The sequence below is a fragment of the Drosophila subpulchrella genome, unplaced genomic scaffold, assembly GCF_014743375.2.
Source record: "Drosophila subpulchrella strain 33 F10 #4 breed RU33 unplaced genomic scaffold, RU_Dsub_v1.1 Primary Assembly Seq53, whole genome shotgun sequence".
NCBI lineage: Eukaryota > Metazoa > Arthropoda > Insecta > Diptera > Drosophilidae > Drosophila > Drosophila subpulchrella.
In genome coordinates, this window is record NW_023665690.1 from 438,847 (window position 1) to 583,025 (window position 144,179).

Consider the following 144,179-nt stretch of genomic DNA (forward strand, 5'->3'; position numbering starts at 1 on the left):
CTCTTGACACTGCATTTTTAGCATCACGCACATTGTGGCCGAGATTCACAAAGGCTTCCTTAACCTCCTCAATTGGTGTAGTATGGTGTAGTTCTTTAATAACAATGCGGAAAGCTGGCTCTTCCTTAAGTTGAAAGGTACGGAAAGCTACTTGACAGTTGTCCAGGTGAGCAACAATTTTACGGTAAGTGGTGCTGTCCTTCGGCATCAGTCTGATGTTGCCTCTTCCCGTTGCCTTGTAAGAGAAAGTATCGGAATTCACCAATGTGCGCAGTTCGTTTAAAAATTCGCCAATGTTTTCTACATCTGGGACAAAAATTGGAGGGGGCTTGGGTGCTGTTTTAGGTTCGGCATTTTCGACTGTCTTTTCATTGCTGCTCTCTACAGGCAGAGAAGCGAAGCGATTGGAGGTGCTAGGACCTATATCCTTATTTTTGTCTTGATTCACGGCAGCCTTAATCTTTATGGTCTTTTTAGGGAAAATGTAAGGGCGAGTTATCTCACCTTCCTCAGGTGACGAGTTGCTTGAGGAGCTCGGGGTTGGGTTGGGAGATTTTTCCCGTTTCTCCACGATGATTTTCTTTACTCCTCTAATTGCATCTTGCGACCCGGGAGGTAGACTCCTTTTGAGTGGTAAGATTCTCGGCTTCAGAACCTGCCAAGTACATTTTTTGGGTGCGGCTACAGCTGCGTTGTCCACATCCATGCTGCCGGTGTTGCTATTGTCACCCATGGCGACAGCACCACCAACAAGCACAGCCGGCTAACTGTGTGAGTGAACTAATTATTTCCTTTACCTCTGCTGACAAAAAATCGACGACGAGGTGTCGCCGAAATGTAGGCAAAAGTTTTAGGAGTCGCCGCCCTCTGGCGGAGTGATACAGCGATGAGGTGTCGCCGAATGTATGCTATGAATCCTGGAGTAGTCGCCCTCTGGCGGAATGAAATCAGCTGATTTCCAAAAACCAACTAATTTGCGGAGACACGAACCGATACAAATTAGTGCAGACGCGAGCCGCGCTGCTGTAAAAACGTTATCTAGATAAGGCAGGCGCCACTCGAGAGAGAACGCCTCTCTCACAACAATGAAATGAGAGTTTTATTGCCGAAAGTGGCCTGACACACGGGGCGCCCGAGAGAGCGCCTCTCTCTCAGCACGCCGAACGTTCTCGAATTGTCTGGGGTGGAAAATCTCGATTTTGGCCTTCCCACCACCTTTTTCGTGCAGAAAACACGCGGAATGACTATGCGACCACAATGCGCGAATATTTATGCTATTTTTAGCAATGAAATAGGAGTTTTATTGCCGAAATTGGCCCGACACACGGAGCGCCCGAGAGAGCGCCTCTCTCAGCACGTCGAACCTTCTCGAACTGTCTGGGGTGGAAAATCGCGATTTTGGCCTTCCTACCACTTTTTTGTGCAGAAAACACACGGAATGATTTTGCGGACACAATGCGCGAATATTCATGCTATTTTTAGCAAGGAAATACGCGTTTTACTGCCGAAATTGACCCGTCACACGGAGCGCTCGAAAAACACGTCTGCTCTCCAGAGCAGTGACTGACAACTGACTAACAAGATTTTTTTTTTTTTTTTGATTTGATTCTTTATATTTAAGTCTGCCCAGGGGGCAATAAATTAAATGTTATGACAATAAATTCAGTGTTAGTTTACATAAAAGTTTGTGTAGTGAGGAGTATTAGTAGAAATAGGTGGGGGTGGATTACATGTGATTGTGTGTGTGTAATTGCATCATTTAGGGGACCCTGAACGGCAGGTCCGTGGGGTGTCGTCTTTTCAATCGCCGAAGTTCAACATCTAGCACTTTTGTCTAGATGCCGTCTGCTGCATTTAGCCACCTCTTCGACCACTGTGGGGAGCTTAAGATCCCTCTTAATCGTGGTGTTTCTCACGCAAAAAGGGGCATTTAAAATTTGGCGTAGTATTCTGTTTTCGACTCTTTCTAATTTCTTTAAGTTTGTACTAGCTGCAGTTCCCCAAAGCTCTATGCCATACGTCCATGCTGGTTTTAAGATGCTCCTATAAAGGAGTAATTTGTTCTTTAATGATAATTTGCTCCTTCTTTGCAGTAGCCACCACATTTGTCTGTTTTTTAGCATCAAAAGTTTTGCTTTGCCCACGATGTGTTCCTTCCATGTTAGTCTGGAATCCAGGGTCAGACCCAGATATTTGGCTGTGAGCTGTTGCGGGATGACTGCTCCGTTCAGCATACTCGCTGTAAAGGTAATATTCGTCGACTTCTCTGCATTTATGATGATGTTCCATCTTTTAAGCCAAGGTTCTATGTTTAAGAGAGCTTGTTGCAGACCTTGTGCAGCCAGTGGCAGGGAGTCTGCGGAGACTAGTAACGCCGTGTCGTCCGCATATGTACAAGTCATGTTGAGACTATCCGTGGGAATGGGAATGTCCGCGGTGTATACAGAGTACAATATTGGGCTGAGAACGCTGCCTTGGGGGACTCCGGCGGCCACTTCATGGATGGGCGACTCCTGGTGGTTGCATCTCACGTAAAACCTTCTATTTTCAAGGTAGTCCTTTAATAGTAGGTAGTAAGGAGTATGCAGGCTGTGCTTTATTTTGTACAGTAGGCCCTGGTGCCAGACTCTGTCGAACGCTTGCCTGGCATCTAGGAATACTGCGGAGCAGTACCTTTTAGCCTCGAAGGAGTCTAAAATGCAGCTGACTACCCTGTGGCACTGTTGTATGGTCCCGTGAGCTCGCCTGAAGCCAAACTGGTGATCTGGGATGATATGTTTTTCTTCTAGCACAGGCATCAATCTCCTCAGGAATAATTTTTCCAAGATTTTCTTTAAATGGTCGGCAAAGGCGTTTGCTTTTTCCTGGTTTGATCGACACCAAGCTCCAGTCGATGATCTTACCGGAGCTATCCTCCGTGTGGGTCGCTTCAAATACTTAGTTGCGTTCCAAAGTTTGTTGTCTGCGCTACAGGGTTCAAGGTCCGCGAGGTAATCTTCTAGGGACTTGCTTTTTAGATCTAGGAGCATTCTGTTAAGGTCTTTACAAGCCCTGTTGTAGGTGGTTTTGTCCGACCGGCTTCTACTTAGCTGCCAGACCCTCCTCAATCGCCGTTTTTCGCTTACCATTGATGCCAGCTCGGTTGACCAGAAATAGTTGTCTCTGAGGCTTCTGGTGTGCACCGTTCGTGTGGTTTCAACCTCTGGAGTTGCGATGCTTGCTGCCAAATGAACCTGTCTAGTGAGGTGCTCCACCGCTTCGTCGATGTCTACTAGAGTTTCTAATTCTGGCTGGGGGTCTACATGATTTTCTAGCCAAGATTTAAATATCGGGATATTTGTATTCCGCCTGATGAGCTTGGCTGCAGTTGGATTTCTCAGATAGGAGTTGTTATACAAATCTTGACCATGCTGTGATCCGATGTAAGATCATGGCATGCAGCCGTAGATATTTTTGTGGGGTCAACTCCTCTGCTGAATGCAAAGTCGAAGAGGTCCGGAATTTTGGCTGGGTCGGTGGGCCAGTAGGTAGGCTCTCCAGTTGAATAGACGGTGCAACCCAGTGCCCTGATGCATCCAAGAAGTGTGCTTCCTTTCGGGTTGACGGTTCGTGATCCCCACCAGGTATGTTTTGCGTTGAAGTCACCTCCGATTAAGAATCTAGGACCCAGATTCAGTAGTACGTCGGACATATCAGATTGTCTCAGTGTGTATCTTGGAGGGAGGTATGCGGAGGCAATGGTAATTTTGCCTTGCGACGTTATAAGGTGGATTTTCGCACACTGCATCCATTCCAGTTGTACGGGCTCGAGCTCCTCGTATTGAATGCCGCGTCTGATGATAATAGAGGCTCCTCCACGTATCCGGTCGCCAGGGTGCAATGCGTTGATTATTTCGTAGCCGGGAATGGTAAAGTGGGATCTGGTGGTGAAGTGTGTCTCGGACACGAGTAAGATGTCTACTTTGTTGGTCTTTATATAATGTTCGACCTCAGGCTTGCTCCTAGCCAAGCCGTTCGCATTCCATATTATAAGTTGGGTGTTTATGGACATTTATGATTGTTCTGGTTGGAGAGCATTGTCATCACTAGGTTTTGGAACTGATTGAACATGGAGTTCATCATGGATTCTATTCGACGCATCATCCTCTCCTCCAAGGCATCAAGGGGGGACTGGCCATTGTTGTCGAAGTTTCCAGCCGCGCCTGCCCTAGCAACGTTGGCGTAACTGTATTTGTGGTTCCCTGTCTGGTTCGAGGCAATGCTCGCTGGGATATTAGCCTGTGGAGCAGGATTGGATGAAGAAGTAGTTACTGCCTTAGGCTTAGGGCTGAAGCGCTTCTTGGCTTCTATGTAGATTCTACAACCGCGGTAGGAGCCGGTGTGTTCGTCACCACAATTTCCGCACACGGGTGGGTCTTCCTTTGCCTTCTTGCAATCAAGGGAGTCGTGTGGTAGTCCACATTTGACACAGACATGATGAAGTTTACAGTATCTCTTAGTGTGCCCGAAAGCTTGGCAGCGGAAGCATTGTACCACCCCATCGAATTTTTTTGGCTCCTTAATGGAGACGACGGCGGGGCACAATCTGTTGATATCGAAGACTTTCTTATTTGTTGGAGCTGGTTCAAGGTTGATGAAAAATATCGACAATGGCATTTTCGTTACTCTTGAAACTGCGTTTTTAGCATCACGAACCTTGTGGCCGAGATTCACATGGGCTTCCTTAACCTCTTCAATTGGTGTAGTATGGTGTAGTTCTTTAATAACAATGCGGAAAGCTGGCTCTTCCTTAAGTTGGAAGGTACGGAAAGCTACTTGACAGTTGTCCAGGTGAGCAACAATTTTAAGGTAAGTGGTGCTGTCCTTCGGCATCAGTCTGATGTTGCCTCTTCCCGTTGCCTTGTAGGAGAAAGTATCGGATTTCACCAATGTGCGCAGTTCGTTAAAAATTCGCATATTTTTTTTACATCCGGGAGAAAAATTTGGGGGGGCTTGGGTGCTGTTTTAAGTTCGGCATTATCGACGGTCTGTTCATTGCTGCTCTCTACAGGCAGAGAAGCGAAGCGATTGGAGGTGCTAGGACCTATATCCTTCTTTTTTTCTTGATTCACGACAGCCTTAATCTTTATGGTCTTTTTAGGGAAAATTTATGGGTGAGTTTCTCACCTTCCTCAGGTGACGAGTTGCTCGAGGAGCTCGGGGTTGGACTTGGAGATTTTTCCCTTTTTTCCACGATAATTTTCTTTACGCCTCTAATTGACTCTGGCGACCCGGGAGGTAGACTCTTTTTGAGTGGTAAGATTCTCGGCTTCAGAACCTGCCAAGTACATTTTTTTGAGTGCGGCTATAGCCGCGTTGTCCACATCCATGCTGCCGGTGTTGCTATTGTCACCCATGGCGACAGCACCACCAACAAGCACATCCGGCTATCTGTGTGAGTGAACTATTTATTTCCTTTACCTCTGCTGACAAAAATCGACGACGAGGTGTCGCCGAAATGAAGGTAAAAGTTTTAGGAGTCGCCGCCCTCTGGCGGAGTGATTCAGCGATGAGGTGTCGCCGAATGTATGCTATGAATCCTGAAGTAGCCGCCCTCTGGCGGAATGAATCAACTGATTTCCAAAAACCAACCAATTTGCGGAGACACGAACCGAACTGCTGCCAAATTCGTGTCTTTGAAAAATGTTAGTAAACGAAAAAAATTAGTGCAGACGCAAACCGCGCTGCTGTCAAATCGTTATCTAGATAAGGCAAGCGCCACTCGAGAGAGAGCGCCTCTCTCTAAGCACGTCGAACTTTCTCGAATTGTCTGGGGTGAAAAATCGCGATTTTGGTCTTTCTACCACCTTTTTCGTGCAGAAAACACGCGGAATGACTTTGCGATCACAATGCGCGAATATTTATGCTATTTTTATACCCTTGCAGAGGGTATATTGATTTCAGTCAGAAGTTTGCAACGCAGGGAAGGAGACGTTTCCGACCCCATAAAGTATATATATTCTTGATCAGCATGATTAGACGAGTCGATCTAGCCATGTCCGGCTGTCCGTCTGTCCGTCCGTTTCTACGCAAACTAGTCTCTCAGTTTTAAAGCTATCGGGCTGAATCTTTCACAAAAGTCTTATATCTTTTGCAGGTAGTATATAAGTCGGAACCAGCCGGATCGGACAACTATATCTTATAGCTCCCATAGGAATAATCGAAAAAACCAATTTAAAAAAATTATATCTATGGTGTTTTTTAGCATACAAACTCCTAAGCTTGGAAATAACATTTTTTAATTAGTTTTGAATTTCGAATTAAATTTTATCAAAATCGGAAGACTATATCATATAGCTGAAATAGGAACGGTCATAAAAGTGGTGGGAAAATAATATGAAACAAATTATAGCTTCGGTGTTTTTTAACATATAGCCTCCTACGCTTGAAAATAACATTTTTTAATTAGTTCTGAATTTTTAATTTAATTTTATCAATATCGGACGACTATATCATATAGCTGCCATAGGAACGATCGGAAAATTGGTAGGAAAATAATATGAAACAAATTAAAGATTCGGTGTTTTTTGACATATTATCTTATACTATTGGGAATATCATTTTTTGTATTCTTAAATTTAAAATTATAGCTCCAAGGGTATACAAACATCGGCTTGCCGAAGTTAGCTTCCTTTCTTGTTTTATTATGCTTTCATCGATTCCTCTAATGTCGTTAGAGTATTTGACTCCCTTGGTAAAATTAGGAGAGCTGTGAAGTTGGACGTTCACGGCTATCTCGGCGAAGGCTTTCAGTTGGAATAATCTCTTTGCTTGAAGGTTAGTTTTTGTTTTAATCAGTAGAGTTCCGTTTCTGAGTTTCTTACATTCCCTTCAGTTCCAAAAAAAAAGTTTCAGTTGTGAATCACCTTGGGAATCACGTGGGACATGTCCTCTTGCATATGTGAAGAACAAGTGACGCTCCATATAGAATATTGTATGGGATGTCCGCATTCTCACAAGTGAAAATTCAAATGAAAATTTGTCGAAGTCCTACTGGATTTCACTTGTTCCTTATACTCATTTTTCGTATGACCTGTTACTTGCCGGTGACACGTCCCAAGTGAATCACTTGTGATAATCAGAATTTTTCCATGAGTTTTCATTTGTGAAATCACTTGCAAGTGACACGTCCCAAGTGAAATCACTTGTGAAAATCAGAATTATTCCATGAGTTTTCACTTGTGAAATCACTTGTAAGTGACACGTCCCAAGTGATATCACTTGCGAAAATCAGAATTTTTCCATGAGTTTTTACTTGTGAAATCACTTGCAAGTGACACGTCCCAAGTGAAATCACTTGTGAAAATCAGAATTTTTCTATGAGTTTTCAATTATGAAAATATAGCATAGCAGATAGCATTATTTAAATTTTCAAAAATTGGACAATTATTGTTTATGTTTTTTTGTTTCGTAAGCTTATTTTTAACGTTAGTCATCGCCGTTCTTAAACCTTTGTCCGGGTCCTCTGAATCCTTGGCCAACGCTCCTGAAAAAACATATGTTAAAAAAATGCGTTTTATTTGTTTATTTGTATATTTACCTTTTATAGCTGTGGTTAACCCTTTTCAGGATTTTTATTGGCACAAAACATTTCGTCATCCACTTTCGGCTAACGGAACCCATTGAATACCTTCAAAATATACGTACTTTGAACTAAGATCAATGCACAACATCTTAAACCTAACGTAGCATTTACCTGACTTTATTATACTAGCTTAAAGAGACGATTAAAGTAACTCTGCTGCGCACAATTAAAATGGATGCTTCCCTTTCAATCACTCAAACAGAATGCACAAAGTCTTCTTCTCACCCCTTTACTCGATTTCCTTTGTTTACTCTTCGCTGTTGGCGCGTGCCACTGCACCTATACCCTTTCTTATGCGAAAAATACCCGACTATATAGTTTTTACTTTTTGAGTAAAAAATACAATATGAATTTTTTAAAAATGTTAATACTAAAAAGTTTTAAGTATTTAAATCAATTTTAACGGACTAAATTTCTATAACTAAACTAAAAAATTATATTGTAATAAAAATCAATAATAAGTAAGCATAACATTATAAGTAAATTCAATTTACTTAATTTTACTATAACCAAATATATTACTTTTATAAAACAATATTAGTTTTTTTTTCGATATACAATAATGCTCCTAAAATATTAGGGCATTTACAAGTCGCTGCTCCACGAAAATTTTTCCGCCGAAATATTAGTCGCTAGCCAAACATAACGGAGAGACACAAAAAAATAACGGACCGGCCGAAATTTGTCTCTGAGAGCGCCAAGTGCAGGCAGATTATAAGACAAAGAAAGAGAGGGAACTTCCGAATATCTGCCTCTCTTTGTTGCACTATCGTTTTCGTAGGCAGTCTTCTACGCTGCGCCGACTTCTCTGCTGACGTCAACAGCTGCACAGCGTTTTGGGCTCAAAAAAAAACCAAAAAAGCTTTTTGCCTTGAGCCATGTCACCGCGTCCCTACTGCAGAACTGAAGGGTTCTTCGACTTCACCGCTGCAGACAAAGTCAATTGGCTTCTTGATCAAGAACGGTGAGATATTGTTTAGATCGAGATTTGGATCTGATTCAGATATGGTAATGTATTTAGGGCAAGGTGTTTCTAAGAGTTCCATGTTATTGCTATGGGTAGTTGGTGGACCCCGGTCGGGTGGGTCCCCCATCTTGCCGTTGCTACGTTTATGAAGCGTAGCGTATGCTTGGCACTTGCACTTCTTGGACTTGCAGTTACCGTTTAGTTTGTTAATTGTTGTTGTTGTTTTTTTTTTTTTTTGTAAGTTGGTTTGTTAGATAAGCTTTGGATTTGTAACGATGATAGAAAGGCACGACTGTTCTCTATGAGAGTGAGTTTGTGACTGTTCACGCTAATAATGCTGTGGTTAATATGTTCAAAACAGCATTGGAACGAATGCCATCGGTTACGCACAAATTTGTCATAAGAGCGGATTGTACCCCAACAGGTGAAAGGGAAAGTCCCAGTTGATGCGACATCTGGATTAATTACTCTTACCAACGACTTTTGCCGATTTTTAGACTCTCAATTAGCTCTTATTGAAAATGTTTACCCAAACATTAGTGAGAATTATAAGAATTATGCTTGGTTAAGTCAACGAGCAATTCTTGCCGCAAAGAATAATGATGTACACGCACTGAATTTCACCATTCAACTAAAAATTGCTGGCGATTTGGTGACATACAAATCCGTTGATTCCATAACAAATCCCGATGATGTAGTAAATTATCCAACGGAGTTTTTGAACTCTCTGTAGTTACCAGGATTTCCACCACATAACTTGCAACTCAAAGTTGGTACAGTTATTATGATATTGCGTAATTTTAATCCACCGCGACTTTGCAACGGTACTCGACTTTCGTTAAAAAGACTTATGCCGAATTTGATTGAGGCAATCATTATTAACGGAAAGTATGAAGATGAAAATGTATGTATTCCTCGAATACCAATGATTCCGACTGATCTTCCGTTTGACTTCAAACGATTGCAATTTCCAGTTCGCCTTGCGTTCGCAATGACAATTAACAAGTCGCAAGGCCAATCGCTTAGTGTTTGCGGGATAAATTTAGAAAATCATTGTTTTTCATATGGGCAGTTATACGTTGCGTGTTCACGAGTTGAGAAACCATCCGCTTTGTTTGTGTTTACGTCAGACCAAAAAACAAAAAATAAGGTTTACCAAAGAGCACTCCAATGAAACGGATAACTTGCGGACAGGTGAAACGCTTCCATTCAGAATTTACTTCGGATTCACTTTCATTTACTTAGAGAAGTTCAACTAAATAACACTTCATTTTTGTAATCGAAATGAATTCATCACTGTTGTAAAATGTAATAAAATTGTTAATTTTCAAACATAAAACAAAAAAATTTGTCTTCATCTTTTAATCACCAAACGAAATGTTACATAAAACTAAGCCAACTGGTGGCGAAACGGAGTTCGCCGGGTTTGCTAGTGAGTTATAGATTACTCCTTTTAAATCAGTTCGGCAAACGAGATGAGCGACCTTTAGTTCGTTGCGTCTATGGTTGTCTCTCTCTCACTATTGTGTGTGTAAAGTGGTAGGCGCCGCATTTATTTGTCTGTCATTTGTGGTGCGATTTGGCAAGTCAAGACGTGCGAGTGATTAAAAAAAAAGTAACTATTTAAGTGAATTGGACATTCTTTAGGCCCTTCCGTACCTCGAAGGCATGTTTTTTAATTTCAATTGTATTTTTAATGTCCCAAATAATGAGATTATAATCAAGGACTGCAAAAATGTTGCATAAGCATGTACATCAATATGTATTTGGTATTGTAAGATGCGTGACAACTATATTTACATACATACTGTAGCGCTTGCTTTAGCAGAAGTGGCTCCATCTGTGGTTCGTAGTGACACAGGGGTGGCGCCATCTAGGATTCGTGCGAGAAAATATTCTGTAGCAGTTTTCGGATTGAGTGAGAGCAACAGGGGCAAGTGTCAGGCTTTCTTGGGTCGACTTTTTCACCTCATACTCCGGGGTTTTGGGTAACCGCCGGAATTTTTGGCGTCAGAGTCGGTCTTTTACGTTTTGGCAGCCTAACCGATCAGAGGTTAAAGTTTTTCTACAAGTGTCCAACCCGTAAAGTTAAGCGCGAGTGACTAGTATCAGCCTGACCTTCGTTTTGAGCCATCGGAAAAGAAGGAAATATAATCAGGAATTAACTGCAGCTTGGGGTGAGTTATAGCAGAGATCGGAATTTTCGGTGTCTAGAGAATAACGTTAAGCGTATTCGGCAGCTACTGTAGCTTCCACAAAAGGGCATGCGCGGCCGCCGTTTGTTCGAGCGAAGTCTGTGGAAGTCATCCCCTAACCGAAGTCCGTCAAGCTGCTGGAAAAACTCCGTCGAGAAGCAGAAGAAAATCTCAGCTCAGGGCCCCGTCGACGGGGTTTGCCTTTGGGCGATGGTATAAGAGGCCAACGCATATAACCATTTCGTTTGCTTAAGTTCTTAATCGAAAGCTTAAGCTTGGGGACCGATCTTCGTTAAAGCGAGAGCGAGAGGGCAGTCTCTTGTCGTCGCGGAACCGCGGCGGAGTTTTCCGCAGTTAGCCGCAGTTAGATGGATGTTCCTGCAAGCGGTGAGTGCCTTAATTTTTGCTTTTAAATAAAAATAAGAAGAAGAAAACTCAAGGCGGTATAAAGAAAAAGAAAATCTAAGTCACACCGCACCCAAATGCCCTACGATCAGGCAGATCGAGATGTCAAGCTCTCTCCTCATTACCTTTTAAATTATGTTTTATTTTAATCACATATTTCGCTTCATCAATTATTTAAATTTGAAATTTAAATTGAATTTCCGCCACAACAAAGGAATAACTATCGCCAAGTTTTGTAATGATTTTAATTGTAATTTAAAACTATGTCTATCTCACTTAATCGTACCCATACTTAAATTATATAATCCTGTATGTTTAGTTGTAAGATATGCTTTCACAATTATTTACTTTCTTAGCTGGTAATAAACCCTTTATAATGAACTAAATTAGCAGTCTGTTGCCGAAGCTTGGATGATTTCGCGATAGGGTAGCTTGCATTTGAAGGGGTCGTTCTGACAAAGGCGGAGTATGGAAGAGAACGGCCAATGGTTGGGTGGGCATTAAGGGACCACGGAAACATCTAGAGAGGTGAATTTAAGACTCGGCCAGGGTAATAGCGAATTTTTGGACTTTTTTTTTGATTTTATGTGGTGTTGCTCATTTCCGAGTTAAGCTTGTCCAGCACGCGAAATTAGTTTTCGATTACCATTAATAACACCAGTTTACAAACAAGGGAGAACGCTATAGTCGAGTACCTCGACTATCAGATACCCGTTACTCAGCTTAAGCGACCAAAGGGAAATGGAGATATGCAAGCAGCAAAGCGAGATTTAAATGCGCCACCTACCGGCGGAAGACAGATTTAAGCGTTATGGGCGTTAGAGTGGGACAATCGATAGGTATTGACGAGACCAATACAGTTCAGTTCAAATTTTGTATCTAGCATGAAAATTGTGGGCGCCACAGGCTTGGGCGGTTTGTGGGCGTGGCATATTTGCGTAGCAAACTTGCGCTGCGCACAAGGCTACGGAATCTAAATCTGAGATCCCAATTTTCTATCGTTGATAGTTTCCGAGATATCCACGTTCAAATTTACGATTTTTTGAAGTTTGTGGGCGTATTGTGGGCGTAAATTTGGGCGTGGCAAACTTTTTTTTTAACAATAGATAGGTATTGATGAGAACAATAAATTTCAGTTAAAATTTTTATTCTAGCATCAAAACTGTAGGAGCCGCAGTTTTGGGCGGTTTGTGGGCGTTAGAGTGGGCGTGGCACTCTACTGAAACAAACTTGCGCTGCGTTAGAAGCTCAGGAATCGGCACGCCAAATCTCAATAGCCTAGCTCTTATAGTTTCCAAGATCTCAGCGTTCATCCGGACAGACAGACAGACGGACAGACGGACAGACGGACACGGCTAGATCGACTCGGCTAGTGATCCTGATCAAGAATATATATACTTTATGGGGTCGGAAACGCTTCCTTCTGCCTGTTACATACTTTCGACTTTTACTCTACGAGTAACGGGTATAAAAATTTATGAAATACGCCTTCAAGGAAACCTTTGTTTTTCGGTAAGGTACATCTCCCTGATTAAGAAAAGGGCACATAAAATGTTTTCTATGGTACAATTTTTTTTTAAGTGTAAAAAACGTTTTTCGCCTTTTTTTATTTTCTAACTCGAGTTTATTTTAAACTTTCAGTGTTGGGGAACGTAAGAATTTGGTGCAAGCTGTAATACACAACGTCAGTTTCCTCTCTATTTCCTTGCTAAAAATATATGAAAATGATTTCCTCGTAACTGCAATCGCATACTTTTTAGCTTGCTCAGCACTAATAGCCAGAAAACTGACGTTATGCATTACAACTTGAACCAAATTCTTACGTTCCCCAACACTGAAAGTTTAAAATAATGTTTAAGGGGGTATTCTAGTCTAGAAATTTGAAAAAATCGAAAAAAATTTTTTTTCATAATCCGATAGTTTAGATATTCAAAAATATCTCCCTAAACGGATTTTTCGAAATTCAATTTATTTTTAAAATTATGGCTGATTAAGAGAATGTATGTTATACGTGCTATTCTATCAGTTACACTGCCTGAAATTTAACGTAAAACTTTAAGCGCGTTTTTCTCCAAACTACTTTTTCTGATACGGTAGTCATAATATTTCAAGTTCTAATCAGCCGATTTACTTAAAATTTGGCATGAATATTCTTTCAATATCTCTCTATCGCGTGAACCAACAAAAAATAAGAATTTTTCAATTTGTAATATTTTTAAAAAATTCGATAAAATTAAAAAATCAGTAAAAAAAAATCGACCTTTTTTTGAGTGGCCGCCATTTTTTGAAAAATACTTTTTTTTTTTAGTTTTGCTGGTTCATGACTTAGCGACATTCGTACTGATTAAGAATCTTTATTTTTTTTATTTCTATTTTGTATTTTTAAAGAAGCCATTTATGCCAGCGTTTTTGCATTTTTTCCAACTTTTTCAACTTTGACGAATTGTAGCTTCTAAACTAATGAATGGAACTCAATGAGGTGAATAAGAAAGTTAAAGGGCATTTTATTACCTGTAAAATGAGTCTTTAATGACCGAGTTCGGTTTATCAGAACTCGAGTTAGAAAATAAAAAAAGGCGAAAAACGTTTTTTAAACTTTAAAAAAAATTGGTACCATAGACAAAATTTTAAGTGCCCTTTTCTTAATCAGGAAGATATACCTTACCGAAAAACAAAGGTTTCTTTGAAGGCGTATTTCATCAATTTTTATACCCGTTACTCGTAGAGTAAAAGGGTATACTAGATTCGTCGGAAAGTATGTAACAGGCAGAAGGAAGCGTTTCCGACCCCATAAAGTATATTGTGAGGAGTTGAATAACTCCCCACAAATAGAAGCAGCAGCAGATGGCCGGCCGGAGAGAGAGAGAGGAGAGTTTGGAGACTTGGATGGAGAACGAGAGAGTTTGGAGACCAAGGTTGGAGATCAGAAGAGTTTGGAGACCAAGGAGCGGAGAATGAGAGAATGGTGACTTTGCGGGCAGAGCAAGAGTGCCGTGTGCAAAAGCGGATAACGGAACTCCACCGGACTTTGGACTCTCCCGTGAACTTTGGACCGGGAGAAGAAGTGCCACATCTCGGCAGTGGAGTGGCACACAGGCGTGCCACAAGCATCACGGGAATCAGCGGGACGGCAGCTGTGGGCAGAGCATCGGTTGGAAGCGGTACGGGAAGGACAAGTGGGTCAACCAGGAGGCACGGACTTTGGACCCGGAGTGGAGAGTTCCAGCGGGCCGTGAGCAAAAGGGAAATAACGGTTCCCAGAGGCCCTATATAAGGCCACAGAGAGCTGGCAGCTGGATCAGTCGATCACGAGGAGTCAAACCTTCAAGATCAGTTAAAGTATCAAGTGAACAGTCAGTCAAGCAAGTAATCTATGAGGGAGCCACAACCAAGCGAGTCGTCGGAAACAGCGCCGTGGGAAGCATACAAGGAGCAAGATCGCCACGTCAAGACGTTCGGGATTGGCACAATACAAATAAAGAATATTAAAACTACCAAAAGATGCGTTCTCACTACATGGCGACCGTGACATTGGTCCGAAGGAATATGGACCTGGATATGGACCTCACAGGATAAGAAGACAGCAAACGGCAACAACGGCAGCAACGACAGCATACACTACAATAACAAGAACCAAAAGAAGAAACGCAGTGAGTAGAGTGTGATGTGTGCCAAAAGAAGTGGCGTGGTAAAAAGATTGTAAGCCAGAAAGGCTCAACTACTGAAGCTGCTCAACAGCGGCAAAGCAATAAATTGGAACGACTCGGTAAAAATACATGCCGAAGTTAAATACTTAAAAAATTGGCTATCAGTACGTAAGAATCAGACCACAGCCACAGACACATCCACCTACCCTCTAATCCCAAATATTGCCAAAAATAAAAACACATTGCTTCCTCCAGAAAAAGTTGCCATTCCAAAGCTGAAGAAGACGTGCCCGGATGACTGTGAGGGACCTAGGTACTTTCCCTCCTGCGAGTACACCTGTGTAGCCAGCACCGGTGCCCCACCATAGAGGTACAGCCTGTGCAGCCAGCACCGGTACCAAAGAAGAGTGAACCGACAGCGCTACCAAGAGCGCATAATTTTTTTTTCTTTGCACTGCGTTGCAAAATTTTTTTTAATTGCACTGCGATGCATATTTTTTCATTTATTTTATAAAAACAAATGTTAAAATTGAGCGACATAAAAGTTGCCCGATTAGAGTATGGCCTGAAAACCATACACAAAATAGGCAGGAAATAATATGTCAAATATAATAATAATTGGTCAAAAAAAAAAAGTCAAATCAAAATTATTCATATCAAACTAGTTGTTAACGAATAACATTAACAACATTCACGAATTAATTCAAAAATCTAAAATATTTGACAGACCAAGATATATATTAAGAATACCAACCCCAAAGATGGGTTTAATAGATACAAAATCAGTGGATTCCACTGCAAATGTTATTAATAAGGTAGAGTCAAACACCATTGACTTAGAATTAATTCATACATTGTTAATAATAATTGTTGTTATAATGTGCTCAAATTGTTTCTATAAACTTTATAAATTGCATAATAAATGTCTTAAGAAACAAATTTTAAAAATTAAAGAAAATGGAATAAAATAAAAATAAATAAATAAAAAAAAAATTAATTAAAAATGGCTACTCTAAAAGCCATTAGAGAACATATGATAGGGACATTCATTTTAAAGAAAGAATTCTGCAATTAGTTGCACCAACTTCAGTAAGCATTTATGAATTAAAAAATTTATAAATTGAAACATTTAATTTAGATGCCTCTTTACTAATTCATTGCACAAGCACCCAAAAGGGAATTGTCCTATCCAGCATTCCAGGGGTACAAGTTAGATCAGTAGTAGACGAACACCCAATACTAGGTAGAGCAATAGTAATGATGGTCCTTAAGAAATAATTCATCTCCACAATATAATGTAATGGAATGAATTATATAAGCAGATAAATAACATAAAAGTTGACTTTGATAAATCATAAAAGTCACTTACTCAAAACAGGCCAATTCAAAAAAATACCATTAATAAACATGTGGAAATTCAAGTAAAATGCTTTAATGAAGCACGAATACTAATATATGGCCAGAGGGAAAAATTAAATCAAGATCATTGGTCCCAAGTATCAAAATTTTTGATCAGACTACGATCTAATTAAATATCAATTAAACAAAAGTTTAAATTGGACATATCAGTACCGACTATACTTAACACTTCCCTAGCAGTTGAAACTGGTAATGAACCGGAATCAACAAAACAAACTGACATTGACTAAATAGAATCAGAAGACCTTACAGAAACAAATCCTAAAATAGAAGAGCAAGATTTAAATAATCTTATTATTCCAGCTGTTTTAATGTCAGATCTGGATAATTCTACAGATTCTGATGATAGTTCAAGCATAATAGAAAATAAAATAAGAAACAATATCACAATGGCACAATCTAATATTGATTTTATTAATACAGCATCCAAGCTTATACCAATTTTTGATGGTAAAGCTGAAAACTTAACAAGTTTTATTGATGCATTACAAATAATAGAATCAATAAAAGGCGAGCACGAACAATTAGCAGTTTCCATAATAAAAACAAAGCTAAAAGATGTCGCCAGAAATTTAATCGGAAATGAAACAACAGTAACATAAGTCATTTCAAGATTAAAAAGCAACGTCAAAGGCGAAACTGTAGAAGTGTTGTCAGCAAAACTGATGAACCTACAGCAACGCAATAAAACTGCCAACCAGTACACACAAGAGGTTGAGCAGATGACAAAATCTTTAGAAGGTGCGTATATAACAGATGGCTTACCCCTAGAGTTAGCCAGAAGTTATTCCACTCAGCATGCAGTCAAAGCAATGACTAAAAATTGTACAATCGATAAGGTTAAACTTATCATGCAATTTGGTACTTTCAATACTATGAATGATGCCATATCAAAATTTGTAAACAGTTGCACAGAATCAACCGGACAGCCAAACACCGCCCTATATTATAAAAATTACCCGCAGCGCGGCGGAAACCGCGGACGGGGAAATTACAGAGGTAATTTTCGTAGTCGTTATAATAATTACAACAACAATAGTACACAAAACAATACTGGACAAAACCAATATAGAGGAAACTATAGAGGCCGTGGCAACTCGAGTCGAGGCCACAACAATAATAACCAAAATAATATCCGAGTAACCAATAGTACATCGGGAAACTCACAAAACCCTTTAGATATTCAACAGTAGAAAATGCAAAGGTTCATACCGTTAATCTCAGTCAGAACATATTTGTATCATTCAATCATGTGGCTACAGGAAAAGAACTTGTCTTTTTAGTAGACACAGGTGCAGACATTTCAGTAGTTAAAGAAAATTCTGATGTCTTTCATGACATACAAGATAATTATATTATAGACATAAGAGGAATAAGTCAAGAGGTAACCAAATCCAAGGGGTTAACTTCTATTGAGATACAGACCACTAAGTACATAATCCAACACGATTTTCATATCGTGGATTTACATTTCGCTATCCCTTGTGATGGCATTTTAGGAATCGATTTTATAAGAAAATACAACTGTCAATTAGACTTGAAGTCATCTGAAGATTGGCTTATAATCAGACCTAATAACTTAAAATTTCCAATTTATGTTCCAATAACATACAGTTCTGGCAACAACTCAATACTTCTACTTCAAAAAACTTTCCTCCACAATTCAAATCACAGCTTTCAAGTCTATGCACCCAATATAATGATATATTCGGATTGGAAACCGAACCAATAAGCACAAATAATTTTTATAAACAAAAGCTGAGATTGAAGGATGATGAACCAGTGTATATAAAAAATTACAGAAGCCCACACAGTCAGGTGAATGAAATACAGAAACAAGTCGGAAAATTGATCACCGACGGGATTGTTGAACCATCGGTATCTGAATATAATAGCCCATTGTTACTTGTTCCTAAAAAACCATCCCCAGGTTCAGAACAAAAGAAATGGCGATTAGTGATTGACTATCGTCAAATTAATAAGAAATTACTGTCCGATAAATTCCCACTCCCAAGAATTGATGATATTTTGGATCAACTGGGACGAGCAAAATATTTTTCATGCCTTGACTTAATGTCAGGATTTCATCAAATTGAACTCGAAAAAAGTTCAAGGGATATAACGTCATTTTCAACGAGCAATGGCTCGTATCACTTCACGCGATTACCTTTCGGATTAAAAATAGCGCCTAATTCATTTCAAAGAATGATGACTATTGCATTCTCTGGATTAGAACCTTCACAAGCATTCCTTTATATGGATGACTTAATAGTTATAGGTTGTTCCGAGAAACATATGCTTAAAAACTTAACAGACGTTTTTGAGAAATGCAGGAAATACAATCTAAAGTTACATCTAGAAAAATGTTCATTTTTTATGCATGAAGTGACCTTTCTCGGTCATAAATGCACAGATGACGTCATTATGAATTACCCTGCGCCGCACAATGCGGACAGCGCTAGACGATTTGTAGCATTTTGCAATTATTATAGACGTTTCATAAAAAATTTCGCCGAATATTCACGGCATATAACAAGATTATGTAAAAGGAATGTTCCTTTTGAATGGACAGATGAATGCCAAAACGCATTCCAATATTTAAAAACAAAACTCATAGAACCTACTTTGCTACAATATCCCGATTTCAGCAAAGAATTTTGTACTGATGCAAGTAAACAAGCGTGTGGAGCGGTTTTAACTGAAAACCATAACGGACTCCAACTTCCCTTTGCATATGCATCAAGAGCTTTCACTAAGTAATAAGTGTACAACAGAGCAGGAATTAGCTGCAATTCACTGAGGAATATTACATTTTCGACCATATATTTATGGAAATCACTTTACAATCAAAACAGATCACAGACCATTAATATATCTATTTTCAATGATAAATCCGAGTTCCAAACTGACACGTATGAGGCTAGAGTTAGAAGAGTATGATTTCACAGTTGAATACCTAAAGGGAAAAGACAATTATGAGCAAGTAAAGTAGTGACCTTGTATGTAAAAGATATGCTATGTTTATTTAAACATGGTAGGAAAATTACTGCAAGATATGATGTTAGCGATTTATATACCAATGGAATCCTAGACTTAGGTCAATTTTTCCAAAGGCTTGAAATGCAAGCCGATATAAAAAAAATCAGCCAACTCAAAATGGCACCGTGGGAAAATATCTTTGAACATGTATCAATAGATAATTTTAGACAAATGGGCAACAAGATATTGAATACCTTAAGAGTAGCGCTACTCAACCCGGGGACTCTTATAGAAAAACAAAACGAAAAGAAAAGCAATACTGTCTAAATTACATGATGATCCAATACAAGGAGGTCATACTGGCATTACAAAAACCTTGGCCAAGGTCAAAAGACATTATTTTTGGAAAGGTATGACTCGAGATATTACTGAATACATACGAAAATGTCAGAAATGCCAAATGGCTAAAATAACTAAGCACAATAAGACTCCATTGATAATAACAGATACGCCTATAAATGCTTTCGACTGAGTGATAGTGGACACTATAGGTCCATTACCAAAATCAGAAAATGGCAATGAGTATGCAGTCACTGTAATATGTGACCTGACTAAATATTTAGTTGCCATACCAGTTCCAAATAAAAACGCGAACACTGTCGCTAAAGCAATTTTTGAATCATTTATTCTGAAGTACGGTCCAATGAAGACGTTCATTACGGACATGGGTACCGAATATAAGAATTCAATTATAAATGACCTGTGCAAATACTTAAAAATTGAAAATATAACATCTACGGCACACCACCACCAGACAGTAGGAACAATAGAACGAAGTCAAAGAACTTTCAATGAATACATACGCTCATATATATCGGTTAATAAAACTGATTGGGACGTATGGCTTCAATATTTCGTTTTTTGTTTCAACACGACCCCTTCAATGGCACATAATTATTGCCCGTACGAGCTAGTATTTGGTAAAACAAATAATTTACCAAAACAATTTAATAGTATAGAAAATATAGAACCTATATATAATATAGATGACTATGCTAAGGAAAGTAAATATAGATTAGAAGTAGCATACAAAAGAGCTAGAATAATGATAGAAAAAAATAAGGAAAATAATCAGATACTATATGATCAGAAAATTAACAACATAGATATATCAGTAGGTGATCAAGTCCTTTTAAGAAATGAAACAGGTCATAAGTTAGATTATCAATATACCGGTCCGTATAAAGTAACGGAAATAGGAGAAAGAAATAACACTATAATAACGAATAATAAGAACAAAAAACAAACAGTTCATAAGGATAGATTAAAAACGTTTATTTCATAATTGCATTTAGCATGGCCATGCTTTAGAAATACTTCTTCTTTAAATACGAATATTATTACCAATGCCATTCTCTTTGTATCTAAAAAATTTAAAAAGAAAAAGATAAAAAAAAATAATTATTCCTTTTAGTAAAATATACTAATAAAATAACTTCATAATATTACGTTATTTTTCAAAAGGAGGGAGATGTAGTATGCACATATATTGAATAACTACTGTACCTAGAGTACTTGAAGCAAACACACTGTAACACTTTGTTGCAGTATTTACATAAGCAAAGGCCCGGTCAAAAACCTAAGTGGCCGAAACATGAGTCGATCGGCGCGCTCACAGAAAGTGCAAGTGTCAGCATTCTGTTGCACACGCCGGCCGCTCAGCCAAACTCAAGTACATACATATACCTTCGCGCTCCAGCTAAAGGGAGCATAATTAAATACACTAATATATATCAAACAAAAACACCTCTTAACGAGGTAAAAAGTAGTGACGAGCGCGCCTTTAACAAAAATTTCTGATATCAACAATTGTGACGAAAAATTATATTGCATTCGATAAAATAAATAAACTATATTAAATTTATGATTTCGGCCCGCAACAGTAAATATTTATTTACCTACTCGTAAATTTTCTGTTTTAGCGTGCCGAATACATAAATTAAATTTTTCGTCACAATTGTTGATATCAGAAATTTTTGTTAAAGGCGCGTTCGCCACTACTTTTTACCTCGTTAAGAGGTGTTTTTGTTTGATATCAGAAGTTTTTTTTTTGCACAAGAGCTTAAGTACCCCAATACCATGACTAAGAGTCGTCCCCATGAATATTAAACTTTTTAATAACAAGTTTTATCGCTTCAATGACCTATTTTAATAGCACAAGTTTGGAATCTCAAGGGCTGTATAGTTAAAGATTCCAAGAGAAATCTGTTGTTTATTACATTTCCCGCCGAACTAGCGGGTTTTTCCAAAGTGGTAGAACAAAAAGATCAAGTTTTCTATTTCGTTTAGCTTAATGCAAGTAAAGGACTTTAAAACCATAAGAGATTTTCCGTTTGAAAAAATCTAATAAGAATTTTTTCATCAAATTGGTTTTTTTCTTGTTTACTCGAGTAAGTATGAAATATTTCGTATACGGAGCTGAAACGAGTTGCACTTTTTATCGCTTAATATCTGCCAAACGGTAATTTTTAGGGCAAAAAGTGTTATAGATCAAAAGTTGAGGAATCTCAAGGCCTATATGATTTGAAATTTAAAAAGAAATCGTTTGACTTCATTTTGAGAAAATAGTCAAAAAGTAGTTTTAAAAAAAAACTTTTTGTCATAACTCTAAATCTTTTATATTCAGACAATTTTACCATATAAAAAGTATTTAGCAAATTAAATTATCTTTTCATAAATTTATAGCACGTTTCTGTAGGATTAGTTGTTTAGATACTATAAGCATTTCAAATCTGGTTTTTTTTTTGATTTTCCGCTAAACTAGCGGGTTTTTCCAAAAGTCGTAGAACAAAAGTTTTCTATTTCAAGCTAATTTATACACCCATAGGGTTTCCAAAACCCTAAAACTAAGATGGGATGCATACAAACCCACAAACAAAGGGACAAACATTTTCATTTTGGGAAGAAGAAGAAAATCTTGTTTCTTGAATTACTTTTGAACGGGACATCGGACTTCAACAAATGACGTGTCATTCGACGCGTATTCTCAGTAAGAATAAAACTAGCTAAACAGCCGGGGGTTTTTATCCCCACCGTATCCAGCAGCTCCAATTTTCTAAATTTTTACATTTACACTTTCACCGCTTTTTCTCATAATCAAATCTATATTTCGAAGGTCTTGGTATGCAATCTTCTTAGTTTTTGCGATACCTTTCGATTGATGTATCACTCGTTACGATCGGACCATAATGGCAGATTTTCAATTCTGCGGCTATATATAGTAGTTGTCTTCGCACGCTCTCTTGCGCGCTTCGCCACTACGTGTACTGCCGTCCACAGTGATAAGATATACATAGCCGTCTCTCTCTGCCGTCCAACTGTAGGCAGCGCAGCTACGAGACTTAGGCTTACTTAGGACCTAAGGAGAATTGTCAAATCAGAAACAACTCGACGTTGGAAGCGGCATTAATGCTGCTCCTGAATACAAATAAAGAATACAAATGAAGAATATTAAAACTACCCTTCAGTTCCAAAAAAAAAGTTTCACTTGTGAATCACCTTGGGAATCACGTGGGACATGTCCTCTTGCACAAGTGAAGAACAAGTGACGCTCCATACAGAAAATTGTATGGGATGTCCGCATTTTCACAAGTGAAAATTCAAATGAAAATTTTTCGAAGTCCTACGGGATTTAACTTGTTCCTTATACTCATTTTTCGTATGGCCTGTCACGTGCCGGTGACACGTCCCAAGTGAATCAGTTGTGCAAATCCGATTTTTTCAATGAGTTTTCACTTGTGAAATCACTTGCAAGTGACACGTCCCAAGTGAAATCACTTGGGAAAATCAGAATTTTTCCATGAGTTTTCACTTATGAAAATATTGAATTTAAAATACATACATTTTTATTTACTTTTAAATTCATTTTAATTAAATAGTGTTATTTAGGTTATCTGTTAAAGGACAATTATTATAGTAAGCCTAGTTTTATGTTACGTTATTGGCTTTTTACATTGGTCATCGCTTTCCTTAAACCTTTGTCCGGGTCCTCCGAGTCCTTGGCCAACGCTCCTAAAAAATGTATGGGGATATGATTAAAAAATGCTTTTTACTTGTTTAATTGTATATTTACCTTTTAGAGCTGTGTGTAAACCCTTTGCGGGATTTTTTTTGCCACAAAACATTTCGTCATCCACTTTCGGCTAACGGAACCTATTGAATACCTTCAAAATATACGTACTTTAAACTAAGATCAATGCACAACATCTTAAACTTAATGTAGCACTTACCTGATTATATTATATTAACTTAATTAAACGAATAAAGTAACTCTGCTGCGCACAATTAAAATGGATGCTTCCCTTTCAATCAATCAAACAGAATGCACCAAGTCTACTCACCCCTTTACTTCATTTCTTTTGTTTTCTCTTCGCTGTTGGCGCGTGCCACTGCACTTATACCCTTTCTAAGGCGAAATATATCGGACTATATAATTTGTACTTCTTAAGTAAAAAATACAATACGAATTTTTTAAAAATCTTAATACTAATACTACTAATGTTTTAAATATTGAAATCAATTTTAACGGACTAATTTTCTATGATTACACTAAAAAAATATATTGTAATAAAAATGTATAATAAGTAAACATAACATTATAAGTAAATCCAAATTACTTAATTTGACTATAATCAAATAATTTACTTTTATAAAACAATATTAGTTGTATATTTTCGATACACAATAATGCTCCTAAAATATTAGGGCATTCACATGTCGCTGCTCCACGAAAATTTTTCCGTCAAAATATTAGTCGCTAGCCGAACATAACGGAGAGACACAAAAAAAATAACGGACCGGCCGAAATTTGTCTCTGAGAGCGCCGAGTGCAGGCAGATTATAAGACAAAGAAAGAGAGGGAACTTCCGAATATCTGCCTCTCTTTGTTGCACGATCGTTTTCGTGGGCAGTCTTATACGGCTGCGCCGACTGCTCTGCTGACGTCAACAGCGGCACAGCGTTTTAGGCACAAAAAAGCTTTTTGCCTTGAGCCATGTCACCGCGTCCCTACTGCAGAACTGAAGGGTACCAAAAGATGCGTTCTCACTACAATACAAATAAAGAATATTAAAACTACCAAAAGATGCGTTCTCACTACACAAGCAAGCCCGCGTGCGCTTGATTTCCATGGTATAACCTCCGCCTGAATTTTATTTTAATGTGGCAGTTCGTTACAAGACATACAAACATATATGACTTTTAAATTGCTTTTAAATGTACGTAGTTTTGTTTTTTAATGCGCATACATACGTATGCGTGCATATAGGTTTACAATATTCGCTAACAATAATGGTTTCTTTTTCAGCCTCTTAGCTAGACCAGACAGCTGAGGGAAAAAATATCATAACCAATAACTGTATTACAATATAAAATGAAACAAAATAGTTTACCCTTTTTCTGGAAATGGTTGGAACGGGTTAACTCTCCATCAATTTGAGAGCACAAATGTTCTTAAATTGAGAATTTGGAAGTACTATCAAGAACTTGTATCTCAATTTGAGCACTGGGCATTTCTCAGATTGAAAAAATTAAATACTCATTTTAAAAATGCAAGCTAAATTTTTTCTAAAGTGAGTGCAATTTAAAATTTGTACTAATTTTGAGGAAAAAATTGTCTAGGAAGAGCACAAATGTACTAAATTTTAGTACATATTTTTTTACATTAGGTATTTTTGAAAAACGGAATCGAAAAGACACTCTCAAAGTGTTTTTTGTTACAAAGTGTCCCGCTCAGACACTGAGCATTTCTGTTTGCTCTATATAGGAACCTGATTTTCTAAGATACTATTGTGTTCAGAATCTGACAAAAGTGTCTTTTGATATTAAAATTGTTTTGATTCAGTTCTTCACTTTTGTGGGTAAGTAAAAGGTGTCTAAAAATGAGTCTTCAAGTGAAAAATATTGTTCTTTTTTTTGCATTGCATGAAGAAGGCTAAGAATCTGATGGTCAACGCGTTGCAAAAAAAAAGTATCCATACTGAGCAACGAAGAGTCTATAATTGCATCAATTGTATAAATTGTCACTTCTGATGGAAGACCATTTTCACTTTTGCCCTTAATATGACACCCATAACTTCACGAAATGTGATGGCCCAGTAAAATAATTATCAATTATGGAAGAAACAAGTTCCTTGGGAAAGGTGCAAACTTCTATCTTGAAAATAGATATGGCGACAAGACTGGAAAAATCCATATTGGGAGTTAACCTGCAAATATTTGATACATCGTTTATAAAAACTGAGCTTGTATACAAACAAAATTGAGCTTAATTAGATTTTTGAGAAAGGGTTAAACAGTATGTAGCCTAATCGTATCCCTTCAGTTCCAAAAAAAAAGTTTCACTTGTGAATCACCTTGGGAATCACGTGGGACATTTCCTCTTGCACAAGTGAAGAACAAGTGACGCTCCATATAGAAAATTGTATGGGATGTCCGCATTTTCACAAGTGAAAATTCAAATGAAAATTTTTCGAAGTCCCACGGGATTTCACTTGTTCCTTATACTCATTTTTCGAATGGCCTGTCACGTGCCGTCCCAAGTGAATCACTTTTAAAAATCAGAATTTTTCCATGAGTTTTCACTTATGAAATCACTGGCAAGTGACACGTCCCAAGTGAAATCACACAATTATGAAAATATTGAATTTAAAGTAAATACGTATTTAAATACATTTTAGTTCATTTTAATTAGATGGTATTATTCAAATTTTCAACTAATGGACAATTGTTGTTTCGGTTTTTTTGTAAGCTTATTTTTAACATTTGTCATCGCCGTTCTTAAACCTTTGTCCGGGTTTTCTGAATCCTTGGCCAACGCTCCTGAAAAAACATATGTTTAAAAAATGCGTTTTATTTGTTTATTTGTATATTTACCTTTTATAGCTGTGTTTAACTGTTTGCAGGATTTTTATTGGCACAAAACATTTCATCATCCACTTTCGGCTAACGGAACCCATTGAATACCTTCAAAATTTACGTACTTTAAACTAAGATCAATTCACAACATCTTAAACTTATTGTAGCTCTTACCTGACTTTATTATATTAACTAAACGATTAAAGTAACTCTGCTGCGCACAATTAAAATGGATGCTTCCCTTTCAATCACTCAAATAGAATGCACCAAGTCTTCTCACCCCTTTGGCGCGTGCCACTGCACCTATACCATTTCTAAAGCGAAGAATATCCGACTAAATAATTTTTACTTCTTGAGTAAAAAACACATTGTGAATTTTTAAAAAAATGTTAATTCTAAAATGTTTTAAATATTTAAATCAATTCAAACGAACTAAATTTCTATAACTAAACTAAAAAACTATATTGTAACAAAAATGTATAATAAGTAAACATATTATTATAAGTAAATTCAATTTACTTAATTTTACTATAATCAAATAATTTAATTTTATAAAACAATATTAGTGGTTTTTTTTCGATATACAACAATGCTCCTAAAATCTTAGGGCATTCACATGTCGCTGCGCCACGAAAATTTTTCCGCCGAAATATTAGTCGCTAGCCGAACATAACGGAGAGACGCAAACAAAACAAGGGAGAACGCTATAGTCGAGTACCTCGAATATCAGATACCCGTTACTCAGCTTAAGGGACCAAAGGGAAATGGAGATATGCAAGCAGCAAAGAGAGATTTAAGTGCGCCACCTACCGGCGACGCACACAGTTTTGAGCGGTTTGTGGGCGTTAGAGTGGGCGTGGCACTCTGCTGAAACAAACTTGCGCTGCGCAGGAATCTCAGGAATCTGCATGCCTAATCCCAGTATTGAAGCTCTTATAGTTTCCGAGATCTCAGCGTTCATACGGACATACGGACATACGGACAGACGGACAGACGGACAGACGGACATGGCTAGATCGACTCGGCTAGTGATCCTGATCAAGAAAATATATACTTTATGGGGTCGGAAACGCTTCCTTCTGCCTGTTACATACTTTCCGACGAATCTAGTATACCCTTTTACTCTACGAGTAACGGGTATAATAACGGACCGGCCGAAATTTGTCTCTGAGAGCGCCGAGTGCAGGCAGATTATAAGACAAAGAAAGAGAGGAAACTTCCGAATATCTGCCTCTCTTTGTTGCACGATCGTTTTCGTAGGCAGTCTTCTACCCTGCGCCGACTTCTCTGCTGACGTCAACAGCGGCACAGCGTTATAGGCACAAAAGAAAACAAAAATGCTTTTTGTCTTGAGCCATGTCACCGCGTCCCTAATGCAGAACTGAAGGGTATATTAGCCTTTATTTGTTCAGCATAACTGAACATGGTAAAGACAAATGAGGTGCTTAATGATAATGCCACAGACGAGATAATATTTGATGACGACAAGGAAGACGATATAATGGACATGCTTGATTTTTTGGACTTTCCAAATGTACAACTTGTGCGTTGCACAGCCCACAGACTTCAATTGTGTGTTTATAACGTGAATAAGCAAATCGAAATAAGCAAAAAACAAGGAAGAACGCTATAGTCGAGTACCTCGCCTATCAGATACCCGTTACTCACCTAAAGGGACCAAAGGAAAATGGAGATATGCAAGCAGCAAAGCGAGATTGAAAATTGCCACCTACCGGCGGTAGACAGATTTAAGCGTTGTGGGCGTTAGAGTGGGCGTGACAAACTTTTTTTTTAGATCAATCGATAGGTATTGACGAGACCAATACATTTCAGTTAAAATTTTTTATCTAGCATGAAAATTGTGGGCGCTACAGGCTTGGGCGGTTTGTGGGCGTTAGAGTGGGCGTGGCATATTTGTTACAAAGTGTCCCGCTCAGACACTGAGCATTTCTGTTTGCTCTATATAGGAACCTGATTTTCTAAGATACTATTGTGTTCAGAATCTGACAAAAGTGTCTTTTGATATTAAAATTGTTTTGATTCAGTTCTTCACTTTTGTGGGTAAGTAAAAGGTGTCTAAAAATGAGTCTTCAAGTGAAAAATATTGTTCTTTTTTTTGCATTGCATGAAGAAGGCTAAGAATCTGATGGTCAACGCGTTGCAAAAAATATATATAAATAATATATATAAATATAATATATATATAAATATATATAATTGCATCAATTGTATAAATTATCACTTCTGATGGAAGACCATTTTCACTTGTGCCCTTAATATGACACCCATAACTTCACGAAATGTGATGGCCCAGTAAAATAATTATCAATTATGGAAGAAACAAGTTCCTTGGGAAAGGTGCAAACTTCTATCTTGAAAATAGATATGGCGACAAGACTGGAAAAATCCATATTGGGAGTTAACCTGCAAATATTTGATACATCGTTTATAAAAACTGAGCTTGTATACAAACAAAATTGAGCTTAATTAGATTTTTGAGAAAGGGTTAAACAGTATGTAGCCTAATCGTATCCCTTCAGTTCCAAAAAAAAAGTTTCACTTGTGAATCACCTTGGGAATCACGTGGGACATTTCCTCTTGCACAAGTGAAGAACAAGTGACGCTCCATATAGAAAATTGTATGGGATGTCCGCATTTTCACAAGTGAAAATTCAAATGAAAATTTTTCGAAGTCCCACGGGATTTCACTTGTTCCTTATACTCATTTTTCGAATGGCCTGTCACGTGCCGTCCCAAGTGAATCACTTGTAAAAATCAGAATTTTTCCATGAGTTTTCACTTATGAAATCACTGGCAAGTGACACGTCCCAAGTGAAATCACACAATTATGAAAATATTGAATTTAAAGTAAATACGTATTTAAATACATTTTAATTCATTTTAATTAGATGGTATTATTCAAATTTTCAACTAATGGACAATTGTTGTTTCGGTTTTTTTGTAAGCTTATTTTTAACATTTGTCATCGCCGTTCTTAAACCTTTGTCCGGGTCCTCTGAATCCTTGGCCAACGCTCCTGAAAAAACATATGTTTAAAAAATGCGTTTTATTTGTTTATTTGTATATTTACCTTTTATAGCTGTGTTTAACTGTTTGCAGGATTTTTATTGGCACAAAACATTTCATCATCCACTTTCGGCTAACGGAACCCATTGAATACCTTCAAAATTTACGTACTTTAAACTAAGATCAATTCACAACATCTTAAACTTATTGTAGCTCTTACCTGACTTTATTATATTAACTAAACGATTAAAGTAACTCTGCTGCGCACAATTAAAATGGATGCTTCCCTTTCAATCACTCAAATAGAATGCACCAAGTCTTCTCACCCCTTTGGCGGGTGCCACTGCACCTATACCATTTCTAAAGCGAAGAATATCCGACTAAATAATTTTTACTTCTTGAGTAAAAAACACATTGTGAATTTTTAAAAAAATGTTATTTCTAAAATGTTTTAAATATTTAAATCAATTTAAACGAACTAAATTTCTATAACTAAACTAAAAAACTATATTGTAACAAAAATGTATAATAAGTAAACATATTATTATAAGTAAATTCAATTTACTTAATTTTACTATAATCAAATAATTTAATTTTATAAAACAATATTAGTGTTTTTTTTTTTGATATACAACAATGCTCCTAAAATATTAGGGCATTCACATGTCGCTGCGCCACGAAAATTTTTCCGCCGAAATATTAGTCGCTAGCCTAACATAACGGAGAGACGCAAACAAAACAAGGGAGAACGCTATAGTCGAGTACCTCGAATATCAGATACCCGTTACTCAGCTTAAGGGACCAAAGGGAAATGGAGATATGCAAGCAGCAAAGAGAGATTTAAGTGCGCCACCTACCGGCGGCGCACACAGTTTTGAGCGGTTTGTGGGCGTTAGAGTGGGCGTGGCACTCTGCTGAAACAAACTTGCGCTGCGCAGGAATCTCAGGAATCTGCATGCCTAATCCCAGTATTGAAGCTCTTATAGTTTCCGAGATCTCAGCGTTCATACGGACATACGGACATACGGACAGACGGACATGGCTAGATCGACTCGGCTAGTGATCCTGATCAAGAAAATATATACTTTATGGGGTCGGAAACGCTTCCTTCTGCCTGTTACATACTTTCCGACGAATCTAGTATACCCTTTTACTCTACGAGTAACGGGTATAATAACGGACCGGCCGAAATTTGTCTCTGAGAGCGCCGAGAGCAGGCAGATTATAAGACAAAGAAAGAGAGGAAACTTCCGAATATCTGCCTCTCTTTGTTGCACGATCGTTTTCGTAGGCAGTCTTCTACGCTGCGCCGACTTCTCTGCTGACGTCAACAGCGGCACAGCGTTATAGGCACAAAAAAAAACAAAAATGCTTTTTGTCTTGAGTCATGTCACCGCGTCCCTAATGCAGAACTGAAGGGTATATTAGCCTTTATTTGTTCAGTATAACTGAACATGGTAAAGACAAATGAGGTGCTTAATGATAGTGCCACAGACGAGATAATATTTGATGACGACAAGGAAGACGATATAATGGACATGCTTGATTTTTTGGACTTTCCAAATGTACAACGTTGCACAGCCCACAGACTTCAATTGTGTGTTTATAACGTGAATAAGCAAATCGAAATAAGCAAAAAACAAGGAAGAACGCTATAGTCGAGTACCTCGCCTATCAGATACCCGTTACTCACCTAAAGGGACCAAAGGAAAATGGAGATATGCAAGCAGCAAAGCGAGATTGAAAATTGCCACCTACCGGCGGTAGACAGATTTAAGCGTTGTGGGCGTTAGAGTGGGCGTGACAAACTTTTTTTTTAGATCAATCGATAGGTATTGACGAGACCAATACATTTCAGTTAAAATTTTTTATCTAGCATGAAAATTGTGGGCGCTACAGGCTTGGGCGGTTTGTGGGCGTTAGAGTGGGCGTGGCATATTTGTTACAAAGTGTCCCGCTCAGACACTGAGCATTTCTGTTTGCTCTATATAGGAACCTGATTTTCTAAGATACTATTGTGTTCAGAATCTGACAAAAGTGTCTTTTGATATTAAAATTGTTTTGATTCAGTTCTTCACTTTTGTGGGTAAGTAAAAGGTGTCTAAAAATGAGTCTTCAAGTGAAAAATATTGTTCTTTTTTTTGCATTGCATGAAGAAGGCTAAGAATCTGATGGTCAACGCGTTGCAAAAAATATATATAAATAATATATATAAATATAATATATATATAAATATATATAATTGCATCAATTGTATAAATTATCACTTCTGATGGAAGACCATTTTCACTTGTGCCCTTAATATGACACCCATAACTTCACGAAATGTGATGGCCCAGTAAAATAATTATCAATTATGGAAGAAACAAGTTCCTTGGGAAAGGTGCAAACTTCTATCTTGAAAATAGATATGGCGACAAGACTGGAAAAATCCATATTGGGAGTTAACCTGCAAATATTTGATACATCGTTTATAAAAACTGAGCTTGTATACAAACAAAATTGAGCTTAATTAGATTTTTGAGAAAGGGTTAAACAGTATGTAGCCTAATCGTATCCCTTCAGTTCCAAAAAAAAAGTTTCACTTGTGAATCACCTTGGGAATCACGTGGGACATTTCCTCTTGCACAAGTGAAGAACAAGTGACGCTCCATATAGAAAATTGTATGGGATGTCCGCATTTTCACAAGTGAAAATTCAAATGAAAATTTTTCGAAGTCCCACGGGATTTCACTTGTTCCTTATACTCATTTTTCGAATGGCCTGTCACGTGCCGTCCCAAGTGAATCACTTGTAAAAATCAGAATTTTTCCATGAGTTTTCACTTATGAAATCACTGGCAAGTGACACGTCCCAAGTGAAATCACACAATTATGAAAATATTGAATTTAAAGTAAATACGTATTTAAATACATTTTAATTCATTTTAATTAGATGGTATTATTCAAATTTTCAACTAATGGACAATTGTTGTTTCGGTTTTTTTGTAAGCTTATTTTTAACATTTGTCATCGCCGTTCTTAAACCTTTGTCCGGGTCCTCTGAATCCTTGGCCAACGCTCCTGAAAAAACATATGTTTCAAAAATGCGTTTTACTTGTTTATTTAGCTGTGTTTAACTGTTTTATAGCTGTATTTAACTGTTTGCAGGATTTTTATTGGCACAAAACATTTCATCATTCACTTTCGGCTAACGGAACCCATTGAATACCTTCAAAATTTACGTACTTTAAACTAAGATCAATTCACAACATCTTAAACTTATTGTAGCTCTTACCTGACTTTATTATATTAACTAAACGATTAAAGTAACTCTGCTGCGCACAATTAAAATGGATGCTTCCCTTTCAATCACTCAAATAGAATGCACCAAGTCTTCTCACCCCTTTGGCGCGTGCCACTGCACCTATACCATTTCTAAAGCGAAGAATATCCGACTAAATAATTTTTACTTCTTGAGTAAAAAACACATTGTGAATTTTTAAAAAAATGTTAATTCTAAAATGTTTTAAATATTTAAATCAATTCAAACGAACTAAATTTCTATAACTAAACTAAAAAACTATATTGTAACAAAAATGTATAATAAGTAAACATATTATTATAAGTAAATTCAATTTACTTAATTTTACTATAATCAAATAATTTAATTTTATAAAACAATATTAGTGGTTTTTTTTCGATATACAACAATGCTCCTAAAATATTAGGGCATTCACATGTCGCTGCGCCACGAAAATTTTTCCGCCGAAATATTAGTCGCTAGCCGAACATAACGGAGAGACGCAAACAAAACAAGGGAGAACGCTATAGTCGAGTACCTCGAATATCAGATACCCGTTACTCAGCTTAAGGGACCAAAGGGAAATGGAGATATGCAAGCAGCAAAGAGAGATTTAAGTGCGCCACCTACCGGCGGCGCACACAGTTTTGAGCGGTTTGTGGGCGTTAGAGTGGGCGTGGCACTCTGCTGAAACAAACTTGCGCTGCGCAGGAATTTCAGGAATCTGCATGCCTAATCCCAGTATTGAAGCTCTTATAGTTTCCGAGATCTCAGCGTTCATACGGACATACGGACATACGGACAGACGGACAGACGGACATGGCTAGATCGACTCGGCTAGTGATCCTGATCAAGAAAATATATACTTTATGGGGTCGGAAACGCTTCCTTCTGCCTGTTACATACTTTCCGACGAATCTAGTATACCCTTTTACTCTACGAGTAACAGGTATAATAACGGACCGGCCGAAATTTGTCTCTGAGAGCGCCGAGTGCAGGCAGATTATAAGACAAAGAAAGAGAGGAAACTTCCGAATATCTGCCTCTCTTTGTTGCACGATCGTTTTCGTAGGCAGTCTTCTACGCTGCGCCGACTTCTCTGCTGACGTCAACAGCGGCACAGCGTTATAGGCACAAAAAAAAACAAAAATGCTTTTTGTCTTGAGTCATGTCACCGCGTCCCTAATGCAGAACTGAAGGGTATATTAGCCTTTATTTGTTCAGTATAACTGAACATGGTAAAGACAAATGAGGTGCTTAATGATAGTGCCACAGACGAGATAATATTTGATGACGACAAGGAAGACGATATAATGGACATGCTTGATTTTTTGGACTTTCCAAATGTACAACGTTGCACAGCCCACAGACTTCAATTGTGTGTTTATAACGTGAATAAGCAAATCGAAATAAGCAAAAAACAAGGAAGAACGCTATAGTCGAGTACCTCGCCTATCAGATACCCGTTACTCACCTAAAGGGACCAAAGGAAAATGGAGATATGCAAGCAGCAAAGCGAGATTGAAAATTGCCACCTACCGGCGGTAGACAGATTTAAGCGTTGTGGGCGTTAGAGTGGGCGTGACAAACTTTTTTTTTAGATCAATCGATAGGTATTGACGAGACCAATACATTTCAGTTAAAATTTTTTATCTAGCATGAAAATTGTGGGCGCTACAGGCTTGGGCGGTTTGTGGGCGTTAGAGTGGGCGTGGCATATTCGCGTAACAAACTTGCGCTGCGCTCAAGCCTACGGAATCTAAATCTGAAATCCCATTTCTCTATCTTTGATACTTTCCGAGATATCCGCGTTCATACTAACAATTTTTTGAAGTTTGTGGGTGGTTTGTGGGCGTTAAAGTGGGCGTGGCAAACTTTTTTTTGGTCAATCGATAGGTATTGATGAGAACAATACATTTCTAGCATCAAAACTGTAGGAGCCACAGTTTTGGGCGGTTTGTGGGCGTAAGAGTGGGCGTGGCACTCTGCTGAAACAATCTTGCGCAGCGTAAGAAGCTCAGGAATCTGCACGCCAAATCTCAATAGCCTAGCTCTTATTTCCGAGATCTCAGCGTTCATCCGGACGGACAGACAGACGGACAGACGGACATGGCTAGATCGACTCGGCTAGTGATCCTGATCAAGAATATATATACTTTATGGGGTCGGTAACGCTTCCTTCTGCCTGTTACATACTTTCCGACGAATCTAGTATACCCTTTTACTCTACGAGTAACGGGTATAAAAATAAGTTATTGTTGCCAATTGTGCAAAGCTTTTCGTTCGGGACAGCATAGGTATGAGGATTTTAACTTCATTAATTAAAACATTAATATTTTTGATACTACGCATACGCTCGTTAACGGAAAATAACAAAGCCATACCAAATCTTGATGTCTTCACTAGGTGGAATTCCACATATACAATGCTTAAAAAATTATTCGATATAAAAGAATTTTTTACGTAGTTGACAGTGACAGTGACGGTGGTTGACAGTAAAAAGGATTGGGATTCGTTGAGCTATATATTGACGGTTTACAGGGCGCTTTAAAGCTACGCTTAAGCTCCAGCGGGAGCAACTTGTGTTTACATACCTATTTCTTTATAGTGTGGATGGATTAGGTTTATGTAAAAAAAATCGGAACCAAATAATCAGAAAGATATTATCCTTTCTTAATTTTCGAGAACGCAAGTTGCTCGAAAATGAAGCATTGCTGTCAGCGATATTCATGGACCCAAGGATCCACTTGATACTGTCTGACAAACAAAAATTGTTCGAAAACAAAATTTAAAGAAGACAGCGTATCGTATCGTATCGTATGTTTAACATCACTGAAGTAAACCAAGGAAAGATTGCTGCAAAAATTTGAAAACTTAGAAATCTATTAGATGTACATGTGTAATTATATGTTTGTGCTTTGCTTTTTAGAATCCAGTTTCCTACGTATACTAATTAAAACACTAACTTTTCTAAGATAAATATCGGATCAGTACCAGATGATGTCCCATCGAGTAGTTTTTGTATAGATGCTAGAAAGAAGAATTCATTGTTTTCGTCATTTTTTGATGAGGGGTTTCAGAGCAACTGGCCAAATTGTACGTGGAAATGGAAAACTTTCCATCCGGTCCCAAGTGTAATTTTGGGGCACTTTCATGTGCTTCTAATCTAGTAACGTTCAGACACCTAACACGAGTGAAACAAAAGAAAATATCTTTGCTCAAACAGAGACTGAGGTTGATACTATTTTCCTGTTTTGATCTGAGTCTGAAAGGCTAGAGAAAAATGCTTGAGCATATTCTGGGAGCTCTGACTGAAAGTGAGTATTTTGCACTCAAAGTGAGAATTTATGTTCATGCTAAATTTTTGAGTACCAAAATTCTCAATTTGAGTGCATATTACTTGAATAATTTCCATTGTGTACATGCAAAATCCCAACATTCTAGCTCTTATAGTTTCTGAGATCTCGGCGTTCATACGGACAGACGGACATGGCTAAATCGAATCGGCTAGTGATCCTGATCAAGAATATATATGTATACTTTCTGGTGTCGGAAACGCTTTTACTCTAAGAGTACCGAGAGTAATAAATGAAATGTTCTTTCTCGTCCCACGGATACTTTGCCATACCTGCGATTCCCAATATGCCAAAGTAGACCTTGAGAGAATTGAAGTCGAATTGGGAAAAGAGCTGTTCCGCTGATGCTGCAGGAAGTCGCCCAGCAACCTGGCAATGGCTCCTCCAGCTGTCCCTTAGCGGGTGACCTTTTTTCCTCGTTCCTATAGTAGCCAGCGCGTCCTCCAGTTCTTTACCTGTGAGGTAGCTGGTGGTGGGGGAGTCCAGCGATTCCCCAATGGAGAGCTCGTCGGAGACCGCATTACTGGTGGTTCAGAAGCTGATTTGCCCTGCTGTGGTATTTTTTCTTGTGGGTCAAGTTAAAAAATACTGCACTTAACTTTCCTTCCATTTTTAAATTTTAGTTTCCACAACGCCTTTGCACGAACACCGCCAATTATCAAATATCTTAATCTTTGCGCGGCGGCTAACGGCGTTCATCGGAATTCACTCACTAAATCTGGTTTATTTCTCTTCTATTTCCTCAGCTCATCTGAGTACCGCGGTGAAAACAGACCCCACCAAAAGAGTTAGCCGCCTACTTGCCTCTCGCTCTCTTCTATGGTTATTCTATGGAGTACTAGGCTTAAGAAAATATTGGTCTTGAAGGAAGTCCGATAATATTAAGATAATGCTTCATAGTCATAGTTGCTTTTGGGCGGCGATGTCGAACAGGGTGACTTCTTCATAATCGAGAATATCAATAGACTTGTCGGCTTCGGTGAAATTTGTGTTGAATGTTCTACAAAATTGGTATTTTTTAGCCTTGTGGGCTTTTCTTAAAAAGGATAAAGGACTTACGGTTTCTTTGTGGAGAAGTCAAGCAAGAAAGACATGCGGTCGCCAAACTCCCACTGAACTTTCACTTGGGACTCCAAAGCGTCTGCTCCACTTTTTTAACTTTCTGGCTAGAGGTCCACGCATCCAAGTATTCAATCACTTATCAAAAATATTAATGTTTAATAAATATCCATGCTTATTGATATTAACTTGCTACTTTTCACCAAAGTTTCTTCAATGAATTCCCTGACATATTATTATCAATATGCTTTTGGCTAGTGAGGTCCCCAATTTCGCTGTGAATTTTATCGCAATGAATCAGCAGATTTCAGTTTGTCGTCGCGAACTAATTTTGGTATTTTTGCACACAACCTTGTTCACATAAAGAATCCCTGAAGCGAACCGTATCCGAAGGGAGAGGACGTGCAAATTCAGTTGCTCCGAAAAGAAATGAAAAAGAACGCAAAACTAAATACAATTTGAACTCTAGTATGTATAATGTTTTCAGCGCCAAATAATTATTTCATTTCTATTAGCTAAGCGGCTAACGCTTTTCGTCGGGTCTGTTTTTCAGCTCGGTACTCAGATGAGCTAAGGAAATACCAGACAAAATACCAGATTTAGCGAGTGAATTTCGATGAACGCCGTTAGCTGCGGCCCAAAGAATAAGAAATTTAATCTTTGGCGGTGTTCGTGCAACACCGGTGTGGAATTTAAAAATAAAAATGGATGGAAAACCCTAAAAACGCCAAAGAAGGTCAGTGCAGATAAAAAAAGGACGCTTAATCAAAGCTGTTGCCCATTATAGTGGGACGCTGGAAATAATCCAATCGAGAAGCCCATTGAGATGAAAAGTAAGTTCTGGCCAAAAGAATTTGATTTCGTTGTACTAATATAGGTATATTTTTCGCAGAACCACTAGTAATAATCTCTGACGAGCTCTCCGTAGGGAAGCGATGGAGTCCACCACCACAAGCTACTTGGCAGCTAATGCGGTGCTGGAGGAAGAGTTGGCTTCTATGGGGAGGAGGAAAAATGACGCTCGCTAAGGGGCAGCTGAAGGAGCCATTACCAGCTATTACGTTAAACTACTAACATCATAAATAAAAACATTGTTCGAACATTCCATTTATTTTTATTTTCTTGTGCACCAGCAGATTCGTCTTTTCTAGACGAACAAGTGAAACTCTTAGCCCATCTGAGTACTACACTATAGGGACTAGAAAAAAAAAATGCGGTCCGCTAAGAGAAATCTGCTGCAGCACCGAATGAATACCCCCGTTCCCCAGCCGGCACCCACTTCATCAAGGCCCATGCTAGCACTTTGAGAATCGGAGCTGAACAGCATGCGTCGGGAAGATGCTGCAAAAGTGGAAAAAAAGATGGCGAGGCTTCCGCGAGACGAGAAGGCAGCTCTTTACTACTAATTTACATAAATAAAAAAATTAGTTGAAAATTCCAATTATTTTTATTTTAGTTTCATTTTACAAATAAAAACAACAAAAGTAATATTTAAACGACTAAGTTAGTCTGTTGCGACCCCAAAAGTAACGCTGCTTCTTATAAACTAAGACTTAACTATATGAAAGCATTCAGACATCAAAATCGAAAGGCTTCTAAAGAAATTACTGCCGGAGATTATCACATTGAATTATTTTTTTTATTTTGGTACAGTCCCAAAATATTTTGAAGTCATATTAAAAGAGTATATTTTTACGGCAGAACATGTTTTTAATTGCCGATAATTTTTTACCCATCTAGAAGTTTATTTTGAAAGCGTTGAACATTAAAGACAGGTAGTTTGTGTTATTTGAGTTATAAAGTTTATGGTTACCGTTCAAATGCTTTATTTATCTAAACAAATCCATGTAAATGTCATATATTATCTGTTTCTCAGCCTCTAATGATTCTCTAATAAATGAGCCAAGCATTGTCGGAAAATAACACAGTTACAAACATTTGGTATGTTGGCAACTTACTTAATTTAAATTAAAAATTCATGAATATAGGTACAATCACTGAGTCGAAAATCAAGCAAGTGCTATAAGGACTTTAAAAAACGTTATCCTAATAAATTTATAAGCATCTTAAATATTTCAATTATTTTTAAGAGTCATTTATTTGTTTAGGGTTTTCTATATTTTCAAAAGCAGCGGCCTATGTAAATAAGATGCGATAACTTGTTTGCAAATGCCAATGTGTCTACGTGGGAATAGGGTATTACTGCGAATCCATTGGAACGCGGCCACCCAGGAACGTTGTTTAATAGTTGTACCTAAGCACATTTGCAATTTGAATCTTCTGTGAATTGCCGATACAAAAGCTGTTTCAAAATCTCATAATTGAGAAATACATATACTATCTTGTTGTCTGTGCATGTCACTATGTCGATACCAATCAATTTGTTTGATTGGCACTGCCGTGCCATCCACAATGTACGTTCTGATCCAAAAAACAGAGGCCTGGCAGAATCTATACGCGTGGCCCTAAAAGAAAGAAAGTTTCAGCTCATTAAGGAGTTCACAATCTTTCTCTGTGAAGCAAAACTTAAGGTATGTGTGTATGTATGTTTAGGCGTAATTTTTGTATATTTATATAGAACCACTTTTTTTTACTTTAGGATGACGAGGTCTTGTCAATCCTAAAAGATGCCAAAGAAGTTGTTCAACACTTAACTCCAGTTTTTTTAAAAGCAGTCAAGGCTTTGTTATCTTTGAACTGGAAGAAAAGAAGTTCCGAGATAATCGAAGCATATATTGAATTTTATGTGGACTTATTGATGACCCACAACCAATATCTTTCAATAGGAGTATTTAAACTTATTGAACACTGGATTCCTGAAAAATCGGACAAATTCGACTGGGTCAAGGGATGTCCCTCAGAACGTAGCAGACTTCAACTGAAAGCTGTACATGATGTACTGAATCGCATTTTAAACGCAGCTCCAATGACATTTCAGTTTGTATGTAAAACCATTACCGATAAATTTCCCTATTATAAAAGGCCAGCTTATGTGACGGCAGGGTATGTCTATAACGTGCTCTGGTTAATCGAATACAAGCCTATATTTGAAGAACCGATGTTGCAGCTGGTTTTGCAGAGGTAACTACTTTACTAAATTATTTCTTTATACCAATGACTTATTAACCAAAATCAGGTAGAAAGACATAAGGTATATCGAGGGTGCTGCACAAATCACTTAGCGTGGATTTCGGGCACAATTTTTGTTCGGAATGTACTCGATTTTGCTTTGTTTGGTCAATATAAGTTCTACCCTATTTTTTATCACTGCTGTATATATATACATTTTTAATCCAGATCAGAATCACCTGCTGTGCAGATTTTATAGTTTCCAGATAGCCATCAACCGAAAAAGTAACTTGGCAACCTAACCAGTTTCCGTTGACCAGAAAAAATGAAATATAGGGAAAATTAAGAAAATCGGGTAGAGAGCAGGATAAAAACCTTTTAAACTTTTTACAGAATATTAAAGTAATTTAATAAGGGTTCATGTACTATACCATATGGTGTATATCGCTATATTTTTTAAAATTAAAATTTGGTTATGTGTTATGTATATAAAAATAAAAATGGCGATTAAATCGGAATAGTTTTTACCCAAAATAGCTTAGAGGTGTACACTATTTCGGGTATACGTAAGGTGCGATTAGATAGATAAGAGAATTGAGTAATCTTACACCCGTTATCCCGCAATCGTGTAAACTACAAGGCATCCGAAGTCGAAAGAGATCCGACAATTGCCTATAATTGTGTTATTTTTAATTTATAAATCAATTAATTGATTTTTTAATTAAAAAAAACTAGATATTATGAACTTTAAATCATATAAAAGAGAAATAAATCAAGGAATAACTCTATATTCGAGTGTCTTGACTATCAAATACCTGTTAATAAGTTAAAGGGAGCGCAAGCAAGATGGATATATGCAAGCAGCAAACTGCCTGTTTGGTAGATTGCAGGACGCCACTAGCGAATTCATTATTAGGTCATATCTTCTTAATAAATGGACCCATTTGAACAATTTGTAGATATGAATATAGGAATAAATAACCAAAGTCAAATTCCATGTACACATATAAAAAAGGTTTTAAAAAATTAGGCTTCAGATTTAAGCGTTATGGAGGCTTGTGGGCGAAACCAACTTTCTGTTAAAATTTTTATTCTGACATCAAAACTGAAAGCCACAGCTTGTGGGCGGTGTGAGGGCGTTGGAGGGTTGACGAAACCAATACATTTCAGTTGAAATTTTCATTCTAGCGTCAAGACTTGTGGGTGGTGTTGGTAACTTATTGTTACCGAGATCACAGCGTTCAAACGGACAGACGGACGTGGCTAGATTGATTTCCTGGTCAAGAATATATATACTTAATGGGCTCCGAAACGCTTCCTTCTTCCTTACTTTCCGACGAATCAAGAACACCCTTTTACGCAGAAATCTTGCTATATTTCGTGATACAAGTGTATTAACCCCTTAAAGCCTTATCGATGCCATGTAATGTAAATATCGATGTTTTAAACTCTACCCAAGTTATATTTATTTTAAACTTGGTTAATAGAGTAACGGATATCTCATAGTCGAGGCATTCGACTGAGCGTTCCGTTTATTTTGTACTAATTTCCTACTTATTCCGTGGTCCCGTAGTTGCAGCATGCTAGAGTGATTGCAGTGATGCCGAACATAATACATTTATTATCCGGAATCCTGACTTTTTATTAACTTGTAAAGCATTCATCCGTTAAATAAAAATGTTAGTAAAATCGATCAATCGTTTATAAATCTGTTGAATTCGAAAGAAATAAAAGGACAAACTTCCGGATAATATAAGTATTATGATTTTTCGGCATCTCTGCAAATTCCGGAAACTTTGTAGCAGGCCAATTGATCTTACAGGTTGGTGTTACATAGTCAGAAACACGACTATAGATGTGCTCTAGAAATCGGTTAGGCCTAAATTGGAAAGGGTGTCATATGTGCGGCAATAGAAATTTATCACAAACTCAACGCTAAGCAATGTCTTCGGCACCCTTGTATAACTTAAAATTTTTCTTATGGATTTAGAGGCAGGCGTGGCTGAAGTCTTAGTAAGCTTTTGGGGCCTGGCTCTAATGATCCTTGAGCAATCTAATCAATTTCTTTTTATTTTCATGGATAATCATCTAGATAAATTTGGCGTTTTCTTTTTACGCTTAGATTCTTATTACTAGATGTTAACGCTCCAAGAGAAGAAATTGGCGCAGAAACAGATGACGAAGATGACAATGTGGACGCAGATAGAGTTTTTCAAATGGACGATGTATCCAGCTATACTAAGACTGAAAAAACTGTTAAACATCCTGTCGGCAAAACCTTGGATATTTGCCTATTCATGCTGTATAGGTTTATTGACGAAAAATGTCGCATTCACAAAAACAGTACCGGCGAACAGCGCTCGACTGCTAAACGCATATTTAATCTATTACTACATATATTCGATGATACTCTGTTACCAAGCTACAATACCCATCATGTGCAGTTTGTCCTATTTTATGTGACTAGTATTCGTGTTGCATATTCTGAGGCTTTTCTTGATTTGCTTTGGCAGAAGGTACAAAATCCCCAAATTTCGCCGATTATTGGACATGCTGCGGTGGGATACATGACTAGCTTTTTATCTCGCGCCAGATTTTTGCCACTAAGGTAAGAAAAATTGTCATTCAATGTCCAAATAAGATAAGATAATAAGAACTTTAATTTTCTTAACTTTTTTTTCTAGCCTTGTACAATACTATTTAAAAAAAATGAGTATTTGGGCTCATACCTACATAGACGACTCGAGTAAAAAGACTTTGACTTGGTCGTTTGGTGCACACTTGGTTTTCTACTCTGTCTGCGAAACAATTTTTTATTTGATTGCGTCTCGTGCCAGATATTTGACTGACAGTTCAAAAGGTATGCTTTAAAATATGTTGTCATAAGATTCTTAGACTGAGCCGTATCACACATTACCTTAGGTTCTGAATTGCTTTCTTCATAAAACCTAGGAGGTATTTTAAAATCATACTACATTTGCCTAATAATGTTGTTGTAACATATTTTTTCTTACTTTTTAAAAGATTTTTAATATTTGGGATATATATTTATACCCGTTACTCGTAGAGTAAAAGGGTATACTAGATTCGTCGGAAAGTATGTAACAGGCAGAAGGAAGCGTTTCCGACCCCATAAATTATATATATTCTAGATCAGGATCACTAGGCGAGTCGACCATGTCCGTCTGTCCGGAAGAACGCTGAGATCTCGGAAACTATAAGAGCTAAGCTATTGAGATTTGGCATTCAGATTCCTGACCTTCTTACGCAGCGCCAGTTTGTTTTAGCAACGTGCCAAGCCCACGCCCACAAACCGCCCAAAACTGTGGGTCCTACAGTTTTGATGCTAGAGTACAAATTTTAACTGAAATGAATTGTTCTCATCTATACCTATCGATTTACCCAAAAAAAATGTTTGCCACGCCCAGTTTAACGCCCACAAACTTTAAAAAATCGTAAATATGAACGTGGTTATCTCGGAAACTATCACAGATAGAGAATTGGGATTTCAGATTTAGATTCCGTAGCCTTGTACGCAGCGCAAGTTTGTTACGCGAATATGCCACGCCCACGCTAACGCCCACAAGCCGCCAAAACCTGTGGCGCCCACAATTTTTATGCTATATAAAAAATTTTAAATGAAATGTATTAGTCTCGTCAATACCTATCGATTAATCCAAAAAAAATTTGACACGCCGAATCTAACGTTCATAACGCTTAAATCTGTCTACCGCCGGTAGGTGGCGCATTTTTATCTCGCTTTGCTGCTTGCATATCTCCATTTCCCTTTGGTCCCTTTAGCTGAGTAACGGGTATATGATAGTCGAGGTACTCGACTATAGCGTTCTTCCTTGTTTTAAAATCGTACCTTTCTGCTTTCTGATTAATCAAACACAAGCACCACAAACAAAGTACAAAGTCGTGGCGCGCATACATGTTATAATATCAAATTTGTTGACGAAAAATTACACAGGTCGACAAAATTCTGACTTTTTCTTGGCCCAAGACTAAGAGCTAAAAAATCTGAAAGGTATTACCTGTGGATTACTACCCAAAACTTGGAAACTTTCCATCACGCACAGCTTTGGAAAAATGGTAGTGAAAGTAAAAATTTTTCTTCTTGTAACCACTTTTTATGGCTTAATAAAAACCAATAAAGCTTAGCGGGAAAACATAAAAAAAAATTAACAGAAGCTGTAAGCACGTGCTATATGTTGTTCAGTAGGTATTTCTAGGCTATTTATGCTAACAAAACATATTTTGGATCAAAAGCCCGTTTTAAAAATATATCGAAAGTATATTTTTGTGCACATATTTTGCTTTTATTCTCAAAAACTATCTCAACGATCAATACTTTGAATAAAAGATTATAAGGCCTTTGAGAATCCTCGACTTTTTAAGCTTGCAACTTGTTTTGTTTCAAATTTCAATGCATAAAGAAATATGCAACACAAATTATGTTAGAAAAAACCATTCCATTTCTTAAAAATCACAGCGCACCAGAAGAGTGTGCCAAAGTGACTGTATATTCACAAAGAATAAATATCTACTGTGATGGTACCAAAAACAAGAGAGAACGCTTAGATACCCGTCACTCAGCTAAAGGCTAAAGCAAAGCGAGATTGGAATGCGCCACCTACCCGTGATCTCAATATATGGTTATGTGGGCAGTAGACAGATTTAAGAGTTATGGGCGTTAGAGTGGGCATGGCAAACTTTTTTTTGGGTCAATCGATAGGTATTGACGAGAATAAAACATTTGTTTTTTATTTCATTTTTTATCTAGCATGAAAATTGTGGTCGCCACAGGTTTGGGCGGTTTGTGTTTGTTTTACTGGTTGAATTTAAGGCGAATCTAGTATACCCTTTTACTCTGCGAGTAACAAGTAGAAGGAAGCGTTTCCGACCTTATAAAGTATATTTATTCTTGATCATGATCACTAGCAAAGTCGATCTAGCCACGTCCGTCTGTCTGTCCGTATGAACGCTATAAAAGCTAAAAAGTTGGGACTTAACATGCAGATTCTAAAGCACAAAAACGCCCATACGCTCGTGCTAAAGTCTGTCGCCCACATCAATATCTATCTTTGTCCAGATTGTCCAGATCAGACCATCCATTAAGAAGTTACAAGCAAAAAAAAGGAATGTGCAATATTGGAACAGTCGCTGCTTGGATATCTCCATCTCCCTCGCACTCCCCTTAGCTGAGTAACGGGTATCTGATAGTCGAGGGAGTCGACTATAGCGTTCTTTCTTGTTTCTTTTCAGGCGTATTTACTTTTTTAAAGTGTAGAATTAAATATCATATAGCTGCCATAGGAGCCATGGAAAATTTCATGAGAAAATAATGTTAAGCAAGATGGGGTATTGCATTTTTTGTAGATATTATAATTTCGATTTTTTTTAGAAAACAATAAAGGAAGCTAGATTCGGCAACTGGAAATGAATATACTCTTGTAGTTATAAGAAATAGTCAATGTTAGTAAAACCATGGTTAATTATTAATTATTGTTGCTAATTATAAAAAACGAGAAAAAACGATAAGAATCAACAAAACCATAATTTTTATACCCTTGCAGAGGGTATATTGATTTCAGTCAGAAGTTTGCAACGCAGTGAAGGAGACGTTTTCGACCCCATAAAGTATATATATTCTTGATCAGCATGACTAGACGAGTCGATCTAGCCATGTCCGTATGTCCGTCCGTTTCTACGCAAACTAGTCTCTCAGTTTTAAGGCTATCGGGCTGAAACTTTCCTAAAAGTCTTATATCTTTTGCAGGTAGTATATAAGTCGGAACCAGCCGAATCAGACAACTATACCTTATAGCTCCCATAGGAATAATCGAAAAAAAATTTTTTTTTTAATATATCTTTGGTGTTTTTTAACATATAACCTCCTAAGCTTGGAATTAACATTTTTTAATTAGTTTTGAATTTTGAATTAAATTTTATCAAAATCGGACGACTATATCATATAGCTGCCATAGGAACGATCGGAAAATTGGTGGAAAAATAATATGAAACAAGTTATAGCTTCGGTGTTTTTCAACATATAACCTCCTAAGCTTGGAATTAACATTTTTTAATTAGTTTTGAATTTCGAATTTAATTTAATTAAAATCGGACGACTATATAATGTAGCTGCCACAGGAACGATCGCAAAATTGGTGGGAAAATAATATAAAACAAGGAAGAATGCTATAGTCGAGTGCCTCGACTATCAGATACCCGTTACTCAGCTAAAGGGACCAAAGGGAAATGGAGATAAGCAAGCAGCAAAGCAAGACTGAAATGCGCCACCTACCGGCGGTAGACAGATTTAAGCGTTATGGGCGTTAGGGTGGGCGTGGCAAATTTTTTTTTTTGGATCAATCGATAGGTATTGACGAGACCAATACAGTTAAGTTAAAATTTTGTATCTAGCATGAAAATTGTGGGCGCCACAGGTTTGGGCGGTTCGTGGGCGTTAGAGTGGGCGTGGCATATTCGCGTAACAAAATTGCGCTGCGTACGAAGCTACGGAATCTAAATCTGAGATCCCGATTCTCTATCTTTGATAGTTTCCAAGATATCCACGTTCATATTTACGATTTTTTGAAGTTTGGGGGCGGTTTGTGGGCGATAAAGTGGGCGTGGCAAACTTTTTTTTGGTCAATCGATAGGTATTGATGAGAACAATACATTTCAGTTAAAATTTTTATTCTAGCATCAAAACTGTAGGAGCCACAGTTTTGGGCGGTTTGTGGGCGTAAAAGTAGGCGTGGCAGTCTACTGAAACAAACTTGCGCTGCGTAAGAAGCTCAGGAATCTGCACGCCAAATCTCATTAGCCTAGCCTTCATAGTTTCCAAGATCTCAGCGTTCATCCGGACAGACGGACAGACGGACATGGCTAGATCGACTCGGCTAGTGATCCTGATCAAGAATATATATACTTTATGGGGTCGGAAACGCTTCCTTCTGCCTGTTACATACTTTCCGACGAATCTAGTATACCCTTTTACTCTACGAGTAACGGGTATAACAAATTATAGCTTCGGTGTTTTTTAACATATAGCCTCCTTTGCTGGGAAATAACTTTTTTAATTAGTTCTGAATTTGGACTTTAATTTTATCAAAATCGGACGACTATATCATATAGCTGCCATAGGAACGATCGGAAAATTGGTGGGAGAATAATATGAAACAAATTATAGCTTCGGTGTTTTTTGACATATTATCTTATACTATTGGGAAAATCATTTTTTGTATTTTTAAATTTAATAATTATAACTGCAAGGGTATACAAATTTCGGCTTGCCGAAGTTAACTTCCTTTCTCGTTTTCATGTTAATTTAATTTTAAAGTCAACAAGAACTCGTCTCTTAGCGACCACATTTTAAAAGCGGGAGAGTTTCATATAGATTCTACTAGTGCCTATAAAGCTCGGCGTTTGAACCTATAACCCATTTGTCGATAACCTGGAACAGGGTTTAGGCTCACCCAGGATTCAACAATTTTTTATTTTATTAAAAAATAAATATTATTTTGTTTGCTTTTCATTATTATAAGCAACATATTAGTATGTTTTTATTTCCCTCAAAGTTTTGAGTGTCTGTAAATTCATAGAAAAAAAACGAACGAACCGAACAGGTCCGAACAGGCCTGGACCGCGGCGAATACTATATACAGCTATATATATATAGCTATATATATTGCTATATAGCCGCAGGATTGAAAATCGTTCCCCCAATTATCTACAATCGCTGACTCAAAATTTTAAAAAATTGCTGGGTGCCCTTTTTCCCTGTTAACCCTGCTATGCCTTCTTTAATTTGTTTACATTTTAAACAGACTTAAACGTGTGACTGTCTGCTCGGCCTATTTTTATACCCGTTACTCGTAGAATAAAAGGGTATACTTGATTCGTTGGAAAGTATGTAACAGGTAGGAGGAAGCGTTTTCGACGTTTTCGTATATATATATTGTTGCATATGAACGCTGAGATCTCGGAAACTATAAGAGCTAGAGTGCTGGGACTTGGCATGCAGATTCTTGGTCTTCCTGCGCAGCGCAAGTTTGTTTTAGCATGGTGTCACCCCCACAAACGACTTTAACACTAAAACCCGTCTAGCGCCCCCACTTTTTTTAATAAAACAAGGACCGATATAGTTTGTTAATATACGGTATTAAATTTAAACGGAACATTATCTTTATATTTCTTTATTTATATTTCTGTTATGAGTGTTTAGTTTTCCTAAAATCGGAAAGCTCTTTACATACAATGCTCCACGGTAACGACCTTCAAGGGTATAGAAACTTCGGCTTGCGGAAATAGCTTGATTTCTTCTATTCAATTAATTTTCCAATCATTCCTATGGAAGCTATATAAAATGGTTGACTGTTTCGTTCCAAAAGAAGAAATAAGAAGAATTTTGGGATAGTTGCATCCCTATACATAAAGAATATGACCTTTTTTTTCAATGCGTTGCTAACTTCCTACTAAAATCATAATACCCTCTGCAAGGGTATAAAAATCGGACTACTATATCGGATATCTTTAATAAGAACTATTGGTATATTTATATTAAACAAAAACACTGAATGAAATAATGTGGTAAGTATTTTTATACCCGTTACTCGTAGAGTAAAAGGGTATACTAGATTCGTCGGAAAGTATGTAACAGGCAGACGGAAGCGTTTCCGACCCCATAAAGTATATATATTCTTGATCAGGACCACTAGCCGAGTCGATCTAGCCATGTCCGTCTGTCCGTATGAACGCTGAGATCTCGGAAACTACAAAAGCTACAATACTGGGATTAGGCATGCAGGTTCCTGAGATTCCTGCGCTGCGCAAGTTTGTTTCAGTAGAGTGCCACGCCCACTTAACGCCCACAAACCGCCCAAAACTGGCTCCTACAGTTTTGATGCTAGAATAAAATTTTTAGCTGAAATGTATTGTTCTCATCAATACCTATCGATTGACCCAAAAAAAGTTTGCCACGCCCACTTTAACGCCCACAAACCGCCCACAAACTTCAAAAAATCGTAAGTATGAACGTGGATATCTCGGAAACTATCAAAGATAGAAAACCGGGATCTCAGATTTAGATTCCGTAGCTTTGTACGCATCGCAATTTTGGCTCGTAAGTTGTTATTACTTTGTGCAACAGTACTAGTGTTTTGTACTCGATCCAGACTTTAAGCGGCATATCAAAAATTTTTAAAGTTGCATCAGAGATTCGATCTGTCCCCCTGCGATTAAATATATATCTCGCTACATTATTGAGGGCTACAAGGAGTTTGTGCTGGCTAGTAGCATCACAATTTCCAAAGACTCCATAGAATAGTAGTGGTGTCAGCTTAGTTTTCGCAATAAGCATTTTTAAATTTATTGATAAACAGGATTAACTTCCAAAAAAAAAAAAAAGATGTAGTTATTTGCGGGTATGCCTTAAGACTATGAACAGCACATTTAAAAACCACTTTGGCAACATTTATAACAGAGAAATGGCAATAGAAAAAATTGAAAAAAAAAAACCAATGGAATTTTAGGGCAGTTCGGGGTTTCCCATTGTACCGTGCCAATTTATACTTAGCAAGAGACTTTGAAATTTTTCCGAATTTTGTTTTTTCCTAGTTTTGTATGTCAAACCATATTTACTGCAGGAGCTATTTTCCGTTTTTAGGGACCTTTCTAATAGTAAGTATAGTTTGAATGATGCCGTTGTTGGCATACTCGACAAGTAGTCAGTGATCCACAGCTTTCAACCTTATGAGCTCTAGATAAGCAATTTTTGCATGCTCCTACTTGAATAATACCTTGGCGCCGCGTTTTGGGATGATGTGGCTCTAGGTGACAAATCTTGAAGCTTTATTAGTTGAGGATTGATTGATTGCGGAGTGTTGTTGTTGGTTGTGCGTTTATCATCTCAAGCATGCAAGAGAGGTGATCAATAAACGTAATTTCACTCCCGAACACTAAAACTTCCGTTGGTGCATCCGCAGAATTTTCCAGTGCAGATTGGGTATGTTAGCCTAACTTTCTGCTGATAATAAAACAAATGATTGGATTCCATGATTTTGTGTTGATATCGAGGTTTATGAGGGTGCTCCAAGTCTTCCGGACTGAATCGTGTAGTGATCGAGACTGTTGTGCAGACCCGTTAATGGGCATATAATCGAGGATTTCTTCTATTACAGCATAGGCTAATATTTTGCCGTTTTGGTACCTGTTTTGTGTCTGTCACCGCGGCTCACCGCGGTGTGAGCCTTGTAGAATATGTAGCTTCTGGCTGGCTGAGTATGGTTTATTGGGTTCTAATTCCACAAAAAAGTCGTGAAACCGGGGCCAATATAGCGGGAGAGTTAGCTTTAAGCTCGGGGCGTCGTTTTCTCGAGGCAGGGTCATATTATATTAGTTACAAGCAAGGTTGCCCGCAGTTTCGCAGTTTTATTTTGAAGTGCTTACAATTACCGTCTGGTGCAAATTAAGTAAAGAGTAAGATTTATTCAGCACATTTCCTTGTTTCATCAAATGCCTTTTAATTATGCGTTAAATAAATGTATTTAAATAAAAAATAAGCATTATCAGTGTTGTAAAAGGATTAAAAGCGAAAAACGATGGTGTTGTGAATATGGTACTCCAAACACCATATACTAAGGTCATACGAAATTAAAAACAAGGAAGAACGCAATAGTCGAGTACCTCGACTATCAGATACCCGTTACTCAGCTAAGGGACCAAAGGGAGATGGAGATATGCAAGCAGCAAAGCGAGATTGAAATGCGCCACCTACCCGCGATCTCAATATATGGTTATGTGGCAGACAGATTAAGGCGTTATGGGCGTGCCAAACTTTTGTTGGGTCAATCGATAGGTATTGACGAGACTAATACATTAAAGTTAAAATATTTTTCTAGCATGTGGGCGTTAGAGTGGTCGTGGCAAACTTTTTTTTTGGATCAATCGATAGGTTTCAGTTATAATTTTTAATCTAGCATGAAAGTTGTGGGCGCACACACACGCACGGACATCTTGTTCTTCTTGCTTTCATTAGAATTATACTTAGATGTAGGTGACAGTTGTGAGGGAAAGCCGTGAACCTGTTTGTTTAAAAATGTATATATGTTTAAACATTAAAATGCAAAATGATTTTTGCCCTTTAAGGGAAATGTGTTAAAGCTGTTTAAGAATTGCAAATGAAATATTTTTTAGCAAAAGTATATCAGTGTTTATTATAATGAAGTTGAATTTTAACGAATATCATTTCCACCGCCAACTACAAATGCATATATACACACACGCACGAATATCTTGTTTTCAGTATTCTTATTTTCATTAGCTTTTCGCCTAGATTATATTTATTCGCATGTTTTCGTTGTTCAATTAAACACCTTATTAAATTTTCCTTTAAATACATGTATTTATAAAATAAGCAACCATTACCTACCAGTATTGTAAAATGGTTAAACAAAGAAATACCCGTATAGTAGTACATGTAGTACTTTGTTGGTATGCTTTGGCAACATTTACAACAGAGAAATAACCAAAAAAAAAAAAGTTGAATTCTTGGACGTTGATGCACTATGGTCAGTACAAACAGGGGGCCCTACGACACCAAGAAATGGTTGTTACGCGCGGAGCCCTTCACCGTTTTGCGCGAGTAGACGAAATCGCGGACAAAGAAAAAGACAATATAACAATATACAATTAAAGAAAGGAAGAACGCTATAGTCGATTGCCTCGACTATCAGATACCCGTTACTCAGCTAAAGGGACCAAAGGGTGGTATGAAAGTAGCAAAGCGAGATTGAAATGCGCCACCTACCCGTGATCTCAATATATGGTTATGTGGGCGGTAGACTGATTTAAGCGTTATGGGTGTTAGAGTGGGCATGGCAAAGTTTTTAATCGATAGGTATTGACGAGACCAATACATTTCAGTTAAAATTTGGTATATAGCATGAAAATGGTGGGCGCCACAGGCTTGGGCGGTTTGTGGGCGTTAGAGTGGGCGTGGCATATTCGCGTTACAAACTTGCGCTGCGTACAAGGCTACGGAATCTAAATCTGAGATCCCAATTCTCTATCTTTGATAGTTTCTGATATACCCGCGTTCATATTTACGATTTTTTGAAGCTTGTGTGCTGAAAAAAACATGCGCTGCGCAAGAAGCTCAGGAATCTGGATGCCAAATCCCAATAGCCTAGCTCTTATAGTTCCCGAGATCTCAAGAATATGTATACTTTATGGGGTCGGAAACGCTTCCTTCTGCCAGTTACATACTTTTCGACGAATCTTGTATACCCTTTTACTCTAAGAGTAAAGGGGATAAATACAGGTCAAAATACGAATAGACAAGATACAAAAAGTAAAACTAATTAGTTACTAAGTGATATAGTATTATTGATTTAAAGATAGGCAGTGAGTCGGTCGTAGATATTAGGTGATATAGTCTATTATAATCATTGCAAAGTACTCTAAAAGGATCATCCATTGCATAATTAGAGATACAATGATGTAAACTATAGGAATATAGTTTCTAGTGAATCTAATTGGCACATTAAACTGCAGGCGACCCAGTAACTCGGGACTCTCAACATCACCATGAATAAGATTTCTAATAAACGTAATACCAGGCATAGTTATACGGTTAGCTTATGATGGAAAGTTAATTAGAAGTAGTCTACTAGAGAAGGATGGTAGTATTAGGCTTGTATCCCAGTTAAGTCACCGTAAGTCAAGTATTAAGAAGTTTTTTGCACAGACTCAATCCGGTCTATATGCACCCCATATTGGGGACTCCAAACAGGAGCGCAGTACTCAAGAATTGGTCGGACTAATGAAATAAACAAGGTCTTCGTGACATAGGGTCATCGAATTCCTTCGACCACCTTTTGATAAATGCAAGCATGCTCCTGGATTTATTTACCGTGGTAGTAATGTGGTCAGAAAACTTACGTTCAGGATCCATATAGACTCCAAGGTCGTCAGCATGCGTTATCCCATCTAACACACAACCACTCAAAGTATAAGTTGAATAGTGAGGGCTGACACGAAAAAAAGTCATAAATTTACACTTAGAACCATATAAATTAAATTCATTATCCATGCACCATGATTGAAGTGCATTGAGATCAGATTGTAAAGCTAAACTTTGTGCGGGATCATTATATTGCAGGCACAACTTAACGTCATCTGCGTACATAAGTACACGTGACTTCGTTAAGACTAAAGGAAGGTCATTTATAAATAATGTAAACAGGAGCGGACCAAGATGACATCCTTGTGGTACACCGGACGTAACTCGGATTAGGGATAAAAAAGAGTTTTTAAAAATGACCCTTTGAGTCCTGCCATTCAAATAACTTAAGATCCACCTAAGAAGATCACCTGGAAACTGACATTTCTAAAGACAAAGTAAAAAGTTTGTGCAATGGTCTACACAAAGTCTTAGCGCAATACCTAAGCACACATCCAGGGAATCCGTCAGGACCCGGAGAGTAGACTGGATTGACCCTTTGCAAATCTAAAAGAAGTGAGCTTGCTCTTATAACAGGACAAAAAAAAGGTTTGATTTAGGCATGTCATATGGGTAAGACTGATCTGGAGGACTTGATGTTGAAAAGGTGGTTTGTAAAAACTGTGCAAAAAGATCGGCTATGGCCTGATCAGTGTTTGCGGCCGAATTTTCAAATTTAAGTGATGGGTAACTTGAAGATTTACGCTTTGTTTTAACAAAATTATAAAACTGTTTTGGATCCAGTGTAAACTGGTTCTTGAAACGAGTTAAATAGTTTTTATAACACTGGGCGTTAAGCACGGTAAAATCAGACCCAGCACTTAAGTATCGGAAAAAGGCAGCTTGTGAACCGGAAGCTCTAAACTTTTTGTAGAGTCTAGACTTTACATTTTTAAGTCGTGCCAACTCTTTGTTAAACCATGCAGGTTTGAAATTTTAGGATAATACGTAGGAGCGCATGTATCAAAAACTGCGTTTAATACATTATAAAATGTATTAAAAGCTTCAGTAATATTAGTTCATAAGTACAGATTAGACCAATCCGAGCAAGCTATAAAGCTATTAATGAGTGCAAAGCTTGCTCTACGAAAGCAGGGGATGCGTTTAGCTGACTTTTCAGATAGTTCATGCAGTCAGCTCCAGCGTTGGGTGATATGGGTCTTCTGGTAAAGTAATTGCAGAGGTTCTAACTATGCAAACACAATCTGGACTGGAAAGAAATCATAGATCTAGTAATTTTCCTAACAAATTTAGAACATGATATACTTGAGACAATGAAATATCAAGGAACCGTCAAGAAAATCATGCTGCGTTGAAGGTAACAATATATTTGATGTTTCGACGGTGTAGCTAGATATTTTAAAGTCACCTAAAACTATTAACTTATCCCTATCTGAAAGTTTACTTGAAATAAACTGGATAGCGGACAGATGATTCGCATATAGTGGGAATTCAGATAACGGCGGTATATAGGAACATGTTATGTATTTAGAAGTACCCGGAAGGGATAGACGTTAATTCTGAGTCAACTGCAATTAACTCCACCTCCACCTCGGGACAGACGATCAAGCCTGTAAGTTGTGTATTTACTTGGAAAGACTTGGGAACTAAGAATTTCCAGTTTTCATTTTTTAACCAGGTTTCTGTAAACACAATAACATGGGAAGACAAGGAAAAACTATCAGTATACAATTTGGTCAGCTTACTTTGTAAACCTTTTGTATTCTGATAGGAAAGCAAAAGGAAAGAATCTAGTTTTTTGAGATAGATGAAGAGGTAGATGTGAACAGCTCTTTAAGGGGATTTCCAACTTCCTTTGAACGAATTTTCTTTTTTTAGCTTCGCACTCTTAAACAAAAATGTCTCCAGGCCAAAATTGGATGAGCTGAGCACATAGTTGAAAAATTAGCACAGGAAACACCGATCTTAAATAATGATACTTCCCTAGCATATGGAAAATCAAATCGTTCAACCTTTAGATTATCAATCTGAACTTTGTTACGGATATAGGCCGTAATGTCCAGGGATGAAAGGTCAGGATTCAGCCGAAAAACAAAAATTTGTTTCCACTGCGGTACACAGGTGACTGTTTTAGGTACCACGCATGTGACAGGTTTTGGTACTACATCATTTATGGCCGCACTACCAGTTTCAGTCGGTACTCTGGACGTTAAGTCAACATGCGGCGTTGGAATCATTGTTGTATTATTTACAACAGATTTTTCGGGCGTCTCATGCGGCAAAATCTCACGTCCTTTGCATTCGGAAACCGAATCTTTTTTAGCTTTCGACCTCAGTACCATTTGTGCGGCACCTGAGATCTACTGCTATGCTGCAGACACAAGATCGCCAGAGAGTTTCACTAGCGGCTACCGTGGGTTGTCTATCGACCGCGATCTTTTTACGCTTAGGAAAATCGTTCTCAGATAGCATAAGGCTAGTGAGCTGCGACTTAAGCGCCACAAGCAGATCCGTATTTCTACGGCTGTTCCGGATTAGTTCCGTAACAGTGCTTTTTGTAAGCCGCCTAATAGAGATTACCTGGGTTTTATAAGCAATGCAATTATCACAATAGTAGCGCAAGCCACTTCTCATGTCGATTGCATCGCGTACCAGGCCCGAGTAGCCAAGGCATTTTGCATGAAAAATATTCTCGCACGAATGGCACGGAATGCTCTGTTGCCCAGCCAAAATCAACGACTTGCATTTCTTTAAATTACAGACAGCCATTTTCGCGATATTCCGAACCACAGTGCAAAGAAAATAAAGCAACGCAAGTATAAGAGAGAGTTAGAGGGACTGGAGTGAGTAAGCTAGGGAAGCGTAAGTTTCTGATGTTGCAACAACAAAGTTTTATGCGGGAGTGAGGGAGAGCGGGTAACTACCGTTTAGACTCTTACCGTTCCAAACAGCGTTTGTAAAAAAAGAAGTCAATTAGATAAAACAATAAGAACAAACACTGCATATAGATTAAACGTGCAAACTAATTTTGTTAATTTAAACACAAAACAATCACTATGAACGAAGCGAACGGATGTTGTTAGGGACATAAGAAGCTATATAAATGTAAGAAAATATGAATTAAGCCCAGATGGTTTATGGACAAAAAGAACACAATTTCAGATCGCAAGACAAAAACACGACCGTTTACTGAAAGAGCGAAATGCATTTTTGGGCAGTTTTGGGGTTGCCTATTGTACCGTGCCAATTTATAATTAGCAAGCGTCTTCAAATTATTTCAGAATTTGGTTATAAACGTCAGTTCACTCCTTACCATTGGAATTTCCGTTGGTGCACGTGCAGTTTGGTTCTATTAGCCTAACTTTCTCCTGATAATAAAACAAAGGATTGGATTCCATGATTTTGTGTTGATATCGAGGTTTATGAGGGTGCTCCAAGTCTTCCGGACTGAATCGTGTAGTGATCGAGACTGTTGTGCAGACCCGTTAATGGGCATATAATCGAGGATTTCTTCTATTGCAGCATAGGCTAATATTTTGCCGTTTTGGTTCCTGGTTTGTGAGAAAGCTGTGTCTGTCACCGCGGTTCACCGCGGTGTGAGCCTTGTAGAATATGCAGCTTCTGACTGGCTGAGTATGGTTTATTAGGTACTAATTCCACAAATAAGTCGTGAAACCGGAGCCAATCTAGATATTCGGCATCAAACTCAGGAAAACTAATTAGCGGGAGAGATAGCTTTAGGCTCGGGGCGTCGTTTTCTCGAGGCAGGGTCATTTTATATTATTTACTAGCAAGGTCGCGCGCAGCTTCGCCTGCGGAAATCGAAATTGAAAATGTCGCAAATAGACCGGTTATATCAACTTAAATTAAACTTAAACAATTTCTCATTTTCACGCCATACATAAAGGGGTTTTGGAGCGTTTTTTTGTGGTTTCACCAAGGGGCATACTCCACAGAAAATATATTTTCTTAAACTCTATTATTTTATTTTTAAAGGCTTACAATTTCTGTAAGACTTTTTACAGACTTCTTTGGATTTTCCCTCTGGTGCAAAGTAATTAAAGAGTAAGATTTTTTCAGCACATTTCCTTGTTTCATCAAATGTCTTTTAATTTTTTTTCGTTAAATAAATGTATTTAAATAACAAATAAGCATTATCAGTGTTGTAAAAGGATTGAAAACGATAAACGATGGTGTTGTGAATATGGTATTCCAAACACCATATACTAAAGTCATACGAAATGAAAAACAAGGAAGAACGCAATAGTCGAGTACCTCGACTATCAGATACCCGTTAGTTATTCAGCTAAGGGACCAAAAGGAGATGGAGATATGCAAGCAGCAAAGCGAGATTGAAATGCGCCACCTACCCGCGATCTCAATATATGGTTATGTGGTCGGCAGACAGATCTAGGCGTTATGGGCTTTAGAGTGGGCGTGGAAAACTTTTGTTGGGTCAATCGATAGGTATTGACGAGACTAATACATTAAAGTTAAAAAAATGTTTCTAGCATGACAATTGTGGGCGCCATTTGTTTAGGCGGCTTGTGGGTGTTAGAGTGGTCGTGGCAAACCGGCGTTAGAGTGGGCGTGGCTTATTCAAGTAACAAACTTGCGCTGCGTGCAAAACTACGGAATCTAAATCTGAAATCCCCATTTTCTATCTTTGATAGTTTCCGAAATATCCGCGTTTATATTAACGATTTTTTGAAGTTTGTGGGCGTAAAAGTGGGCGTGGCACCCTGCTGAAACAAACTTGCGCTGCGCAAGAAGCTCAGGAATCTACATACCAAATCCCAGCTGTTTAGCTTTTGTAGTTTCCGAGATCTCAGCGTTCATCCGGACGGACAGACAGATGGACATGGCTAGATCGACTCGGCTAAAGATCCCGATCAAGAATATATATACTTTATGGGGTCGGAAACGCTTCCTTCTACCTGTTACATACTTTGCGACGAATCCAGTATACCCTTTTACTCTACGGGTAGTAACGGGTGTAATAAGAAGAGAGATATCTTGTATTCAGTACTCTTGCTTTCATTGGAATTCTACTTGGATGTGGGAGACGGGTGTGGGAGAAAGCCGTGAATCTATTTGTCTAAACACTGGAATGCGATTTCAGTGTAAGAATAACAAATGTACGTTCCTCAGCAAATCTAGGGTGAAACCAAACCCGTGCGTTAAGTTTGTGGGTCTGATTTGGCTGGATTGCATTTTCTTGGAAAACGTCGCCACGTGACATCGACCGATTGTGCTTGAATTATAGATACCCTATTGGCAATAAAGCATATGACCTGTGACGAATTTAAGTTTATCCAATAAAGCTGAGTTTTCGAATCTATCCAAATGAATGTTGAGTTGATTAAGTATGTGAATTTGTGTGTAATTTTGTGGCATACGTTGCACAGCTAACTTGCTCCACATAACTCCAATCTCGGTAACGAGAGTGCCTTAGTTGGCGCGAGCTTTGACTTCAAAATAATTAAACGTGATATGTGCTTATGTCCTTATGCATGTTCTGTCGCATCTGAAAACCCATGGATTTGTCCAGTTTGCTGTGGCTACGAATTCACAAATCGTGGTATTTCGATTTTATTAATTCAATTCGATGCCATTCCACTGTGAGGTTAGATGGCACTGTGTTGTCTAATCCAAGTCCTTGGAGCCAAAGGTGTTCAGCCAAGATTTTGCAACGAACGACAACTGGGCTGAGCAAGCCGAGTAAATCGTAGAGACGGGTTAGGATTGAAATTACTTTTGATAACTTCTCCGCCCGACGGCAATGCATATCGGAAACAAAATACGTCCGATATTGACTTCCAAGACATGCCGAAAGTCTTCGTCACATTATCGCCATTCGGCTTGATATGAAACCCCGTATTTGTTTCGATGAGGTGAATTGCGTTCCATTTTGCAAGTGCTAATCCTGCTTCCGTGAGAAATTTAACAGCTTCGTTGAACTTTTGTTGTAGCTCTTCAATGGAGTCTGCAGATCGTCGACGTACATGTCATACAATAGGATGCTGTTCTTGTTTCCGTTGGGCGATACATTGAAGACTCCTTATTGCTAGGATCGGTGCGCATGCCATTGCATAGGTCACCGTATTGAGCTGATCGATTTTCAGAGACTGCTCTGGTGAAGATCCAAAATATCAATTGAATCTTGCGATCATTGGGGTGTAGCATAAATTGTCGGTACATTTTAGAGATGTCTGCAGTGAGAGCATATCTGTGAGTGCGAAATGAGAGGAGTAAGAGTGTCTGTTGAATGGTTGGGCCAACCATAACAATACCATTGAGAGACAGGTTACTCGATGTTGTAGCTGGCGCGTCGAATACTATACGTAGTTTCGTTGTTAAGCTGTCTGGACGTAGAACTGCTTGGTGGGGAAAAATGTAGTGTAGCTGGGCGATATCAAGTTTTGGGTCAATTGATAGGTATTGAAGAGAACAATACATTTCAGTTAAAATTTTTATACTAGCATCAAAACTGTAGGAGCCGCAGTTTTGGGCGGTTTGTGGGCGTTAGAGTGGGCGTGGCACCCTTCTGCCTAATCCCAGTATTGTAGCTCTTATAGTTTCTGAGATCTCAGCGTTCATACGGACAGACGGACATGGCTAGATCGACTCGGCTAGTGATCCTGATCAAGAATATATATATACTTTATGGGGTCCGAAACGCGTCCTTCTGACGTCAGGACCGTCAGGTTTGCCACGCCCACTTTAACGCCCACAAACTTAAACAAAAAGTTTTCCACGCCCACTCTAACGCCCACAAACCGCCCAAACCTGTGGCGTTCTTCCTTGTTTTTCAATAAAATTGGTATTTAAAAATCTTGCGAGTTTTTGACTTTCTAGATAGGCGCAGCAGGTATGGTTATGGTAACCTACATGGGTGCTTTCATCAAAGTTATCCTCCGGTACTTGGGTAAGAATTTGGAAAGCGCTGTCTTCTTCTTCTTCTTCGTCATCCTCATTGGGGGTTTCGTAACCGTGGCTGTTGCTGCAATTGCATTTACAATCGTTATCGTTCTCGTATTTAGGGATTGAGTTGAATGAAATTCAATTTTAAACAGACTTTGAATTTGACTGCCTAGCGCTATTCACTTCGAATTGCTATCTAGGATTTTTTTTTTGTGGTTGGATGGTTGTGCTAATTGTATTTTCCCACACTTTCGACAAAGTGCTTCTGATATGCTTCTGAACCCCGGATGTGTGGTTGCAATTTTATTCATATAAAATAAAGGGACCGTTCCAGTAACCTTATAAGACGCGCGAACAGGCAGTACGCCACAGTTGAATGTTCGGACAAGCAGCTACAATGTGCGAAGTAGAGCAGCATATTTTAGTCGTCATCTAGCTTTCTTTGCGTTCAGACGTGCTTAAAATTCTCGCTATGTTACTTCCCCGCTGTCCCAAGTGCAATACCGATGTTACATTGGCCCAGCTTCGCGCTTCGTGTGCTTTTCGCTGCTCTTCTTTGTGCCGTCGCGCCTATCATACTTCTTGCGTATGCGAATGATTCGCATTCTAAAATTGATGAATTCTTGGAGGCGTTCCCCCCTAAAGATGATGCATTGACTCCGAATTTAAATGTAAATCCCAAACCTCGTCTACCGAGGCCTACCAACGTGGGTGCAGCTCCCCAGTCATATGCGGCTGCTGCTGCTACGTCTTCCGCGGTCGTTGACCCTTCTTATCATGCTCTGCATGTTGAGAGAGGATATTTCATACATGTTCGAAATAAGAAGAGAAGGAATAACAACAAGCCCAATAAACATGTTGTTGGAGTGGCTCCTAATGCCGAAGATTTTCATGTTTTGCCGACCAAGAAATTTTTGCATGTCGGAAAGTTTGCAACTGATACAGAGCTGAATGCTGTTTTAAAATATGTGTCCACAAAGCTTAAGGTGGATGCTAGTTCTCTTGTAAAAAAAGATGTTAACGTTACAACCTTAAAGTTTGTAAATTTCAAGCTTGGTATCCCCGATCACCTTTACGATTCAGTCTTCAAAAACGATTTCTGGCCAAACTCAGTTAAGGTCAAAAGATTTATTCATAGAGAATGGGCCATTGTGGTAGGGGATGGAATCTTATCTAATTTGCCGGAGCCTGGAAAAACTTAAACATCAAGTCATCCATCAAAAAACCCCTAGTGTTCGACGCCACTGGCGTCGTTACTTTTGTGGGACATCTTCTGCAAGTCTTTCCTCATTTGTCGGAGTCGTTTTCGCAACAACATCGGCAGCTGCTTGCCTTTCTCACTGCGCTCTCATCATCTTCTGTCTCTCTCCTAACGCACCATCCGGAACAGCCGGAGCTTTTGTTGTCCGCTTTGCGCGACATTCGCTGTCCTCCTGGTTCTAATATCGGCGCGCTCCTCGGAGTTGCGCTCTCATCATCTTGCGGCGCTCTCCCTTTTGTTGTCCACTTTGCGCGACATTCGCCGTCCGCCTGGCTCTAATATCGGAGCGCTCCTCGGAGTTGCGCTCTCAACATCTTGCGCCTCTCTCCCGAAGTACCTAGAACATCGGCTGGATTCGTACTCTTCATTAGGTTGGAAAGCCCTCATTGAAAATATGTTCTCTACATATTCGCCGTCGGAGTAAAACCAATATCGGATGCTGCTATCTTCGGATTCTGATACTATTGAGCTCAGCACGCCTTTTGGGATAGCGCTCTCTTTTATGAGTAGTCGGATACACTCTTCACTGTGCTCTTCATCGCCTCTCTCCATTGATGCAATTTCTTCTACGCTCTTTGGATGGCCGTCACAGAACAGGCATGCGTCCGTAAGAAAATCATTTACATATTTCCAATTCGACTGCACTATTATTCCTTGGAACGACGATCTCAACCTGCCTATAAAAATACGTACGGATACGTTGCGCAAGGTACTTAATAGTACTTACGACCACGCGAGGCCGACATCTAATTTGGATGTTGAGAATTCCTCTTCAACAATATGCGCTGACTGGCAACCGGCTATGGGCTTGTCTGCAGTAAACTCAAACAGCCATCATTCAGGAAATAATGGCCTGAAAATATACTTTCAATATACACTCATGGACAATATAATAGGTGTGAAGATTTTTTTTTAAATATCGATTTAAATCAATATAAACATAACATTTAATATGGAAGCGATACTTTTTAATATGGTCACAATGTTTCGGTACGAATTTGGTGAATTCCCGAAATTAATAAGCTTCTGGGAAAAATTGTGGAATGTTTTATTGCTGAGACTGCAATCTCGGCTGGTCAATGAAATAGGTGTATTAACCAAATCATTAACCTGTTACTTATTAGTACAATTATTTGGTTGCACAAGGTAAGGTATTAGGAAAATATACCTAAATAAGGACTTAATTGACTATTAAAATTGTATTAGATGGGCCGTGGGCGTCAATGCAGTGCGGAGGAGAGAAGGCTCATTCGACGACTCCGAGATGAAGGAAAAACGTATAAATCCATTGCCATGCTAATGAAACGTTCTCAAAACTTCATAACCAATGCCTTAAAACCGGAAAAAATAGGTGAAAGTCGGGGAGCACCTAGAAAATCATCATCTAAGGCCGACGATCGCATTGTTCAATTGGTTAAACGCGACCCGTTCAAGTCTTCCAGGACGATTGCCAATGAAATTGGGAATATTGTGTCATCAATGACCGTTAGGCGACGATTGGCAATAGCAAACCTACCAGGTAGGATTGCTCGCAGGGTTCCTTTGCTTCGGTCGGCAAATTTACAGATGAGGAAAAAATTTTCATTATATCGTAGAACCTGGTGCGGACCAGAGGGTGAGAAAAAATGGCGTAATATCCTCTGGAGTGATGAAACCAAAATAAATTTATTTGGAAATGATGCCAAAAGGAATGTTCGTCGTCCGAAAGGCAAAGAATTTGATCCTAAATACACATATAAGACTGTGAAACATGGAGGTGGTAGCCTAATGGTATGGGGCTGCTTTTCATGGTATGGTGTTGGTCCGATTCATCGCATTGACGGAATAATGGACAGATTTGTTTACAAAGATATATTGGAGACGGTGATGCTACCATATGCCGAGGATGATATGCCACTTTTATGGAAGTTCCAGCAGGATAATGACCCGAAGCACGCCTCTCAAGTAGTAAAGGATACTGTCCAAAGAGCATGGTACAATATTCCAATTGGAACATGTCGCAAGCTAATATCCTCCATGCCAAGACGAATGGAGGAAGTCCTGCAAAATATTGGCCGATATACCGGCTATTAGCTGCCAGATACTTAGTTTAATATAAAAAAAGACCAAACATAGTGAAATATTGATTTAATTTAAACATTTATCTTTGTACACCTATTATTGTGTCCAGCCAAAATTGGAGGATTTAAGGAAATATTTAATTTAGTTGTTTATGAAAGGGTTTGTGAAACCTTTGTTACTTTTTGTTTGAAGACAATTAATATAAGTTTTGAAAAAAGTTTATTTTGTTGAGATTAGAGATGATAAGAATTAGAAATAAAAAGTTAAAAATGAAAAAAAAACACACCTATTATATTGTCCATGAGTGTATATCCGGCATGAGAACTAAAACGCAGTCTGTTTTTATTACTACTTCCAACAGTGACTATGACATTATCATACTGGTTGAGACTTGGCTAAATTCTAACTTAAGTTCGAATGAATTCTTCGATCCTAAATTATTCCAAGTTTTTCGTAAAGAAAGAGACTTCGGCAGAATGCAGTGCGAGAGAGGAGGTGGTGTCATCGTGGCTGTTAGCCGTAAATTCTGTTGCACTGTAATTCGACTCCTTAATGATGACTCCCTTCTGGACCAATTGGCGGTGATGGTGTCTGGCTCATCCGGGAAGATATCGATTGTGGCTTCCTATGTTCCACCTGGCAGTGATTCTGGGCTTTACCAGGCTCACTTAAACAACATCTCTAACATACATGCCAGCTTGGAGGACTCTGATGGCATAGGTGTGGCAGGAGACTTCAACCTCAGCTCTGTTTTCTGGACGTGGGACCCACAAGCATCTGCTATGGTGCCCGGAAATGTACATCATTCACATAAAATAATGACTGTTTTAGTATGGTCCTCACCCAAATTAATAATATTTTCAATGATTTGCATAAGCTTCTTAAGTTAATCTTTATTAATTCCATTGTTCATTCTAACGTAACTCTGGCTGAATTTACGATTTCAAATTGTGTTGTACATCACAAATCCTTGTGCTTAAACATCGAATTTTACAGCTTTCTGCCATTCAATGATTCTAATCCTAGATATATATTTGAGTTTGAGTTCCCTAAGGGATTGCCTGCTATCCTTAAATTGGGGTGCCCTGCTATCGAACCCTTGCATTGAAACTAATTATAAAACCTTTCTTTCAACGATTAGAAATACTCTTGACAGCATAGTCCGTTCCAAGGTACGGGGTTCCTACAGGCTTCCTTGGTATACTAAGGTACTGCAAAAACTCAAAAACCTTAGGAACAAATACTACCGATGGTGAAAGATATAGGCAGCACAAACGTGAGTTTGAGTTTTTAAATATATTTCTATATAACCAATACATTTGTGAAGTTGAGCATAGTTTGAAGGCCAACCCTAAGGCGTTTTGGCGCTTTGTTAACACAAAAAAATCACATTCGTCTATACCTTCAACAATGTCGTATGGTGATGTTGTTGCTTCCACCGAGGCCGATATCGTCAATCTGTTTGCTGCCTTTTTTTCCTCGAACATGGAACCTTCTGATGACCTGGAAACTTTAATTCAATTTCAGAAATTTGCAACATTGGAAGCCTGGACATATCGTATAATGACATTTCTGAAGCAATTAGTTATTTTGATGATTCGCCAAGATTTGACTTTGATGGAATTTCTTCATTCTTCCTTAAGAATTGTATTGCCAGTCTTTACCTACCCCTTCAAATTCTGTCGGTCCATAAAGGAGGAAGTAAATTTGATATTTCTAACTATAGGCCAATTGCTAAAATCAGCAACATAGCTAAATTGTTCGAAAGAATAATTTTCAAAAAAATATCTTTCTTAATAAGGTCTTACATCGAACCTAATCAATATTGCTTTATGCCCGGTCGATCTACGACGACCAACTTGGCTTTTTTTAACCAATCACTGTATGCATACATATGAGGATCATTTACAGATGGACACGATTTACACAGATTTTGCCAAAGCTTTTGACAAGGTTTGTCACACTGCCCTAAAGGCTAAACTTTCCAAACCTGGCTTTCACTCCTCTTTTCTTAACTGGATAGCATCGTATTTGGATAGCCGACGCTGTCATGTTGAAGTAGGTTGTGCATTATCCCATCCTTATAAAGCGACATCTGGACTTCCTCAAGGTAGCTCCCTTCGCCCTCTACCTTTCATTATTTTTATACCCTTGCACAGGGTATATTGATTTCAGTCAGAAGTTTGCAACGCAGTGAAGGAGACGTTTCCGACCCTATAAAGTATATATATTCTTGATCAGCATGACTAGACGAGTCGATCTAGCCATGTCCGTCTAGTCTCTCAGTTTTAAAGCTATCGGGCTGAAATAGAGAAATAAATAAATAGAGAAATAGAGAAATAAATAAATAGGGAAATAAATAGAGAAATAAATAAATAGAGAAATAAATAAATAGAGAAATAAATAAATAGAGAAATAAATAAATAGAGAAATAGAGAAATAAATAAATAGAGAAATAGAGAAATAAATAAATAGAGAAAAAGAGAAATAAATAAATAGAGAAATAAATAAATAGAGAAATAAATATACAGAGAAATAAATAAATAAATAAATAAATAAATAAATAAATAAATAAATAGAGAAATAGAGAAATAAATAAATAGAGAATAAATAAATAGAGAAATAAATAAATAGAGAAATAAATAAATAGAGAAATAAATAAATAGAGAAATAAATAAATAGAGAAATAAATAAATAGAGAAATAGAGAAAAAGAGAAATAAATAAATAGAGAAATAAATAAATAGAGAAATAAATAAATATCTCTAGCGCACCAGGAGGGTGTGCGAAGGCGACTACTATATATACACGAAAAAATGAAAATCTACAGTAATTGTTCGATGGTTACGAGAGAACGAAGAGGATTGCATACCAAGACTTTAAGAAAATCAATTAGTTTGGGAGAAAGAGTTGTGAAAGTGTAAAATTGAAAACTTGGAAAATTTGATTTGTTGGGGCCGGTGGGGATAAATACCCCCCGCTTTTAACCTAGTTATATTCTCACTTACGCGTATACGCGTCGAATGACACCTCAACTGTCGAAATCGGATGCTCCGTTCAAAAGTAATACGAATTCGCCATATATAATTTCCCATAAAACTTTTAAAAAGGTAGGGAAATTATCTGTTTTCGCCTAGGTGGCATCATTGGCAAAGTCTCAAAAGAGAGCGGCAGAGCAAATGGTGTCTCTATATAGATTCTTACTCTATGGCATAGGTGTTTATAGGTACACTTCGACATAAGAACTCATTAAGCCTAACTTAACTTAAGCGCTCCAGAGCGGAGCGGAGACTTAGGGGAGAGATGGAGAGGGAGAGCGGACGGCAGTGCGAGCGTGCGAGATGTAGACATCTGGATAAAACTGCCGCTCGACACTGCCTCCTGAAATTAAACGCCCTTTTGACGTAAACATTCTCCGCCAGACATTGTCTTGGCAGACTCGGTTTTGGTAGGATTTAATACCTCGAGTACGTCTGCCATCCAAGGCGGGGTATGGAACCCAATATTTGGATGGAGTATTCTTAGGAGGAACTTTTTGTACGGAAACTTGCGTTGAATAGGACGTAGTAGGACCGCTGTTTCGATGCAGCAATGTGTGATGCCGATCTTGGCAAGTGAGACAGTTGTGATCGCTTGAGCAATCCCGGAATGGATGGCTGCTTGCAAAGCAATTGGAGCACAACTGCTTGCTTTGGATATAGGCTAGGCGATCGTCTACCGTCATCTGTAGGAAGCGTGGACATATACGCACGGGGTGGTTCTTCTTCGAACACAGATCGCAGCCTTTGGGTATCGGGAATAGCCTTGTGTTGAAGAAATTTATTTTTAGAAATTCTGCCACTCGATTTGTGTCTTTGGACTGGACGTGGAGGAAATTGGCAGATCGGAAGCTATCGACGGCCTCAAGAGTTCGATGGCGCTCCGTCAAATAGGAATCAAGCTCAAGCCACGTAGGAATTTCAGCTTTATTTTGGACGGATTGCTCCCATAATGAGAGGGTGAGCTTTGGTAGTTTTGCCGAGCACATATAAACCAGGATAGGGTCCCAATTTTCAATATTAGCACCGGATACTTTTAAGAAAGTTAAGCAACCTTGAAAAGTGCGTTGAAGTTCCTTTAAGGCTGCTCCCGACTCCTGTGCTATGGATTGCACATTGTAAAGTGTTTTCAGGTGAATGTTCACCTGCAATCGCTTATTTTCGAAACGCTCAGTTAGGTTTGGTAAGTGGGGATCTCGAAACTATGGAATGAGCTTCGCCACTTGTTTTTGAATTTAAGTGGAATAATTTTTCAACGGGCGTTAGTCTCGGATTGTCTATGTATATTGCCGTGAAAATTTCCCGGAAAGTCGGCCAGCGAAGATAATCGCCAGAGAAAACCTCTGTGTCGATAGGAGGGAGCCGAAAGCCATAAGACGTGGGATTTTGGGACGGAGCTACTGGCGCTTGAGGTATTTGGGAGGAGCCTTTTTGGATTTGTTTCATGAGCTGCGCGGCAAACATTTCATAGGTGGAGTACGTTTGGTTATACTTGCATTTTAGTATGGATTTCGTGTCTGCGGCGCCCTCGCCTGCAGCTATAATACAGTCGGAGCATATGTCGTATGCTGCCTTTACCGTTTGCCACAAGGAATTGAAGTGATCGCGTCGGATTTTACAGGCGGATAACGTTGGGGTAGGAGCACCTGGAGCGTTCACAGTGGCCTCAAAGTGGATCAGACAGTCAGCTGTGGCCATAAATCGGGTTAAGGGGGTATTCTAGTCTAGAGGCTCTAGTTTCGAGCCTTTTTTAACAATTAATTAAAACTAAACAATTGATATTTTTAGTGTCGGGTTTTTTATCATTTGTTTATTTAACTTAGAAGAGTACATAAAATAAAATTTAAAAAAAAAAATTTTTTTTTTATCGAGTTATGCGTCCTTGAAGTAGAGGGGGAAAAAAAGGGCCGTGTCCTCGTCGCCATGATTTCTACCCTTGTGGTCATCTTAAAAAAAAAAAAAAAAAAAGATTCTTAATCGGTACGAATGTCGCTATGTCATGAACCAGCAAAACTAAAAAAAAAAATTTTTTCATAAAATGGCGGCCACTCAAAAAAAGGTCGATTTTTTTTACTAATTTTTTAATTTTATCGAATTTTTTAAAAATATTACAAATTTTAAATTCTTAATTTTTGTTGGTTCATGCGATAGAGAGATATTGAAAGAATATTCATGCCAAATTTTAAGTAAATCGGCTGATTAGAACTTGAAATATTATGGCTACCGTATCAGAAAAAGTAGTTTGGAGAAAAACGCGTTTAAAGTTTTACGTTAAATTTCAGGCAGTCTAACTGATAGAATAGCACGTATAACTTACATTCTCTTAATCAGCCATAATTTTAAAAATAATTTGAATTTTGAAAAATTCGTTTAGGGAGATATTTATACCCGTTACTCGTAGAGTAAAAGGGTATACTAGATTCGTCGGAAAGTATGTAACAGGCAGAAGGAAGCGTTTCCGACCCCATAAAGTATATATATTCTTGATCAGGATCACTAGCCGAGTCGATCTAGCCATGTCCGTCTGTCCGTCTGTCCGTCTGTCCGTCTGTCCGTCTGTCCGTCTGTCCGGATGAACGCTGAGATCTCGGAAACTATGAGAGCTAGGCTATTGAGATTTGGCGAGCAGATTCCTGAGCTTCTTACGCAGCGCAAGTTTGTTTCAGTAGAGTGCCACGCCCACTCTAACGCCCACAAACCGCCCAAAACTGTGGCTCCTACAGTTTTGATGTTAGATAGAAAATTTTAACTGAAATGTATTAGTCTTGTCCATACCTATCGATTGAACCAAAAAAAAATTTTTCTACGCCCACTCTAACGCCCACAAACCTCCCAAGAAAAAAAGCTATGACGTCAGAGCCAGACAGTGCGAAATGTTTTTACGCGTGTATGTGTGTGTATGTAAATAGTTGCCGGCCGAACTTAGCGGCAAAGAGAAAAGCACTGCCGGCGCTCAGAGAGAGCAAAGTGCGCGGCTAACTTATTCTATTGAACAATGAATTTGTCACGCCTACCCTAACGCACACAACGCTTAAATCTGTCTTCCGCCGGTAGGTGGCGCATTTAAATCTCGCTTTGCTGCTTGCATATCTCCATTTCCCTTTGGTCGCTTAAGCTGAGTAACGGGTATCTGATAGTCGAGGTACTCGACTATAGCGTTCTCCCTTGTTTTGAATATCTAAACTATCGAATTATGAAAAAAAAAATTTTTAGATTTTTTTTAATTTCTAGACTAGAATACCCCCTTAAAGCGGATTTGACTGATGTTGTCATGACGTAAATTAATTAAAAAATTTTAATTCAGAAGTAAGGAAACGGGCTAGAATCCAATTGGAATTTTTGAACCAATCAAGATTGTAAATATATACGGTCACACTGTCGGATAGGCTAAGTCAATAAATATTTATTATATCGGATGGTCGGACTTATGTAAAGAATTACGGACTTAAATTTTGTTTGCTTGGAAGGAACTTTTATTGTGAGCCCTTGACCCACTGTGCACTGGCAAAAATGTCGATATACGTATGTATGTACACTGTACATATGTACATATATGGGGTGCGAATAGCGGAATAACGCTGCGGGAATTGTAAAGACTTCGCTTATGTTTGTCACCTGCACAACTAAATTGCAGACGATTTGCTGGAGTAAATTTGTGGATATTGTAATTTTATTTTTAATTTTAGAAATAATTTAGCCGTATTTGTAGGTCGAGAAAAGTAGTTGGAGTGGACTGTATTATAAAGAGTAGTTAGAGTGGACTGTACTAGAATATTTATGTAAATATACACACGCAGCTGGAACACAGTAAAAAATAGGGAGTGCAAATCTTAGGGAAAATTTTATGATCGGGAATTTTTTACTGTGGCTGAGTTATATTTTACAGACAATTGGAATTGAAAATAATTGAGAATTATTTCAGTTAAATAGTAGCACTGAAATATTTACTAGAATTGTTTCAAGTGTACAATTGTGGGCAAAGGAAACTGGAATATTGCCGGGCACAAATAACGGAATTGAAATAAATATATTTATTGCCGTTGGGTCGGATTAATCACTTTTGGACTTAGACAATATATCAAACAGAAAGTTAGTCGAAATAGGGTTCGAAAAACTGGCTGTATGACCAGCAAAATATAGTAAGTGGATCTTATCTGGAGCGGTTCAAGCCTGCTGGGAAAAATCAAAGGAAACTCCAGGAGAGGAAAATCCTAAGATTTTAAAATCCGGCTCGAAGGACCAAAATGATGGGCCGGGGTAGCTTGATAGCTGAAAAAGATGATGTCCCAAGAACGAAGGGTACGCAAAAAAACTCGGCGGTACCTTGGGGTTTTTTGCGCGACGTGCATAGGTGCGGAGACTTAGGGGAGATATGAAGAGGGAGAGCGGACGGCAGTGCGAGCGTGCGAGATGTAGACATCTGGATAAAACTGCCGCTCGACACTGCCTCCTGAAATTAAACGCCCTTTTGACGTAAACAGATGAGAACAATACTTTTCAGCTAAAATTTGTATTCTAGCATCAAAACTGTAGGAGCCACAGTTTTGGGCGGCTTGTGAGCGTTAGAGTGGGCGTGGCACGCTGCTGAAATAAATTTACGCTGCGTAAGAAGATCAGGAATCTGCACGCCAAATCTCAATAGCCTAGCTCTTATAGTTTCCAAGATCTCAGAGTTCATCCGGACGGACAGACGGACATGGCTAGATCGACTCGGCTAGTGAACCTGATCAAGAATATATATACTTTATGGGGTCGGAAACGCTTCCTTCCGCCTGTTACATACTTTCCGACGAATCTAGTATACCCTTTTACTCTACGAGTAACGGGTATAAATATCGATAGCCCTCATTACATAATCATTCAAGTTGCTGTTGTTGTCGCCCTTTTTTATTTTTTAAAATTTAATAATTGGTAACGTTACTTTAATTTTTTGCAAAAAAAAAATTCAAGACGTTGAATATTTGATTGTAATGCCTCTTAACCTAAGTATATAAGTACTAAGTATATAGAACAAATAATTTGAGAGTAATCCTCAAACGTTAATTTTATAAAATTTGCATTGTCAGCGACATGTTTTAAGACTTATTTCTAATTGAATTATTTTGCTGTTTATAATATTTATGCTCTGTCTCATGCACTTTAAATCAATATTCGTTTTTTCTTGTCGATTTAAGATATTTTTTTCAGACCGTTCCCGGAACCGGAATTCGAGCGCAAAGGGCTTTCACCAAATTTTTTAATCTAACTCATTTTATTATATTTGCTTCTCTAAGCTCTTCTATAATGGAAATAATTTCGTTTTTATGATTGGTATTTCTAGCACTCTCAGATGCTAATAGTAAACGCAATCTCTCGATTAATTCATTCGGATCATCCCAATACTTGTATCCTCTATCCTCCTTTAAGTAAGATTTTGTTGTAACCAAATCTTTGCCGATAATATGTGTTTTCGGTTTGAATACATTTTTTATAATATGCTGATATTTAAAGGATTTAGACCCCGTAACCGACTATAGCGTTCTTCCTTGTTTTTTATGTTGTAGTTATTGTTGTTGTTGTTTTTTTATAAACCAAATTTTATCAACTACTAATGAAAATACTATAAATATTTGGGTTCGTTTTGTTTAATATGCGATTGTCATCGAAACAGAATAGTCATACACAGACATACAAATACATATACAATAATTCAAATAATAAATAATGCGTATAAATTATAAACATAAATTAAATTCGAATCAGTATAGAACTGGTAGTGGATTCGTCAACAACTTAATTAACAAACTACCTATTGAACTTCATTTACCAGAATATAAGTTTTGTGGACTAGGCACAAAACTTGCAGAGCGTTTGAAACGCGGTGACAAAGGGATTAATCCGCTAGATGCAGCGTATCGAGAACGCGATATTGCATATTCACAATTCAAAGACTTGAAAAATCGACATCAGGCCGATGATATATTAGCTGAAAGAGCCTGCGAACGTGTGTGATAGTGGCCTAAAAGAACGCTCTGCTGCTTGGTTTGTGACATACGCTATGAAAACAAAAGTTAACTTCGGTCTAGGCATCACTAATAACAAATCTCGTCAACGTCGTAAGAGGAAATCAGTTAATAAAAAAAAACAGCGTCGACGTCAATAAGCAAAAAATAAAATCATTCGCAAGCATTGCGTTTCAAACGAGATGAATTTTGAGCCGAAGAAATCCAAAGAGTATCAATGAAGCAATTCAGATATCTCAACAATCAATCCCACCAAGTTTTCATCGGGGCCAACGACGAAGACGGCTAGGCTTAGCGAGCAATACCCCAAATATTCCGAGAGTGATACCATTACCAAAAATTGGTGGATTCCTACCGTTGATACCAATTTTGACTGCACTTGGTGCACTTGGCGGTCTTGCTAGTGGTGGATCAGATATTGCTAAAGCCATAAACGATGTCAAAAATGGTAAAGAGCAATTATCTGAAGCGACACGACATAACCGATACATGAAATCAATTGCGATGGGAAAGAGACTTTTCCTGAAGCCATATAAGAAAGGCTATGGACTATTTTATATGGACGTATTCAGCAAAAAACTAATAGATATGCTACCCAAACGAGAACTTACCGATACTGATTTAATTGATTTTGGTAAACAGCATTTTAGAAACTTTCGTGGTGCTTTTATGCGTAATCGTCTCCCCAAGAAACCATGGGTCAACGAATGTGGGATAATAAATTTATATAACGAAAGCGGTAGTGGCACGCATTGGGTAGCATACTTGTATTTCAAAAATAGAAATAATAAAGAATACTACGATAGTTTTGGAGATTTGGATCCGCCTATTGAAATTGTGAATTTTTAAAAACCACCCATTGAATATAACTATAGAAATGGGCAAAAATTCAATCCATATAAATGTGGTCATTTATGTTTCAAATTTTTATTTCGAAAAAATAAAATGTAAGATATTTAAAAAAATATAAAATTTTTTTGTTTACATATTTGTGTGTATGCGTTTTATTTTAGCTTAACTTAGGGTATGTCTTTATGACCCCAAGCAAGAGTGTCTATATTATTCTCTTTTACATAGCGCTTATCATCTATATAGTTTAGGGTGACTTTTGTATGCGTATAAATTTGTTCCAACTTGTTTTATTTTATTATACAAGCATTTTCGAAAATCGGCAATAGTTAATTTGGAAGTCACACTCGCCTTAACGCCTTTAATTTTGTTGTTGTTGTTGCTGGTGTTGTTTCAGCATTATTAACATTAGAGATTTGTATCGAATACATTTTAGCTCTCAGTCCAATAAATTCTTTTTTTATATTCCCCTTGCATTCATCTTTCATCATACCTAATTTTTTGTTGTTTATTAATGGTAAACTAAAAACCTTATCTTCAACATATTATGATGTATCGAAATGCTGATCAATTTCAAAACGATTGTCATCATATAAAACTATAGTCTCATAGATACATACATTAAATTGATATTTTCTTGATATTTCTGCTTCATATAGTCATAGTGAAAACTGTACTGTATTTTGATAATTCTAGAACGGTGAAACCAATACTGACAGGTTTATCATAAAGAACATGCACATTTTTCATTTGTATTGCGAACATATCATCGGTAAATTGTAATACATACCTAAAATTAAATTTTGCGATAAGTGCCCTAGGTCCTTATTTTCTACTTTTACTCTCCCAACTGGTCACTAATTTAATTGCTTTTCTCTTGTCAACACTCTCCATGGTCTTGCCATAGACTGCATTGTTTAGGAGTTTGAAAAAATTCTTTTCAAACACATTAACAATCAATATATTTTTTAAGCCAACCAGTTTGATCAAATTGTAATATTCGATGAATTTTCTTTAAAATCATTCCATGTTTAAGATATTGTTGCAAATTTCTATAGTGAATTATGTAATTATATTTGTTCATCAAGTCTGCAATCAATTTTGGTTGTTGCATATTTAAATTTTTTTTGTTTTGCGGACAAAATGGTAAATCATTGTGCTGGCTGTGTAAGTTTTCAGTGTATTCCAAGTCTACCTCTAAAATATAACCAATGATTGATCATCTACGCACGTGTTTAAATCAAATTTGTTTAGATTTTCTCTCTTTTGTTTTTTCAACCCATTTAAAATTTTTATATGGAATAGCCTGTGACATGGCGGACCCATATAAATTATTAACATCTAAGTATACAATATAATTTGATTCTTTTTCACAATCGTAATCCTTCTTTAGGTATTTATTATTTACATTTATTATTTATTTACAAGACCACATCTAATGCCTTTCATTATAAAATTTTACATATCAATATCGATGAGTAGGTTTAATTCGATTTTAGTTGTTTAATATTGACATGAATCTAAACTATACATTTTTTACACACTTCTAATATTCTCATAGATGTTGCAAAGCAAAAGCACGTCTATCTTTAAATATAGCAATAAATAATCCAAACAATTTTCACAATTGAAGACATTTCAAACGTTTTGCGCGTGCTCATAACTCTCTTCAGAACAGTTAAATGATTATAAAAATTTTCACGTGGCGGTAATTGTGTATCTTGCAATCGTTCAACTGAATTTAAATTGCTATAGGGAAATATGCCCTTACGTTTAACCATTTGAAATTTGTCCGGTTCTCCGAAAAATGATTTTATCGTGCATAAATTTTCTTCTTTTAAATAACTTGCTAAGCTGTCTAAACTGGAAGACATAAATCTAAATGAATCTAAAATTCTAAGTTCCAAAATTTCATTTTTCTTATCAGAATTGTCTTTGATATGAATATACAAAACTCTTTAAGTGCACAGAACAATACCCGTTTGATATTGTCTCCTCAATTTTCACATATCATCTTTTACATAACAAATTGATACGAATTCATATCGATATGATACGGATTCATATCAACATTTCTAATTGATATGATTTTGCATCATATTAATATAAATTCGTATTAATTTGATATGTTTTTCATATCAAACGTAACATCGAAAAGTCTTCGATAAAAAAGTATGGCTGTGCCTTCGTATTTTTTGTGTATTTATGGTATTTAGTATGGTACTAAAGATATTTTATGACTGAATTGCCGCGGTCACTCTAACATTCGACGACAAGTGTAAGTGTACAAAAGTGAAACATTTACATATGTTGTTTTTTTTTTTTACAAATGGTAAGTATCTCATTTTCAATTGTACTTGATGTTTGTCTAATTCTAATATATTTATTTCTTGGACACTGTAACGTGCTTTTCGGTGGCTGACTACACACACTGCGCTACACAAAGTCAAATGGCTGGCCAAGATGCCAAACTGGGCAAATTGGCGTCCACCACTTCGCTGGGAAACTTCTATCGAGGACAGAAGAAGGACTTCCTAGCGCTGAGGCAAAGCTACAGGAGGCATCCGAGTACAGCGTGATCGGTCATTTATTGCTAAGTCCTGAAATTATTTTTATAATTGGTCCGAAATATATTAAAAATAAATATTTACAGCGATCTTTATGCGTTATCAATAAATATTTGTTTATAAGATGCAAAAAAGTAAAAACAAAACTGATTAATATTGATATTACAAACATATCAATCTGATATGAAAGTATATCAGTTTGATATGAAAGCATATCAGTTTGAAATTAAAAATTTGAAATTATCAAAAATACCGCAATTTGGTCACAACCTTAATATGTGCGCATATCAATCTGGTATGAAATATACCAAATTGACATGTTCGAAAATATCAATTTTATATGTTCGAATATATGAATATGATATGGCAACATAAGGGATCAAAATTGATAGGGAAACATACCCGATTGATGACCAGTTTTGGTATTTTATTTTCTCTGTGTGGTATTATAGAAATTTCACCATTAATTTTTGATAATTCTTTCACAAATAAATGACAATCGTATGCTGAGAGATTATGGAAAAATTTTGGCAATTGATAGTTTATATTACAGTTGTTATGAGCCACACCTCTATATTCATCTGCTAAGTGGCAATGATCTAAAACTTTTTTACATTTATCAGTGAATAAATTTCCACATATACTACAATTTAGTTCTGAGTGAAATTAATTTAATTGTTCGATTGATAGCGGATTTAACGGCATCTTTATCTTTAAGTGATTTTCATACAACATTAAACAATCTCTATATGCTGCCTATAAAATGCGATGCACAATCTTCATATATATATTCGATATATATACACATTTTTATTAAATGAACATTTTATATAATAACTATTTGCATACGGTATATGCTTTTGAATTAGATTTACGTTATCCGAACTTTAAATATCTATCCCTTCCAAAATACATTCAAAATCAGCACATACGACAAAAAGAACATCTAATTGATTTTTAAAATTTTTAAATCTTAATATAGAATTGTTATTTGACTGCATCTTAGTTACAATTTTATTACACTCCAGACTATGTTTATCCAGTTTGCTGCTATCATCGAAATTCTGAAAACAGTCATTACATATACTCTGTTTATGCTATGCCTATTTCATGAAATCAATTCATGAAATGAGCAAATTCGTGTGTGCATAAACACCGTTTCATGAATTCGATAACACACGAAAGTTGACTATGAATTCAGTCCCAATTTACGAAATGCTGAAGCGCAGCCTACTTCACAGCCTACTACTCTATAGAGCTCTATATCAAATTCGAAAAATTTGACAGCTTTACTAACATCATTTCATGAAATTGTCTGTGTTGTATAAACAGTGGCTTTTATAATTTCATGCATTGGATAATGCATGAAATTCATAGCATAAACATAGTAATAGAAGCATTTTTCCTCTCTTTTCGTCATTTGTTTTCTAAGTAATCTAATGGAGGAGAGGGAAATATATATATATATTTTTTTTAAATTTTTTAATTTAAAAGTTACTTTGAAATATTTTTATCCAAAAAAATATTGATATTTATCATCCTTCTCGAGAAGTAGTAGATATATAGAGAGTAATTCATTGCTAGTTTTATTATTGGTAAAATAATATGGCCCGATTATTGTGCTTCCATCGATGTCTACTCCCAACACAGTTATACTAATTTCAGGATTATTTTCTTTGAAGGTATTTAGCTATCAACCGGTGTGGGGAACTTTAACCCACTAAAATTTAACGATGCATTATTATTTATAGTTATTATATTCGATTTAATGTTGTGAGTGCCTCTACGTTTATATAGTTATTATAATCAACTTTAACGAGAGCCGATATTAATGCCCATTTAAAGCAATAAACATCTTTATTTTACACATTGATGCAGGCTTTTTTGTTTAATATTTTGCTCGGTAAACAAATGTAATTTGAACCCCTTATGGGCTGATATTTATTTATATTCACGTCCAAATGCTCTATTTTAATTAATGACCAACCACTGTCTCGTTCTTGAAATTCAATCATTTCATTTTTTATATGGTTATATAAATCATCGATTGTTTCATTTAGATTTCCATTCTCACACATTGTTTGATTTCAAGTTTGCATTTTCGTTTGAAATGACTCAAGATTGATATGGTAATGATCTTCACCCTCTTTATTAAAACATAATTGCAAAATTGTTCAAAATTAAGTTTTATATTAATGTGTTGTTTTTTAACGTTTCGGAATAAATTGATCACTTGTTCTTTAATTTATTGCTGAAATAATGCGATATCCAAGCATTCTTTATTGGAATTTGTGATTATATACGTTTCAATGCGATTGCGAAATGCACTTCTTATAAACCTTAAGTTATCACTTATTTGTGCACTAGATAACTGTTTATGCGAGTTGGTGCGTAAGTGGTGCGACCAACTAATTTTTGCAACATTTAGATTACAGACATCACAATAACGTATTTCACTAGCCGAACCATTGTTACTAGACGTAGGATTGTTACCAGTCGTAGGATTGTTACTAGACACATGATTGTTATTGTTATGCTTGTATTTATGTGCCGCCTTAATAGGCGCTATACTGAAAAATTCTTCCACAAAATTCGCAATTAACAACAACCATTTTTGTTTTTTTTTTGCTTGTCAATATTGATATAAATTTTATTATATTTCGTTTTTATTCCTCTTCTTGATAAAAGTTGAGAGTATAGTTGTCTCCATCAGTTCTTTGTTTGACGAACTTAAAGTTCCCCTTCGAAATGTGCTCCACGGCTAGCTTAGACAACGAGCTTAAACGCTCTGACAGAAAGACGACGAAGTCTTTACATTCTTAGGTTTTTTTGACTCTATAATTTTCATCAAGTGTGCCAAAAAGAAATTTAAGGGATTAACTTATTATGTCAAATAGTCCACGTTTCTGCCTATTTTGCTGATGAATAGTTATACCAAAGACTATAAAATACCAAGATGCGTAACGAGGAGTAAGAAAATGTACACAGGCGGCGTAATTTTTGCAAAGCAAGACTCGCACGTATGGGAATCTATTTTTAGAATGCCGTTGCTTTGCTTCCTTCTCTCTCCCCCTCTCTTGCTATCTCGTTCACGCGCTGTGAAAAAGTCGAAATTCAATTTTTGTCTCAATTGTCGATTCTTGAATTATGATGACGAAAAGGAATCGATGTAAAAGACGCATTGCTCATGTTGTGTATAAGCGGGCTGTGGCGCTCTGCGTATGTTGGTGACCCGTGGATAATGGATTTGAGTTCCACTCTGTTCCACTCATTCTACTCTGAGGCTGGATACAACTTAATTATTTTTCATAGTTTTTTTTTATTTTAATATTTTTTAGTTGTACTTTTTTGATTATTTTTTTTAAATAATATTTTTGATAGACTTTTTTTATTTATTTTATTATTCTAAATTATGTTTTTATAGCCGAAAATGTCTTTTATATGTTCCAATTGGAATTTTAGGAATTAATCGCTTCTATAGATATATTTTTTTTGTGTATATTACATATCAAAGGTTTTAAAAAAATATCTAATAACTATAAAAATATGACACAATAAGCAATTCACTTTGACTCAAAGCGTAATGTGTACTCGAGAAAACGATTATTTATTATGTTTTGATGAATATGGTGAGTGCTTTGCATATTAAATGCAAATTTTCGATAAATAGATTAAAGCTTTACTGTTCCAAGATCCCCAGATATTTATTTATTTATGACGAAGTATATCAAGCTTATTGCTACTCTTACATTTGTCTGGTGAGTCTAGCCACTTACAATATTTGTACACCAAAACTCTAATCAATTTATCTAACATTAGCATTTTATGTGCATAGCACTCATCATTTTCATCAAACCACGATGAAAAATCGTTATTATCGACATTCGACACAAACAATCGACCAAAACATCGATTGAGTATTAAATAAATATATGATGGACGTTGATGCACTACGAGCAGTACAACCAAATGGCCCAACGACACCAAGCACGTGCTTGTTACGCGCGGGGCCCTTTTATCAATTTGGGCAAAAAATGCGAGTTCGCGAGGAAGATACAAAAAACCAATAGAAACGGGACACAAATGAAAATAAAAGAAGCAACTAAGAATGAAGCAAATGAGTTAAAATATTAGTCTTTAATAACGGGATAGAAGTTGAAGTGCAAGTTAAATGATAAAGGTTGTTATAATTATTACAAAAAACGCGAAAGGGCTCGTGCAGACAAAAATTTGATGAACATCGTGGCAAATTTAGGGGATAATAATTTCGTGTTAGTCTAACAGGAACATTGAAAGTTAGGCGGTTTACAAGTTCAACAGAATCAATATCACCTCTAATAAGATTTTGCATAAAAATAGTACCAAGCATTGTTCTACGATTTACAAGTGTAGGTAAATTAAACAATAGTAATCTACTCTGATAGAAAGGTAGCCTTACGTTTTGATCCCAGTTCAAACTACGAAGGGCAAAAAGAAGAAATTTTGTTTTGTACCGACTCAATACGGTCAATATGCACTTAATATTGAGGACTCCAAAACAAAATAGGACGGACAAGGGAGGTAAATGACTACCCTGAGGCACACCAGATGTCACGTAGATCAATTTTGAAGCAGTGATCTTGAATATAACCCTCTGAGTCCTACCATTCAAATAAATTGAAATTAAAGTTAATAGAATAAGAGAAGAGAGTGGTTGACAGAGTCAAAGCCTTACTAAAATCTGTATATATAACGTCAGTCTGCATTTTTTTAAATCTGTGTATATAAGGTCAGTCTGTATTTTTTCTTAAATCCATTTATTAGAATAGATGACAATTCAAGAAGGTTGGTGGTGGTCGATCTTCGCTTAACAAAACCATGCTGACACGGTGATATTAGCGAGGAACATAAATGTTGCAAATGAGAAGTAAGAAGAGAAATTTAGTAACTTAGAAATACCTCTATAATTCTATAATTCTGGGCATAAAAGAGTCCTTTCAGATAGTAGGAAAAACTGATGATGAAATAGACAAATTAAAAAGTTTAAAAATCGGTTTACATATGGTTGACGCACAAAACTTAAACACACACCCGGGGAGTCCATCTGGACCGGGAGAATAAGTTGGCGTTGTTGTTGCTAAGTCTCTTAAGAGAGAACTTTCCGTAATTGCAGGGGTAAAAATACAATTTGCCCTATTTAAGGGATTATGGTAGTTAGAATTTGACCAAGCAGCCGAACTATAAGTAGTTTGGAATAACTCGGCAAATAAATCAGCAATTTCAGAATCCATCGATGCCTCCATTGAGTTAAAACGTACCGATGAAGGCAATGCCGACGACATACGCTTGGCATTAACAAAGTTATAAAACTGCTTCGGATCATTTGAAAATTAAAATTTACATAGACTTAAATACATAGAATAGCAATGACTACTGAGAACATTAAAATCCGATCGAGCCACCACATATTTTGAAAAATCAGATGGCTTACCCGATTTTTTATACTTTTTGTAAGTGTTTGTTTTAAGGTTTTTAAGTCTTTGAAGCGAATTGGAAAACCAAGGAGACCTGATTAGCTTTGAAGGAAGCCTATCAGGAACGCATTCATTAAAAAAGTATTAGTAGTAGTAGTAAATTGTACAAGTCTGTCCAATTATATTGAGAAATCATATCGTTAAGTTTATTATAGTCATGTTTTCGAAAACATCTCATTTTAGTTGGAGAAACTAAAGGAGAGAGGGTATCAACGCATGGGAGGCAGGTTGTCAATTCCATTGTTGGATGATATCGGTCTTCAGGTACAACAAGAGCGTCAATTCTTGATATTGTGACTTCAGACGGGTCTGAAACAAACACAAGATCTAATTGTCTATTTAATGAATTCCGTATAAAGCTTATTTGCTGTAACGATAATTCTAAAATGCCATCTACAAAATCATGGACGGAAAAGGGTATAGCGACAAGTGAGTCAGTAGGAGGAGACCAAGAAATATCAGGGAGATTAAAGTCACCCAAAACAATTAAAAGGTCTCTGTTAGAAAGAAGGGATAGAACAGATTTTATCGCAGACAGATGGTGCTCATAAATTATTAAATCAGAGCCAGGTGGAATATAGGAACATGTAACAAAAATATATAAGGATTGCAAGGAAACTTTCACACTAACAAATTAAATTTCGTTATGGGTACCATAGTAAATTTTTTCAGATGTTAGGCTAGTGGTAACGGCAATCAGCACACCGCCTCCAATACGTGAGGAGCGATCGGTCCTATAGGCATTAAAGTTATTTGACAGAACTTCAGAGTCAGATATCTCTGGTTTCAGCCAAGTTTCCGTAAAAGCCAAAATATCTGCAGTAAATGCAGAGGAGTCAGCATAAAGCTTGGGTAGCTTCATATTTAGTCCCCTAACATTTTGATAAGCCAAAAATAAACTTTTTAGTTTTTTGGCGCAGTGGAAAACATCGATGATGTTTTCAATCGTCTATTTTTAAAAAAATATATTGAAACATGGGCTGAAACCATGGACATTGTTTAAAACACCATTAATTAAAAAAGACCAACTGCATAAAAAAAAAAAGTTTTTCCCAGTCGGAGTTGAACTCCGACCTTCCATTCCCGCGGTTGAGCGACTACACCCCTGACCTACAGCCCATTAGCACCTCGCGTTTGACAAATGCGACATTGAGCCCTTATTGCAGCAGACCACACGAAATGATACACCCATACAACCAAAGAGCTTTACACGGATGACGCACACTAGCAAGATCGAAAATCCACACCAAAAATTTTGCCGTACATTCCGTTGTATGGCCGTTACTCATCTTGTAGTTTATATTATCTTTGGTTATACCATTTAATTCTTTCAGTAGTTTATTGTACAAATATTTCATTCTGGGCGAATCTGTGATTTTGTTACCAAAAGATTTAGTGATGATATTGATTTCCGTTAAATTAATTCTTAGACAGTAATGTTCATACACTACCGGTACTTGAACTGGAATGCTTGAGAAGAGTAAATAGCCAAGGTCGGAATCTGAGTTGGTTATTTGAATTTTTTGAGCGTGACCCGTTTTCAATAATAGAAACAACATCATTGTACAGAAGGTTCCTGTCGGAGTTCAACGACATTAGTTATCTTATGTTTCTTAAATTGTGTTTTGCAGTATTTGGTTTCCCTGCATCGATTAGTAAATTTGTAATGGTCTTCGTCTATTTTTTCTACATTTTTATTTGCTGTAATGGATTTTCTAATTTTCCTTTTTGAATTTGTCCTTTTCTGTATCCATTGTCAATGTTAAATTCCTGTCGATCTTCATTTAATTTATCTATTTTCCTTTCGGTGTATGAACAAACACTCTAAAATAGGTAGAGGCTGCAAATTACTCTAGTGTAGGTGGTATTAATAATTTCTCTGTATGTATTGTATGTATTTGAATAATTTCAAAATCTACATCGCTCTCATTATAAATGGTAATGTTTCTATGAATAAAATGAATAAGTAAAACCTGTTTGGCCTTTTCGAATGTCATTACATTACATTGAATTGTGGTAATGGAGTTACCGAATATTGTTGAATTCTCTACTTTATTTTTATCGGATTTAATGAAAACAAGGAAGAACGCTATAGTCGAGTGCCTCGACTATCAGATACCCGTTACTCAGCTAAAGGAACCAAAGGGAAATGGAGATAAGCAAGCAGCAAGGCAAGATTGAAATGCGCCACCTACCGGCGGTAGACAGATTTAAGCGTTATGGGCGTTAGGGTGGGCGTGGCAAATATTTTTTTGGGTCAATCGATAGGTATAGACGAGACTAATACAGTTCAGTTAAAATGTTCTATCTAGCATGAAAATTGTGGGCGCCACAGGTTTGTGCGGTTTGTGGGCGTTAGAGTGGGCGTGGCATATTCGCGTAACAAACTTGCGCTGCGCACAAGGCTAAATCTGAGATCCCAATTCTCTATCTTAGATAGTTTCCGAGATATCCACGTTCATATTTACGATTTTTTGAAGTTTTTGGGCGTAAAAGTGGGCGTGGCAAATTTTTTTTTATCAATCGATAGGTATTGATGAGAACAATGCATTTCAGTTAAAATTTTTATTCTAGCATCAAAACTGTAGGAGCCACAGTTTTGGGCGGTTTGTGGGCGTTAGAGTGGGCGTGGCACTCTACTGAAACAAACTTGCGCTGCGTAAGAAGCTCAGGAATCTGCACGCCAAATCTCAATAGCCTAGCTCTCATAGTTTCCGAGATCTCAGCGTTCATCCGGACAGACGGACATGGCTAGATCGACTCGGCTAGTGATCCTGATCAAGAATATATATACTTTATGGGGTCGGAAACGCTTCCTTCTGCCTGTTACATACTTTCCGACGAATCTAGTATACCCTTTTACTCTACGAGTAACGGGTATAATTATTTGTTTCTTGAAATGGTTTATTGGTATTTCTGTTAAATGAATAAGGTTACTATTGTCTTCTTCTGCACTATGTTGAGTAACTTCACTATGATGATTTTCTTCAATTTGAATTTTTGGTAATGCATCAGCAACTGAATTTTCCTTCCCTTTAATACGGTCGATTTTAAATTGGTATTCGTTTAATTTAGCTCTCCACCCTTGTAACTTGGTGTTTTGACTTAAACACTTGGCATTCGGTTATTTTAAGGTATGCAATCATCTAAGACGTTGATGGTCATTAGCAATGAGAAAATGTCGTCCTAGTAAATAATGTCGAAAAGTTTTAGTGTTCCAAACTATGGCGAGTAATTCCTTTTCGATAGCACTGTGATTTAAAGGATATAGGATGGCCATTTTGAGAAAGCACGGCTCCAGGGGCTAAATTACTGGCACCTGTGGTTAAAGTGAATTTTGTTTTTCGAAATCGGGTAATTGGAGAATTGGTTCTCTAATTATTAAAGCTTTAAGTTTTTTGAATGCTTCTATGGAGTCGAGATTTTGTGTATCTGTGTTTCCTCCTTTTTTTAAACATTTGGTCATTGGTTTTGCTTTGTCTGCGTAGTTTGGGATAAATTTACGATAATAGCCTGTTAATCCAAGGAATGATCTGATCTCTTTTACTTTTGTTGGGATTGGATATGAAACTATGGCTTTAACTTTAAGGGGGTTTGGATTTATGCCATTAGGGGTTACGATGTGACCAAGAAAGCTAGCTTCTTTTTTTAAGAATTCACATTTGTCTAACTGCAATTTTAAATTGGCTTCTGCAAGTTTGAAAAAACTAGTTGTAATGCATTTAAGTGTTCGGTAAGGGATGTGGAAAAAATTATAATATCATCTAAATACACTAAACAGTGTTTGTTGAGCAACGGTCGAAGGATATTATTCATGCACCATTGAAAAGAAGCGGGTGCATTTTTAAGGCCAAATGGCATTCGGAGATATTCGTTATGACCGCTGTTGGTGGAAAATGCAGTTTTCTGGGTCCATTTCTATTTGATGAAATCCCTTTGCCAAATCGATAGTAGTAAAATATTGGAATTTCCTATAATCAATTACTACTCTATACTTCATTTTACCAGAAGCATCAGTTTTTTTTGGGTACCACCCAGGTAGGACTATTGTATGGTGAATTACTTTCTCTAATTATTCCCTGACTAAGCATTTCTTGCACTTGGTTTTCGACTTCAATTTCGTGCGCTTGAGCAAGTGGGTACTGTTTTGAATAAATTGGGTAACTATGTGTTTTATTTAGTACGTGTTTTGTAGCATTTGTAAATGATAGATTGTCTCCTTCTTCATATTGAAGATTTTGGAATTTACTTAATAAACCTTTCAACCTTGTAACGTCCTACTGGTTCAGGTGATCTAATCGAAATAATTCAAAATACATTTTTTTTATTGATTCCTGAGCTGATTTTTTAATTGGTTCTGGTGCCTTTTGAATATACAAATTTTGGTTTTTTTCTGATATTAAAGTAATTAACTTGTATATTTTATCAAAAAGGGATACAGTGCTGTTTTTGTAATTTATAATTGATTGTGCATTTTTCAACAATTTTCGGCCAATCAGTATATAGTAATTATTAGAAAAACTGTGTACATAAAATGGTTCATTTGTTTTAAAAATACTATTGCTGGGTAACATAATCAAGTTGTTCAATGTAATAGGACCATTTGATGTCAAAACTTCACATTTATTATTTTGAATGGGAAGACGAAATATATTTTTATTGATCATATTTATTGTGGATCCTGTGTCTATAAGGCATTTGTATGTGCAACCTTTGTATGCTATTTCTATGTACTGGTGTTGTCCGGGGCTGCTAACCGAAAATTTTCGTTTGGTTCTGAGCTATTTTGATTTTCTTCTTTTGCATTTTGGATGGATTGTATCTGTTGTTGCCCTTCATTAATCAACATAGTATTGATTGTGGTCATAATACTGTTGTTCATAATAATAAGGTTTGCATTTTTATTACGGATTTCTAGATTTTTATTTAATTCAAAATTAATATGTTCTTCATATATTCCCTCATTTTGTGCGTATCTTTATGAGCCAAAATAGTGAATAATTGTATTGGTAATTTTCTGATCCGTATTTTAATCTTTGATCGCCTGTACATAAATAAGAAAATCTTGTTGGTTACCTTCCAGATGCAATTTCAAATTCAGTAGTTGACGTCGTGTTTCCGCTTCTTCGCAGAATGCTCTCAGATTTCCCTTATAAGGTGTCTCCCCGAAGTTCTCCAGTAGTTTTTAGTTCGGTGTTTGCGCTTTTAATTCTGCAATTAGTCTCGATTTAAGGGTAGGCCAGTCTTCGATGCTCGGAAGGCCCAATAATCGTGAATCTAAGTTTCTTTCAATGGCTCCAAGTAAAATCCTCTAATGACGCACATCATCATTAGTTTGGTAGAGTGAAATTACATAGTCCACTCTGCTGATGAAGGTGTAGAGGGTTTCTTTATCACCCTTAAATGGCATGATGTCTTTTAGTTGCCGACGACCCTTCAGCAAGGTTGTTGTCGTTTAGCGCCACGATTTGGGGAGCGGCTATATTTGGTTGCTCCATTGTTATTGTAAAGTTGTGATTTCATTGTTACAGTAAAAATAAAAGTTTTGTTTTAGTGTTTGTTTAACTTAGTTTTTTTTTAATTGTACATGTTATTATTTTTATTTTTGTAACTGCTAGTTGCCTTTTGACTTATTGTGTTTTTTAGTTTTGTTTTTAATCTTCCACTTTTTGTTGGAAAACCGAATTGGAATTATATTCCAAGTTGAGGGTTGAAGGGTCGCATAATTATTAATCGAGAACTGAATTATAAAATTTTATTTATTTTCCACTCGACGTTATTTTTTTTCGAATACTATTTGTATCCTACCGACTGCGCTAGTAAAATGTTTATTATTTGAATGAGTCGAACTAATGACCCGTCAGTTGACTAAGGACAACGCTATGGAGAATAAATTAAGGAAGATTTAGTTTAACGTCTTTATTCGATTGATCTCAGCTTAAGACTAATTTCTTGTGACAAAAATCGTTCTTGTGCTACCCTTTGTTTACAAAAGTTTGGGATATTGATTGTACATAAGTTTGGGATCGAGTCTCCCGCTTGGGATATTGATTTTATACAATATTTTTGAGAGTAAGAGTGCTACTCAGGGTGCGTCAATTAGTGATTTATGTTATTAAAAAACCGCATTGCCTGCTCCGGATGTGGATTGTTTACATTAATTCAGCGTGGGATCGCCTACGCTGCATATTCTTATATCTTGGTACATAACTGAATATGTGAATATGTCACTATATATATATATATATCAATAAAGACTTATTTAGACTTTAGACTTTAGACACAACGATCGTGTGCATTGGGAAGGGGAAGTGGGTGGGGAAGTGGGAGGGGAAGTGGAACGATAAAGTAGGAATTATAAAATGCTAAGAAGGGAGAAATGAGGATGGTAAAGGAGGATGGAGAATATTCTAGAAAATTAAAAAGTGTTTCAGAATCGACTACCGGTATAAAAAGTGTTTCAAAATCGACTTCCGGTATAACAATGTGCCAAAACCGGTATAAAAAGCGTGCCAGAATCGACTTCCGGTATAAAAATAGAACCTACATACAAAACCGGGCCAGAACCGACATAAAAAAAACCGTACCAGAACCGACATAAAAAACCGTGCCAGAACCGACTACTACTACTACTATTTATACCCGTTACTCGTATAGTAAAAGGGTATACTAGATTCGTCGGAAAGTATGTAACAGGCAGAAGGAAGCGTTTCCGACCCCATAAAGTATATATATTCTTGATCACCGTCTGTCCGTCTGTCCGTATGAACGCTGAGATCTCGGAAACTATAATAGCTACAGTACTGGGATTAGGCATGCAGATTCCTGCGCAGCGCAAGTTTGTTTCAGCAGAGTGCCACGCCCACTCTAACGCACACAAACCGCCCAAAAAAACGGTGGCTCCTACAGATTTGATGCTAGAATAAATATTTTGACTGAAATGTATTGTTCTCGTCAATACCTATCGATTGACCCAAAAAAAAGTTTGCCACGCCCACTTTAACGCCCATAAACTTCAAAAAATAGTAAATATGAACGTGGATATTTTGGATACTATCAAAGATATAGAATATGGATCTCAGATTTAGATTCCGTAGCCTTGTACGCAGCGCATGTTTGTTACGCGAATATGCCACGCCCACAAACCGCCCAAGCCTATGGCGCCCACAATTTTCATGCTAGATACAAAATTTTAACTGAAATGTATTGGTCTCGTCAATACCTTGCCACGCCCACTCTAACGCCCATAACGCTTAAATCTGTCGTCCACCCACATATCCATATATAGAGATCACGGGTAGGTGGCGCATTTCAATCTCGCTTTGCTGCTTGCATATATCCATTTCCCTTTGGTCCCTTAAGCTGAGTAACGGGTATCTGATAGTCGAGGTACTTGACTATAGCGTTCTTCCTTGTTATACCCTTGCAGAGGGTATATTGATTTCAGTCAGAAGTTTGCAACGCAGTGAAGGAGACGTTTCCGACCCCATAAAGTATATATATTCTTGATCAGCATGACTAGACGAGTCGATCTAGCCATGTCCGTCTGTCCGTCTGTCCGTCCGTTTCTACGCAAACTAGTCTCTCAGTTTTAAAGCTATCGGGCTGAAACTTTGCCAAAAGTCTTATATCTTTTGCAGGTAGTATATAAGTCGGAACCAGCCGGATCGGACAACTATATCTTATAGCTCCCATAGGAATTTTTTAAATTATATCCTTGGTGTTTTTTAACATATAACCTCCTACGCTTGGAAATACCATTTTTTAATTATTAATTAATTTTATTAAAATTGGACGAATATATCATACAGCTGCCATAGGAAAGATCGGAAAATTGGTAGGAAAATAATATGAAACAAATTATAGCTTCGGTGCTTTTAAACATATAACCTCCTACGCTTGGAAATAACATTTTTCAATTAGTTCTGAATTTGGAATTTAATTTTATCAAAATCGGACGACTATATCATATAGCTGCCATTGGAACGATCGGAAAATTGGTGGGAAAATAATATGAAACAAATTATAGCTTCGATGTTTTTTGACATATTATCTATTGGGACTATTGGCAATATCATTTTTTGTATTTTTAAATGTAATAATTATAACTGCAAGGGTATACAAACTTCGGCTTGCCGAAGTTAACTTTCTTTCTTGTTTTTTATTTATTTTCTAAAAACCGGAATGCTCTGTATATGCATTGCTCCGATAGAAACGACCTGCAAGGGTACATAAACTTCGGCTTGACGAAGATATCCTTCTTTCTTGTTATACCAGTTACTCGTAGAGTAAAAGGGTATACTAGATTCGTCGGAAAGTATGTACCAGGTAGAAGGAAGCGTTTCCGAACCCATAAAGTATATATATTCTTGATAAGGATAATTAGCCGAGTCGCAGCGCTAGTTTATTTCAGCAGGGTGCCACGCCCACAAACGACTATAACACCCAAATTTTTTTATATTTTGTAAAAATTCAAATGAGATTTAGTTCTTATCAATTAATGCATCATGTCACATAGGAAGGGGGTGGGGTAGGGAGATAAGATAAAGTTTCTTAAGCAGTGGTGTCCACACACAAACAATAATACGTAAGACTTGCATTTGTGTGCGTAAATGTAAGGCGCTTGCCAAAGCCACATGACCGTTTACAGGTCGGTGTCGCGGCAGAGAGCCGGCAGAGGACTACCAGACTCGCAAGTCAGGCCAGTGGGCACCACTGTTTAAAGTAAAGGTTCATCCTAATTCGATCCGATTATCCGATTTTTACAAACTCTCATATACAATTTTATAAAATGGGGGTGAGGGTATGGCCTTAAAAGTTGTACTAAAAAAGCAGCCCTAATGACATAGTCATACAACAGTATTAAATTGTTATTTTTTAAAATTTTTTTTTAGATTTGCATTTTCTTGAGTGTCTGCAGTTATCCCGCATCGCGGGATGTCACTTAAATCCCCTGCGATACTGTCTAGCCTCAGTGGCCACAGCATTCGCTGATGTTTCGAGAACTTACCAGCTGGCCTACTGTTATACAGTTTTGCATAGTAGCCCTCGGCGTAAACTACCCATTGTTTCCGTCCGTGGAAAATGTAAGACCGAGGAAAAGCTTGAAACGTTATTCCCCTTCAACCACTATGTGCTAAAGCTGTAAGTATTCATCATATAATTCCTTATATGCCAATATACAAAAGTCCTTATTCATTTTAAGATCGAAGAAGTATATTGAGGCCAACTTCATAGTTCACCAATGCAAAGGCACGGATAATTGTGTGTGTGGCTCTACCAATAAGTCCCTTTCTACACCACCAGATGACGAGGAGGACGATTTCATTATATCGGACATGCTAAAGCATTTGGAAATGTCTACGAAGCAATAGTTTGACAAAAACGGCACCCTTTCATCTTCACCGTCTTCCGCGACTTACCATTTAACTTATTTAAGAAATGTGATGAAGTTATGGACTCTAAGTTACCTTTACCAGTGAAAAAACAGTTTCAACGAATTTATTTGTCTTTAAAAAACATACGTGTAATTAATAAACGAAAACCAAAGGGAACACCAGCCTTGTGAGATTTTTGTATTCGTTCATTATCTATATCGTTTTAATTGGTCTACGCGTCGTCCCTCTCCCCTTACCCAGGATGAGAGTTCTGTGGACAGAGAGTGCAGTCATGCTTTAAAAACTCTCCGATTTTAGTTTACGTTTTTAGCATACAAACTAGGAGAGCGGCCGGAAATTCCTCGAGGAGGCGACGGACAAAGGCTGACCCTATTAGGAAGAGCAGCGTACTGACGAGAACGCCAGAAAAAGTGTGAAGTACGAGGGCAAGAGGCCTAGCTCCCGCTCAGCAGGAGAGGCAAGCAGCCCAAAAGCTGCCGGATTAGACCTGGGTATGAAAGCCAGGGAGTTTGAGGAAGCTAATGCGATGCACAAGGCACCGGCAACAAAGCCAGTAAAAGGGAAAAAGAACCAACCTCAGGCAGAGAGCAAAAGCGATTTTTTGAGATCTGGGAAAAGCCAAAAGACAACTGGTCAAGCAGAAGATTCCTTGACTTCTGGTTCAGCTCAAGTTTGTTATCCGAATACATTCTGCCCACAACGCTAATGGCTGTCGCTAATGTCTTGTAAAAGTGTATTTGAAATTTGGTTTTGTTTATCAAAAACCATTGTAATGAACTTTTTTTTATATTTTTGCTCCGTACGAAATTAGTGAGACTAGCTCAGTAGATTTGTGCGTTCGTCCCACCATATTTATGGTTAACGTGGCCGACCGGCTAAACAGTAACAACAGTTCAGAATTTTGGTTATGAGGCGTTTATAAACGGCTCCGGATCCAAAGTGTATGGAATTGTGCTGATGCTTCTCGTGCGACGACGTCTCGGTGATCCTTCGTGCTTGTTGGCCTCCGCCGCACCGGATACTTCCACTGCCAGTCGTAAGAGATGGCGAAGAGTTGGGCTGTTGGGGCTTAGGGATGGGACAACGTTCTCTGACTAGGGTGCGACGGTGTTACGTCTGCCCAATACTGCTTGAATATTCGGGCATTCGTTCGACGTCGCCAGAGCTGTACTCGTAACAGTCGACCGGGTCTCCTCTATACTCCTCCCAAGCACTTGGTTCCCCATTAAAAGGAATCACCTTTCATACCGGACTCAAGGTAGTTAACGGCTGCGCTTTCCAGACTTCTGTCAGGATCGGCAAGATTCGCCGGAGCCACGGGCAATCAAATAGCTAGAGCAGTCCTCCTAAGTGTCGACCGAGTTTTCACTCAACTTAGCCGTGTATTGCCAGCTACCTTTGTCTCAATTCGGTGACTATGCTGTCCCGAATGTATCGACCTAACGATCTTGCTCCTTCCTGACTTTCACTACTGTATACGTGTTCACTCGTGGTTTGATTATCGATGACTGGTCCAGCTTAAGGCGCTGGCTCCGCTTATATAGGCCTCCAGGTACCGTTTATCCTCGGCCCCTCCTCGTCTCCTCTGTAAACGGCACCACACCAGAATCTTAAGTCCACGGTTTTACCGTTCGACCTTTCGCCTTCTGCACACGGCAACACATTAGAGTCCAAAAGTAGGCGCTGTACCGTTCCTTCCTTTGGTCGCGACACATAAGCGCTCTTTCCTTTTTCGCTCCCACTCCTTCTCCTTTTCTCGACTTAAGAGAGTCTTAGTTACTCCCGCCGTTGACCCGCGCCTTCTTGAATTTCTTCACTTTGACATTCAGAGCACTGTGCAGAAATCACATTGTGTCAACACCCGCTAGGACCATCACAATGCTTTGTTTTAATTAGACAGTCGGATTCCCCAAGTCCGTGCCAGTTCTGAATTGATTCTTAATTGATAAAAGTTATAATTAATAAGAACTAATTGGCTTTTAAAATTTAGCAAGAAAGTTCCACAATTGGCTACGAAACTAAAATATCCGGGAAACAAGTGACCAACATAAATGCCAGACACTCTATTCACCCAGAACGAGCACATAAACCATGTAATTGTTTCCCAACCAAGCCCGACTATCTCAATCTTCAGTGCCAATCCTTATCTCGAAGTTACGGATCTAATTTGCAGACTTCCCTTACCTACATTATTCTATCGACTAGAGACTCTTCACCTTGGAGACCAGCTGCGGATATTGGTACGGCCTGTTAAGAAGTTTGCGTGTCGCCATCATAAATTATCAAGGTCCGAGGAGAAAATATCGACATATCATGTTCTTCTAGCCCATCTACCATATCTCTCTGCGAAAGACTTCCATGGTAGTACGGCTATAAAACAGAAAAGAAAACTTCCGATATCTCTTGACGGCTTCTTTATGGTCGTTCCTGTTGCCAGGATGAGCACGAGGCCCATATTTATTAACAAACGGATACTCAACACGTTACGGAATTGGAACCGTATTCCCTTTCTTTCAAAATGATTCAAGTATAATAATTAGCTTAATTTATATAATATATTTGTATGGCATTTGTGTTTTACTTGAAATTTTTCGGCTTTCGCCTTAAACTTAGCACCGACTAACTCGTGATCATCCACTGTTCACACGAAACCCTTCTCCACTTCAGTCCTTCAAGGTCTCATTCGATTATTTGCTACTACCACCAAGATCTGTACCAATGGCAGCTCCATGCAGGCTTACGCCAAACACTTCTACGCATACCATTGTACCTTCCTACTCACTAAAGTTTCAAAATTTATATCACAAGTAATATAAATCATTTAGCGGTAATGTACAGGTATACAACTAGTTGCTTCGGCAGGTGAGTTGTTACACACTCCTTAACGGATTTCGACTCCATGATCACCGTCCTGCTGTTTTAAGCAACCAACGCCTTTCATGGTATCTGCATGAGTTGTTAATTTGGGCACCGTAACATTACGTTTGGTTCATCCCACAGCGCCAGTTCTGCTTACCAAAAGTGGCCCACTGGGCACATTATATCATAACCTTGAACTTCATATCAAGAAAGTTAAGGTTCTTACCCATTTAAAGTTTGAGAATAGGTTAAGATCGTTTCGACCCTAAGGCCTCTAATCATTCGCTTTACCAGATAAGATTATTTTATATAACATTAAAATGCTCCATCTATCCTGAGGGAAACTTCGGAAGGAACCAGCTACTAGATGGTTCGATTGGTCTTTCGCCCCTATACTCAATTCTGACAATCGATTTGCATGTCAGAACTGTTTCGGTCTTCCATCAGGGTTTCCCCTGACTTCAACCTGATCAAGTATAGTTTACCATCTTTCGGGTCACAGCATATATGCTCAAGGTACGTTCCAGTTAGAGGCATAAATAATATAAATATCATTATACATAACTATATAGAACGCCCCGGGATTGTGTTAATTAGCTATAAATAGTTAAAAAACTAATCCCATTATTAGTCAAGTTAATTACGCTATTAGGTTTATATCCCAATAACTTGCACATATGTTAGACTCATTGGTCCGTGTTTCAAGACGGGTCCCGAAGGTATCCTGAATCTTTCGCATTGTTAATCATACAAGTGCATATAAAAACACAAAAAACAATGATAATTATGCCATTATATAATTCCGAAAAATTATTTATTATAGCTACAATTGTTCTTAATAAATTAAATCAGATTCTAATCCTTCGATTTCATAAAATAATTGTCTGTTTCAAATATACTTATAATATGGTAATACCTAATAATTGAATACCCATGAACTGTAGTTACCTTTTTGTATATTGATAACTCATTTTTATTTTCGAAAATTCCCTTTTTTATATAACAAGCAGTGGCTCCTGTATCTATTAAAATCTTTAACTGCTTCTTGGTTTTTCGGTCTGTCCTATTTAAATAAGGCATTCCCCTGTAGGGGTCTGGTCTAAAAAATGATCTTCGTTGATATTGTTTAATTTGGTTACTTTATTAGCTGGCTGATTTACTGTTCCATCTGGTTCCCTTTTCTGAGCTTGAGTTTGCTCTTTATTTTGATTAGTGCGATAGTAATTTGATCGATTATTATTTTGATAATAATTATTATTGTATCTACCTCGATTATTATTTGCCTGCCAATTATTATTCGGCTGCCGATTGTAACTACGTTTATTCTGGAGTTGAATCGGTGGATTAACATCCATTGGCTCGACGGCTTGCTGCTTTTGATTGTTATTATGATTATCGTTTTGCCAAAAATTTTCCTTTTGTGGCCAATTATAATTCTGGTTATTACTCCAATTATTTCCAATTTTATTAGTATCATTGTTCTGTCGTTTTTGATCAAATCGTAAGTTGTTTCCCTGATATTTATTTTCATTTTTAAATCCATGAAACCTGTTTGCAAATTGAGCACGGAAATTGTTTGATTCTAATTCTTGGACCTTTGCCAAAGCATTGGGTAAATCTGGTGGATTTAATGAGAAAAGAGTTTCTGAGATAGATCCATTTAGCCCAGATATAAAAATTCGTAAAGCATTGCTCCTTATTGCTTTGTTTGTTTCTTTGGCAATTACGCTGTCCTTTCCGTATGTCATTATGGTTTTGTTTATTAGTAGAGTCATTTTTTTTATTGACTTCATTATAGTATTCTGTAACTGTCATTCGTCCCTGCCTGAGGATACTTAGCTCTGACTCGAGAATATGTATTGGTCATTTATCGCTATATATAAAGTCCAATCTAGATAAGATTGCTCGAAAGTTTAAAACGGTGCCATGATTGGTAAGAGCATCATGGGCAGCTCCCAAAATTGTATTTCGTAAAATTGTTTAGGCGATAAAATATTGTTCACTTTGAATTTTATAGAGACTCTACAGTTTCTGCGGCTTCCCCCCAACCTACATATTGTGTTGGTTCCCCCGTGAATTTTGGTAAAGATTTTACCACTTCAAGTGTTGTATCGCATTTTATTATTATAATTATAAAAATGTTTGACTATAGTCGCATTTTATAGTTGGGTCGATTATTTGTATTTTATAATCCTCCACAGTGTTTGCATCTGTGGCTAACTTTCCTTCTAAACCTTCTATTTTCTTGCTTACTTCATTTAATTGAACATTTATCAATCTATTTATTAATTCCACTGTTAAGCCGCCTGCTGTGGCTATACTACCTGCAGAAAAATTTGGTGCTGAACCTCCGGTTGCCATTGTTAAATTTATTTTACCAAAGCTATTTATTAAATCTTCCAGATTGTTTCTCGATATTTTTTATTAAATTGCGAATCTATCTTACTTTTTATCAATGTTTAAATCTTATATTATTTTTTCTTAAATTCCCTGATCTTAGATTATAATCTTTAATTTTTTTATTATTGAAAATTAATTTCTCACGAGACTGTCCCGATGGGGTCTTCCTTCTGTGAGGTTGTGGGTTGATCTTCCTTCCTGGATTCAGTAGAAATTATTGGCGATAGAATCCCCTTTCTTCCTTCTTTAATTTTTCCTGTTTCAGCGTGTTGTGATTTTGTTGTTGTTGTTGTAAGAGCTTGTTTGTTTAACTGTTTTAGTTTAGTGCGTTTCTGGTTTTGTGTTCTTGTATTTTTTTGATTTAAGATTTTGGTCCACCTTTTTTTAAAATTCACCTTTAAATGGATTATTTCATTTTTATACCCGTTACTCGTAGAGTAAAATGGTATACTAGATTCGTCGGAAAGTATGTAACAGGCAGAAGGAAGCGTTTCCGACCCCATAAAGTATATATATTCTTGATCAGGATCACTAGCCGAGTCGATCTAGCCATGTCCGTCTGTCCGTCTGTCCGGATGAACGCTGAGATCTTGAACACTATAAAAGCTAGGCTATTGAGAGTGTGTGCAGATTCCTGAGCTTCTTACGCAGCGCAAGTTTGTTTCAGTAGAGTGCCACGCCCACTCTAACGCCCACAAACCGCCCAGAACTGTGGCTCCTACAGTTTTGATGCTAGAGTAAAAATTTAAACTGAAATGAATTGTTCTCATCAATACCTATCGATTGACCCAAAAAAAGTTTGCCACGCCCACTTTAACGCCCACAAACTTCAAAAAATCGTTAGTATGAACGCGGATATCTCGGAAACTATCAAAGATAGGGTATTGGGATTTCAGATTTTGATTCCGTAGCTTTGTACGCAGCTCAATTTTGTCACGTGAATATGCCACGCCCACTATAACGTCCACAAGCCGCCCAAACCTGTGGCGCCCACAATTTTCATGCTAGAAAAAAAATTTTATTTTTTCATTAAATAATTTTTGGAACTTTTTATTTAACGCGGCCCCACGGGCGCCAATTAAATTCGTCGTTTGTAGATGATTTAAAAAAAATTTAATTTTTTATTTTTAAAACTCGGGTGATAAACCTTTATTCTTAAAACACAATTAATACAAGACACTTTTTAAAACTTGTGAACCGATCGCGGTCTCGGGTAAAATAGGACTGGCTCTTAATTCTAAAAAATTATCCAATGAACCTCGGCCAGAAGCTTTCCTTTTCTTAAGCTTTTTGTTTAAAATAAAAGCTTATGCTGAAACTGTCGCATCTCGTTGTGAAATGAAATTATGCTGACCGATGCAATTTGATTGAAAATCGGAACGCAATATGTTCTGAACTTAGAACGCAATACTGTGGGCTTCGAACGGAAAAGTTTGGGCTTCGAACGGAAGCTTGTGTTTACTTTACGATTGGTTTATTTATCTTAGCAGGACGGTCAATGTCGTTGAAGGCAAGGGTAACATAGCTGAGATTGAATTCAAAAATTTGTTTATAAATTCCATATGTGGAACCGTTTCACGGGTTGGATAACTGTCATATGATTAAAAAATGCGGTTTACTTGTTACTTACTATACCCTTTCTAAAGCGAAAAATATCCTACTACATAATTTTTACTTCTTGAGTAAACAACACAATATGATTTTTTTTAAAAATGTTAATTATAAAATGTTTTAAATATTTAAATCAATTTTAACGGACTAAATTTCTATAACTAAACTAAAGAATTATATTGTAATAAAAATGTATAAAAAGTAAACATAACATTATAAGTAAATTCAATTTACTCTTCGCTGTTGGCGCGTGCCACTGCACCTATACCCTTTCTAAAGCGAAAAATATCCGACTACATAATTTTTACTTCTTGAGTAAACATCACAATTTGATTTTTTTTAAAAATGTTAATTATAAAATGTTTTAAATATTTAAATCAATTTTAACGGACTAAATTTCTATAACTAAACTAAAGAATTATATTGTAATAAAAATGTATAATAAGTAAACATAACATTATAAGTAAATTCAATTTACTTAATAATCAAATAATATACTTTTATAAATCAATAAAGTTGTTTTCGATATACAATGATGAGTAGGGTGGATATGTATGTTCTGGACCACTTTTTGATTGTATGTTCTGGAACAGAATTCTTATCGCTGGTGCGGGGGCGCTTATCGCGAGTGGAAGTTGTTGTTGTGGAAGCTTCTGGGGCCGCGCTCACTTCCCCTCCCCCTTCCCCTCCCGCTTGTCCTGGGGCTTGACCCTCTGGGGGGTTGCGCTCACTTCCCCTCCCCCTTCCCCTCCCGCTTGTCCTCGGACTCTCACTCTCGTTTGCGATAGCGCCCACTCCGCCCTCCCCTCCCACTCCCAATCCCACTTGACCTCTCACTCTCGTTTAAAAGTTATGTATGTATATATATTATTTTCTTCGGTTTACAAACTCCTGTATTATGTGAATATTAATATAGTACAAAAAATTTGTAACCATAGAAAACAATATACGCTTTTTATCTCACTTTACTTTCTCTGAATTTTTTTGAAGCCTTTTAAAAATATATTTTTTTTGACGTTACTCGTTTAAATTTTATATATGTATGTATATTATATTCTACGGACTACAAAAATTTCGTATTATGTGAATATAATTATAATACAAAGAGTTTGTACCCCATAGAAAACAATATACTCTCTTTTTTATCTCACTTCACTTTCTCTACATTTTTGAAGGCTTTAGAAATATATTTTTGATGTCATCGTGACAAAAGATCTATTAAATATATTAAATTTTTCCACACAATAACAATAAAAAGAATATACCCTTTATCTCACTTCACTTTCTCTGCATTTTGAAGGCTTTAAATATATTTTTGAAGTTATCGTGTTTAAAGATGTTTTAAATATATTAGATTTTTCCACACCATAACGTTAAAACAGTATACTCTTTATCTCATTTCACTCTCATCGCATTTTGAAGGCTTTAAATATATTTTTTGATGTCATCGTGGTGCAATATCTATTAAATATATTAGATTTTTCCACTCAATAACATCAAAACAATATACTCTTTTACTTCACTTTCTCCGCATTTTTGAAGGCTTTAAATATATTTTTGATGTCACCGTGGTGCTATATCTATTAAATATATCAGATATTTTTCCCATGATGGCACAAACAATATACTCTTTTATCGCATACTTCACTTTTTTTTATTTTCTACACACACACATTATTGAAGGCTTTAGAAATATCTTTTTTTTGTTATCGCGGAAAGAGTTCTTCTATTAAATAAGTAGCAAATCTTTTTCCGCGACACAAAAAAAAAATACATTTTATCTCACATCACTTTCTCTGCATTTCTGTTTTTTTTTTTTTTTTTTTGAAGGCTTTAAAAATATATTTTTTTCTGATCGCGTAAAAAGATCTATTAAATATAGCAGATCCTCCTCATCGATACAGAAAAAAATATACTCTTCAACTCACGTTACACACACACACACACACGCACGATCGTTGAAGGTATTTGATATATTGTTTCTGTCCAACGTTCCAGTGCCATACTTTGTGAATATTAATACAAGCAATAGGCCGTTGTACAGAAACAATATTTTTTTTGTTTTGTTTTTAACAGTGTATATACTAGTTCTCACAAACCTCACATAATATTGTTTTTTTTTTTTTTTTTTGGGACTGTAAGCTGAAATGAGAACGTTGCATATTAAGAGATTCTATTTTCAGGAGTAAATAAGTTTTTACTAATGTTGATAGGTTAATATATATGTATATATGTATATAGGTTATTATTAAATATGTGTATATAATTAATTTCGCCTTTCAATTCTCTCAGCCAAATCCTGGTAGCGTTGCATTATAATATAAACTCCTACTTTGAAGCGTTTTCTAATGTTACGCGAAATCTTCATATCGGTGTCTGATATGTGTGCGCCCTATCGTCATCAATTTCCTCATATTACGTAAGGTCTGTAGTTCAAAATCGGGTAGAATATCTTCATACTCAATACAAAATTCGTCTATTTCTTTTTTTAGGTCCTCAACTTCGTCTGTATTAACGAATGTTTCAATCTCATAACTGCTTAATTCTTTCCTATTTCTGTATCCCACACCGAAAACGTCATCATTATCTTCAATAATAATTTTAGGATTTTTTTTGCTAAGTTTTCACGCAAAAAGCGATAGCGTTGCATTAAATTGAAGGCTTCCACATGAATTGCCCCCTGATTGGGCGTAATGCTCTGTAGTCCCCTGGCGTAAGTACTGTTCCTACTGACAACAGTTTTTTTATGGTACGTAAGGTCCTCAGATCGGTGCTAGATATTACATCATCGTATAACGTACGAAATTCTTCAATTTCATCCTTTAACTCTCGAATTTCTCTATCAGCAACATCAACAGCGTCTTCAATGTTGATAGATCCTCGTTTAGCAACAGAGTTAATAGTGGTGGATCTAACCAACTTATTGGGTCGAGGATCTTCCTTTTCAGCAGCAGCAGCAGCAGCACCAGCAGCATCAACAGTAGTACCATCATCAGTACTAGCAGCATCACCATCACCATCAATGATAGATTTAGAAACTTGTGTTTTGGGGCCCTTTATTTTTTTTTTGATTAAAAAAATATAAATAAAAAAAGAGATGAAGAATAAATTGTAATTTTACATTCTTTTTTTATGTTTTTTTTTTTGTCTAGGCGCAGCAGGTATGGTTATGGCGGAGACCTACGTTATTATCCTCAATGGTGTCCTCAGGAATTTGAGTTAAGATCTTGTAGTCTTCTTCTTCTTCTTCTTCTGAGGTTACGTAACCGGGTTGTCTGTGGGTACACACCACGCATTTGCAATCGGAGCATCGAAGCGCTTTCGGTGGTCTAACCAATTTGCTTAACCAATTTGAATCGGATGCTTCTTCTGCTCCTACTACCACTTGCTTGAATTTGATCGTTTGTGACTCCATGTTTACTTTTGCTTGCTTAGTTCTGGTTCTAAGTCTGGATGTTGGTGGTGGCGGCGGGTTTTATATTGTTCACGTACTTAGCCAATGTAAGACAATTATGAAATGCCTTTGAATTCGACTGTCCCAGCGCTATTTATTGACAATTTTTCTCTGATTGACTGTGTGTATGTGGACGCTATATTTTCTCGCAATAACTAGCAAATACATAGTAATTGTTTTTTGTTTGAAATCCCTTTTGAACACCGGATGCGCGATAACTGCATCCAATGCAAAAAAAAAAATTATTAATTTGTTTATTTCTACCCCCACGCTCAATTTTTTTATTTGAGTAGGTGGCTTGCTAAATTTTTTTGTTTTTTTTTTTAAGTTATGTGAAAGATAACGAAGAGAAAAAGGGGTTTAAAATTTATTGGCTGAGTGGGTGATAACAGTATGCTTTGAGAAAAAAATGCGATTTAAATTCACAACTGCGCAATAAGTGCACACACACACACACACAATCACTTGCAATACAAAGTATGTATTTTTTTTTTGTGATAACGAAGAAATAAAGGGTTTTAAATTTATTGGCTGAGTGGGTGATTTTAATTCCCAACTGCACAACAAGTGAGTGATAAAAAAATCCCGCTCTCGCCCTCCCTTCCGCTCTCGCTCTCCCTCTCGCTCTCCCTCCCGCTCTCCCTCCCGCTCTCCCTCCCGCTCACCCCAATATTAAATACGATCTTTTAATTTCACCACAATATGAAATATTTTTGTTTTTTAAATATTTTGAGGACAATAAACATTATTAAGTTCGTAATTATTATTATTAAGAACTGCTGATGCTGTATCTTCAGTCATCGCAACTTTGATGCAGTCTATATAACAAGAAAAGATTATTTGAAATATTACAATTGCAAGATAGACTAACAAAAGCAATAATACAAATATAATAGTAATGTTAATATGATAGACATATTTTGGTACAAGTGGTGTTTTTGAAACGTCATCGTTGTCTGCTGCTGCTGTTGAGGCTGGTGCTTTGGTGCTGGTTGTTGTTTGTGTTGTTGCTGTTGTTGTGTTGTCTGCTGCTGCTGATGAGTCTGGTTCTGTGATGCTGCTGGTTGTTGTTTGTGTTGCTGCTGTTGTGTTGTCTGCTGCTGATGATGATGAGGATGGCTCTTTGGTGCTGGTTGTTGTTTGTGTTGTTGTTGCTGTTTCTGTTGTTGTTGTTGTCGGGGGTTGTGGTGTTGTTATTGTTGTTGTTGTTTGATTTGAAGTGATTTTAGCGACTGCGCATACTAACAGTAATAGGAATACGTGAAAATGCATTTTTTTTGTGTTCGAAATGCTGGAGAGAGAGACTCGAGAATAATTTCCAACATACTAAATCTACTGACCAACATACAGTCAATTTTATAGCTGAATCTATATACTATATATCACATTCTATCTTGCCTTAATTTTTCCCATTTTCTTTGTTTCCTTTTTACAATCTCTCGCTCTATAATACACACACACACACACACAACACAGGAAGCCTTCCACTTATTATTCGGATATACTAGATGATGACGATGATGATGATGTCGATCTGAAATATATAAATCAAATAAAATAATTGATATATATATATATATTTACAAAATTTGATAGGAGGTCATAATTTGTAATGCGTCATGTTCATCAACCAATTTTTGTTGAATGTACTTGGAATGTTGTTCTTTTTCACAATCTACTACATAATCAGCAGCAGCAGCATAAGTTGTACTCATGTCTTTATTCGTTTCCATTTGATTAAAGGTAATATTTAAATTTTTAATATGTTCTAATCGCATCGTATATCGTATATTTTGGAGAGTCTCTTTATCCTCGGGCGACAGAATGTGTAGATAATTTTGAATGAAATCAATAATTTTTTTTGTAAATGTCATTTTTTTTTTTGTGTTGTTATTATTGAATATTCATATGCAAAACCTGTTGATAATCATTGATGTTATACGTTCCGATGTGTCTCTCTAACTGAAGGTTGGTGGGGTTGGCTTCATCGTAATAATCATCTCCCTCATCGTTGGTAAAGTCTCGTTAAAAAAAATAATTTTTCTCTAACAGGTTTCGCTCATTGGTATTGCTTACAGCATTATAGTGATGACAAAAAATTCGTAATGTTTTCTTTGTGAAATCGCTATGATAATTGCATCGAATATTGACAATACTTCTCAAGTATCTTAATTTGAAATATCTACAAATTACAGCGGGTGCATCAATTATTCCACCAATATCCTCTTCTTTTCTAATTAACTCTTGGCGGAAATTTTCAACTACCTCATCGATCGTGGGGAAAGTATGAGGCATTTGCTCGAATAGTACCAAATCTCGTTTAAATCTATTATCATGTTGATTTTTGTTGTTGCTGGTGCTGCTCTCTCGAATCACTTCCACAAATGCGGTATTAAGTTTAAAAATTAAATTTACTTTGACAGTCAATGTTTCGTTTACAACGAGATCAAAACTAGAGTATTTAATTTCCGTTTGATAGGGAATTTTTTTGATATCAGATTCGCTTTTTACTGGCGCTATTCCGACGACGATTCCAAGTACAAATAATAATATCAAAACCATAATTATTTTCATTTTTTTTTGTATTTTATTAATTTTTATTATGCGATTATATACTTTCCCTGTGGGCGAATGCTTAGAGACCAGTTTAACAGAATTGTGATTAAAGAAAAAAATGCATGAATGCATGAATAGTATATAGTTATAAAAAATACAAATTTTTTTTTTGTCGTCTCTCTCTCGGGCTCTGGCTTTGGCTCTCTACTGATTATTGAGTATTTGATGCATTTGTTTTGGGCTGATAGCTTAGCAACACTAGTAAGTAAATGCATGAATAAAGTATGTGTATATAAATATATATATATATAGGTATAAGTATAAAAAAGATTAAAAAATTTTTTTTTGTCTGCTCTCTTTCTCTCGGACTCCGGCTCTCCACTGATTATCGTTTATTGGCTGCGTCTGTTTGTTTGTGTTGTCATCGACTTCTAGCGCGTGCCCCTCTCTCTCTCTCTCTCAAGTGATTGTCATCGTCTCAGTTTGTACATAGTTATTGATGTCTTCGTTGAGGATAATGTTATTCAGGGTGTTGGGGTTTTTTTCAACAAATGTTTGTTCTACTTCACCGTTTGCTAATAAACGTTCAATTATGATTGTTTCAATATATTGCTTGCATTTTATATTTAGTGTTCTCTTCTCATAATTGCTTTTATACAAACAACGAATTGATATAGCCGACTCTTTATATTGGAGATTAAAGTGCCTATAGAATGGTACTGTTGCATTCAATATTCCTCCAATATTTTTCTCCTTTTCTATTAGGTTTGCTTGGAACAATTCAATTTAATATTATCCTCAGCATTGTCCTCATCGTTAGCTGTTGATGTTGATGCTGCTGGTGGTGGTGGTGGTGGTGTTGACGATTCAGTTATCAATTCCACCCACTCACTGGGTTTTATTGTTGTGGTTGGTGGTGGTGGTGGTGGTAGTGGTGGTGGTGTTGATGATGATTGTCTCATAAATTGTAATGAGAGGTTTACTTTTAACACCTCGTTGTTTGATAATGTTATATTAAATTCTACACTTTTTGTATTTGCATTGATACTATTGGTGATATTCAGAAAAGAAGCAAATTCAGGATTCGGAGTAGGATTACAGTTTCCTCCCGAATTGCAACCGAATAGTAAAATAATTGTAATGATTATTATTCGCAACATTTTTATTTATATTTTTTTTGTTTTTATTCTCGTTTTGATTGTAGTTTCTAGCTTGCAGTTCGACTTGCTACAAATGCTTGCTTGCTTGCTTGCATTCTCACAGAGAACGAAATAGAAAAAATATTCACATATATGTACGTACATATATTTATAATATTTTTCTAACCTCGTTTGATAGCGGTGTATATTCGAATAATTTATCATGAATTATGAGACAGTATGCAGATGTTTTTGAAGATTGTTTTTGTGTTTTAATCTCAATTCGTATATCAATGGTTCCACTTTTTACTGCTTCATTTTGATGCGTTATATCTAAGACAATAATGGGAGCCTTATTTTTATAAGTCTCTAGCGATAATAACGGTTGTGACTCACAGCCGTAGTAACTTTTTTGAAAATTGATATACATATCGTATAATAGTGCATATCTATTATAAGAATAATTTTGATTTAATCCGTCATACGGATATACTTCAGAATTGAGATATGCTTTCACATCGACTAAATCACAATCAACATACTTCTTATTGTTTTTAAATGCGATAATAACATAGCGAGGGCGTTCAGTTTCAGCAGCTAATTTAACACTCCAAATAAATGTAGTAGTCTGTGGAACTACTGGGTTATAATATATATCCCAACTCCTGAAGGGAATCAATAATGGCGTTTGATTGTTTATCACATTAAACATGTACAATTTATAAGCATCAGACAATTGTACATGAGGCATTTTCCAAACAATGCTCGAAATCGTCATTTTCAATTGACTCATTGTTAAAGCTACAGCAGTGCTCTTATAAACATCATCGTTATCTTTTCCTCTTAATAGAACTAGCTCGTGTTTCCCATTAAGCAATATTTTATTGTAGTCTTCAGCAAATCCAAGTAACAGATTCAACGGCACGCAAAAATTAAAGTTTCCTCTTTCAAGTTTTAAATGGTCTGTGATGGACCATCCACAATTTTCGAGCAAGTGTTCTTGATTTTCTTTAATTGATAAATAATTTTTTTAATCGCTTGTTACACCCAAATGTCGTGTTCGATCAATTTCAATACCATTCAATTCATATCGAATTTCACTAAATAGATACGCCATACAATTATTCAATAAAGCTATTGTGGTTTCGATTTGATCATCAACTTTTGTGATATGCCCTTGAATGTGAAGAAAACTTTCGCTCGGCAACACATACAAATCTTCATTTTGTATGGCAATCCGAATTTCGTCATTGTTCTCATACGATCGCAAATAGGGTGAATAACTATGATAATCTTTCTTTATTATTGAATTATCAATAGTTGGTTTCTCGAGCACGTTAATTATATGTAACATTTTTTTTTTTTAATTTGAATCCTAAACTCAATAAAAATTTTTTATTGCACTCCGTTAATGGGATTTGTTTTTGTTGTCGTCGCCGTCGTTGTTGTTGTCGAGTAGCTAATCTGGTCAGCGTTGGTGAAGCGAGTGAGGGAGAATTGAGTGATAATGCCTTTTTATAGACGTTGTTGTTGTTGTTGCATGTAATCATTTTTTTTATATTGGTTTTAAATGTAATCTTATTGTAATTCTTTCACCGCGAAAATTAATCAGATTACCGTCTTGATCACAGATTTTTAAAGTTATCGAATGTATTTCTTTTGTGTTTACTGGTAGATATATAACATTTTGTGGTACCTCAGTTATTTTATATCCAGGACTAACGACAAGCGCAAACTGATGTAGTGTGTGTGTTGTTTCGTTGTTTATATATGTACCATTTATAATATTGCATTGTAAACAAATTGTATTAATTTTTGTGATATCAATTGCCTTATCAGAAGTATGTAATATATTAGGGCTTAATATATTCGAAGTGAATCCCAATAAAGAGCCGATTGACTTTTCCTTATTGAAATATATTTCATCAGTTGCAGAGAATATTTCTGAACTAGATAAAATTTGGGACTTCCGTCGGTCTCATTCTGTGTTAACTTTCTATATTTTCGCGTCAATAGGTCGTTAATATCGCTGATTTCGTAGGAACCTACGGGGATTTTTATCAAATGTTTACCAATATGAAATAAATTATTGTCTACGTCAACGTTTGGAATCGAATTATAAGTGTCCTGGCTGATTAACGCACACTGATAGTTCTGTTCAAGTTCAATTGGAGGAAAATAATCTGCAACAAGTACTGACGTATTGCCTGTTAGTGTTAATGTTATCGGCATCTTAACGGTTCGGGACGGAATGAAATGTTTATAGACTTTACACATACACATATATAGTATGCTGCGTGTGTGTGTGTGTGCTTACAAATCAATCCAGGAATTATGCTCTGATGAGAATCCTAACCATTTAACGAATGCTCTACCATTTCGACGTCTAATAACCTTCTCCACTAGATATGTATCGGGAAATTTAGTTTTCATCAGCCCATATTCGTAAAATCCTCCCTAAATATCATTTCCCCGATAATCTTTCAATATATACGTAATGGGATTGGTATTTTGTATCCGTTTGATTTGGAATATCTCAGTTGTCCAGTTTGGAGTATAACCTTTTTCGAACACATGTTTATATTTACTTATTCGCACATAATCGTCAACTTTGAATTTTGGTTTATGAGTGATTTTCAGATGATTGTAAACGGTTTGGAGGAGTAATTCTTCATTTAGAAAACTTACATCGTTTGGCGCCATCAGAATTGTTTTATGGTTTGTGTTATTATATTTAGCAATCAATGCCTTATAGATATTAATCCATTTGTAGCTACCTTGATAGCTGAACTCTTTCCACATCATATTTTTGATGGTTCTATTAAATCGTTCAACGATGCTGGCTTTTAAAATACTATACGTTGAATAATGATTATTATGATTTAATTTCATCAGATTTTGAAATGTCTTATTGAAAAATTCTTTACCATCATCTGTTTGTAAGTTTTTCGGTTTTCTTTGTGCGTCATCGAAAATGCTTTTCATACTCTTTGTGACGCTGTCTCCTGTTTTGTTTTTAATAGCAACAGCCCATGCTTGCTTCGAAAACGTGTCAATAACAGTTAAAAGATAACGATATCCCTTATTATATAATTGATAGGGTATCATTTCAACTAAATCGGCTTGCCATAAATCATCTATCCCCTTCATTATCACACGTCGTCTGATAAAATTTTTTCGTCCTTGTCTATGCAACTCTTCGGTGAGTTGTCTTTTATCCGCAATCAAGTTATTGTTGTTGTTGTCACTCATTTTGTTTATTTTCAATACCTTTGATAATAATAGGGAACTGTACTTTAATTATTTTCACCTCATCCGTAGGTAGCTGTGTAGAGAGTAATTTAAAGAGAACGTCCTCAAGCCGTTGAATATTTTCTTCTAATCGCTCTATATACTTAGTATAAATATCTTGAGAGTAGTCTTCTAGAGCTAATTTTATAAGATTCGCACTTTCAGTGACATCTGATTGAAGGTTTGTTTCCAATGTAATTATTTTGCTTTTTAAAGTATTTATGCTCTGTCTCAAGCTGTTTAAATCACTATCCGTTTTCTCTTGTCGATTTAAAATATATTTTTTTAGACTTGCTCCTCCTCCTCCTCCTCCTCCTACTCCTCCGGACGACAAGCTTTCACCATATTTATTAATCTGATTCATTTTATTATATTTGCCTCTCTAAGCTCTTCAATAATGGATATAATTTCGTTTTTGTGATTGGTATTTCCAGCACTCTCGGATGCTAATAGTAATCGTAATCTCTCGATTAATTCATTCGGATCATCCCAATACTTGTATCCTCTATCCTCCTTGGAGTAAGATTTTGTTGTTGCTGCTGCTGCTGTTTGTGTTGTAAGCAAACCTTTACCAATAAGTTGTGTTTTCGGTTTGAATAGATTTTTTATAATATGCTGATACTTAAATGATTTAGACCCCTTAAGTTGTGAAATATTCTGATATTTTCGTTTGTGTGCGTTTGTTCTTAACATAATATCTCGATAATTTTTCAAGTCTAGATTTGAATAATGCGCGGGCTTCGTGTGAAATAGCAATTGAAATAGACCAGGAGTCAATTTCCATTTTTCCTTATCAATAATAATTGTATTATTATTATATTTCAATTTACTATTGGCAAAATACCATTCACCATTTTCTTCTATATTCAGACCATACAACATGTCCAATTGTTTTTGACTTTTTAAAAGCTGAATATTACGCAAAAACGGTGATTTCTTGATCGAAACTTTTCTCTTGATTGCAATTTGTTTTTCCTTTTTGATCACATTGTTGTTGTTTTGTTGTTGTTGTTGTTGTGGTTGTTGTTTTGTTTTGTTATATCTTGGATATCTGGGTCCATTTATCAAAAAACTTTTCTCAAGCATAGAATCTCTTTTTTCGATTAATTTTAATCTTTTATTAGAGGAAGAAGAAGAAGACTGAGGCAGAGGTAAATTTTCTGTGTGAGCACTTCGTTTTTTTGTGTGTGTGTGTGATCTCGGCGTAAAATTTATAATGTTCGACGACGACGATGTCTGTGCTGTTTTTTTAAATCTATTAAATTTGGGACCATTGACCTTACGACTTTTTTCAAGCATAGAATCTCTTTGTAGCAGATTAAAAGGTAATTTGTATCTCTTGTTATTAGGCTGGACTGCTGCTAAAGATAAATTCTCAATGTTAGCATTACGTTTGAGATTTGTAAAAAGACCTAATTTTAAATCATAATCATCATCATCAACAGCAGCAGCAGCAGCAGCAGCAGCAGCAGGGAGAGCTGGGGGGGCAGGGGGAGCAGGAGGGAGAGGGAGAGGGAGAGCAGCAGATGTACTACTATTAACTACTGCATTGTGGTCGTCGTCGTCGTCGTCGTTGCCGTTTTGTGTGTGTGCAGGACTGTTTTTTTCTAATAAATTAGAGTATTTTGCTCTTTGACCATCCAAAAATGAAGTATAGTCCGATAGGATATCGTTGGAAGTATCTATCAAGTCGGGTGGGTTGTTGTTGTTGTTGTTGATTATTGGAAAACTCGTTATTTGCGGACGATTAAATTCCATATCAAACACATTAGCATCATCATCATCATCAGCATTAGCAGCAGCAGCAGCAGCAGCAGCATCCTCATGCTGGATGTTTCTGCGTTGATAAGGTCTTCTTTTCCTACTGTTTGCATTATAGGATTTAAATTTTCCCACTTTTATCCCCAAATCGTTGTTGTTGTTGGTGTCTAGTCTTCTTCGCATAACCCTCTTTGGAGAGTATCGTCTTTTGTGTTTAAGCATTTCAACATGTTGTTGTTGCTGCTGCTGCTGCTGCTGCTGTTGTTCTCCTTCTCGACGACCTCGATGCTGATGATCATCATATTTTATCAGTTCACGCTTATTATTGTTGTTGTTGTTGTTCGGGTTAGTCGGATTCTCAACGTTGTATTTATTTGCCTTCTTGTTCTTTTTTAGAAAATTTTCCGCAATCACATTCAAAGGTTTTGTAATTGGTTTAAAGGTATTTTCCAGCATATTAATTTGATCCATTTCATTCGACTTCATGCTCTTCAATTTCTGTGTCAACAACAATCTGGTTTGAACCAGATCATCCAACACTTTAGTCTTATTTTTTGATTTCACTATTGCTGCTGTTGTTGTTGTTGCTGTTGTTGTTGTTTGTTTAAAAGCCAATTATTTACTAGTAAAATATATGATATTATATATATATATATATATATATATATAGCTGATCCAAAGCTGATCCAAAGCTGATCCAGAGCTGATCCAGAGCTGATCCAGAGCTGATCCAGAGCTGATCCAAAGCTGATGCCGAGCTGATCCAGAGCTGATCGAGAGATGATGATTATAGATGTATAAAACTATCGAATCCTTTTCTATATCGTCCTTTATCAATATCATTATCTTTACTTATGAGAACAAATTCATATTTTTGCTTCCAGCATTCCTCACAAATTTTTATAATTTGCTTAAAAGTCATATCGCCTATAACATGATCATTGTGTTATCGCCGTTCTATTTCACTTTTTATTCGTATTTTCTATATTGGCTTAAATTTACACATGTGCTCGCTAGTCTCTCTTATATCGCAGTGTGACCGTTCTCCGATCTTTACAATATCCTTATCGTCATATATTAGCTTAACTTAGTTTTACATTGAATCGGAATATCGGAATTGGTACATAAATGCGGAAGTTAGCATGTAAATGATATTAATACTAAATAGTCATCGGCATACAGCTTATTCTATGAACCTCTCTAATATACTGCTAACAGCTCGGCCATCCTGACAATTAGATCGTCCTCGATCGTGAGTTTCTAGTTTTGTATCTGTACGTATAAGCTAATTAGAATAGTTATGATATATATGTGCACAAAGTTGGTTAGTTATAAATAAATTAGACATAAGTATTAGACTAACATTTTAGGAGTTACTTTCACACTGATTACGCCAATCTGCCCATTTCCGCAACCGACATGCTTCTACAATTCCATCATAGGGAATTTGGCTAATTTGACAATTTTCAATATCACTTACAACATACCTATCGTTTGGCAAAACTTTTTTAACGATGTATGGTCCTTTGTACTTTGGCACAAATTTTTTATTTGTACCAATTGTGGTGTCAATGTTTCGCATTACAACAAAATCGCCTTCTGCGAATTCTACATGATTTTTGTGATTCTTCTGAAAATATTCCTTGCTTCTTTTCTGACACTGTTCAATTTTATCTGAAGAGTTTTTGCGGACATTTACTAAATCACACTGTGGTATATCATTTCTATCATCTAAGTATTCTGTTAATGCGTCAATATTACAACCTCTCTGCTGAACTCCAAATAACAACACTGAGGGTAATTCTTTCGTAGTTGAATGCATTGAATTATTAATGGCATATTCGGCCTTAACTAAGAGTTTGCTCCAATCCTCGTGCTTAATTGGTTCAGTTATCTTGGCTAGCATCGCTTTTACAGTCCTATTTACTCTCTCCACCTGGCCGTTCGCCTGAGGTGACGCAGTTGCTACCTTAACGTGTTCGATATTATTTTCCAATAAAAATTTTGCAAATTCTAATGACGTAAAACATGTACCTCTATCACTTACGATTCTACGTGGTCGACTGTAATATTGAAAATATTTCGAAAAACAAATGTTAACTTCTTTCGTACTCGTTGAATTTACCGGAAACAATTTAACGAATTTGGTAAATCCATCAATAATTACTAACAAATGTTTCTTTTTCGATATGACTGAGGGCAATGGTCCAAAATGATCTATATGTAATGTATCAAAAGGAATTGGTCGCTTGGGTATATTATGTAGTGTTCGATTATTCGCATGTGTGGGTACCGTAAACATGATACAGTTTAAACAATTTCCAATAAATGCTTCTATTTTAGATTTCATGTTCGGAAACCAATAATGTCTCATTATTTCCTTTAAACATTTCTCTGTACCTAAATGGCATAAATTTTCATGAACTCTTCTAATTATATGGGATTCCATTTCAGCTGGTACATATAACAGTTCAATATCATTCTCACCTAATCGATAAACAATTCCGTCATTCAATATAAAGTTCTTCACAATTCCAAGTTCTAATTGTTCTTTCAATTTTACTATAATACTATCCCTATTTTGCGTTATCTGAAGCTGAAGATTAATGTCGTCACTGTCAATTACTGAAACTATTTGATCTTTGTTGTCTCTTTCCTGAATATTCACTACAGGTTCATACTCAAAATTCTCATTTAAGGCTGAAGGGTATCTACTCAATGTATCAACATGTGTCATATATTTTCCACTACGATGCTTAAGGGTATAATTATAATTGGCCAACTCTAAAGCCCATCTGGCAATACTTGAATTAAGGCGTCCTTTTCCTAGACATAATACTACTGCATTACAATCTGTCACTATATTAAATGGAATTCCTTCTAGGTATATTCTAAATTTTCGTAATGAGTAGACTACAGCTAAAGTTTCCAATTTGAAGCTTTCATATCTTGCCTCTAATTTTGTTGCTCTTTGTGAAAAGTAGGCTATTGGGTGGAACTTGCTATCATCCTGTTTCGCAATAAGATTCCACCAAATCCCTCGCTACTTGCGTCGCAATGCAATTCAGTTTCTCGGTTCGGGTTGTACAAAGATAGTATAGGAAATGAAATTAATTTCTCCCGAAGATATTCAAAAATATTGATGCAATCTTCACTGAGTTCATACTTAGCGCCTACTTTTGTGAGCTCTTGCAATGGTTTCGCTATTTTTGAGTATGCCGGAATAAATCTCCTAAAGTAAGAAAATAATCCTAAGCATTTTTGCATTCCATGGCGATCTTTTGGTATCGGAAGATGTTTAATAGTTGATGTGTGCTCATAATTTGGACTGATTCCTTTTCCACTGAGTGTGTACCCTAAAAATTCAATGCTTTCGTAAGCGAACTGGCATTTACTTACCTTAATTTCTAATCGGTACTCTGCTAAAATTCGTAAAACTCTTCCTACCGTCGTAAAATGTTCATTCAATGTCTTCGAACCTATAGCAATATCGTCGATATAGACTACTACATTTCCTTCGCGAATCAAAGGTTGCAGAATAAAGTTAATAAATCTCATGAATACTGCGGGTGCATTCATGAGTCCGAAAGGCATTCTTGTGTATTCATATTGACCGGAGGGTGTTACAAAAGCTGTATACTGCACTGAACTTTCTGCTACTTTCACTTGGTGGTATCCACTTTTCAAATCTAAAAGTGTGAAATATTTGTTTCCTTCTAATCTTTCTAAGCAGTCATCTATGAGGGGAAGCGGGTATCCATCACGAATGGTTATCTTATTAAGTTGTCTATAGTCTACACACATACGCTTCTCTCCGGATTTTTTCTTAACAAGTACAATTGCGGAACTATAGGGCGAATTGCTTTCTCTTATAAATCCCTTTTTCAATAACTCATCAATTTTTAAATCTACTTCTTTCTTTTCCTGATATGAAAGTCTTCTTGGTACAGATCGTACAGGCTCTTCCGACTTAAGTCTTAGTCTCATTTCATAGCTATGTTGGATAGCTGGGATGTTGGATAAACTTAAGTAATTTAATCTTATTATATCATTAAGCTCGCACCTATCCTTATCACTTAACTTCGGGTCAATGTCAATACTTTCATCATCCTTAAATACATCAATACTATATATGTATGGTATGCTATCATTACTATCTATTTTACTCTCATTACATAATTCTTCAAATCTTCTACTGCTTTTCAATGGGTCACTGTCTCGATATGTTTCAATATTCACTAAACTCTTCAATGGTTCACTGTCAATGTTCAATCTATTCAATGATTCACTGTCTCGATTTGTTTCAATATTCTGTAATCTATTTAATGTTTCAATATTCACTAGTCTCTTCAATGGTTCACTGTCAATGTTCAATCTATTCAATGATTCTTTGTCTCGATATGTTTCAATATTCACTAAACTCTTCAATGGTTCACTGTCAATGTTCAATCTATTCAATGATTCACTGTCTCGATTTGTTTCAATATTCTTAAATAAATGCAATTCTACAATTTCTTTTATCTTATCCTTAAAAATCAATTTTATTCCAAATTTTTCCAAAAACTTACGTCCTAAAAGAACATTAGTTGCAACATAGTTGTTGGGTACAACAAAAAATGAAATTTCTTCTTCTCTGTTTTGAAAAACAAGTCTAACAAATATTTTCCCGAAAGTTTTAATCTTAAATCCATTAACTCCACAGTAGTCCGTCGGAAACAATACATCGCTAAAGTTACTATAAGGAATCGCAGCGTGCTGAATTAAATTAATGGCGCTTCCCGTATCAAACATGGCAGAAAGTAAGGTTACGTTAGGCTTCTGTTGACAATCAGTGTAAAAATATACTCCTACCTGGTTAACAATCGGAATAAACATATTGTGCCCCTCTTCGTCATCTCGAATCGGCTGGTTGTTGGCTGCGCCCACCATCCGCGGATTAATTGTAGGCTTCTGTTGACAATCCTTCAGCATATGTTGGAGGGATCCACAACGGAAACAGGACCCCTTCTCGCGTTTCGACGCAGTACACGACGAAGCGTAATGCCCATAAGCGGAACAATTATAGCAGCGGATTGTGTTCCGCTCATTTCCAGAACTTTCTGCGCGGTGGGAAAAATTGTGCGACTTCTTACTTAGACTTGCATACTTCCGAGCCAACTCTTTCAATTGTCCGATTGTTGTAGCTGTGTACAATAGGGCGATATTGGCTGAACGATCACGAAAACCATCAATGATGAACTGGACTGTCAATTTTTCGTCGATGTTAGCACGCATAGCAATTTCCTCCATAAGAAGTATGTATCCCATAACGGTGTTCTTCGCAGGGTTAAAAATGGTTTCCTTTAACAGCAATACAATATCAGCAGTTGAACTGCCATGACCAAATGTTTCTATAAAGTTTTTCTTAAATTCGTCATAAGTACTCGATCGGTCAACACGCACAAACAAGTCCGCATCTGTGCCCGGTTTCATAAGCATTCGTACGCAGCGCAATTGAAAATTTTTACACTCATTAACATCTCTGCAGATTCTCTCAAAATCCAAAATCCACTTAAGAGCTTCCTCATTTTCAGTGGCAGAAAACGGGACCATGAGCTGCTTTACCATTCTAATGTCATCTGTCGTCTTGTTGTTGTTTTGCATCAATCCGGCCAATATCTTTTTCTTTTCAGCCACCCTTATGGCGGCGTCAAGCAATGCTTCCTCTTCTTCCAATGTGTGTATGTGTATGTCTTCGCTAGCGGTTCCTTGACTTAGTATATCAATTTTGGCGTCTTCTTCCTCCAATGTGTTTTCCGGGATATCAGCCGCTTCTTGGCAACCGGCATCCAACGCAAGCTTGCGCAACTGCCTTAAAGTTGCACTTGTTGGGAACAAGATTTCATTGGCTTGTAGCCACTCAACAATTTGATTCTTGTCCATTTCAGAATGGCGTCGTACGCGATCGCAATTGTAAGGGAAAAAAAAACTGTGTGTCCTCGGATGACCAGAAATGTTTACGTAGGCGGGTGTTTAAAAGGTGTCTATCCCACTTCTGAAGTTGTTATCGCCGTTCTATTTCACTTTTTATTCGTATTTTCTATATTGGCTTAAATTTACACATGTGCTCGCTAGTCTCTCTTATATCGCAGTGTGACCGTTCTCCGATCTTTACAATATCCTTATCGTCATATATTAGCTTAACTTAGTTTTACATTGAATCGGAATATCGGAATTGGTACATAAATGCGGAAGTTAGCATGTAAATGATATTAATACTAAATAGTCATCGGCATACAGCTTATTCTATGAACCTCTCTAATATACTGCTAACAATTGTAAATATGTTTTATATTCATTTCATCTTGTTTAAAAATTATAATCAAATTAGCGTTGTCACGTATTAAATGTTTTGGTATTTTTGTATAAGTTTGGCATAGATAGAAGGAGTCTATGTGTTTGTGGCGACCCATACAGAAATAATCTCTTATTGCTGTTTGCGTTTGTTACGTCATCAAATATCATTATTGAGTGTGGTCTAGCCCTTTCTGGACTGACGACTTTTTCCTTGTCTGAAAACGTGAACATGTGTATCCCCTTAATTGGTTTAATCAATTTCATTAAATATTGATACTTTGGCTGATACAACGATTTTGAATAAATGTATATATTTTGAAATTAAAGTCCATTGGGACTTTCGATCAAACTTATCATTACGTTTGTCTTTCCACAATTAGATGGTCCCACAATTAGAGCGCGTATCGAATTCGGTAACAATGGGCTATGTGTAATTTTTCTGCTCCTATCCCCCTCACCACAAATTTGATCGACATTTCGAACTTTAATTTGTCTGGTTTGTTTTATAAATCTCATTTTGTTGTTGTTGCTATTTTTGTTGTTGTGGTTGTTTTATTGAACAAATTTTCGTTTTTGTTTAATATACGGTTGTCATTGAAACAGAATAGTCATAAACAAAAAAAAAAAAAAAAACGGAAATGCAATAATGCGTATAAATTATAAACATAAATTAAATTCATATCAGTATCGAATTGGTAGTGGACTCGTTAACAACTTGATTAACAAACTACCAATTGAACTTAATTTGCCAGGATATCAATTTTGTGGACCAGGCACAAAACTTGCAGAGCGTTTGAAACGTGGAGACAAAGGGATTAATCCGCTAGATGCAGCGTGTCGAGAGCACGATATTGCATATTCACAATTCAAAGACCTGAAAAATCGTCATCAGGCCGATGATATATTAGCTGATAGAGCGTGGGAACGTTTTAAAGCAAAAGATAGCGGTCTAAAAGAACGTTCTGCTGCTTGGTTTGTGACTAACGCCATGAAAACAAAAGTTAAATTCGGTCTAGGTATGTCTAAAAACAAATCTCGTCGACGTCAACGTAAGAGGAAACCAGCTAGTAATAAAAAAAAAACAACGTCGACGTCATCGACAAAAAAAAAAAATCATTCGCATGCATTGTGAGTCAAACGAAGCGAATTTTGAAACGAAGAAATTCTACGAGTATCGATGAAGCAATTCAGATATCTCAACAATCAATCCCACCAAGTTTTCATCGAGGACGAGGTCGACTAGGTCTAGCGAATAATACCTCCAATATTCCGAGGGTGATACCATTACCAAAAATTGGGGGATTCCTACCGTTGATACCAATATTGACTGCACTTGGTGCAGTTGGTGGCCTTGCCAGTGGTGGATCTGCTGTTGCTAAAGCAATAAACGCTGTCAAAAATGGTAAAGAACACTGGCACGCATTGGGCAGCATATTTCAAGAATAGAAATTATAAAGAATACTATGATAGTTTTGGTGATTTGCAACCGCCCATTGAAATTGTGAAATATTTAAAACCACCCATTGAATATAACTATAGAAATGAACAAAAATTCAATACATATAACTGGTCATTTATGTTTAAAATTTTTATTTCGAAAAAATAAAATGTAATATGTTTGTATAAAAAAAAAGACAATTTTTTTTATTTTTAGCTTAACTTAGTAGGCTATATCTTTGTGCCCCCATGCAAGTGTGTCTATATTATTCTCTTTTATATAGCGCTTATCATCTAAATAGTTTAGGGTGACTTTTGTATACTCTTGCGTATAAATTTGATGTAATTTCGATTTAAATAAGTACATTGTTCCAACTTGCTTATTTTTTTTTATACAAGCAATCTCGAAAATCGTTAATAGTTAATTTTGAGGTCATACTCGCCTTTACTCCTTTAATTTTTTTGATCTCCGATGGTTTAGCATTATTTGTATTAGAGACTTGTATTGAATACATTTTAGCTCTGAGTCCAATAAATTCTTTTATTACATCCCCCCTGCACTCATCTTTCATCATACCTAATTTTTTTTTGTTTATAAATGGTAATTTAAAAACATTATCCTTATAATATTCAGAAGTATCGAAATGCTGATCAATTTCAAAACGAATGTCATCATAAAAATCTATAGTCTTAATATCATAGATAAAAGAATCAGTATCCATATACATTAAATTGATATTTTCTTGATATTTCGGCTTCATATAGTCATAGTGAAAATTGTACATTTTAAATTTTGATAATTCTAGAACGGTGAAGCCAATGTAGACAGGCTTATCATAGACAACATGCACTTTTTTAATTTGAATTGCAAAGAAATCACCGGCTAATTGCAATACATTATTAAAATTAAATTTTGAGATAAGTGCTCTAGCTCCCAATTTTTTACCATCACTCTCCCACCTGGACACTAATTTAATTGATTTTCTCTTGTCGACATTCTCCATTGTCTTGCCATAGACTGCATTGTTTAGCAGTTTGAAAAAATTCTTTTCAAAATCATTAACAGCCAATGTTCTGTGATGAATGTTGCAATCAATATATTTTTTAAGCCAATCAGATTGATCAAATTGTAATATTCGATGAATTTTCTTTAAAATCAGTCCATGTCGAAGACATTGCTGGAAATTTCTATAGTGAATTATATAATTATATTTGTTTGTCAAGTCTGCAATCAAGTTTGATTGTTGCATATTTTCATTTTTTTTGAAAAGCGAACAAAATGGTAAATCATTGTGCTGGCTGTGTAAGTTTTCAGTGTATTCCAAATCTACCTCTCAAATATAACCAATTGATTGATCATCTACGCACGTGTTTAAATCAAAATGATCAAAATTTCCCTCTGCTGTTTTTTCTAGCCATTTAAAATTTGTATACGGAATAGCTTGTGATATAGCATACCCATATAAATTATTAACATCTAAGTATACAATATAATTTGATTCTTTCTCACAGTCGTAATCGTTATTTAGATATTTGTTATTTGCAATAGAATGACGTTTACTACATTGAACAAGACCACCTCTAATACCTTTCATTATAAAATTATACATATCAATATCTGTGAGTAGTTCTAATTCAATTTTAGTTGTCTTCAACATAGCATCCCATGATAGACCAGGAGTTGTATAATATTGACAAGGATCTAAATTATAGATTTTTTTACATACTTTTCTAAAATTCTCAAAAACATCGCATAGCAACAGCACATCTACCTTCAAATATAATAATAAATAATCTAATAAATTTGTGCACTCGAAGGCATTCCAAACGTTTTGAGCGTGCTGATGACTCTCTTCAGAACAGTGTCTACCAGTTAATTGATTATAAAAATTTTCGCGCAACGGTTATTGTGTATCTGACAAGCGTTCAACTGAATTTAAATAGCTATACGGAAATATGCCTTTACGTTTAACCATTTGAAATTTGTTCGGGTCCGTGAAAAATGACTTTATTGTGATTAGATTTTCTTCTTTTAAATAACTGGCTAAGCTGTCTAAACTGGAAGGCATAAATCTAAATGAATCTAAAAATCGAAGTTCTAACGTTTCATTGGGATTTATATAAATTTTCTTTGAGATCGAAATATAAAACTCTTTGTTTAGCGGAATTATAGAAATATCACCAGGAATTTGATTTAATTCTTTCACAAATAAATGAGCATCGTATGCCGAGAGATTATGGAAAAATATTGGGAAAATTTTTGCTAATTTATAGTTTAAATTGCAATTATTATGAGCTACACCTCTATATTTGCCTGTTAAGTGACAATGGTCTAGAACTCTTTTAGATTGATCAGTGAACAAATTACCGCATATACTACAATTTTGTTCTAAGTCAATTATTTTTTGTTGCTCTATTGATAGCGGATACAAGGGTATCGTTACATTTAAGTGATTTTGATATAACAATAAACAATCATTATATATGCTCTCAACAAAATGTGCTGCACAATCTTCACCATAATATATTCGATATATATCCAAACTATTGTCAAATTAACACTTTATATAATAACTATATGCATACGGTATGTGATTTTGAACTAAATTTATGTTATCCGAAGTTTTCAGATTCATCCCTTCTAAAATACACTCAAAATCAGCATATGCCACAAAAGGAACATCTAGTTGATTTTTTAAATTTTTAAATCTTAAAATCGCCGTTTCATTTGAGGGCATCTCAGTTATAATTCTATTACACTCCATAATATGTCGTTCCAGTTTTTCGCTATCATCGAAATGTTGAAAACAGCCATTGCATAGATGAATCTTCCTCGAACTTTTCGTTATTTGTTTGCGAAGTAAACTAATGGAGAAGCAAAGAAATAAATATAATTTTTTTTTTTAAATTTTCTAATTTAAAACTTACTTGGAAATATTTTTAATCCAAGCATAGTGATATTTGCCATCCTTCTCGAGAAGTAGTAGATATATAGTGTGTAAGACGTTGCTAGTTTTATTATTAGTTAAATAATATGGGCCGATGATTGTCTTTTCATCGCTGTCTACACCCAACACAGTTATACTAATTTCAGGATTATTTTCTTCAAATATTTTTATGCTGTCGACCGGTGTGGGGAATTTTAACTCACTAAAATTTAATGATTTATTATTTATATTTATTATATCCGACCTAATGTTGTAAATGCCTTTACTTTTATATTGATTGGGTCGATTCTTATGATAAGGACATTTCACAAAAGCCGGTATCAATGCCCATTTAAAACAATATTCGTCTCTATTTTGCACGTTGATGCAGGCTTTTCTTCTTACTATTTCTCTGGGCAAATTAATGAAATTCGAGCCCTTTATGAGTTGATATTTATTTATATTAACTTCTAAATGAACTATTTCAATTAGGGACCAACCACTGTCTCGTTTTTGAAACTCGCTCATCTCACTTTTTATATAGTCATTTAAATTATTGATTATTTCATTTAGACTTTCAGTCTGACTCGTTGTTGGATTTAAGGCTTGCATTTTTGTTTGAGATGACTTTAGATTTATTTCACAATGATTTTCACTACATTTAATCAAAACATTATTACAGATTTGTTCAAAATTAAATTTGATATTGATGTGTTTTTTTTTGAGCTTCTTGGAGTAGAGTGATCACTTGTTCTTTGATTGTGATTGAAATAATTTGATATCTAAGCACTCTTTATTGTGATTTGTGATTATATAAGTTTCAATACGATTACGAAATGCACTTCTTATACACCGCAAGTTATCACTTATTTGCGCACCAGATAATTGTTTATGCTAGTTGGTGCGTAAGTGATGCGACCAACTAATTTTAGCAACATTTAGATTACAGACATCACAATATCGTATTTCACTAGCGACAGGATTTGTGTTACTAGGCCCAGGATTGTTATTGTTATGTAAAGCATCAGCCATTTTTGTTTTTGTTTTGTTTTAAATATTAATTAAATAAGTTTATTTTATTTATTTTTCTTATTCGTTACAAAAATTTAAAATATAATATAGTTTGACTAGCTCGTAGCCCCCCGTCGCCATGTGTTCCACAGCGTTCTGGTAAGAACACCACAAAATCTTCAAATGTAAGCATAATTTTATCGCCGAAGCGTGTCCGCTTTACTTCAGCGTTCTGTATCACAATCGGTGTGTTAAACGGGAGAGCCTTTACACTCTTAATTGGGGGTAGAGAGACGGCCCCAAGCTCGTTAAACTGTTCTCCAAAGTCAGACATGCTGCTGCTGCTGATAATGCTGATGATGAAGGATTCTTCAAATAGTGCGAGGTAATTCTTGCTCTGAATTTGATTTCTGCTTTCTGAATTACTCCAGTACTCTACATCTCATATTTATACCAGTTTGCGAGACGAACAAATCTGAAAAGAAAAGAAAGAGAGATAAATACTTATATTTGAATAAAATAAATACTTGTGGTAAGTGGGATAACAACAATATGTATATATATACACACAACAATGTTTCACGATAACAATATATATATATTTATATAACTTTTAAACGAGAGTGAGAGGACAAGTGGGAGGGGAAGTGGGAGGGGAGGGCGGAGTAGGCGCTATCGCAAACGAGAGTGAGAGTCCGAGGACAAGCGGGAGGGGAAGCGGGAGGGGAAGTGAGCGCAACCGCCCAGAGGGTCAAGCCCCAGGACAAGCGGGAGGGGAAGTGGGACGGGAAGTGAGCGCAACCCCTCAGAGAGTCAAGCCCCAGGACAAGCGGGTGGGGAAGGGGGAGGGGGAGTGAGCGCGGCCCCAGAAGCTTCCGCTCGCGATAAGCGCCCCCGCACCAGCGATAAGAATTCTGGTCCAGAACAACAATCAAAAAGTGGTCCAAAACATACATATCCACCATACTATGATGCTCTGTTATGTACGCCCTCCCCCATACCAAGACTAACCCCGGCAAAACAACTGCCATAAGTTGAGGGTAGGGGCCCCTAATGACTAACGCTCCGATTGATAAGGGCAAAACAGCAAAAACAATTCGACAACTCATGGGTGTCGCGTGGCCAGAACAACGACCACGATCGACCTGCTCGTAACCGTACTCCAGTAAGGTGGCAAAGTGCACCAGCCGGCCGTTGACTCCTAAAATAGGGGAAATAGAGAAACAGTACCCCTTGGTGGGAACACCTAGTTAATTCATCCAATATGGGGGGCTAGCGAAAGCTCTAGTCCGGTATAAAAGACCCCAGCCAAATAGAGAAGTCAGACAGAAATTGTTCTGATCTCCCCCTGACAGTGGTCTAGAAGCACAACTCCCATCAACACAGACCACGACTGGAAGAAGGCTGGTGTCCAGAAGGATGTCTTGACGTTTCCCTAGGATCTGCTTCACCCAGGAGAAAGTCCCGATAACCGGTCCTGCGATCGACCACAATCTGGAGGAAGTCAACCTGCAAGTCCCAAAGGACGAAAAGAACTAGTGAACCAAGTGAATGGCCTAAGGACCCCAAGATGGGCGGCGAAACTTCCAAAGTGGCCGACAGCACCGCCAATGTGATTAACCACGTAGAGGTCATTGACCACAGGGATGATATTCGAGATGTCAACAAGACCCTGAAGCTCATAGCTAGACTACTACTGGTTATAGTGATCCTTAAGGTGGTTAAGATGTACAAGCGCTCTGTTCAGAGACGCCGCGACCAACATCACACCCTGGAGAAAGTGGTGACCCACATCGGAGCATAAGCCGAGCAGATACAGTGAAGTGAAACCAGCAGCAAAAAAAACAATAGAAACAATTAAATAATAATAAATAAATTGCACTCCAATATTATAAACAAAAAAGTGAATCGCCAAAAACAATCACAAACAATTTGCGAGTACATGCATTTCTGAATGCAAATGTAAACAGAATCCCCAATTACAAACGCTGAACAAGAAATTGGAGCTGCACCGACCAGCCCCAGCCCGAGCATTGGAACTGACGTGTGCCGCAGTGGAACTCTCATACGATGCATACATACATACATCACTGTGGACGGCAGTACGCGTAGTGGCGAAGCGCGCAAGAGAGCGTGCGAAGAGACAACTACTATATATAGCCGCAGAATTGAAAATCTGCAATTATGGTCCGATCGCAACGAGTGATACACCAGGTATTGCAAATACTAAGAAGATTGCATACCAAGACTTTCGAAATATAGATTTGTTTGGGAGAAAAAGTGGTGAAAGTGTAAAAGTAAAAATTTAGAAAATTGGAGCTGCTAGATACGGTGGGGATAAAATCGCCCGGCTGTTTAGCTAGTTTTATTCTTACTGAGAATACGCGTCGAATGACATCTCATTTGTAGAAATCCGATGTTCCGTTCAAAAGTAATTCAAAAAACAAGATTTTCTTCTTCTTCCCAAAATGAAAATGTTTGTCCCTTTGTTTGTGGGTTTGTATGCATCCCATCTTAGTTTTAGGGTTTTGGAAACCCTATGGGTGTATAAAGCAGCTTAAAATAGAAAACGTTTGTTCTAAGACTTTTGGAAAAACCCGCTAGTTTAGCGGGAAATCTAAAAATAGGCCAGATTTAAAATGCTTATAGTATCTAAACAACTAATGCTACAGAAACGTGCTATGTATCTCTGAAAAGATAATTTAATTTGCTAAATACCCTTCATTCAGTAAAATTGTATATTGTATATTGAATATAATAGATTTAGAGTTATAATAAAAAGTTATTTTTTAAAACCACTTTTTGACTATTTTCTCAAAATTGAGTCGAACGATTTCTTTTTAAATTTTAAATCATACAGCCCTTGAGATTCCTCAAATTTTGAACTATAACATTTTTTGGCCTAAAAATTACCGTTTGGAAGATATTAAGCGATAAAAAGTGCAACTCGTTTCAGCTCCGTATACGAAATATTTCGTACTTACTGGAATAAGAAAGAAAAAAACCAATTTGATGAAAAATATTCTTATTAGATTTTTTCAAACGGAAAATCTGTTTTGGTTTGAGGGTCCTTTACTTGCATGAAGCTAATCGAAATAGGAAACTTGATCTATTTGTTTTACCACTTTGAGAAAACCCGCTAGTTCGGCGGGAAATGTAAGAAACGACAGATTTCTCTTGGAATCTGAAACTATACAGCCCTTGAGATTCCAAACTTGTGCTATTAAAATGGGTAATTGAAGCGATAAAACTTGTTGTGCCTAATTTAAGGTGGCGTTCAGCTAAGATTAGGGGTCGAATCTGTGTGTTTGGTTTTTCGATAGCCAATCCACATGGGGACGACTTCCTAGTCATGGTATTGGGGTATTTAAACTCTTGAGCAAAAAAAAACTTCTAATATCAAACAAAAACACCTCTTAACGAGGTAGAAAGTAGTGGCGAACGCGCCTTTAACAAAAATTTCTGATATCAACAATTGTGACGAAAAATGATATTACATTCGATAAAATAAATAAACTATATTAAATTTATGTATTCGGCACGCTACAACAGAAAAATTACGTGTAGGTAAATAAATATGTACTGTTGCGGGCCGAAATCATAAATTTAATATAGTTTATTTATTTTATCGAATGTAATATCATTTTTCGTTACAATTGTTGATATCAGAAATTTTTGTTAAAGGCGCGTTCGCCACTACTTTCTACCTCGTTAAGAGGTGTTTTTGTTTGATATCTATACAGCGATATTTTGCGATGTTTTGTTTTTGTAAACCGCCATCAAGTCTTGCACGTATAAAAAATTCTAAAATCTCCCAAAGCCCAGGATCCTGAGCGTCGAGATCTCATCGCCCAAGATTAAAAGGAGGGTAAGTTCGTCGGAACACGGTTCCTTTCTTATAATTAATATATATATATATCCGTGCACCATGATCACTTCAGAAGCTTTAGCAAAGACTATAAACAACGATCCACAGTTTAACGTAAGAATTCTATACTTGTTATCCAAAGCCAAACTGCCAATAACAGATTTTTCACCACTTGCCCATTGTAATAATACCGAAAAAGCAATCATTATCTCCACCGTACCAACGGTCATTGTCCTTTCCCGTTTAGATAAGAATTTGTTTTTGGTCAATGTTAAAACTTTCCTAGTTAAGACAAAGAATTAATCCTTTAGGAGTTCATATAATAATATCCATATACAATAATTATTTCATATATATAATCATTTAGATATACTTTCCTCTTTTTATACATTTTACCATTTTTTATATATAATAATTAAATGTTAATTTTTCAGCGGAGAGTATCAGCCTTGTAATTGTATGACAATTGCAAGAGCCCTCTGAGCGACGTTTGTAGTCGTGAATAGTCAGCATTTTGCTGATGTGTGCACCTTCACAGGTGATAAAATCGATACTCTCCGCTAATAAAATAATTGTCAATTAATTTAATTCCTATATGAATTAGCCAATATTATGTTACTCAACACCGGTGCACGCCGACCTAAATATTATTTAATAAATTTGTAATGTGAAGAAGAATTCGAAATAATGGTGTGCTAAAGCTTTATTAAGGGGGTGTGCTGACGCGAGAAGTGGAGTAGGTCAAGAGCAATGACATAACTTTTGACGGACAACCTTGACAATAGGGGATCGTATTGCGTGGCCCGCGACGATCCATTGGCACACGAACGTGTGAAGGGGAGGGAATATGGCCAAAACACAGCCCGATCGTATTGCGATCAAGCGACAGCTAAGCTTGTGGGGCAGTGTGGACTGACGACTGACGAACTTTATGAACTAATATTATTTTCCAGGCACTTTTAATATTTATTCTCGTTATGTTGGAGAGGAGAGAGGCTTACCAAGATCCCACGACCCGAATACGACGTAGCTTATGCCGGCAAATGGTGCCAGAATATCGGACGCCTCTCCCTCGGCCCAAGTCCCTGTCAGGACTTGGGCACTAATATGCCCACGTAACAGCTCCTAAAATATTAGGGCATTCACATGTCGCTGCTCTACGAAATTTTTTTTGCCGAAATTTTAGTCGCTAGCCGAACATAACGGAGACGCAAAAAAAATAACGGACCGGCCGAAATTTGTCTCTGCGAGCGCGGAGTGCAGACAGATTATAAGACAAGAAAGAGAGGGAAATCTCCGAATATCTGCCTCTCTTTGTTGCACGATCGTTTTCGTAGGCAGTCTTCTACGCTGCGCCGACTGCTCTGCTGACGTCAACAGCGGCGCAGCGTTTTAGGCAGAAAAAAAAACAAAAAGCTTTTTTCCTTCAGCCATGTCACCGCGTCCCTAATGCAGAACTGAAGGGTATTTACTTGTTATACATTATTATGCCTTATAGGTATTATACCTATAAGCCATATCCATACGATTCATTTATATAAATATATGTATATTTTTCTATACATAATTATACCCGTTACTCGTAGAGTAAAAGGGTATACATACTAGATTCGTCGGAAAGTATGTAACAGGCAGAAGAAAGCCTTTCCGACCCCATAAAGTGTATATATTCTTGATCAGGATCACTAGCCGAGTCGATCTAGCCATGTCCGTCTGTCCGTCTGTCTGTCTGTCCGTCTGTCCGTCTGTCCGGATGAACGCTGAGATCTCGGAAACTATAAGAGCTACAATGCTGGGATTAGGCATGCAGATTCCTGATATTCCTGCGCAGCGCAAGTTTGTTTCAGCAGAGTGCCACGCCCACTCTAACGCTCACAAACCGCCCAAAACTGTGGCTCCTAAAGTTTTGATGCTAGAATAGAAATTTTAACTTAAATATGTTGTTCGCATCAATACCAAAAAAAAAGTTTGCCACGCCCACTGTAACGCCTGCAAACCGCCGACAAACTTCAAAAAATCGTAAATATGAACGCGGATATCTGGGAAAATATCAAAGATAGAGAAATGGGATTTCAAATTTAGATTCCGTAGGCCTGAGCGCAGCGCAAGTTAGTTACGCGAATATGCCACGCCCACTCTAACGCCCACAAACCGCCCAAACCTGTGGCGCCCACAATTTTCATGCTAGATAAAAAAATTTTAACTGAAATGTATTGGTCTCGTCAATACCTATCGATTGATCCAAAACAAATTTTCCACGCCCACTCTAACGCCCATAACGCTTAAATCTGTCTACCGCCGGCAGGTGGCGCATTTCAATCTCGCTTTGCTGCTTGCATATCTCCATTTCCCTTTCGTCCCTTTAGCTGAGTAACGGGTATCTGATAGTCGAGGTACTCGACTATAGCGTTCTTCCTTGTTATACCCTTGCAGAGGGTATATTGATTTCAGTCAGAAGTTTGCAACGCAGTGAAGGAGACGTTTCCAATCCCATAAAGTATATATATTCTTGATCAGCATGACTAGACGAGTCGATCTAGCCATGTCCGTCTGTCCATCTGTCCGTCCGTTTCTACGCAAACTAGTCTCTCAGTTTTAAAGCTATCGGGCTGAAACTTTCCCAAAAGTCTTATATCTTTTGCAGGTAGTATATAAGTCGGAACCAGCCGGATCGGACAACTATATTAAATAGCTCCCATAGGAATAATCGGAAAAAAATTTTTTTTTAAATGATATCTTTGGTGTTTTTTGGCATATAACCTCCTAAGCTTCGAAAAAACATTTTTTTATTAGTTTTGAATTTTGAATTAAATTTTATCGAAATTTTTTATCATAAAGCTGCCATAGGAACGATCGGAAAATTGGTGGAAAAATAATATGAAACAAATTATAGCTTCGGTGTTTTTCAACATATAACCTCCAACGCTTGGAAATAACATTTTTTAATTAGTTATGAATTTCGAATTTAATTTTATCAATATCGGACGACTATATCATATAGCTGCCATAGGAACGATCGGAAAATTGGTAGGAAAATAATATGAAACAAATTATAGCTTCGGTGTTTTTTAACATATTATCTTATACTATTTTCGGCCAAAGAGCTTGTGGGATGGCTCTGAGGGCGCCGAGCTGAAGGCTACCGAACGGGTCGCAGGTTGCGGATAGCGAGCGCCCTGGTTCTCCAGGGTAGCTACGAATAAGCGTGGAAGTTGGACACGGCCAACACGGCTACCACCAAGCCCCCAACACGAAGCGCAAATAAGTAGCCCCGGACAGTCAGCGGGTATCTGCGCCGTAGCAGTACCGACGTCGCGCTTGTGCTGTCGCCTCCGACAAATAGCTCACACACACCCCTTCCCACACTCTTTGAACCTACCTCTTCCCTACCCACACAACTCATCTCACCCCGGGCTGGACTAAGGTGTCACTCGTACCGTGCCGAGAGTCAATCTGGCTGTGAGCCCGAGTCATCAAATAACTCAGTCTCAAACGGTGAGCTCAGGCAAGTGGCGACCGCCTGTTCTAAGTCAGCCTTACCCGGGTACGGCGGATCTCTGCCCGGGTGGACCTGTCCTTTCTCCGCAGCTCGTGGGAATTAACATGGAGAATTTAACAAATATAAGACTAAAAGACTGCACAAGACAAGAGCCCGATACTCTTATAAAGTCGGAAGTCGCAACCAACGACGAGAGAAAGAGCAAGATCACGGCTCTGACCACCGCAGTCCATGTGACGTCTACCCCTGCCAAGGCCAGCGAACAACACAGCCGGCTAAGCCCAACTCGCCATAGCGACAAGCCCAAGCCTCCCACCAGCGTAGGTGTGGCTAACCAGCCACTCCAACCTGAGGGGAGCGCTAAAGCCGGTCTCGTGGTGAGTACCAGGGCAAAGGAGTCCAAGAGGGTACCACCTAACCAGGCTGGACCTCTTGAAAGAAAGTCGGCTGGCCACCAATCCGATACGTGAGGATCAGACATAGAAATTGGATTACCTGAAAATCCAAGAGGACATAGCCTGGGCAAAGGCAATTATCCCAGACTTCGACATCGCTATGACTACCAGCAACAGCAACAAGCGAGAGAGGTCGATGGAGTCAGCTCAACCAGCGAGCAAGAAGGCTAAGGTAACCAACCGCGGCACATGGTCGAGATCCTTTGCGGAAGTGGTAAAGGGTCGGAAGATCGTTGGTGTCATCGACCAGAGCGATGAAGGCGGTAGGATCCCAAGAAACCAATGGGGTCTGGTTAGACGGGCCCTTGCGTCAGTGGCCTTGAAAGTGCTGGACGAAAACCCAGGCCCGCCACCCGATTGCACAGATGCAGGGTTTTTTTTTTTTTTGTGTTAGTGGTGGTTTAAAGCATCGAAAGCCAACTCGGAGCTGAACTAGCTTGCCGAAGTCTGGGACTGTAACCCAGTAAAAACTACACCCCCTCCCCGCTTCCCCGGCGGTACTGCCGTTAGGTATTACTTCGCCGGGGGGGGAATGCCCTTAGGGATCTCTAGGATTCTATCCTAGTGGAATTTCGCAGTCTTTCTGCGATGCGCAGTTTTTTGAGTACTATTGTGGCCATGTTGCATAACGCAGACCAATTTACTTCTGATTCAAGCATAATGTCCACCAGGTTACAAGCGGCTGGCGTCCTCCCAACCCTTATGCTCAGATCTCTTCGTTCATTTTCGAATCTCGGACAGACAAAAAACACGTGTTCTGCGTCTTCATTATCCGACTCGCAGAGTGGGCAGTGCGGATAACGTTCATGCTTAAACCTATTCAGATAGTATTTAAAGCATCCATGTCCCGTCAACAGTTGCGTTAAGTAGTAGTCCACATGTCCATGCTTCCGTCCCAGCCATCTCTGCAGTTCTGGGATAAGCTTATACGTCCATCGTCCTTTGCTACTATTTACCCACCTCTCTTGCCACTTAGCAATGGTGAGTTCTCTGCACCTTTTCCGTACGGATTATGCAGTTGCGACCCCTGTGCTGCCTGCGCGGATGTTAGCTGATTCCACTGCCAGCAAATCAATCGGTATGCCTCCCGATATTACTAGCGCCGCGTCGTGGGATACCGTTCGGAACGCACAGCATACCCGTACACGATCTCTGCACAGAGTCGCCGTCTTGCATATAATTTCAATTTTTTGTGGCTCGAGCCCATATGGGAGCAGCGTACATCAGCGTCGATGTGACAGCACTAACCAGTAATCTACGTCCTGGTTGCCTTGGTCCCCGAGTGTTCGCCATAATTCGCGAGATCGCGGCCGCGGTCCTACTTGCCTTGCCACTAGCGTACGCTAGATGTTCTTTGAAAGAAAGCCGGTGGTCGATCATGACGCCCAAGTATTTTAGGCTTGGATGCGATGTAATTGTGGCTTCTCCAATTTTGATAGTAGCTACCTCCACTTTCTGCCTGCTACTTATCAGGACTGCTTCAGTCTTGTGCGCTGCCAAGGCGAGTCCCTTGGAGTTGAGCCATGCGCTTGCTCGTTTCCCCGCTTCGTTGCAGATTCCTTCCGCATCTGGGAGTTTCTTTGCCGTAACCACTATGTCCACGTCATCCGCGAAACCAATGAGTCGTGCCCCTTCGGGCATCGTGATCCTAAGTATCCCATCGTACATGACATTCCATAACAAAGGGCTTAGGACTGATCCTTGGGGAACTCCCCCGGTGACCCTGTGGGTCGATTGCCCGGAATCAGTTTCCTACAGGAGCAGGCGGCCTTCAAAGTAGCTCGCTATTACTCTCTGTATATACACTGGTACATTTAGGTTGCTCAGTGCATTTAGTGTGTGGTGCCAGCTGGCGGAGTTGAAAGCGTTTTTTACATCCAACGTTGCCGCTATGCAGTACTGCTTAGTGCCGTGCAACCACCTTTTCCCCTCAATGGCTTTATCTGCGATTTCACACAGTTTACCGACGGCGTCGATAGTGGATAGCCCCTTCCGAAAACCATACTGCATCTCTGAGAGGTCGTTGGTTTCGACAAGGGCACCTTCTAGCCGGGAGTGGATTATTCTTTCGAGAATTTTACCCACCGTGTCCAGCATGCAGAGTGGCCTATACGAAGAAGGCTCCTCCGCGGGTTTTTCCCCCTTTGGTATGAGTACCAGCCGCTGTGTTTTCCAGCGGCTAGGGAACACACCTTCCGTTAGGCATGCGTTATACATGTCAACGTACTCTTTAGTATTTGCTTTTATGGCAATTTTGAGAACTTTATTCGGGATTCCTTCTGGTCCCGGTGCCTTGTCGTCCAGTATTGTCTTCAATACCTGGAGGACTTCTTCGGCACTTGTGAGCTTTATGCTCGCCCAGTTCACGATCAGTAAGGTTCGCGCCATACCCTGGGAATAGTGTTTCCACTATCCCTTTTAGGCTGACTGGGCATGTCGGTGATGACCGACTAAATACCCGCAGCCGTTTTGTGACGAGTTTATATGCGAAGCCCCATGGTTTGGAGTCTATTTCTTCGCAAATATTGTTAAAGCACCTGCGTTTGCTCTCTTTTATAGTTTTTTCCTGGGCTCGTCTTTTTTCCCTGAAATATATTTGAAGTGCCTCAAATTCGGGCCTTCCTCTTAAGCGTTGGTATGCGCGTCTTGCCCTGTGGCAGTCTTTCCTGGCTTCCGCAATGGATTGGTTCCATCAGTATGCAGGTCTTCTTCTTGATGGGATTTTCCCTCTTCTCTGCATAGATGCATCACAGGCTACCTTGGTGTACTCTGCGATGTGGTTTGCCCTTTCTTCAGCTGAGCCGCTTGTGGAGAGGTCCTCGAACAACATCTGTACCATCTCCACGTCTAGCGTTTCTATTTTGTACCCTGGCACGGTCTTAGGGACTCGTGGTGGGCCACTTCTAGAATTTATCGTGCAGATTATTGCTGCATGGTCACTACCCGTGTAGGTGTCACTAACCTCCCAGCTGGAGCCCGAGGCCAATCCAGCGTTCACAAATGTGAGGTCAATGATAGAACTGGTGCCGGCTCTTGAAAAAGTCGGTTTTGTTCCAATGTTCAGCAGCACTAGGTCAAGTGCGGCGAAGCTCTCAAGTAGCGCCTTTCCCCTCGCGTTGGTTCGGGGGGAGCCCCACTCCGTAGCCCAGGCATTAAAGTCCCCGGCAATTACGGCGGGGCGATTTTCCCGGGCGTCTTCTGCAATCTCTTCGAGCGCAGATGTTGCCTGGGGAAGGCTAAGGCTTGGCGGCAGGTAGCAGATATAGAAAGCTATACCATTCACTTGGGCCCTACCGAAGCAATTTCCGCATTTTTTGTTGCTAATCTGTCGCCTTGGATTACCGCAGCTCCATATTGCCGATTTTTTTGCTATTATTTGTTACCCATTCTCCGGAATTTTTATTCCTGTATTGCTCGCTTATGAGTGCCATGTCTACGTTTTTCTCGATGACATTTTGCTCTAGCAACGATTGGGCAACCTCGCAATGGTTTAGGTTAATCTGAAGGAACTTCATTTACCCCTAAGCCCTTGCATAGCCCTCCTGAAGTACGGGCATTTCCCACTCATTGTTGGGTGATCGCAATCTTTCTCCTTCTTGCTTTTGCATAGCATGCAGCAGGCCTTTGCTTTGCAGCCTCTGGCTTGGTGCTCCTTTGCGCCACAGTTGTAGCAGCATTTTGAGCAGTCCTCCTGGACCCTGCAATTCCCTGCTATATGGTTAAACTCCATACATTTAAAACACCTTTTAGGTGTTAGCTTTGGGCGGACTCTACACCAGGTCCATCCCAGCCTTATTTTGCCCTTCTCCAAGAGTCGCCTCCCTATGTCGGGCATAACTCTTAGTGTGGCGGTTTGGGTGCCTCCGTATGCCACCCTTAGGTTTACCACCGCGGATTCTGGCAGTTCCACATCGAATTGTGATTGAACCGCACATAAGATGTCTGCTTTGTCGGTGGTCTCATCGCTGTCTTTTACCTCGATCAGCATTGTCTCAGTCAGCGCTCTGACGTCGACATTGTTGCCCAGGACATCGATTTCGTCGACTATATCCCTCATGGGGTTAGTAATGGAACGCTTTCCTTCCATTAGCTTCTTCAGCTCCCTGGCCTTTGATCCCAGGCCCGTCAGCTGCTTCAGCATATCCCCCTGCTCCTCATCAGCAGCTTTTGGGCTGCTTTTATCTCCTGCTGGGGGGGTGCCAGGCTGCCTGCCACTGCACTCCACCCTTTTTTCTGGCGATCTCGCCATTACACTGCTTTTTTTAAACGGGTCAACTCCCGTGTTGGCCCAGTCAGGTAGACTGGACAAAGGCGTGCGGAAGCCGTCGGTATTAGCCGGCGCCGCCAGGCTTTTGTTTGCCGGCGTGCCTCCACTATTGGTTGGCCCAACCCCTAGGCTAGCGCCAGGGTGTTGTGCCCCCGATCCCCTGCCCGCCATTTCCCCGCCTGGGGAGTTCGATGGTACTGCAGTAAGCTTGGATCTTTACCCGCAGTATCTGCTGTTTTTCGATCGGACTTTAATATTTTTATGAATTATTCAATAAAAGGGATAAGTCTTAGTAATAAGGCTTATGGTTTTTATTTTCTAATTTTTTTAAAAGAGCCACCCAAAATTCCCTACGTGCTACGGCACGCACTTATGTGCTTGGCCTGCACCCTGTCCGAAGCTTGCTGCTTTAGCACCCGCAGCCCCTTTCGCACACTACGATCAGCTGGTCGCGCAAGCGCTTTCAACCACTGATTCAGTGTTTGCAAAAATAGAAAGCGCGAGTGAAAAAAATTTGGCAACTGCTAAACAAACAACGAGTGGAAAGTAATAAGAGGCAGAGATGCCTCCCCTCCCTCATCTACGACCGGCCCCTGCCTGGCCACCAAACCTGTTGGGGATAGATTCCCAAGCTTCTCCTGGATGTCGTCCACGGCCTCCCGTCCACCAGCTGATGTCCAGGTGCGTGTCCCAAGTGCTCCACGCCGGATGGCCGGCTGCGCTTCTGGTTTTATGCTGAAAACTTTAAGGAATAAACGGAGCGATTTTAGAACGCGTCCGCACTCTCTGCTTTCACAACTCTCTCCGCACAGATGCAGGGTGGTACCAGGGCAATGTAAAGTTGATCGCCTGCGAAGACGAGAGATCGGCAGCACTCTACAAGGCTGCAATTACCAAAGTCGGCGAGGTCTACCCCGGGACCAAGCTGGCAGCTTGTGAGGCTGCAGACATCCCGTCTCGACCGAGAGCGAGGGTGTGGCTGCCGTCGGAACCATCGGAACCAGAGGCTATACTCAGCCTGCTGACCAGGTTCAACCCAAAACTTCCAACAGACGGTTGGAAGGTGGTCAAGGTGGAGAAAACCGAGCGAGTCACCATGAGCGTGGTTATCCTCCTGAACCAGGCCTGCTTGGAACCTCTCGCAGCTCAACAACACAGAGTGAACTACGGGTTCGATAAGGTGCAGCTACGTATATACGACACCGATAAGATAGCGGCAGACAACCTGGCTGCCTGTGCGTCGTACGAACCCCCGAGCGACGACGAACCAGATCATGAAGAGGCCACCCTCACCGGCTAAGTGTCAACCGACTCGGAGCTGACAGAGAGCCTGAAGCAGCTGTGCAACCAGGACAAAACCCGACCAGGGCGCTCTGTTCTCCAGGACATAGCGGAGGAAGCGGAGGGTACCCAGCCCGACCCCAGTCCCAAAGATGGTGCAGTTTCTGCAAATTAATCTGCACCACAGCAAGGCAGCATCCGCTGCCCTCCTCACCCGCCTGGCAACAGGCAACATAGACGTAGTCCTCATTCAAGAGCCATGGATTGTTGGTAACAACATCTGTGGCTTATCAACCCCCCTATACAAGCTATTTTACACCAAGGACAAGGGTAAAACCAGTACCTGCATTCTTACAAAGACACACTTCAATACATTTCTTATTCCACAGTTTAGCGAAGGCGACCTTACCACGGTCAGACTGGAGCTAAACGAACACACCCATCACACCATAGCATCATTCTATCTGGCTCACGACTACGAAGGGCCACTACCAAACACCACTACACAACAACTCATACGCACTCACTTATCTAAGGAACTCATCCTGGGTGGGGACGCTAACTCACACCACACACAATGGGGAAGTACAAACACCAACGAAAGGGGTGAGTTACTCTACGACTATCTCCTTCAATCAAATCTATTCATCTGCAACAAAGGTAATGACCCAACTTTCATCACTAGAAATAGGAGGGAAGTTCTAGACATTACTCTAATATCTGATCCCCTACCCCAGCTAGAAGCGTGGAAGGTGGGGATCGAACACTCATTCTCAGACCACCGATACATAGAATTTACAATAAGTCTAGACTATCCTCCCGCCGAGAACATCACTAATCTAAGATTAACCAACTGGGAATACTACAAAAATCTCCTCAACAGGAACCTACACGCTCCTTCGACACACATACGCAACCGTCAAGAATTAGATAACCTAGTTAACACTTTTACTGATATCTGCGGTGAGGCCTTAAAAAGGGCTTGCCCAAGTAGAACAGTCAAAACAAAGCACAAACCCCCATGGTGGAACCCAACCCTGGCGAACCTTAAAAGAGAGTGTAGAACTTACTTCAATAAAGCTAAATACAACAATAGCGAATCCTCCTGGAATTTATATCATACAAAACTAAGCCTATACAAAAAGGAAATTAGAATATCAAAACGAAGAGCCTGGGCTAACTTCTGCAGTAGCATAGAATCTACTGCGGAGGCATCCAGACTCAGAAGAATTCTAGCTTAAGCTCCAGCAACCATTGGCTATCTTAAAGCCAATGCTGATAGCTGGACGGAAAACAGTCAGGAAACCCTTGAACTACTGTTAGACACCCACTTCCCTAAGAACACCCATGTAGTGGAGGACCTCCACATAGAGGAGAATTTAGACGACCAGAGTATTGACAACATTTCAAACCCTGGCCGCATTCAGTGGGCTGTTAACTCTTTTAAGCCCTTCAAATCACCTGGCCCAGATGGGTTCTTCCCGGCCCAGCTACAACGGACACTAGATATGTCCCTTCCCTGGCTGACAGCCATCTTCCACGGCTGCCTTGCTCTTAACCATATTCCAACAAGGTGGCTGGACGTTAAGGTAATTTTTATACCGAAAGCCGGCAAGCCCTCCCACACCAACCCAAAGGACTTCCGCCCGATCAGTCTCTCTTCCTTCTTGTTGAAGACCCTGGAAAGGCTAATTGACACCCATATCAGACTAACCATCGACCATAGCCTACTATCTGACGCACAGCATGCGTACAGTATAGAACGAGGCTTCCGCAATAAGGAATACTCTCTTGCAGCGTTTCTAGACATAGAAGGCGCCTTTAACAACGTCACCCCAACGGCGATTACTGGTGCTCTGACTGAACTGGGCATTGAGCGGCCCATAGTGGGACTCATACACACCATGCTAACCAGCAGGGTAGTGCACTCCACTATGGGATCGGCCCACTCGACCAGGAACGTCAGTAGAGGAACCCCACAAGGGGGCGTACTCTCACCCCTTCTATGGGTTTTAGTGGTCAACAAACTGCTATCACTTCTAGAAGAGGCGGGCACAAAAAAGGGTAGCCTACGCGGATGACGTGGTTATCCTACTGCAGGGCAAATTCCAGCCAACCTTTTGCAATCTAATGGAGACAGCCCTACCCACCCTCTCCCGGTGGACGGCTGGCTGTGGACTGGGAGTTAACCCGGAAAAGACCGAACTAGTTCTCTTTACAAGGAAGTACAAGGTACCAATTCTAGTTCCCCCAAAACTACACCAAACGCGCCTAACCTTTAGCAACCAAGCAAAGTACCTACGTGTCATCCTTGACAAAAAGCTCCTCTGGACTGATAACATCCTAGATCGCACACGCAAAGCGGCCATAGCCCTCTTCGCTTGTAAAAAAGCCATAGGGAGGAAGTGGGGTTTCTCCCCCATGATAGTTCACTGGCTATATACTGCAATAGTCAGGCCCATTCTCTTCTACGGAAACATCGTTTGGTGGCCTTCTCTAGATAAGAACTGCAACCTCCGGATCCTTCACAAGATCCAAAGAAGCGCAGAGCTCTGCATCAGTGGGGCGCTGCGCACTACCGCCACTGAGGCACTAAACACATTTCTCAATCTCCAACCCCTGGACCTACTTGCCAAAAGCTGGGCATCTGCAACAGCGCTGAGGCTCAGTGAAGCAGCGGCATGGACAACAGGCTCCACGGGTCACTCCAATATCCTATCAAAACATTCACCCCTACCACGTAATACAGACTACGTCCCACCCATAGTCAACTTCGAAAGAAGATACAAAATTTATATACCCACCCGTTCAGACTGGGACAACCTCCCACATAAATTCGTAAACGCCGTCAACATATACACGGACGGCTCCAAGCTTAACTCCCAAACAGGTGGGGGAGTCTTTTCCCCCGAACTAGACATAAAAGTCTCATTCCGCCTACCAGACCACCGTAGTGTTTTCCAAGCGGAAGTGATGGCAATTCAGGAAGCCACTACCCACCTGAACACGTCTGTACATCAAGACATAGATATCTTCATCTTCTCGGATAGTCAAGCTGCCCTCAGGGCCCTCGACTCCTGCACAACGAGCTCAAAAACAATCTCTGAATGCCGTAAATCTCTTAACGAGATGGCCACTCATCTGAGAATCAACCTCATCTGGGTGCCTGGACACCGCAACATTGAGGGCAACTGCAAAGCAGACGAGCTAGCAAGACAGGGGACAACCGCCGATATCCTTCGTGATAAGGACACGGTAGGGATGCCTATGGCTACCTGCAAGCTCCATCTCAGGCAGAGATTGTATACTCTTTCCAACAACCGTTGGAACTCAATCTCAACATGCCACAATTCTAGACTCACATGGCCAAACTACAACACGAAAAGAACAAAAACTCTCCTACAATGTAGCAGGGAGGACATCTCCACTCTCCTAAATGCCCTCACGGGCCACTGTCTTATAGGGACTCATGCGATAAGGCTGGGTCTAAGTAACCACGACTTCTGCCGCAGCTGCAAACAGATAGACGAAGAGGAGAGCATCGAACACCTCCTTTGCTTCTGCCCAGCGCATAACCTAAAGCGCTTTCAAACCCTAGGTAGCTACACACTTCCGAACCTTGCGGCCATTCAGGACGTAAGCATTCAAAAACTACTATGTTTCTTGAGAAGAACAGAATACGTCGCGAAAGCAGATAACCCATTGGGAATATCATTTTTTGTGTTTTTAAATTTTATAATTATAGCTGCAAGGGTATATAAGCTTCGGCTTGCCGAAGCTAACTTTCTTTCTTGTTTTTTTTACTTTTGTATGGATTTCTATGCATATCCATAGTTTTATATGGATATGCTTGGCGTTCTATATAGTATTGACAAATTCATATGCATAACATAAGTTTTCACCAATACGAGGAGGGGCCCGCCAACGTCCACCTCCCTATAGTAGTTTTTTACCCCACGCTCTACCGCGTGCTTGCTTACAGTACTAGTGCCAGCCATCACTAGGTTTATGTATCGTATTTCATTGATATATGGGTAAATTCTACTATTTATTCTTATGTATATGGCATTTCTATGCCAAACCTATACAATTCATTCATATTTTAATGTATATTTACCATATTATACATTATTATGCCTTATAGGTATTATACCTATAAGCCATATCCATACGATTCATTCACTAGTGCCGCCCCTCACTAGGTTCTTATATCATTGATATAAAATTTTTTTCTATATATATGGCATTTATATGCCATATCTATACAATTCATTCACATTTCAATGTATATTTACTTGTTATACATTATTATGCCTTATAGGTATTATACCTATAAGCCATATCCATACGATTCATTTATATAAATATATGTATATTTTTCTATACATAATTATACCCTTGCAGAGGGTATATTGATTTCAGTCAGAAGTTTGCAACGCAGTGATGGAGACGTTTCCGACCCCATAAAGTATATATATTCTTGATCAGCATGACTAGACGAGTCGATCTAGCCATGTCCGTCTGTCCATCTGTCCGTCCGTTTCTACGCAAACTAGTCTCTCAGTTTTAAAGCTATCGGGCTGAAACTTTCCCAAAAGTCTTATATCTTTTGCAGGTAGTATATAAGTCGGAACCAGCCGGATCGAACAACTATATCTTATAGCTCCCATAGGAATAATTGGGAAAAAAATTTTTTTTAATTATATCTTTGGTGTTTTTTGGCATATAACCTCCTAAGCTTCGAAAAAACATTTTTTTATTAGTTTTGAATTTCGAATTAAATTTTATCGAAATCGGACGACTATATTATATAGCTGCCATAGGAACGATCGGAAAATTGGTGGAAAAATAATATGAAACAAATTATAGCTTCGGTGTTTTTCAACATATAACCTCCAACGCTTGGAAATAACATTTTTTAATTAATTCTGAATTTCAAATTTAATTTTATCAATATCGGAAGACTATATCATATAGCTGCCATAGGAACGATCGGAAAATTGGTAGGAAAATAATATGAAACAAATTATAGCTTCGGTGTTTTTTAACATATAACCTCCCACGCTTGGAAACAACATTTTTTAATTAGTTCTGAATTTCGAATTTAATTTTATCAAAATCGGACGACTATATCATATAGCTGCCATAGGAACGATCGGAAAATTGGTAGGAAAATAATATGAAACAAATTATAGCTTCGGTGTTTTTGACATATTATCTTATACTATTGGGAATATCATTTTTTGTGTTTTTAAATTTAATAATTATAGCTGCAAGGGTAAATAAGCTTCGGCTTGCCGAAGCTAACTTCCTTTCTTGTTTTTTATTACTTTTGTATGGATTTCTATGCATATCCATAGTTTTATATGGATATGCTTGGCGTTCTATATAGTATTGACAAATTCATATGCATAACAAAAGTTTCGACCAATACGAGGAGGGGCCCGCCAACGACCACCTCCCTATAGTAGTTTTTTACCCCACGCTCTACCGCGTGCATGTTTACAGTACTAGTGCCACCCATCACTAGGTTTATATATCGTATTTCAGTGATATATGGGTAAATTCTACTATTTATTCTTATGTATATGGCATTTCTATGCCATATCTATACAATTCATTCATATTTTAATGTATATTTATTATATTATACATTATTATGCCTTATAGGAATTATACCTATAAGCCATATCCATACGATTTATTCACTAGTGCCGCCCATCACTAGGTTTATAATTCTTACATCATTGATATACAATTTATTTCTATATATATGGCATTTATATGCCATATCTATACAATTCATTCACATTTCAATGTATATTTACTTGTTATACATTATTATGCCTTATAGGTATTATACCTATAAGCCATATGCATACGATTCATTTATATAAATAAATGTATAATTTTCTATACATAATTTTTTTTTTACTTTTGTATGGATTTCTATGCATATCCATAGTTTTATATGGATATGCTTGGCGTTCTATGTAGTATTGACAAATTCATATGCATAACATAAGTTTCGACCAATACGAGGAGGGGCCCGCCAACGACCACCTCCCTATAGTAGTTTTTTACCCAACGCTCTACCGCGTGCATGTTTACAGTACTAGTGCCAGCTATCACTAGGTTTATATATCGTATTTCAGTGATATATGGGTAAATTCTACTATTAATTCTTATGTATATGGCATTTCTATGCCATATCTATACAATTCATTCACATTTTAATGTATATTTATTATATTATACATTATTATGCCTTATAGGAATTATACCTATAAGCCATATCCATACGATTTATTCACTAGTGCCGCCCATCACTAGGTTTATAATTCTTACATCATTGATATACAATTTATTTCTATATATATGGCATTTATATGCCATATCTATACAATTCATTCACATTTCAATGTATATTTACTTGTTATACATTATTATGCCTTATAGGTATTATACCTATAAGCCATATGCATGCGATTCATTTATATAAATAAATGTATAATTTTCTATACATAATTTTTTTTTACTTTTGTATGGATTTCTATGCATATCCATAGTTTTATATGGATATGCTTGGCGTTCTATGTAGTATTGACAAATTCATATGCATAACATAAGTTTCGACCAATACGAGGAGGGGCCCGCCAACGACCACCTCCCTATAGTAGTTTTTTACCCAACGCTCTACCGCGTGCATGTTTACAGTACTAGTGCCAGCTATCACTAGGTTTATATATCGTATTTCAGTGATATATGGGTAAATTCTACTATTAATTCTTATGTATATGGCATTTCTATGCCATATCTATACAATTCATTCATGTTTTAATGTATATTTATTATATTATACATTATTATGCCATATATGTATTATACCTGTAAGCCGTGTCCATACAATTCATTCACTAGTGCCGCCCCTCACTAGGCTTATAAATCTTATATCATTGATATACAATTTATTTCTATATATGTATATGGCATTTATATGCCATATCTATACAATGCATTCACATTTCAAGGTATATTTACTTGTCATACATTATTATGCCTTATAGGTATTATACCTATAAGCCATATCCATACGATTCATTTATATAAATGTATGTATATTTTTCAATACATAATTTTTTTTACTATTGTATGGATTTCTATGCATATCCATAGTTTTATATGGATATGCTTGGCGTTCTATATAGTATTGACAAATTCATATGCATAACATAAGATTTGACCAATACGAGGAGGGGCCCGCCAACGACCACCTCCCTATAGTAGTTTTTTACCCCACGCTCTACCGCGTGCATGTTTACAGTACTAGCCATCACTAGGTTTGTATATCGTATTTTAGTGATATATGTGTAAATTCTACTATTTATTCTTATGTATATAGCATTTATATGCCATGCCTATACAATTCATTCATGTTTTAATGTATATTTATTATATTATACATTATTATGCTATATATGTATTATACCTGTAAGCCATGTCCATACGATTCATTCACAAGTGCCGCCCCTCACTAGGTTCATATATCTCAATTTAGTTATATATTGGTAAATTCTTTTATTTATTCTTATGTATATGGCACTTACAGTGGTCGGCATAAGTATTTTGACAAAACAAAAGTTAAATATACTCATAATTTGAACTTACTTCGTGTAAACTATAGGCATCAATGGAAAGGTAATTTCAATGCCGTTTGAATGATACAATGCATTTCTTTACCCATTCAGTATTTATTGAAAAGGACGAATTTGTGTAAATCAACTTTTAAATTTTTTTTAAAAACTTTTTTCCTCGACTTGAAAACTTAAATTTTTTGATGCAAAAAGTTTCTTCAAACAAAAATAATAGTAACTGCAAAAAGAATTTTTCAAAAATCATTTTTCTTATATTTTTTATGAATTTTTGAAAATGCTTAAAAACAGGCATTTGAGCCATATTTTTCTCTTTTTCATACAAATTTTTTCCGACATTGTCACCTTCAAAAAATCATAAAAAATATAAGGAAAATGATTTTTGAAAAATTCTTTTTGCAGTTACTATTATTTTTGTTTGAAGAAACTTTTTGCATCAAAAAATTTAAGTTTTCAAGTCGAGGAAAAAAGTTTTTAAAAAAAATTTAAAAGTTGATTTACACAAATTCGTCCTTTTCAATAAATACTGAATGGGTAAAGAAATGCATTGTATCATTCAAACGGCATTGAAATTACCTTTCCATTGATGCCTATAGTTTACAAGAAGTAAATTCAAGTTATGAGTATACTTAACTTTTGTTTTGTCAAAATACATATGCCGACCAGTGTATATGCCGCCATATCTATAAAAATGCATATATATTTTAATGTATATTTTTTATATTATACATTATTATGCCTTAAAGTTATTATATCTACTATAAGGCAAAATCCATACGATTCATTTATATAAATATATGTATAATTTTCTATACATAATTTTTTTTTATGAATATATGGGTTTCCTAAGCATATCCATATAATACATTTAGTTTTATATGGATTAGATTGGTCTTCTTTACTGTATTGCCAAACTCATATTGATAAAATAAGTTTTGAACAATAAGAGGATCAGCCGCCAACCAACCAACCACTGCTACCATTGGAGGAACATATACTTGCTTTTTATATGTCCTCTTATTTGAATGGTCCTCTTTACTTGAAAATTTCATTACCATATGAATTTTTATACATGGAATATGTTTCCCACTACTTTTTCGCGTCACTAATAATATGACGATACAGACTTGCTACCATAACATAAGTATTGAACAATAAATAGGAGCAGTCGCCAACCAACCAACCAACCACTGCTACCATTGGAGGAACATATACTTACTAATTTTATATGTCCTCTTTACTTGAATGGTCTTTCTTTACTTGAATTTCAATACCATAGGAATATTTAAACATGGAATATGTTTGCCACTACTTTTTCGCGTCACTAATAACATGACGATACAGACTTGCTACCATAACATAAGTTTTCAACAATAAGAGGAGCAGCCACCAACCAACCAACCGCTGCTACCATTGAAAGAACATATACCTACTTTTATATATGTCCTCTTTACTTGAATGGCCTCTTTACTTGAATTTCAACACCATAGGAATATTTATACATGGAATATGTTTGCCACTATTTTTTCGCGTCACTAATAATATGACGATATAGACTTGCTACCATAACATAAGTTTTGAACAATAAGAGGAGCAGACACCAACTAACCAACCGCTGCTACCATTAAATGAACATATACTTACTTTTATATATGTCCTCTTTAGTTGAATTTTAATACCATAGGAATATTTATACATGGAATATGTTTGCCACTTTATAATCGCGTCACTAATAAGATTTTTTTTTTTTGATTTGATTCTTTATATTTACGTCTGCCCAGGGGGCAATAAATTAAATGTTATGACAATAAATTCAGTGTTAGTTTACATAAAAGTTTGTGTAGTGAGG

General features: G+C 37.6%; 3 protein-coding genes across 4 annotated transcripts; 1 reads left to right on the forward strand and 2 right to left on the reverse strand.

The window, feature by feature from the left end:
• Positions 1 to 39,171: 39,171 nt before the first annotated feature.
• On the forward strand, positions 39,172 to 90,667 carry LOC119562499 (RNA polymerase I-specific transcription initiation factor RRN3-like). Of its 2 annotated transcripts, none has more exons than XM_037875707.1 (6): positions 39,172 to 39,406; positions 39,475 to 39,956; positions 42,067 to 42,552; positions 42,629 to 42,804; positions 90,023 to 90,272; positions 90,334 to 90,667. In XM_037875707.1, exons 1-6 carry the CDS (start codon positions 39,239 to 39,241, stop codon positions 90,500 to 90,502), a joined length of 1,731 nt encoding a protein of 576 aa, XP_037731635.1. In that variant the 5' UTR covers positions 39,172 to 39,238; the 3' UTR covers positions 90,503 to 90,667. The 2 variants fall into 2 exon arrangements, with proteins under 2 accessions (XP_037731635.1, XP_037731636.1); XM_037875708.1 differs by lacking the exon at positions 39,172 to 39,406 and having other exon boundaries at positions 39,768 to 39,816; positions 39,878 to 39,956.
• Positions 90,668 to 110,575: 19,908 nt separating this feature from the next.
• On the reverse strand, positions 110,576 to 112,600 carry LOC119562500. Its single transcript, XM_037875710.1, has 2 exons — positions 111,699 to 112,600; positions 110,576 to 111,398 (listed from the first exon to the last, which is right to left on the reverse strand). Exons 1-2 carry the CDS (start codon positions 112,332 to 112,334, stop codon positions 110,964 to 110,966), a joined length of 1,071 nt encoding a protein of 356 aa, XP_037731638.1. The 5' UTR covers positions 112,335 to 112,600; the 3' UTR covers positions 110,576 to 110,963.
• Positions 112,601 to 114,229: 1,629 nt separating this feature from the next.
• Positions 114,230 to 115,904, reverse strand: LOC119562501. Its single transcript, XM_037875711.1, has 2 exons — positions 114,449 to 115,904; positions 114,230 to 114,371 (listed from the first exon to the last, which is right to left on the reverse strand). Exons 1-2 carry the CDS (start codon positions 115,517 to 115,519, stop codon positions 114,363 to 114,365), a joined length of 1,080 nt encoding a protein of 359 aa, XP_037731639.1. The 5' UTR covers positions 115,520 to 115,904; the 3' UTR covers positions 114,230 to 114,362.
• Between the last annotated feature and the right edge of the window lie 28,275 nt (positions 115,905 to 144,179).

What these genes read in the sequence shown, in the direction of transcription:
- LOC119562500 (XM_037875710.1), bottom strand. Translation starts at nt 112,334, where the DNA reads ATGACACATGTTGATACATTGAGTAGATACCCTTCAGCCTTAAATGAG. An exon ending in ATTCAACGAGTACGAAAGAA is followed by an intron (nt 111,399 to 111,698) that starts GTTAACATTTGT and finishes ACTACGAAAGAA; the next exon opens with TTACCCTCAGTGTTGTTATT.
- LOC119562501 (XM_037875711.1), bottom strand. Translation starts at nt 115,519, where the DNA reads ATGGACAAGAATCAAATTGTTGAGTGGCTACAAGCCAATGAAATCTTG.
- LOC119562499 (XM_037875707.1), top strand. Translation starts at nt 39,239, where the DNA reads ATGTCGATACCAATCAATTTGTTTGATTGGCACTGCCGTGCCATCCAC. An exon ending in TCTGTGAAGCAAAACTTAAG is followed by an intron (nt 39,407 to 39,474) that starts GTATGTGTGTAT and finishes TTTTTACTTTAG; the next exon opens with GATGACGAGGTCTTGTCAAT. An exon ending in TTGCAGCTGGTTTTGCAGAG is followed by an intron (nt 39,957 to 42,066) that starts GTAACTACTTTA and finishes TTTTACGCTTAG; the next exon opens with ATTCTTATTACTAGATGTTA.